We start from the raw sequence: 144,179 nt of genomic DNA, 5'->3' as shown, positions 1-144,179 counted from the left end.
CCTTCTTTTTTTTTTTTTTTTTTTTTTTTTTTTTTCTGTAAAGGCTACTTTACCTTGACAGTGATGCCGCTCATGTGATGTCTGTTTTTAACTAAGGAACACTTGTCACGAGTCATTGGAATTGTCTTGCTCATATGTATGTAGAATCAATTTTGGCAGCTAACTAGCACTAACCTTGAATCCTTTTTTTCCCCTGCATATCCTCATTTGTGTTCCATTACTGTGCTAACCTCTACCACTGTGTTTTCAGCTTTTCCTAATGTGTAATCTCTACACATTTATGTCAATGCTTGCAAAAGACTTTATATTATATGGGGAAATTACTTTATACAAGTATAAAACACATTTATATGAATTGCTGAAATTTTTGAAATAAAAGTATGAGACTAAAATAATTCTGTTGTCTTATGGCCATAATTTTGTCTAACGCTGGAAGATGCAAGAAAAAAAAGTCCTTTTTTATTTATACCTACAGGTAGGCCTATAAATGAGGCTTACCTGTAAGTACAGTAAATATATCTCCTAAACGTACAGGAAATGTTTACTTTTAGTAGCAGCTGTTAATGTCACTGTGCTGTCAGTGGATGGCATGCAGGCCATTGAGAGAGCTGTGCCACTGCCAGGACTCCTGCGTCATCACAGCTTGGTCATTCAAATGGCCAGAGCCTGTGAAGATGGAGGCCCTCTCAGCGGTGAAAGTGTGTTTTTTTTTTTTTTTTTTTTTTTTTTTAGGTAAGTCTTTTGTAATGTGCTAGTATGCGATGCATACTAGTACATTATGCTCATAACTTGCAAAGGGAAGTTTTTTTTTCTTTTTACTAGCCCTTTAATTGTACAGTACTTTGGCTTTTTACAGTGCATCCAGAAAGTATTTACAGAACTTCACTTTTTTTTCACATTATGTTACAGCCTTATTCCAAACTGGATTAAATGTAATATTTTCCTCAAAATTCTGCAAACAATACCCCATGATGACAACGTGAATAAAGTTAGTTTGAATTCTTTGCAAATTTATTAAAAATAAAAAATGAAAAAAATCTTATGTACATAAGTATTAACACCCTTTGCCATGACACTCAAAATTTAACTCTGATGCATCCTGCTTCCACTGATCGTTCTTGAGATGTTTCTACAACTGGATTGAAGTTCACCTGTGATAAATTCAGTTAGACATGATTTGGAAAGGCACACACCTGTCTATTTAAGGTCCCACAGTTATCAGTGAGCATAGGTCAATTAGTTTCAGTATTAGTGCCGGTTCACACTAACGCAGCACGGCTTCGGGGGCAACCTGTGAAGTCGCGTGCACTGCGACTTGCACGGACTTCATATAATGTCAATGCAAGTCGCTCCAATGTCGCCCCGAAGTAGTACAGGAACTACTTTCTAAGTCGGAGCGACTTGAGTCGCTCCTATTAGAGCGGTTCCCGTAGCAGTGCATGGACCACGACTTGTCAGGCTGACAAGTCGCGGTAGTGTGAATGGGCACTAAATCATAGAAATGGGAAACACAAGGGTAAGATAAGGACACTGAATTTCAAAAGAGCCAACTTCCCTAAACTGCGCTCTTTGCTAGACAATATCAAATGGGATAGAACCCTGGGAACAAAGAACACGGAGGAAAAATTGGAGTGCTTCAAGAACATACTAAACAAGGGAGTGCTTCAAGAACATACTAAACAAAGGGATTGGCTAGTGCATTACAAAGGGGAATAAATTTTAAAAGTGCAGAAGTAAACCTAGGTGGCTAAACTCCAACATAAAAAGACATAGGAAAGAAAAGGCCTTCAAAAAATACAAGGCTGAAGGGCATTGGCAGCATTCCAACATTACAAAGGGTGCAATAATAAATGTACATGCGAAATTAAGGTGGCTAAAATAGAACTCATGTGACAAATAGTGGAAGAGAATAAAAAAAACCCGCAAAATTCTTTAAGTATATAAATTGTAAGAAAGCGAGACCAGAACACCTTGGCCCCATAAGACGACAAAGGGAATCTGGCCACAGAGGAAAGAGAGAAGGTGAAAGTGCTAAATTTCTTCTCTTCAGTCTTCACAAAAGAATTGGGGGGCTACACTAACCCACTAGTAATGTTAAATTAAATACACCTCAGGAAGAACCCCCATGGTTAACAGAAGATAGACTTAGAACTAAACTAGAGAAACTTAACATAAATCACTGGGACCGGGTGGCTTGCACCTGAGGGTTCTTAAAGAACTCAGCCAGGTGATAACCAGATCGTTATTCTTGATCTTTACTTGTAGTATACAGACGGGAATGGTGCCAGCTGATTGGAAAAAAAGCCAACGTGGTACCAATATTTAAAAAAGGGGCAGAGATATATCCTGGGTAACTATAGACCGGTCAGCCTAACCTCCGTAGTCTGCAAGATTTTGGAGGGGATGTTAAAGGACTATATACAAGACTTGAGTAATAAAAACGGTATTGGTAGTAGTAATCGGCATGAATTCATGAAAGATCCTTCTTGCCAGACCAATCTAACCTTCTACGATGAAGTGAGTTGCCATCTAGATAAAGGAAGGCCTGTGGATGTGGTGTATCTGGACTTTGCAAAGGTATTTGACAGAGTTCCCCACAAACGCTTACTGTTCAAACTAAGGAAGGTAGGTATGGACCATAAGGTGAGTACCTGGATAGAGAACTGGCTCCAGGGACGAGTCCAGAGGGTGGTGATAAGTGGGGAGCACTCGGATTAGGCGGGTGTGGAAAGTGGGGTCCCCCAGGGATCTTTTCTTGGACCAATCCTGTTTAATTCATGAATGATCTAGAGGAGGGGATATCTAGCACAATCTCTGTATTTGCGGATGATACTTAACTTAGCATGCCAATATCTTCTATGCAGGATGTGGAAACCTTACGAGCAGACCTGAACAAAATAATGGGGTCGGTGACTACATGGCAGATGAGGTTTAATTTTGAAAAATGTAAGGTAATGCACTTGGGTGTCAGAAACACAAACGCAAGTTACTCGCTAGGGGGGGAACCCCTGAGTGAATTTAAGATGGAAAAGGACATGGGGTCCTAGTGGGCAACAGGCTTGGTAGTGGCATGCAATGCCAAGCCGCTGCAAGCAAAGCCAACAGAATACTGGCATGTATAAAAAAGGGGATTCACTCCAGAAATTCTCCCACTGTACAAGACACTGGTCCAGCCACATCTGGAATATGCCGTCCAGTTCTGGGCACCAGTCCTCAGGAAGGATGTGCTAGAACTGGAGAGAGTCCAGAGAAGGGCAACAAAAATAATTAGGGGAATGGAGGACATCAGCTATGAGGAAAGACTTGAAGCATTGAACTTATTCTCTCTGGAGAACAGATGCTTGAGAGGGGATATATCAATGTACAAATACTGTACTGGTGACCCTAGCATAAGGAACAAACTTTTCAGAGAAAGGGAATACAATAAGACACAGGGCCACTCACTAAAACTAGAGGAAAAACTGTTTAACCTTAAAATACATAGGGGGTTCTTTACTGTCAGAGCAGTGGGGATGTGGATTTCTCTTCCACAAGCAGTGGTAGCAGGTAGCGTCGATAATTTCAAAAAACTGTTAGATGGGCACCTTAAAGACCACAACATAAAGGGGTATACAAAGCATGGTTAACACACACACCATGGGTTGAACTGGATGGACTGATGTCTTTTTTTCAACCTCACTATGTAACAGTTAACAGTCCATGTCAGAGAACAAACCAAGCCATTAAGTCCAAGGAATTGTCTGTAGACCTCTGAGACAGGATTGTGTTGAGGCACAGATCTGGGGAAGGGTACAGAAACATTTTTGCAGCTTTGAAGGCCCCAATGTGCACAGTGGCCTCCATCATCCATAAATGGAAGAAGTTTGGAACCACCAGGACTCTTCCTAGAGCGGGCCACCCGGCCAAACTGAGCGATCTGGGGAGAAGGTCCTTATTCAGGGAAGTGACCAAGAACCCGATGGTCACTGACCGAGCTCCAGCTTTCTGTTTGGGGAGGCGGAGAACCTTCCAGAAGGACCATCTCTTCAGCACTCCACCAATCAGGCCTGTATGGTAGAGTAGCCAGATGGAAGCCATTCCTTAGTAAAAGGCACATGGTGGCCCACCTGGAGTTTGCCAAAAGTTCTCTGGTCTGATCAAACAAAAATTGAACTCTTTGGCCTAAATGACAAGATTCATGTCTGGAGGGAACCAGGCACCGTTCATCACCTGGCCAATACCATCCCTGCAGTAAAGCATGGTGGGGGTAGCATAATGCTGTGGGGATGTTTTTCATCAGCAGGAACTGTGAAACTAGCCAGGGTCGAGGGAAAGATGAATGCAGCAATGTACAAAGATATCCTTGGTAAAAACCTGCTCTAGAGTTCTCTGGACCTCAGACTTTGAAGGTTCAACTTCCAACAGGACAACGACCCTAATCACACAGCCACAATAACAAAGGTGTGGCTATGGGACAACTGTGAATGAATGGTCTTGAGTGGCCCAGCCAGAACCCAGACTTGAACCCGATTTGAACATCTCTGGAGAGCTCTGAAAATCGCAGTGCACCAACACTCCCTATCCTACCTGAAGCTTGAGTGGTCACTGCAAAGAGGAATGGGAGAAACTGCCCAAAAATAGTGTGGTGAGGCATACATGGACTTTTGTTTTGTATACAAGCTTCACACATTTATATGCCCGTCAGTCATTCCTTCCAAAGATTGTCTCTCATTTTAATTTTAATGACGACGTGTTGCCTTCCCTGTGTCCCAGGCCAAAACATCCGAAGGATATTGCCTTGCATGCCTTGGATGTGGTCTGGGAAATTAGGGTGTATCTGGCAGCAATGGAGTCTTTTAGGTAATCAGAATCACTATTTGTATTCATGGATGGGCCTTGGAAAGGGTTGTACGCATTCTCTGCGACCATTTTCAGATGGATTAGACAGATGGTGATTCAGGCCTATTCCCTCAATTGTCAGGTACCTCCTTTTTCCTGTCAAGGAGCACTCTACTTGGGCTCTCAGTGCCTCCTGAGCCTTCCATCATCAGGCATCAGTGACGCAAATTTGCAAGGTGGCCACCTGATTGTCGGTGCACACTTTCACAAGGTTCTATAAAGTGTATGTGTTGACATCTGCGGATGCTTCCTTTTTTGGCTGCAAGATTTTGCAGGCTGCCGTTTAGAGGACCTGGTTCTCTTTGAGGATATATTGTTCTTTTCAGGTGGGCTCCAGTTTTGGTTGAGCTCCAGTTTACCTGGTTGGCTATAGTTTAGCCTTGAGAATTTTTTTGCTGCTCCCACCCCTCATGTTTAACACTGCTTTGGGACATCCCAATGGTTAAGAAGATCAGGCGCTGCGTCCGTCAATGAACGAAAGAGAATATGGGATTTTTGATTTACCATAAAATCCATTTCTCTGATGTTCAATAACGGACACAGCACCCACCCCTCTGTGGAGTTGTATTTCTTCTGACACTGCTTGTAACAAAACTGAGTACCTATAGCAGAGAGAGGGAGCATACCCCCTGGCACTGTCCATAGGCGTAGCCAGACTTTTTTTTTTTTTTTTTTCTGTCGGTGTCCTACTCCTGTAGGGGGTGGTATAACCCAATGACTAAGAAGATCAGGAGTTGTGTCCATGAACATCAAAAAATAGATTTTACAGTAAGTCAAAAATCCCATTTTTACATGATTGCTTCCAAAAATTAGGAAGTAAAGGGAACTTTGCCTTTCCGAGATCACTCTAATGATCTAAGACTTGGGTTTAAGGACCAGTTCTTAACCTGTACAATGCAGTCTTGGTCTGCTATGGGACTTGAAATCGGATTCTGTTATCTTCCAAATTAGCACAGAGGGAAAAAAATCTGCCTCTGATTCATTAGAATTTTGAAGCCCCCTCTCACCATTCAAGGTAAAACAAAACTGGCTCCACATCCTGAACACACCATACAATTAAGCTAGTAAATCCAGACTCAGATGTTTGAAATCCACCCTGAGACCTCCACACTTCAGAAAGTCAGCTTAAATCCCACAGATTTTACAGATTCCCAATGTGGAAATCACTAGTTTGATCTCTCACTTGCCTCGTCCATATAGCTCATTCCTATAAATGTAAAGGCAAAAAATGACCAGCGCTATGGAGTGTGCGGTGAAGCGTGAGAGACTGACAGGTGTAAGCGGCCAACAACCAAAACCCCAAGAGGGGTCAGGATATGTGTAAAGTGCAGAGAGAGGTTGTAAACGGCGCTACCTTTGTGCAATTAAAAGAGATAAAGTGCATACATTTGCTATCAAAGAAATATTATAAAAGGGGTGTCCCATAAAACCAAAAAAAAGAATAAAAAATATATATGCTATATATCAAGTGGGTTCAAGTCAGAAAAGATCAAATATCCTAATCTGTGATAAGTAAAACCCAGAAAGTGCTGAAGTGCAATAAATAAATTTAATAACATAGACAGTGTTTTTATTGTGATGTACAAATAATGAAAATCAATCCAGTGTAGAAATAAGCTCAAGTATTAGTGACATTCCTGGCACTGTTTACTGCTGAAAGTGCAACATGCCAGTAGAGAACAAATAAGTGAGGTAGAAGTGATAAGTGAAACCAGGGAAAAATCCCTTAGAATGAAAAAAAGAAAAAAATGAAATAAAATGTCAGCTGCAATCACCCGTGTGACCACTAGGTGTCGCGCTGTAAATACAACCTGCCTTGTACGGAAGTTTAGGCAAGAATGGATCTCCAAGGGTCCCCCTCCACAATCAAAGCACCAGTTGGCGTGTTTCCATATGGAGAGAAAGAAGAGGGGAGCCTCATGAAGTATCAAATCGTGCAAATAAAGAAAGAACGTAGCATCCACTCACTGTGTAAAAATGTGATAGCTGCCTCGGATCAGTAGTACTCGCCAGGAAGCTTCTGCGTTCCACGGCGGTAGAATCTCAAAACCGGAAGTGACGCTGTGACGGGTCCATTGCGTCACAGCGTCACTTCCGGTTTTGAGATTCTACCGCCGTGGAACGCGGAAGCTTCCTGGCGAGTACTACTGATCCGAGGCAGCTATCACAGTTTTACACAGTGAGTGGATGCTACGTTCTTTCTTTATTTGCACGATTTGATACTTCATGAGGCTCCCCTCTTCTTTCTCTCCATATGGAAACACGCCAACTGGTGCTTTGATTGTGGAGGGGGACCCTTGGAGATCCATTCTTGCCTAAACTTCCGTACAAGGCAGGTTGTATTTACAGCGCGACACCTAGTGGTCACACGGGTGATTGCAGCTGACATTTTATTTCATTTTTTTCATTCTAAGGGATTTTTCCCTGGTTTCACTTATCACTTCTACCTCACTTATTTGTTCTCTACTGGCATGTTGCACTTTCAGCAGTAAACAGTGCCAGGAATGTCACTAATACTTGAGCTTATTTCTACACTGGATTGATTTTCATTATTTGTACATCACAATAAAAACACTGTCTATGTTATTAAATTTATTTATTGCACTTCAGCACTTTCTGGGTTTTACTTATCACAGATTAGGATATTTGATCTTTTCTGACTTGAACCCACTTGATATATAGCATATATATTATTTATTCTTTTTTTTGGTTTTATGGGACACCCCTTTTATAATATTTCTTTGATAGCAAATGTATGCACTTTATCTCTTTTAATTGCACAAAGGTAGCGCCGTTTACAACCTCTCTCTGCACTTTACACATTCCTATAAATGCCACTCATGTAAATGGCTGGCTAAAGGCTGGCACCACTGTCAAAAGATTAGTTCAGCAATAGAACTCCAGCAGTCTCAAGATTTCATCATCTGCTCTGTGCAATATGAAACTTATGCCAGGGAGAGTGACTATATCCTAAACAAGAAATGACAGTGCACTGCAAAAACTTGACACTTAATCATTCGAGGATGAGAGAGCCATAAAGGTTGAAGTTAAAGTTCACCGGAACAAGGAAGCAAAGTTGTTCCTTAGACCTCTGATCTGGTCTTGTTTTTGGTCACTATTTGACCCAAATAGTGGTATCCTTTGATACTAGATGGGGAGTGCTCTATCTTAAGCAGGGAAATTCAATCTTCAGCAGGGAAGTTTATTGTTCTCCCTGCAATTGTAAATTTGGTCTCTAGATGGAGCCAGAAATAAATGTACCAGTTACTGACTGGTGTGGCCCGAGATTCTGCCACATTTACCGGGTGCCTAGGCTGAAAAAAGGTTGAAAAACACCGAACAAGATACTGGTTGGTTTTTTTATCGGAGCTCCCATCATCCCTCATTCTGAAAAAGGGAAACCGGTGCATCTCAGGAGCTCAGACTTAATTTTAAGAACTGAGGGAGAGGAAACCAGTCATCATCCCTGCAACACATGTTGCTGGACTAAAACCTACATTCCATACAGACGGCATCGCTGGTGAGCATGGACTTATTGCCATCTGAAGCCTAGTTATTTCATTGTGATTGTGTACGTTTTCATACATTGATTGTACAGTATTTTTCTCATCTGTTTTTCCCCATTACTTTCACACCCCCCTGTTTTTGTCAAAGCTTCGACATTATATTTAGTCTGGTTTATTGCAGATTAGGAGGGTTTAGCTGCGTGCCGAGTTATGCACCGGGGAAATGTGTAGCAAGGACAAAACAACCATAACTTTCTGCAGGAGAGGAGGGCCGGAAAGTGTAACATTGAGTAATGGGTGCAGGTGAGGAGTGTGAAAGGTATGGCCGCTGGAAGTGTGTGCAGGAGAGGAGGGGTTGAGGCTATGACCGCAAAATGCAGGAGGGTTGTATCAGAGTATGGTATGACCTATCAAAAGACATGTAATTTTTCTAAGCCTTTAAAGCTAAATACCTATTTAATAATAACCCAGGGTTTGGGTAAAGAGTCTTTTGAAGTTAAAATAAGACACTGGGGTTAATTTACTAAAGGAGTACTAAAGGCACCTTTTATCAATCACAGAAAGGCATTATTGACATAGACACAGTTTCATCTTATTTACTAAGCTCTCTGAACATTTGTTAAGGGATGAGCAAACTGAGCAAGTTCAGTTTGCAGGAGGTTTAGTGAACCCAGTAAAGGTCTGCTAAACCTGAACATTTCCTTTAAACAGTTCTGCAGGGAGAGGGTCTTTTAATGCTGCCTAAAGGTCAACATTAAAAATACACAAATCCCTAACAGGTTCCTGGCCAGCCTATAGACAAATGACATCTGGGCAGGACATTTGATTTGACGTCCTCCCTGGAACACCCCTCACAGCCATGCTACAGGGCGATCTCTCACCTGCTGACACTGTGGATGACTCATCAGTGTACTGGCCTCTACCGGTACCATGTGATCACTGGCCAATTACAGCAGATCACATGACAATGGATGGCTTTCATTCATGCCATTCATTGTGTACTATTGTGTTGAACTCTGTGAGCGGTCACAGTGATCACATGGTACAGACAGGGCCAATCACAGCGTATCTGATTATCTGTGGCTAATCACAGCTAACCACAATAGTAAACACTGAATTAATCGATTTCATTTAGTACAAATGGTTGCTTATAACAGTGAAATTTACACTAAGCAACCTAGAGAGAGTGCAAAATCAGTCACACTTCTGCAGAGAAACCAATCAGCTTCCAGATTTTGTTGCCAAAGCTTAATTAAACAACCTTAGGAGGCTGAAACAAAATTATATAATTTTTTTTTCACATCCTGTCACTAGTCATATGATGATGCTGTAGTGCACTAGGAACAGTATGTAAAACATATTTTTTGGTTTGGTTTGGTTTGGTTTGGTTTGTTTGTTTGGTTTTTTCATTTTCCACAAAGTTGTGACAAAAAATTACAGCTTCCAAAAACTCACCAGATCTCTTACTAAAATACCTTGGACTATCTTCTTTCCAAAAATGGGTAATTTGTGGGATATTCCTACTGCCCCAGTGTTTTTGGGCCTCAAGAAATGAATTAGGCTGCCAGTACAATATGACTGATTAATGTTCAGATATATACAGTATACCATAAATTGTGGACTCTATACCTTTTCTACAGACTAAATAATATACACTGATTTGGGGTATAGAATAGCAGAATACAGTTTGGCCTAAATTTTAGAAGAAAAATGATTTATTTGCAAATGTTATAAAAGAAAATGCGTTTTTTCACAATTAGTGGTCTTTTTTTTTTTTTTTGTTTAGCAACAAAATAAAAAAAAAACTGTGGTAATTAAATACCACCAAAAGAAAGCTCTATTTCTGTGAAAAAATGATAAAAATGTAATGTGGATACAAATCCTTCTACATAGGTTGTACCTGTTTATCTGCTGCGATCTCTCCCCTACATCCATTCAAAGTGCAAAATATTTCAGCTCTGAAAAGGGGGGGGGGGGGAGTTCTCAGAGCTGATTGTAAGGAAGGGACACAGCCCCTTTACACAGCAAACAGGAACAAGATGAGGAGGTTGTCAATCTGATTTGGGTCCCTCCCCAAGAAAATTAGTCAGAAGTGCCTCATGCTTATAGCTTATAGCTTAGAGGAATGGGATAGTGGACAGAAATTACACGTAGTGCTCTGGATTGAGATACGTACACACTATAGAGATATGCTTTGTTCATATTTCATGTCTGAGGTTTACAACCACCTTAAAGAACAACTGAAGGCAAAACTTTTTTTTTTTAATTTGGAATGGACAGAATTGGGGATTTTATCGCTGACTGCTTCTCTGTTTGAGAGAATCACCCACTCTTTGTCCTAGTGAACATTCTCACCAAAAATGAAAGAAAATCCCAAATTTCTCTATCGTCCATTGAAAGACGCAGCTTCCATACTTCTTATCCATTGGGTTATGCTGCCCTCCTGCAGGAGTAGTTCTAGGCACGAAAAAAAAGTTATTCTCCACGCCCACGGTGCTGTCCCCACAGGCATAACCCCACACCCTCTGCTCCAGCAAACTAGTTTGTTTATGCATTCCCTCCGCTCGTACCCATGCCGAGGTTTCTTTGCAGGGTGGCGGTGGAAGGAATTCCGGTCGTTCTGTTAGCACCAGACTGGCCTCAGCGGTCTTGGTACGCCGACCTGGTAAAAATGATCGTAGATTCTCCAAGGAGACTTCCTCTGCGGGAGGATCTGCTGGCTCAGGGATTGATGTTTCATCCTGCTTTACGGTCGCTGGCTTCAATGGCTTGGCTGTTGAAAGCAAGGGGTTGACGGATTAAGGCCTTTCTGATTCAGTGATTCCTACACTTTTGAAGGCCAGGAAATCGACGTCCAGGAAGATCTATTATCGTACATTTCATGGTGTGAATCGCTGCAGCTGCACCCTCACTTTTTTTCTATAACTAGGGTTCTGGCCTTTTAACAAAAAGGGGTTGAGCAGCATTTGGCTTTGGGCACTATCAAGGGCCAAGTGTTGGCCTTGGCTATTTACTTCAAACGTCCGTTGGCTACTAATAGCTTGATTCGCACCTTTATTCAGGGGGTGTGTCATCTGGTTCCTCCAAGGAGATCTCCGTTGTCTTGGTAGGATCCCAATCTAGTTCTGTCTGTTCTTCAAAACCTCCCTTTGAGAATATTAGGGAGATTTATCTGCTTTCTTTGTCACAGAAGGTTGCCTTGCTGGTGGCTATTACTTCTGCTCGCAGTGTGTCTGATTTGGCAGCGCTGTCCTGTCGTTCGCCTTATTTGGTGGTCCACAGAGATAAAGTGGTTCTCCGTCCAAATCGGTCATTCCTCACAAAGGTGGTGTCGGATTTTCATCTCAATGAAGACATTGTGTTGCCTTCCTTATGCCCTAAGCATCCCAAGGAAATTGCCTTGCATTCTCTGGATGTGGTTCAGGCGATAAGGTTTTATCTGATGGTAACTGAGTCTTTTAGAAAATCGGACTCTCTTTTTGTGCTTACTGAAGGACCTCGAAAAGGTTTGGCTGCATCTGCTGCGACCATATCCAGATGGATCAGGCAGATAGTTGCTCAGGCTTATTTACTTTAATCTTTATCTTTATTGCTTACAACGAAACTGGTTTGCAGGAGCAGAGGGTGTGGGGTTATGTCTGTGGGGACAGCCCAGTGGGCGTGGAGAATTACTTTTCTCCTGCCTAGAACTACCCCTGCATGGGGCAGCATAACCCAATGAATAAGAAGTATGGAAGCTGTGTCTGTCAATGGACTTCAGAGAAACTGATTTTACGGGAAGTTCCAGATTTTAAATGGTCACCAGAACAGGAAAAGAGGGGAATCTGCCAATAGGGACACTATTGCTGATGATTTCTTCACTTCAAAGGTATTTCCTCTCACGTTCTATTGTTTATATGAGATGGAAAGTAAGGGAAAATGTTTCCCAATTGGACACAGATGGCAAAAAACTGACAGGGGTTATAATCTTCCCTTGCTCTATCCAAATTTGAAAAAAATATATGTCTGGCTTGAGTTCTACTTTCAGGAACAAACTTTGAGTACCGACCTGTAATATGCCTTCATTATCAGGCCATTTTTCAGCATAGTGATAATTTGTCAGTTACCTTATCATGCAACGCTGTACTCAAATTAATTTTATATAATTTTTTTTAGAGCGTTCTTTTAGTGGTATTTAATAACCAATGAGTTTTTTTTTTTATTGCTTTTTTTTATTTTTTTTATTCCTTTTTTTTTATTTTTATTCCTTTTTTTTTTTTTTTTTCTATAAAAAGCAAAAAGGACCAAAAACTTGAAGAAAAAAAAAGTTTTCCTTACTTTCTGTTAAAATAAAAATGCCAGCATAGTAAAAAGCACCCATTTTACCTACAAGAGGCCCTTTTTTTTTTTGAAAGAAGGCACCACCTTGTTTTTAGTACAATTTATTGAAAACGAAGAAACAGGCTGGTGCTTTCAAGACGGAACATAGTGATCACCAGGCAGGTCAGCCGCCCAACATTTATTTATCCAGTTCCTTTCATAAATGGAACTGGGTAAATGGCTGCCAATCTGTTGTTGATAGACTTACCCTGGTAGAAAAAGGGGTTAAGAATGCCTAAAACCTGCATGTGAAGTTGCTGAACAGTATGATGCACTAATTTAAAAGTGACTGGGGCAGAAAATATTTGGCCATCACATCACTCAGCATCCCTGGCCCTCTTATTAACATACAGAATCCAGCTGGGGATCTGTCATTTTCAACGAGAGCAGCTGTGGGCAAGGAGCATCAGGTCATCATGTTTGTCCTCCACTAGATAGCCTCACAGCGTTAAGAGCATGTGGCCTGGTATAGTTAAGGAAGGGGCAGTTGTTTTGTTTACAAACAAACCATTGGGCCATCCAAACTACATTTCTGGTGTGCAGCCCGTCTGGTCAGGAAAGGGGACAGCGAGGATGAGCCTCCCTCAAGCAATACCAGACCACATACCCTAAACATTGGGAGGATACCTAGAAAGGGGAAGCAAAGGTCTCCTCTGTTGCAAGGCACAACATCCACTGTTGATGGGAACAAGAACCTCAACTCCAAATTAAATGACCATGAGAATGTGGGGGTCTGTTGGGGGAATAGAGAACTCATCTTCAGGAAGCCCACTTTAGAATACATTTCTGCCCCCCCCCCCCCCTCCCACCAGGTGAATGAGTACAGGTCACATAGTTTCCCTATGTTTCATCTTTACAAAAAATGGAAATTGTAAATAAAGAAAACACAAACACCATGACAAATGTCCTTAATTAGAAGTAAAATGTTCCCGCATGTAAATCTGTCAATCACAAACCGACTGGGAATCCTGGGTGACCTTGTCCATATATATTTCTATGCAGAAGTGAGCCTGATTTTGAACTGTCCAGCTTTAGTAAATAAACTCCAGTGTCTCCCCTTGTTCATCTGCCGCTGCTCCTGTTGCAGATTACTCATTTTGGCTGGCTGCTGTATGGCAACCTAGCAGCCAGGGTTGCTCAGTGATATCATTACTAAAATATGGATCCCTGCTGGTTTGTACACAAACAGAAGCTGGAAAAAAATGGTAATTTTAAGGCATAGTGGTACCTCTACAAAATGATACTTCCGACTGATGTTTGTTCACAAACACAAGCCAGGGGTTCAGGTGGGTGACAAAAAACAATTATGGCCAGTTTGCCAAATTGCAAATAGATTCATATTAATATCCTTCTTACAATCAGCTGACAAAAGTAAGAGGTTCTATAATGAACCCATTAGGTTTAATGCTCTATTTACACCTTTGCAGATGAGTTATGATGTGTGTTATTGTATGTGAACTACAAGCAGTACTGCAATACACTCTTCAACACACATATGCAGTATGAAAAAATGCACCCGCTATCAATGACAGGTATGAATGTACTGTTGTGCTCTGGTTTCCTTTAAAAAAATACAGGTGTTTTTTTTTTTTTTTTTTTAATGCGCTGATGCTTGTTTAAGAGACCCTGTCACCTACCTGAAAAACCGCATAAAATGGCAGACACATAAAAATCAAATATTTTTCCTTTCAATAAATTATTTTTTTATTCACTTGCAATGTGCCCTTGAACATGCTAGAAAATTTGACGGCTATGGGAGGTGTCAGTTCCCCAGCTTTGCCCCCCTCTGCTCCTCCCTTCCCCTCCTTACATAACCTTTTATGTAGCTGCTGAGAAAGAAGGGAAATGATTTGGGGTTTTTACACTTGTGGTTGAGAAGTAATAATAGGCGGTTAAACTGCATTTATACTGCCACCTTAAGCTAAAGCTGAAAAGGGGCAGGAATGCCCCGAAACATGTTGCCATGCCATCTCTGACATCATTATTCACATTCTGGTGCCCTGATTCCACCCAGATTATCTCCATGCGGTCCACAGCGGTCTTTCTGGTTCCTGGCAAGAGGCTATCTTCATGAGGAAGTGCCTGTGAGGGGGAAAGGTTGCCATCTACTGGAATTGCATTACTTGCTACTTTTGTGAGTGAATATTATCTTTGTTTTTATGAGAGCTAATAAACTACTGTACTTTGGCACTTTTTCTCTTTCCTTTGCCTTTTACATATACTGTATGTTACATTACTCATTGCCCACTTTCCACCCCACGACCTTACATCACTCACAGTCCACTTTCCACCAACCAAACTTAAATCACTCGCTGGCTACTTTCTTCCAATACAGTGGGGAAAATATTTATTTGATCCCCTGCAGATTTTGTAAGTTTGTCCATTTACAAAGAAATGAAGGGTCTCCTATTTTTTTTTATCATAGGTGTATTCTAAATGAGAGAGACAGAATATCAACCAAAAACTCCAGAAAAGAAACCACATAAACCAAATGCTATAAATTAAGTTGCAGTTCAGCGAGTAAAATAAGTATTTGATCCCCAAGCAAAACATGACTTAGTACTTGGTGGAGAAACCCGTGTTGGCAAGCACAGAGGTTAGACGTTTCTTGTAGTGACCAGGTTTTCACACATCTCGGGGGATTTTGGTCCACTCTTCTATGCAGATCTTCTCGAAATCCTTAAGATTTCTTGGCAACTCTAGTCCCGTGTGAAACTGCACCATTCCTACAGTCAAGCACAGAGGTAGAAACATTATGCTTTGGGGCTGTTTCTCTGCTAAAGGTACTGGCCGACTTTGTTGCATTGAGGGGCCAATGGATGTGGCCATGTAATGTAAAAACCATGGATGAGAACCTTCTTCCCTCAACCAGGACACTGAAGATGGGTGATGGATGATTTTTTCAGCATGACAATGACCCAAAACATACCGCCAAGGCAACAAAGGAGTGGCTCAAGAAGAAGCGCACTAAGGTCATAGAGTGGTCTTCAGACCTTAATCCTATAGAAAATTTATGGAGGGAGCTCAAACTTTGAGTTGCTAAGCAACAGCCAAGAAACCTTAAGGATTTAGAGAAGATCTGTAAAAAAAGAGTTGATTAAAATCCCTCCTGAGATGTGTGCAAACCTGTTCACCAGTAACATGAAACGTCTTACCTCTGTGCTTGCTAACAAGGATTCCTCCACCATGTACTAAGTCATGTTTTGCTTGGGAATCAAACAGGGCCTGCCCTACCTATAGGCAAGGTAGGCGCTGGCCTAGAGCGCACATCAGTCAGGAGCGCCACGCTTGCGTCCTGCTGGCTGCATGCGGCGGTGAGTAGTGAGCACTTCAGCTGTGCTGCCAGATGAACTGCCTAAAATGACACAGAGAACTCCTTCCCAGCCCCTACCTCCACCCCCAGCAGGGGAGAAGGTGCTTCCACCTCCAGGATGACTGCCCCGGCCCGCCCTGATCAGGTACCTAAGGCTGGAGGGGGTGAGTGTGGGGGGGGGGGGGTATGTGCAGGTGAAAAGTAGTGCTGTGGTATCACTAAATGGCTGACTGCCTATGTGTCCTCTCCCATGTGGCTCCTCCTTCTCCTGCCCCCGATTTCACACAGCAGGTAGAAGACAGAATGTCTGAGCTGAAGACGGGAGCTGTCCAACTTTTCAAGTTAAAAAGTTGGTATGGGGCAGTCCTAGCAACCAATCACCTGCCTGTTAAATGGAAAGTTGGACAGCCCCTGCCCTCTGCCTGGACATGCCACATCCTCTGTGTTCTACCTGCTGTATAAGGTAGGGGGGGGGCAGTCACATAAAGGGGACTGAATGTAAGCAAGGCAGCTGTAAAGGGGACCAGGATTCCAGAAAGGTGGGGACTGTGAAAATGAGTGAACTGTAAGATGGGACAGCTGTAGGAGAGACTGGAATACAAGGAGAGGGGTTGTGGAAGGGACTGGTATACAAGGAGGGGGACTGTGGAAAGAACTTGGGATATAAGGAGAGGGGCTGTGGGGGGAGACTTGGATACAAAGAGGGGGACGGTGGAGGGGACTAGAATTCAAGGAGGGGAGCTTTGAAGGGGACTGGGATACAATGAGGGGTACTGTGGAGGAAACTGAGATACACAGAAGGGGGGGCAAGAATGCAAGGAGGGGGACTATGGAGGGAATTGAGATACACAGAAGGAGCGGCTGGAATGCAAGGGGGGGGGAGGCTGTGGAGGGGACTAGGGGTTCAAGCAAGGGGGGCTGTAAACAAAACTGGGATACAAGAAATGGGGCTTTTCAGGGTTCTCTGGTGCAAGTAATGGGGGCAGCTGTGAAGGTGACTGGGGTGCAAGTAAGAGGGTGCAGTAAAAGGGACAGGGGTACAAGTGAAGGGGACTGGAGTACAAGAGGGGGGTGGTGAAGGGGACTAAGGTGCAAAGAAAGGGGGATGTGAAGGGGACTTGGTGTAATGTTCCGGTACCTTTGGTACCCTAAATTACACTTTCCACAAGTGTATGCGCCCCACCATTTACTTTTGGAAAGGTGCGCATACACCTTTAAGACTGGAGCTGTCATCACCCAGCGCCGGACTAGATGGCTATTTAAAGCGCCGGTTCTCACTCACATGTGTTCGTTCAAACACCCTTACCTAGATGCTAACCTTGCTTGAAGCTTCCATGCTTGCAAGCTTACCTCGCTGACGGAACCTCGCCGCGCTGATCCCTGTATCCCGCTACTGGATCATCCGCCTCTCCTGAACCACCCTTCGTCTGTATCGCTAATAGTGCTAAGTACCCCGCAGGGGAATTCTCTATAAACTTATACTAAGCTTACACTATCTAGCTCTGCATAGTAAAGACTGTTTATCACATCTGCATAACTAGATTGCTAGCTCTTGAGACTACTGCTACTTTTCTGCACTGGGTTGATCTCTTTTGTATGTCCACCTGCTATTCTGTCATCTGCTATCATACAACATTGCTAAACCTTCCTGCATCCATCTGCTACTGTCTCACCTTCAAGTGTCTATCACCTACCACCTCCACTCAACCTATCCCTCAACCTTCATCATTGTGTTACCACATACATAAAGTCATTCTAGGAACCAGCTTGCTAATTGTGTGTATTTACTGGCTGAAATAAGACCTTCCACACATGATGAGTCATTGAGGTTGGGAATGGTATCTCAGCATATCTCTTACATGACTACTGACGTGGAACTATTTCTGCAGCTGAAAATCCACACCATATAAGAAACGCAGGAGCGTTACAGATTGAACGAACCAAAAATGGATTCAGCAGAAATAACCACTCAGGTGACACAATTAAAACAGCAAGTATCTGCGTTAATACACGCACTTGCTGAATTAAAAGAAGACAATCAGGCTCTGTCGCAGCAGGTAATTAGACTGACACAACTTACCTCTGCTCAGTCCCCTGAACCCAAGATAAATCCCCCTTTGGTATTTACAGGCGATCGCAAAAAATTTCGCGAATTTAAAAACGCATGTGAGTTACTTTTTTTGCTAAAACCTCCTACCTACCTTACTGATCACATTAAGGTTTGTACTATTATTTCTTACCTATCAAGCGATCCTCGAGCCTGGGCAGATTCTCTTTTTGAGAAAAACGACCAGCTTCTCAACTCCTATGCCTTGTTCCTGGCAGAGCTCACTAGCCTATATGATGACCCCAATAGGCAGAGTACTGCTGATCTTCAGTTAAGATCCTTGAAACAAGGAAGGAGGCCTGTAGAAGACTTTGTCGCAGAGTTCAAGAGATGGACCCTTGATTCAGAATGGAATGATGCATCTCTGAAAACCCAATTTAGGCTTGGCCTATCAGAAGCCGTTAAGGACGAGCTCGCCCGAGCGGATCTGCCAAAAACCCTGGATGCATTAATACAACTCAGTATTACCATAGATAGAAGACTACGAGAAAGAAAGGCTGAAAAGATGGGAATGCCATTATCCGTTTCCTCTCGGAGTCTGGCCATTCCTATGGAGGTAGGAACCATACGCCCACCGCTATCAACTATGGAAAAAGCCAAAAGACTAAATGAAAATCTCTGCTTGTACTGTGCATCCCCGGATCACAAGATAAACGTCTGTCCCCTAGTCAACAAAAAGAAGGGTGAGTGTTCACATGTCTCTCTAGGAGGATTGACAACTTCATTCACTAACCCCTACATTTCTGTTTTTTTGACATTACAGTGGGACCAGAACAGGATTACTACTAAGGCCATGATTGACACAGGATCTTGTGGAAATTATATGGATATATGTTTTGCTGCTTTAAATAAAATTCCTATTATTTCTAAACTCAAACCTGTCTCAGTAAGTCTTATTACCGGTGTTCCGTTATCCTCTGGTCCGATCACCGATCAGACACAAGCACTTCTAGTCACTATTAACGAGTCTCATAGGGAGACTTCTACCTTCGATTTAATACCTTCACCCCACTTTCCCATTGTGTTGGGACTTCCCTGGTTGCACACACACCAACCAACCATAGATTGGAAGAAACGGTCCTTGACCTTCCCTTCTTGTTATTGCGAGGAAACGTGTAACCTCCCGTTTTCCGGGAAGATTCTGTCTGTGGTGACAGATGAGATTGCACCACTATGTTATCAGGATCTTTCTGAGGTTTTTCTTGAGAAAAATGCTCAAGCATTACCTCCTCATCGAGACTATGATTGTAGCATTGATCTACTCCCAAATAGCAAATTGCCGTTCGGTCATGTTTATCCTCTTTCACAGGATGAACTTGCCCATCTCAAAACCTATTTGGATGAGAACTTGGAAAAAGGTTTTATTAGACCTTCCACTTCTTCCACAGCAGCAGGACTCTTTTTTGTTCGCAATAAAGATTCAAGTCTCAGACCTATCATCGACTACAGGAAATTGAATGCTATCACAATAAAAGATCGTTATCCTCTACCGCTTATCCCTGAGCTCATTGAGCAGGTGCGTGGAGCTACCTATTTTTCAAAATTAGACCTGAAAGGAGCATACAATCTCATTCGAATCCGTGATGGACACGAGTGGAAGACTGCATTCAGAACTAGATACCGATTGTTCGAATATCTTGTGATGCCATTCGGCCTATGCAATGCCCCTGCAGTTTTCCAACGATTTATAAACAATATTTTTAAAGACTTACTAGATGTCTGTGTTGTGGTATATCTGGACGATATACTTATATATTCACGGACCCTGTCTGAACACATAAGACATGTAAGACTTGTATTATCGAGATTGCTTGCACATAATCTTTATGTGAAGCTGAAGAAATGCTTGTTCCATAAAGATGAGGTACTCTTTCTAGGCTACATCATATCCAAAACAGGAATCGAGATGGACATGAGTAAAATATCCTGCATTCAGGATTGGCCTACACCAACTACACGCAAGACGCTACAGCGATTCCTGGGATTTTCAAATTTCTACAGGAAGTTCATAAAAAACTTTTCTGCTATTGTGAGACCCCTCACACAGCTCACTAGCATAAAAATACCATTTAAATGGTCAGAAGAAGCAAATAAGGCTTTCCACTTGTTAAAGACAAGGTTTACTTCCGCTCCCATATTACGCCATCCAGACCCATCCCTCCAATACATTCTGGAGGTAGATGCGTCAAACATGGCAGTAGGAGCAATACTCTCCCAACGACCTACCCACACTTCACCACTTCATCCAGTCGCTTTTTTTTCTAAATCCCTGAGCAGTCCCGAGATAAATTACCCCGTGGGTGAAAAGGAACTGCTTGCTATAAAATTGGCTCTGGAGAATTGGCGACATTTACTCGAAGGCACCCAATTACCAATAATTATATACACGGACCATAAAAACCTCCAATATCTTCAGACTAGCATAACTCTCTCGCATCGACAGGTACGATGGTCACTATTCTTTCTAAGGTTTAACTTCCTAGTGACCTACACACCTGCAGATAAGAACAAAAAGGCGGATGCACTATCACGACTAACTGAAGAAAACTACTTTGAAATCCCTTCCGTTCCTATAATACCTCACAAACGCATTATTGGAGTTGTCCGTTCCTTGAAGGAAGAGGTTCTGCATGGTATAAGTTTGGATTCACCCCCACCACAACTAAATACTGATGCAGAGGGCTTCCTCTACTACAACGACAAACTTTACATACCACCTACCCTACGCACCAAGATCTTGGAATTATCGCATGATGTGCCTATGGCAGGACATATGGGTATGACAAAGACTTTCAATTTGATTTCTCGGCAATTCTGGTGGCCTGACATGAAAACATCTATACAAAAATTCGTCTCTTCATGCAATGTCTGTGCCAGGTCCAAAATTGACACTACGAGACCATCCGGTCTACTATGCAGTCTACCAATACCCCAAACTCCATGGGAGGTTTTGTCATTGGACTTCATCGTAGAATTGCCTCCTTCCAAAGGATTTAATACCATCTTGGTGTCAGTGGACCATCTGACAAAGATGGCACATTTCATTGCTATTCGCAGACTACCTTCGTCCAAACAAACGGCAGAACTCCTGATGAAACATGTCTTCAGATTACATGGTATCCCAAAAACTCTCCTGTCTGACCGTGGATCCCAATTTATTTCTAAATTCTGGCAAGAACTATGTCACATACTACGGATTGAGCGGAAGCTCACTTCTCCTTACCATCCGCAGACCAACGGACAGACTGAGAGAGTCAACCAATGCATCGAGCAGTATTTACGTTGTTACACTTCTTACCAACAGAATGATTGGTTGGATCTTCTCCCCCTGGCAGAATTTGCCTACAACAACGCAACTCACAGTACAACCAAGCAGAGTCCGTTCTACTTGAACTATGGGTTCCATCCCTCTATTCTCCCTCCAAGCATCCTTCCTTCAAATAACCCAGTAGCCTCAGACTATCTTACCCAAATAAAGGATTCTCTGGGTTTACTAAATACTACCATTGCACACGCTCACAGTCAACAAAAGAAGTACTATGATCTTCGTAGAAGACCTTCTCCACAGTATACTATCGGGGACCTCGTTTGGCTCTCAACAAAAAACTTGAGACTGAAGATCCCTAGCAAAAAGCTTGGACCTCTGTTCTTGGGACCTTTCCCAATCAAGAAACTTATTGGAAAAGCTGCAGTGCAGCTTACATTGCCAATGGACCTAAAAATCCATCCCATTTTCCATGTGTCGCTACTAAAACCCCATGTTCCGGACCAAGGAATAAGGCCTAATATTCCACCTCCCCCTCCTGTACAAGTTTAAGGTGGAGAAGAATACGAGATAAATGAGATTCTGGATTCTCGTATCTACAGAAGAAGACTTCAGTACTTGGTTAGATGGAAGAACTATGGGCCCCAAGACGACACCTGGCTAAACACCTCTGACATACATGCCCCTAGATTAATCTGCAATTTTCATGCGAGATACCCAGACAAACCAGCTCCAGAGGCCTTCAGGAGCAGGCCTTAAGGGGGGGGTATTGTAATGTTCCGGTACCTTTGGTACCCTAAATTACACTTTCCACAAGTGTATGCGCCCCACCATTTACTTTTGGAAAGGTGCGCATACACCTTTAAGACTGGAGCTGTCATCACCCAGCGCCGGACTAGATGGCTATTTAAAGCGCCGGTTCTCACTCACATGTGTTCGTTCAAACACCCTTACCTGGATGCTAACCTTGCTTGAAGCTTCCATGCTTGCAAGCTTACCTCGCTGACGGAACCTCGCCGCGCTGATCCCTGTATCCCGCTACTGGATCATCCGCCTCTCCTGAACCACCCTTCGGCTGTATCGCTAATAGTGCTAAGTACCCCGCAGGGGAATTCTCTATAAACTTATACTAAGCTTACACTATCTAGCTCTGCATAGTAAAGACTGTTTATCACATCTGCATAACTAGATTGCTAGCTCTTGAGACTACTGCTACTTTTCTGCACTGGGTTGATCTCTTTTGTATGTCCACCTGCTATTCTGTCATCTGCTATCATACAACATTGCTAAACCTTCCTGCATCCATCTGCTACTGTCTCACCTTCAAGTGTCTATCACCTACCACCTCCACTCAACCTATCCCTCAACCTTCATCATTGTGTTACCACATACATAAAGTCATTCTAGGAACCAGCTTGCTAATTGTGTGTATTTACTGGCTGAAATAAGACCTTCCACACATGATGAGTCATTGAGGTTGGGAATGGTATCTCAGCATATCTCTTACATGACTACTGACGTGGAACTATTTCTGCAGCTGAAAATCCACACCATATAAGAAACGCAGGAGCGTTACACTTGGATGCAAGGAAGGGGGCTGAGGACACTGATGTAAAAGGGGGAAGGTCTGTGGTGTGAAGGGGAAAGAGGGTATTGATGTAAAGGGGACTTGGATGCAAAGAGGTCTGTGATGTAAAGCAGGCACTGTATTGTAAAGGGGTGCTATATTGCCACTATTTGTCTTCAGGCCGAGTCCAGAGGCACGGGTGCGGGCCTGTGGACCACAGCTGAAGAAATAGACAGAGAGGTGCCGCAAAAATCTCCACCCCGCCACCTGCATTGTATACATGGGCAGGGCAAAAAGGGTGGAGTCATGGGCAGAGCCAAGGGAGCAGGTTTCAAAAATTCTTGCACCAGCCCTGAGATCAATTACTTATTTTACTCACTGAACTGCCACCCAATTCATAACATTTGTATAATGTGTTTTTTTCTGGATTTTTGGTTGATATTATCTATTATCATTTAAAATACACCTATTTATGCAATCCAACAAGTATGCTTGATAATGTGTCAAATGGTAACTTCCTAGCCCTTTTCTCAGGGTTTCACCCTAAAAAGTAATCACCAAGTCTGACTTGTTCATAAATCTAGAGTGCTTTTCTCCATATTTATCACAGTTATAAGGCACAACTTTCATAATTTATTAAACAGGTGCATTCCTATTACTTATGTAATGTACATATTACCAAGAATTCACGGTGAAGAGAAGGGACGAGCAATTCCCTGATTTTTATTTCCTACCTGAGTAAAGAGCATTTATGAAACATCTTACTAGGAACTTACTAAGCTGTAAGGAGTGTTACCACTGCTTATCGCTGTTTTTTCACAGTTTAGTACACTTTATAACTAGATCTGTTTCAGTTTAGTTCTAACAGTTTTCGGCAAGGCCACCAAGATTCTGTAGCAAATTACAGTAAAAGGGAAAAAAATCTTATGTTGCATACTTTCAAGACACATTTCTCCACAATGCCTATAGCTGCAGGGATGTACTTGAACTTGTATTAAACTGCTTTTACTGCTTGTTCAAAATATATAAATACTTTTGTGTACAAAAAGCTTGAATATTATTCATTATACGAATATTTATGGAAAAAGAATAATTGAAAGAACCCAAGTTCAATATATTTTATTCTCTGTAAAGAAATGAAAACAACTTTAGAGTCACAATTAGATGACACTGTACAAGAAACATTTTTATTTGTCTATAATAGTTGAAGTGCTGATTTCCTTAGTGCTAGAACCTAATCATACACTGAAAACATTGAACAAAAAAACTGCTATTAATCTGTACTAAATGTAGAGTTTCCCTACTCTTAGGGTATGTCAGTAAGTAATTGGTGCATGTTTGCTCTACAGACCAATGACATTTTGCTTGCATTTGGAAAAATTCAGTTAAAGTGGAACTCCAGGCAAATATAAAAAAGAGGGTGTTACATATTTATTTAATTATTTTAGCATTCTGCTAGCGTAACTGTCTGAAATATATTATCTACATACAATTCAAACTGCACAACAAAAGTCATACTGACAATTTGAGGTTCTTTACTTAGCAAAGTGATCATGGTCATTTATTTTCAAGCGACCAAGCAGATGACAGATAATTACAAAATTGTGTCAGAATAGGGGTGTCACTTTTTTTGCAGTCTAGCAGAAGTGTTAAAATCACAAGAATGGCTGCATAGAATTACAAATATTTTGGCATAAAAACACTCAAATATATGTATTTAAACCATATATTTAGCTGTTTGCCTGGAGTTTGGTTTTTCATAGTCTGCTACTAAAATGTACTGCTCTGTAAAATGGTCTGCTAATTGTGGAATGTATTATATGTTCAGGAATCTGTAACAAATATGTCCATTGATTTAAATATTTAATTCCTCGCATGGAATTCCTCTGGCTTTCCTGCATTCCTTCTAAAATGTTTGAAGACCTATAATGTTGCTTATGTTATCAAATTATGAAAGCTGATCTGATAACCTTAAAGCTCAATTAAAGTCTTACCATGGTTTTCACCTAGAAATATCTTAAAATAATTTAGTCTCCTAAAGGAAATGTGCTTCCAGCCCTTTTACTCTAGTACTTTGTGCTGGCATAGAAAATCCAACACTCTCCACATAATAAATATCCTCATGCACACTTGTAATGCAAAGAAGGAGAATAGGTGTATCTGATCAGGTCTGCAAATGTGCACTGGACATCAATGGTGCTTATGGACTTTGCAATTGTACTTAGACATACTTTACAACTTCTTTACCAGGAAAGTAAAGGTAGAACTATAACAATGGAGGTGGTTAGTACAATGTTTGACTGAATTTCATATTTTGGTGACTTCAGTTGGGGTTATAATAAGTAAAGTATTTACGAATTAGGAGGTTTTACCAGGAACCTAAAGAAAATTATAATCATCCATTGACTGTCCTTAACTTAGTTGATTAGTGAACCAGATCCACATAATCTTTTAGATCTCAAAAAAAGCCTTTTTCCAAAACTTAATTGCACAGTGTCATGTAAACGAACCCAAATACTGCATATTGACTGTATGTGTATATGTATATATATATATACACAGTGCATTGCGAAAGTATTCGGCCCCCTTGAACTTTTCGACCTTTTGCCACATTTCAGGCTTCAAACATAAAGATATAAAACTGTAATTTTTTGTGAAGAATCAACAACAAGTGGGACACAATCATGAAGTGGAATGAAATTTATTGGATATTTCAAACTTTGTTAACAAATAAAAAACTGAAAAATCGGGCGTGCAAAATTATTCAGCCCCTTTACTTTCAGTGCAGCAAACTCTCTCCAGAAGTTCAGTGAGGATCTCTGAATGATCCAATGTTGACCTAAATGACTAATGATGATAAATAGAATCCACCTGTGTGTAATCAAGTCTCCGTATAAATGCACCTGCACTGTGATAGTCTCAGAGGTCCGTTTAAAGCCCAGAGAGCATCTTGAAGAACAAGGAAAACACTAGACAGATCCGAGATACTGTTGTGGAGAAGCTTAAAGCCAGATTTGGATACAAAAAGATTCCCCAAGCTTTAAACATCCCAAGGAGCACTGTGCAAGCGATAATATTGAAATGGAAGGAGTATCAGACCACTGCAAATCTATGAAGACCTGGCAGTCCCTCTAAACTTTCAGCTCATACCAGGAGAAGACTGATCAGAGATGCAGCCAAGAGGCCCATGATCACTCTGGATGAACTGCAGAGATCTACAGCTGAGGTGGGAGACTCTGTCCATAGGACAACAATCAGTCCTATACTACACAAATCTGGCCTTTATGGAAGAGTGGCAAGAAGAAAGCAATTTCTTAAAGATATCCATAAAAAGTGTTGTTTAAAGTTTGCCACAAGCCACCTGGGAGACACACCAAACATGTGGAAGAAGGTGCTCTGGTCAGATGAAACCAAAATCAAACTTTTTGGCAACAATGCAAAACGTTATGTTTGGCGTAAAAGCAACACAGCTCATCACCCTGAACACACCATCCCCACTGTCAAACATGGTGATGGCAGAATCATGGTTTGGGCCTGCTTTTCTTCAGCAGGGACAGGGAAGATGGTTAAAATTGATGGGAAGATGGATGGAGCCAAATACAGGACCATTCTGGAAGAAAACCTGATGGAGTCTGCAAAAGACCTGAGACTGGGACGGAGATTTGTCTTCAAACAAGACAAAGATCCAAAACATAAAGCAAAATCTACAATGGAATGGTTCACAAATAAACATATCCAGGTGTTAGAATGGCCAAGTCAAAGTCCAGACCTGAATCCAATCGACAATCTGTGGAAAGAACTGAAAACTGCTGTTCACAAACGCTCTCCATCCAACCTCACTGAGCTCGAGCTGTTTGTAAGGAGGAATGGGCAAAAATTTCAGTCTCTTGATGTGCAAAACTAATAGAGACATACCCCAAGCGAATTAAAGCTGTAATCGCAGCAAAAGGTGGCGCTACAAAGTATTAACTTAAGGGGGCTGAATAATTTTGCATGTCCAATTTTCCGTTTTTTATTTGTTAAAAAAGTTTGAAATATCCAATAAATTTCGTTCCACTTCATGATTGTGTCCCACTTGTAGTTGATTCTTCACAAAAAAATTACAGTTTTATATCTTTTTGTTTGAAGCCTGAAATGTGGCAAAAGGTCGAAAAGTTCAAGGGGGCCGAATACTTTCGCAAGGCACTGTATATATTTATACACACTATATTGTCAAAAGTATTAAGAGGCCTGCCTTTACACGCACATGAACTTTAATGGCATCCCAGTCTTGGTCTGTAGGGTTCAATATTAAATGGGCCCACAGTTTGTGGCTAAAACAGCTTCAACTCTTCTGAGAATGCTGTCCACAAGGTTTAGGAGTGTGTCTATGGGTATTTGACCATTCTTCCAAAAGCTCATTTGTGAGGTCAGACATTGATGTTGGATGAGAAGGCCTGGCTTGCAGTCTCCGCTCAAATTCATCCCAAAGGTGTTCTATCGGGTTGAGGTCAGGACTCTGTGCAGGCCAGTCAAGTTCCCCCACCCCAAACTTGCTCATCCATGTTTTTATGGACCTTGCTTTGGCCACTGATCCAAATAATTTGGTGGAGGGGGGATTGTTTTTATGTTTTTGGTGTGTGGGGTTGTTTTTCAGGGGTTGGACTTGGCCCCTTAGCTCCAGTGGAACTCTTAAGGCATCAGCATACCAAGACATTTTGGACAATTTCATGCTCCAAACTTTGTGGGAACAGTTTTGGGCTGGCCCCTTCCTATTCCAACATGACTGCGCCCCAATGCACAAAACAAGGTCCATAAAGACATGGATAAGCAAGTTTGGGGTGGAGGAATTTGACTGGCCTGTACCTCAACCCGATGGAACACTTTTTTGGGATGAATTAGTGCAGAGAGTGCGAGCCAGCCCTTCACGTCCAACATCAGTGCCTGACCTCATAAATGCGCTTATGAAAGAATGGTCAAGCATTCTCATAGACACACTCCTAAACCTTGTGGACAGCCTTCCCAGAAGAGTTGAAGCTGTTATGGCTGCAATACTTTTGACATTATAGTGTGTGTGTGTATATATATATATATATATATACTGTGTAGGAGCAATTGTTTTGAAATAAGTAATTTCAGTAGTGACTTGTTTTACCAGCAGACCAGAGTAAAAAATGATTTTATAAGATGATCTGACCACTGAACTACTATAATGGTGAAAGCTAACCTCTTTTTGTTGTAAACAAATCATGGATGTTGTCACATACTTGCAGTACTTAACTGATTCATATCATCTTGTGGCAATCAAGTATTTCATGGTGTCCTACAAAGTAGAAATCGGTGCTTGAGTCAAGTTGTAACATTGATGTGGTTGCACGCAATGACATGGTTTGTCGATAGGTCACACAGGTGGAGCCAAAGATGCATCTTGCCTTTTTATAAAATCTAGTCCAAAGTGTCCATAGTAATAACAATTCTGATCACATACTGTTCTATTTGGGTGATTTTTTTTTCTATCTCTGAAACTACAGCATGGAAAAAAATGTGTAATATTTTATAGTACAAAGAAAGGATAGAAATGCTTGTTGAACATTTAGTTGATTTTGTACATTGCCACTGAGTTATCACAGGAAATCTTGAAGATAGCATTCATCCTTTTCTGTTGGGCTTGTAGAACCAAAATGGTTTTGAGTGTTCCATGTGGCAAATTGTATTTTAAAATTATGCACATCAATATGATGGCTGTTTTAATAAAAGAAGGTCCCCTTAATATTTTGTCTTCTCAAGTCTCATTACTCTTGGAACGCATTAGTGATTGAAACAGTATTCTGCAAAGTCTAAAGCTTGAGAGCATTTTTTCCCCTTCAGATATCACTGGATTTGTACATATCTGAGAGCAGTCTTGTGATTGGTACATTGCCTATTGTTTTCTTGAAAAATACTTCTTCTATTGTTGATGGGCTGATAGACCGTAATGCTGGTAGAAGCAGTAGGAGTTTTCCAAAACGGCAGGGCTGGGTTGGATACCTGTGGAAAAAAAATCAAAGACTAGTTGATAGTTGCTTTTTTTTTTTTTTTTGTTCAGGTTTTAAATGTATTCAGCAAAAAATAAATCAATAGTTGTTATTATAGAAGAGCTTTTTTTTCTGGAGAGGCAAAACTCTGAAAGAAAAAAGGGTTATATAGACCCTGACAATCAAAATGTCAAAAAAGAAAGCTTCAGGTGCAACTCCCCAATTCAATCCAAAAGCAAATATGCAACAACAATAAAAAAATATATATTTTTAAAGAGGCATTAGAAGCAGTATGAAATTATTACCACAGAAATTAAAACAGAACGGTTTATTAAAAAATGTAATTAACATATTGATCATGGGTGGAAGGAGGAACCAGAAAAGGCAAAATATAAGCAGACTAAACGTTAGGATTTGGCAATAATTGGCAAAAGTCAATTTTTTTAATCCTTTCAATGCTTTTTATTGAAATGTTTGTTTTTCACAGAAAAGAAACGAAAAAAAAAAAACAAAGGGTACACTGAAACAATATCCTTGGCATCCCACCCTCAAAACAACCTCAACAGACAAACTAATGTATAAAGTCGTTCACATTTTCTTTTATGTAACACAAAAAGTAATATTACACCCCCATCAATATCTAGAGCTTGGCAAAAGTTACATGTTATTGGAACATATTTAAAGTTGTTTAACACAGGGATCTTATAAGCCCCATTCATTTCAGTCCTATTAATAACCTAGCGGATCAAATGTACATCGGCAATTGAACTCTTCTGTAGCCACTGTAAGGATAACAACTGGTAGGAGGTAGCCAAAAGTAAAAACTAGTTGATGAAAAGTAGTCCATAGTCAAAAATCCATCACAATAATCCTTTGCAAATCCCTTCAGGTGAATTTTTATAACCCCAAAAACCAGTAACCGCATTCTAAATTATGCTCTAAATTGTATTATTTTATAATTAGATACCCCTTAGTAATATTGCCCCCTCTCTCCTTATAACACAGTTTATAACCAACTGCTACTTTTCATTAACTAGTTATTTATTTTGGTGCTCTATTAGGCATTAGTGATGGGCCGAACACCCCCCGTTCGGTTCGCACCAGAACATCTTGAACAGAGAAAAAGTTCTAGCAAACATGCCAACTCTATTAAAGTCTATGGGACACGAACACGAACATGAAAAATCAAAGGTCCTCCTTTTAAAGGCTTATATGCAAGTTATTGCCATAAAAATTGTATGGGGACCCCTGTACTGCCCTGGGGACATGTATCAATGCAAAAACATTTTTTTTTAAATGATTGTTTTTACAGGAGCAGTGATTGTAATAATGCTTAAACGATAAAAATGAAACATTCCTCTAAATATCATGCCTGGGGGGTCCCCTTAATGTGCCTGTAAAGTAGCGCATCTGTACAATGTATGGAGCCTGCTGCAGCAATGCAAACATTTCTAAAGGAAAAAATGTCATTTAAACTTGCTCCTGGCTGTAATTTATTGTTGGGTCCTGGCAATACAGATAAAAAAACATGAAAAAAAAACAGCGTAGGGTACCCCCCAGTCCATACTAGGCCCTTCGGGTCTGGTATGAATTTTAACCACTTTAGCCCCAAGCCTATTTTTGACACTTTTTGTTTACAAGTTAAAATCAGTAATTTTTACTAGAAAACGACTTAAAACCCCCAAATATTATAGGACTCTGGAGAATAAAATGGCGGTCATTGCAATATTTTTTGTCACGTGGTGTTTGCGCAGCGGTCTTTCAAACGCCATTTTTTTGGAAAAATTACGAAAAATCACATTTCACTGCAGTCAAAAAAACTAACCAGTAAAGTTAGCCCATTTTTTTGTATATTGTGAAAGATGATGTCACTCCGAGTAAATAGATACCCAACATGTTACGGTTTAAAATTGCGCACACCCGCATAATGACGACAAACTACAGTCAATAAAAATCTCCATAGGTGACGCATTAAACATTTTTTAACGGTTACCAGTTTAGAGTTAGAGTGTAGGTCTTTTTTTTAAATTATTGCTCATGCTCTGGCGATCGCAGCGATACCTCACATGTGTGGTTTGAACAGCGATTTCATTTGCGGCCCGACTTCAGTATACGTTTTGTTTTGTGCATGAGCTAACGGCGACGGGGAGGCTAAAATTTTTTATTTTTTCCTCTATTTATTTATTTTTTTTTAAATTTGAACACAGGTTTTTTTAAAAAAAAATAAAAAATCTGATCACTTTTATTGCTGTCACAAGCAATGTAAACATCCCTTGTGACAGCAATATGCAGTGACAGGTACTCTTTATGGAGGGATCGAGGGTCTAAAAGACCCTAGACCCCGCCACTACACTTCCATGTATTCAAAACACTGAAAATGGCATTTTTGAATACATTCACTTTTTAAAACTTCCGCCTTTAGCAGCCGAGTAACCCAGATGTGACGTCATGGACGCTGCTTCCGGGTTACGTCATCGAAGACTCAATCAAAGCTGCTTCCGGCTTTGATCAGGACACGCCGGCTGGTTGCTTGGGTTTCCCGGTGGGACGGGAGACCCTTGGCAGAGCTGCGGAAGGCGGCAGGGGGGACGTCCCCTCCCGCTCGCCAGGGTAACAATAGAGAGGCTCCTGAGCCGCATCGGTTGTTACTGCCGAAAAGCCGACCGCCGGCTCTAAAAAACGGTACCGGGATGATGCCTCATCACCCCGCTACAACCAAGCAAAGTCAGCTGACATAGGTCTATGTGGCTGGTCGTAAAGTGGTTAAGGAAAACCCCACCCCAATTAAAAAAGAAAAAAAAACACGTCGGGTCCCCCTCAAAATCCATGCCAGACCATTATCCGAGCATGCAGCTTGACAGGCCCAGATAGGGTCTCTTCCCGACAACCCTGGGCTGTGGTTGTGGGGGTCTGCGGGTGGGGGGCTTATCAGAGTCTGGAAGCCCCTTTTAACAAGGGGGCCCCCAGATCCCAGCCCCCCCTATGTGAATGGATATCAGGTACATTGTACCCCTACCAATTCACCAAATAAGTGTACAAAAAAAAATATATACAAAAGACAGGTGCAGCGAGCGTCGTGATTGACGATCGATTTACATCGAGGGACACTATTTTTTTTTTCTTTTAATAAAGAACTTGTCAAAAACTGTCTTTTGTATTTATTTTTTTATTTTTTTTAAATTTTTGGTGAATTAGTAGGGGTACGATGTACCCAATACCCATTCACATAGGGGGGAAGCCGGGATCTGGGGGCCCCCTTCCGATAAGCCCCCCCCACCCCCAGAACCACAGCCCAATGTTGTCGGGAAGAGGCCCTTGTCCCCATCAACATGGGGACAAGATCCTTTGAGAGCAAGCAGCCTGGTATGGTTCAGGAGGGGGCTCCTTCCCCCCCACCCTGGCCTACGAGGCTGCATGCTCAGATAAGGGTCTAGTATGGATTTTGGGGGGGGCCCCGCGCCGTTTTCTTTTTACATTTTGGCGTGGAGTCCCACTTAAAATCTGTTCCAGACCCAAAGAGCCTGGTATGAATTTTGGGGGGGGGGGGGCCCACGCCGGTTTTTTTTTTTTTGGCGTGGAGTTCCCCTTAAAATCTATACCAGACCAAACGGGCCTGGTATAGATTTGGGGGGGGGTTTAATTCTGTCATAGGGTTCCTCTTAACCACTTAAATACAGGGAACTCTTACCCCCTTCCTGCCTAGACCAATTTTCAGCTTTCAGTGCTCATTGGCATCTATGGGAAATATTGGTCAGCTTAGCATGGCACTGCTCCCTGTCTTTAACATTGGCGTCTATGGGAAATCTTGGTCAGCTTGGCATGGCACTGCTCACAAACTATAAGTGACAGGGATACAAAACTTGGGAAGCACATTGAGGGGACCCAGGACTACAACATATCTATACATTTTAAAAGTGGGGTATGTCTGTACACTACACTTACTGCACTAAACTAATTCAACTCCCTATATACTTACTACCTGCCTAATCTCTATTATCACACACTATACACGGCTGCTGTGTCAGCAGCAGCCTTATATAGTGTGGGGCGTGGACTTAGCCCCTGAGTCATGATTGGTTAAAGGCACCCTGCCTTTGTCCAATCAAGGCTCTGACAGGACATTGTGCTGTGTTGGCCAAAGCATACAGGCCAGGTGCATGCTTTGGCCAATCACAAGCGCTTAATGCACTGCAATCGCGCAAAGCATCATGAGGCGCTCATCGGCAGACAAACTTGCCGCTGATCGCCCAGGTGTTCGAGTCGAACTTATGTTCAAACATCCAGTCCATCCCTATTAGGCAATGGGCATTTAGCCCCAGTGTTTGAGAATCTGGAGTTTAGTTGCGGGTGTTAGTTACAGGCGAACCATCCAGCCCCAATGCAGGCAGACTGTCATATTATGTGAGAGGCTGACAGCTGCTGCAGCTGGATGGTGCACCTGAGCAGTACGTTTGTTTAGTGCAGTATGCACCCAGGGACAAAGGCCAGGATTGCTCTGGGTATATCATCCAGATTCAGCGGCTTTCAGCCTCTCATAGAGTTTGATAACCTGCTGGCAGTGGGCCCTCTCCTAAACACCAGAGCCTCATGCATTGTTGCTAAACGCAGTGTGTCATTGTATGCTGCCTATGTGTACACACACACACACCTTCTTTAATCCCCTTTTTCTCTTCAGTTCTGGAATAAACTGATGCAGCCACCATATCTAATGACTGGTAAGCTGCAATATGTTACCCTTTTGGTTTGGGTAATATCAATTTAAACTCTGCTACATCTTTGACTCAGTCATTAGTACCTTTTATTTTCCCTATAATATTTTTGCTAGCATACACAGCACATTGCTGTGAAATATAAATGAAAGTGTAATATAAATGTTGCAGATATTTTTGTTCCCATTCACAGGAGCCGTTGTTACAGAGACCACAACAGATAATCAAGTAAAGATTAATTTTCATTTAGTAAAGGTAAGTAATGTATTTACCTAGTATGTATGTAGCTGTTAAGAGTGAGCTGGGCCTCATCTTGTAGGGCTGCAATGGCTGCAGCATTTCTCAAACTTCTCAGTTCAGAGCCACTGTGTGTCGGTACTGCAGAAGAGAAATAATTTATCAATGCAAATCACAGTAAAAGCATTGAATGATTACATAATGTATTATAACACAACAAAAAATGATGCACGTTTATTGTATACGGCATGATGGATGAGTCCTCCTTACAGCAATACATTTTGTTGGTTTTTCTCTGGAAATTCAGTGTAGTTTTAAAAAAAAATGTGCAGTAGTGTCCTATTTACAGTGTTCCTTGCCCTAGTAATGTTGAGCTAAAGATGCACAGTCCGGTGCAGAGAATTACTCATATATCACAGTGTGGCAGGGCCACTTTAGTAATTGATGTGGAAACTGTATTTGATAATTGCATTTTTTTTTTACTTTTATATTTAAACTATTTTACATGAAATATGATAATTTATTTGAAACAAAAACAACTTTTTTGGGGGCATAGTGCTTCCATACATTTTCAATCACCACTAGCAGACTTGGTCCTGTCCTCACAAAGCTTCAAGGACTTACTAGAGATGTAGCAACCAGCAGGTGGAACCACAGTTCTGCAGCAGGTAAGACACGGGCATCTGACACACCCGGAAGTGTTGGATGTAGAAAACTCTAATCGTACCTCTAGCTTACAAGATAGTAAAGATTGGACTCTGGTGCAGACTGTAATTCTGGACAGAGAATCAATTTAGTTAAAATCGTGTAAAAATTGCAAGTGCAACATATCTGCAGTGCCCCAAAGCAAAGGCTGTTCAAATCATCGAAGCTCCTACACTCTCTTGTGGTATTGAATGTTTTTCTACATGACAGAGTCATTATTCCTTTCACTCTATTACTGGGGCCTGATGGTTCCAGTTTTTGTGGCTAATCGCAAAAAACAGCCATTCCACTGTCCAATTAGAGTGCACTTACTGATCATTGATGCACACTGGACAGGGAAATATAAGTAATGTAATCAGAGAAAGTCAGGCCCTAGTAACAATGTGAGACTAAATCGAGGAGCGCAGAAAAAGGTTTTCTAGCTAAAAATTGTAAAGGCACTGTACCACCAAAAGAAAGCTCTATTTGTGGGAAAAAATTATATAAATCTTAAATCTGTCAAAGTAATGCAGTGCCTTTTCGCAAAAATCGGCCTGGTCATGAATGGGGGTAAATCTTCCGGAGGTCAAGTGGTTAAAGCCATCTTGTGGGCTCAGCTGTTGGGCAGATTGTACATTGGGCAAAATGATTATTTAGTCCCCTGTAGATTTTGTAAGTTTGTGAACTTACAAAGAAATGAAGGGTCCACATTTTATCATAAGTGTATTTTGAATTATAGAGATAGAATATCAACCAAAAATCTAGAAAAACACAGGATACAAATGCTAAATTGAGTTGCAGTGCAGTGAAAGATATAAGTGTTTAATTCCCAAGCAAAACATGACTTCGTACTTGGTGGAGAAACCATTTTTGGCAAGCACAGAGGTAAGATGATTCTTGTATTTGGTTACCAGGTTTGCACACATCTCAAAAGGGATTTAGGTCCACTCTTCTTTACAGATCTTCTCTAAATCCTTAAGGTTTCTTGGCTGTCACTTGGCAACTCGAAGTATAAGCTCCCTCCGTATATTTTCTATAGGATTATGGTCTAGAGACTGGCTAAGCCACTCCATGACCTTAATGTGCTTCTTCTTGAGCCACTCCTTTGTTGCCTTGGCGGTATGTTTTGGGTCATTGTCATGCTGGAAGACCCATCAATGACCCATCTCCAGTGTTCTGGCTGGGGGAAGAAGGTACTCATCCAATATTTTACAAATCATGGCTCCATCTATTGTCCCCTCAATGCACTACAGTTGGCCAGTACCTTTAGCAGAGAATAGGCCCCAAAGCATAATGTTTCCTCCTCCGTGCTTGACTGTAGAGATAATGTTCTTAGGGTCATAGTCATAATTTTTTCTTTCTTCAAACACTGTGGGTCCCTCTACTCAAGAAGGCACATGTACAGTCATGCCAACAAACAGCTAAATGATTCAGAGAATAATTGGGAAAAGTGCTGTGGTCAGATGAGACCAAAATTGAGCCTTATTGGCATTGAAATCGACTCGCTGTGTTTGCAGGAGGAGAGGAGCAGAGGTTTGGAGGAGAAAAATGCTGACTATGACCCTAAGAATACCATCCCTACATTCAAGCACAGAAGTAAAAACATTATGCTTTGGGGCTGTTTCTCAGCTAAAGGTACAGGCTGACTTTGCTGCATTGAGGGGCCAATGGACAGGGCCATGTATTGTAAAATCTTAGGTGAGAACCTTCTTTCCTCAGCCAGAACACTGAAGATGGGTCATGGATTGGTCTTTCAGCATGACAATGACCCAAAACATACTGCCAAGACAACAAAGGAGTGGCTCAAGGCGAAGCACATTAAGGTCATGGAGTGGCCTAGTCAGTCTCCAGACCTTAATCCTTACATAGTTGCATAGTTTGTGAGGTTTGAAAAAAGACATCAGTCCAATCCATTTCAACCTATGATGTGTGTGTGTGTGTTTGCTGTTAATCCTATAAAATAATATATGGAGGAAGCTGAAACTTTAGGTTACCAAGAGACAGCCAATAAACCTTCAGGATTTAGAGAAGATCTATAAGGAAGAGTGGACCAAAATCCCTCCTGAGATGTGTGCAAACCTGGTAACAAACTACAATAAACGTCTTACCTTTTGTGCTTGCCACAAAGGTTTTCTCCACTAGGAACTAAATCATATCTTGCTTGGGGATCAAATACTTATTTTACTCACTGAACTACAACCTAATTTATAGCATTTATTTTGTGTTTTTTCTGGATTTTTGGTTGATATTCTGTCTCTATTGTTTAAAATACACCTATAATAAAAATGATAGACCCTTCATTTCTTTGTAAGTAGTCAAACTTACAAAATCTGCAGGGAATCAAATACATATTTTCCCCACTGCAAGCTGGTAAAAGTTTAAAATCAAGAACAGGTTCACTTATGTTAAAAAGATTATTTAAGCTAAATTGGGTGCACTATTAAAAATAAATGGCAAATGTCACTGTCAAGACAATACTTTCTGATCAACGCCCCCTCCGTGATTTCCTATTGGCCACTAAATGCAAAAAGGTTCAAGTTCCGGAAGGGGGTAGGTAGGAATCCAGGATTGAAAGCAGTGGTCGAAATTTGTAAAATAGAGCTCCTGAGTTTTGAGAATTCCTTGGAGGTGCCTGCTGTATAGAGCTATGGCCAACTTAAAAGCTAAGGTGAGCCCAGAGAATGTCTTTAAAGCAAATGTTTAATTATGTAGATTAAAATTAAAATTTTACATTTGCTTACAATTACTTACCAGCTTTAAAGGTAACAATGCATTTCAGGCAAGCAAATTCAGTCGCGTCTAACCGTAACTGTCTAAATCTGGCCACGACTTCCTGTAAAGCTTGAATCTCAGCAATAATTTTATTCAGCTTCTGCGAGTCAGTGTTATCGTTGTTCATTCCTAAAATCCAAACATATCATAGATAATATAGTTTTTATACCTATCATTTGTAATTCAAGCAAGTCTACTCCATTTAACATGGATCTGTCATCGTGGTCTAAACTATGTCTGCGTCGATATTATGAAAATGATAATAAAGTACTCCTTTGGATGATAACAAACACAGTGATTAGCATTTCAATGATGATGCAGGCAGTTATGAATACAACAAAACAACACTATTTGCATTTAAATATAGATTTATAAATGACAGGTATGGGCTATTGTTCACATGGGATTTGTTATTCTTCACATGTTGTTCATATTCCCTGCTATGTATTTTAATGTTAATTTCTACAATAAAGTCATTAAATTGAGCAGTACTTACCAGATACAGCCAGTAGTGTGTTTGCATCAACCGGGATGGCCCATTGTGCTATTCCCAGAACAAATAGCTCTCGCCATGCATCTTCCAGGAGCATCAGCTGCCATACAGTAAATGAATGATAGGTTTACAAGCACATAAGCTATGCATCCCTCTCCAAATTCACGGCTGCTTTGACTGCTATATAGAACACTTTACATCTGAGCATTTTCTCATTTGCGCATTGCCAATGACACTTAGGAATGAATTGAGTTTTTTATGCTCTATTCTTTAGACTAGAATGGCTTATATACAGTATGTGAGAGCACTGCTTGAAACTAAAGTATAAAATTGAAAAATCACAGGATCCACTGTGCAATAATACTTGAACCCTTAGGATGCTATTTGCTCAATTTATTTAATATTTACAAAATATGTTTTTCAAGCTTAATTGGGTTTATCACTTTTAACTTTGAATATGTAAAATCTTTTTCTAAAACGTGTAAGTAGCATACTTTTCCTTATAGTTTTTTCTTCATTAACGAGGAGGTCCAGCCCCCCCCCCCCCCCACGAAAAAAAATTAAAGGTCAGCAGCTACAAATACTTAATATTAATATTTAATATTAGATAATTAACCTGTCCTGGAATGCAGCGATTTCGGCACCCCAGCCAACGTATCCATCGGCTCTTGGGTGCTGCTCCCGCCGTTGCCTGTAGGGAAACTGGAAGTGAAGCCTTGCAGCTTCACAGCCGGTTCTATACTGTGAAGCGCGCTGCACTTTGTGAATGGTCCGGCGGCGGCAGAAGGAGGAGGGGACCGAACTTCTGGTTAAAACCAGGTAACCGTTCCCCCCCACCTTTCGGGGGTGCCAAATGTGGCACTGGAAGGGGGGGGAGGCAAATAAGCAGAGCTTCCCATTTTGGGTGGAGCTCCGCTTTAAGAACAGTTTGCATACCTAGTAGTGATAATCTGTATTCATTTGAAATGATCATTTAGTCAAAATCCTTTGTTGTGAATAAGCTAACAGTTTTGCGACACAGATTATGTAGAAGACCTAAACACAAAACCCTGACATTAAATGCCATGTCTAATTTTATGTTTTTTTAGATAAACATGCAAAAGAGATCACATTGGTGTAAAAACTTATCATTATGTGGAAAAGTAAACTTTCGCTGAGGGAAACATGGAGTCTGACTTTGCCAAATTCCTTCTGAAATTGCTCATTGCCTGGCTGTTTTGTAGACCCACTGGCTTCACTCATTTTGAAATGACTTACTCCAAACAAGTATGCAGATCAGTCAGTAAAGCCAAATATTCTTCTATAGCTCCTTCTTCTACAACAGTGTCTCAAAGGGGTTGATTTATTAAAACTGGGAAGTGCAAAATCGGGTGCAGCTCTGCACAGGAACAAATTAGCAATTTTTTTTTTGTTCAAAGCGTAAAGTGACTATAAACCCTCACCTTTAAAAACAACCTATTTAGTTTAAAATAGAAATGAAGGCCAAAACATTTGTGTATAGATATAAAAAAAATATCTAAATACCTTTCTTCCCTGTTATATAAACAATCACATTCCTTCTGCTCCCTCTACTCTCAGCTTCATAAGAGCTGGGGGAGGAGAAGCTGCAGCACACTGCTCTTTCCAGAGAAAGGCTGTGTGGTGGAGGGGGGGGGATGGGGGTTTTGGGGGGCGTGTCAGGACAATTCTGACCATTGGAGTAAAGCGGGCTGAGTTCCCAGCATAGCTAGAGAACTGACCACGGTGTGCTCTACTGCTAATGGCCCGTGCACACGATCAGACAACAGATTTTTTGCATCCTAGTCGCATATCGAAAATGGAGAGGTTACTAAAGTTACGAAAATTCTTGTACAACAGAATCAAAAATGGAAAGTGATGTAATGTTTTGTAGTGCATTTGTACTGCATTTTCGGGCGACAAGTGTACTGATTAAACAAAATTTGTACGATCTGATATTGTATAAGAAAAGTTTTCGCGCTCCTCCGATTGGATAACATCGGATGAACTGTCCTGATCGGCTCTCGAAAGCTGCTTACTAATGATCCGGCAAGGGAAGCAGAGGGACTGGCAGGAACACCAGGGATTTCACACAAAGGAAGCAATACAACAAGAACAGGATACTTTTTCATACAAGTATATGATACAGTAGGCACATATCAGGAATACAAAATGCTGGGGTAACAAACACTTTAATTGAACAAGCTGAAGTTAGAAGCTGATTGGCTACCATGCACAGCTATAAAAGATTGTGCACTCTCCAGTTTTAGCAAATCAACCCAAAAGTGTTTAAGCAGAAGGTATCTGCATGACAGCCAGGCAACTGAGAGTTACAGAATTAAAAGGCAAAGCAGCAGTTTCCATGTTTCTTTCATGAAGAGTTACCTTTGAAGTTAGATTTTTTTTTTTTTTTTTTTAGTTTAATTTGTATTTATATCTTCACATGTGGGCAGCCATGTCTTTTCTTACAATATAGGTCTATGAGTCAGCTATTACTTTGCAAACAAGGTAACTTTGAGGGTCATTTTTTAGCTCAGTTACAGTTGCTAGAGAAGAGGAATTGCATCCTAGCCCCCTCTAGTGACTAATCTACAAACCTCTATATTTAAAAGAGAAGTATGGCCAAAGAATATGTGGCCATACTTCTCTTGTGGGTCACAGGAGTGCACTTAGATTTTCTCTCCTGCTGATGTAGCAGAACTGCTCAGGGCTCTGGAAAGATCCTGACAATTTTGTCAGGAACCACACAGCTGCCTGATTGACAGCTGGCCCCAACTCTCAGCGCATGGCTGAGAGCCAAAGCATGCTGCTACCACCCCCATCTCTGACAGGAGCAGAGTAAAACTCTGTGACTGACAGTCACTGCTCTCCACTCCAAGCAAACTGAGAACTGAGTGATCAGCAGTTATGTGATCTCTCAGTTCTCGGTCTTAGAACCGAAAAGGGACAGCTGCAAGATTGAGGTGAGTATGTATGATTATATTTTTTTGCAAACCCTAAATTTCTCCTTTAACACAATTCCAAAATATGGAACAGAAAGCTTGTAGAAATGTTATTATCAAGGCTTTCTTTTGCGCAAACAGTGAATTTGAAATATGAGCTCAATGAAAATAAAATATAATTTTTTATTTAATACATAAAAATGAGAAAATAATATGACCATGTTTCACCCAGAACTGGACAATAGGATGTTTCAGAAAACTTGTCAATTATACCCTTTACAAACCAGAAACCTTTCTGAAATTTCCGCCTAATAATTTGCCAATAAATTTGCCATTGCATATCACACCAAAGTAATTGTCTTCAAATAAATATTTTTTTTTTCCATATATCAAATCAATTTTGACTAGTTTTGTTAGTTTTAAAGCAATGGGTTCTGCTACTGTTGCTCTCTGGAAATGCTAGATTCCTGGCTGTAGAGAAATGAATGTGACAGACCATTAATAAAGTTATTAATGGGTTTTATGGAGCCTTTTAAAAAATATGAGACAAATCCTTTATTTTATGAATTCAGGATTAAAAATTAAACATTTTTACTGCACCTTCACCCTCCACCTTATATATACTCACAAGTAATGACAATATTGTCATAACATAAATCAAACGTCCACGTCACCCACAGCCATACCATAGAGGTCTAACATTAATACATTTACCACTGAGCTCCACAACCTACAGGATATGTATTGTCACAGTGCCTGGCAAATTGCACAATGGTGATAAATGATGACTAAACTATCATATCAAAGATCAGTGATCTACCATGCATTGTAGGCATACAATCCTGCATCAATACAACTTAGCATTATACAATTAAATATGAAAAAAAATAATTTAGTAAATATGGAGCTTTTAACCAGTTCTGGACCGGACGATTTGCCCCCTTAATGACCAGACCCTATTTTGCGATTCGGCACTGCGTGACTATAATGAACAATTGCGCAGTCGTGCGATACTGTACCCAAACGAAATTTACATTTCTTCTTTTTTTTCCCCACAAATAGAGATTTCTTTTGATGGTATTTGATCACCTCTATGATTTTTATTTTTTTGCGCTCTAAACAAAAAAGAGCGACGATTTTGAAAAAAAAAAAAACAATATTTTTCACATTCTGCTATATGACATTCTCAAAAAAAAATGTAAAAATTAAAATGTTGTAACATTTTAGGCCAGTTTGTTTTCTGCTACATATTTTTTGGTAAAAAAAATCGCAATAAGGGTAATTTGATTGGTTTGCGCAAAAGTTTACTGGTCTACTAACTACGGGAAAGATTTATGTCATTTTTAATGTTTTTATTTTCTTTTTTTACTAGTAATAGCGGCAATCTGCGATTTCTTGTGGGACTGCAACATTTTGCGGACCCCTAACTGACATTTTTGACACTTTTGGGGGTACCAGTGACATTACTACAGTAATCAGTGCTAAAAAAATGCACTGTTACTGTAATAATGACACTGGCAGGAAAGGGGTTAACAGTATAGGTGATCAAGGGGTTAAATGTGACCCTAAGGGAGTGATTCTAACTATGGGGGAGTTGGACTTGTGAAATGATCATAGAGACATGCGATCCTATATAGCAGGATCACAGGAGCTCTGTGATCATTGTAGGGAGCAGAACTGTCGACTGTGTTTACCAGGGAGGAAGTAAGTGATGGGAGTGCGACATGTAACTGGATCAAGAAACAGGGATTCTTTTTTGTTAAGGATACCCATGTCCTTCCCCTTCTTGACCAAAGAATGCAGGTCTTTATGAAAGTCAAAGACAGGGTCTTTCCTCAGAAGTTGGTAAGTTTCTTGGTCCCCCAGTAACCGCCCCATCTCCTCCTTATAATAGAATTTTGACATGATGACTAAACCCCCCCCCTTATCGGCAGGGCCTATAACTAAATCACAGGGGAGGGGGGTAGTCGTCATGTCAAAATTCTATTATAAGGAGGAGATGGATGGGAGCCGCTTTGCTCCCAGGAGTGTGGCCAACTTGTTTATGGCCCACTGGGAGGAAGGTGTGGTTTTCCATCAGCGCCCAGACCAACTTGTATGCTACCGAAGGTACATTGACGATGTGTTCCTGATCTGGAAGGGGGATCTAGACAGTTTGAGGTTATTCATGGACAAGTTAAATTTTAACACCAGAAACATTGTCCTCACTTAGAACACTGATTCTGATAGAATGTTTTTTCTGGATTTGGAGATCTTTAGGGAAGGTGATTCCCTTAAGACCCGGATTTATTTTAAGCCGACTGAGCGGAATGGGTACACCATAAATTGTGGCTCTGTAATATTCCCAGGGGACAGTTTGTCCGTCTAAGGAGAAATTGTTTCTCTGAGGCTAATTTTCTTTCCCAGTCGGCTCAATTATCCAAAAGGTTCATTCAAAAAGGATATCAGAAGGGTGACCTTGAGTTGGAAGTTGAGAGGGTGGCGAGTCTTCATAGGACCACTCTTGTGTCAGGGTCTAAGCGAATTAAAGAGAATTCCCAAGAGTTTAGGATGATCCTGGATTAAAATGTGCAATATAAGTACGTTGAAAGGATCATCTCTAGACATTGGGTTATTCTACTGAGGGACAACGTTTTGGGGCCAGTATTACCCCCCCGACCTTGTTTCATTTATAGGAAGGCTAAAACCCTGAGAGATATGATAGCCCCCGGAGTGGTGGATCACCCTGCTCCGAGGGTTAACAGTCTTTTTTCTTTTATGTCAGCGTTTTATGCCTGTGGACGCTGTCGAGCCTGTAAACACTCCAAATGCAACCTGAAGAAACGTAAGGAACTCGTGGCAGCAGACACGGGTAAGATTTACCCAATTAGGGAATTGATTACGTGTCAAACCCAAGGGGTTGTTTACATGCTGGAGTGCAATTGTGGCCCCCAACATGTGTATGGGCTGCCCCCCCCCCATGGCGGCCCTGATGCTGCAACACTAAATTTCCCCTTTGCAAATTATGCATTGTGTAGATAGAACTGAAAAGAGGATTATACTGTGGTGTATTACAAACAATCTCTTGAAGATATTTTATAAAACCATATATTCCGTGTATGGAATATACCGTGTTAGGAATATATGCCTGCTTGTTTATTTATTGTTTGGGCTCATTCCTTTAAAAGCTCCATAGTTAATGGACAATTTTTTTCATACCTAACAATATAATGCTAAGTTGTATTGATGCAGGATTGTATGCCTACAATGTGGGGCTTGCTCTGTCAAGCTGTGTCTCCATATGTAAATGGTTGCAAAGCGATGCCAGCTGTTCCTAGGTAAAATCAAGACATCAACAGGTTTCACGCTATCATAGGGATTCTTCAGGGCTGTCTCTTGTATATACTTTTTAAAACCATATATTCCATAGATGAATGGGCTCCTATGCTTTGTCTGAGTGTTTATTTATTAAGTTTAAGCTCAATTCTTTAAAAGCTCTATATTTACTAATTTTTTTTTTTCATACTTAATAGTATAATGCTAAGTTGTATTGATGCAAGATTGTATGCCTACAGTGCATAGTAGATCACTGATCTTTGATAGTTTAGTTATCATTTACAATACATATCCTGTAGGTTGTGGAACTCAGTGTTAAATGCAATAATGATAGACCTGCATGGTGTTTCTGTGAGTGACGTCTGATATATATGTTATGACAAAGTTGTCATTAGTTGTGTGTGTGTGTGTGTGTGTGTGTATATATATATATATATATATATATATATATATATATAGTGAAGGTGCAGTATAAAATTTGTAATTGTATTCTGTCTCTAGCTTCATTAGGTAATGAGGTTAAGCTAGTAGTTGGTGTAAAAAAAAGAACTCCTAGTCTAAATATCTTTTCCAGTGACTCGGAAAATATTGAGGGTCTGTATGACACCTAGGCAACTAGCCAACGATCTGCAAGGGCAGCTTATTTGGTTAATTACTGGTTTCCTTTAACACCATATACAAAAGCAATGTAAAACAGAAACATAAGAGATCAGTCATTTTGAAAATACGGTTTTATGACTCTAAACTCACTTGATCTTGTAGAGACAGTGTAGAAAAAGCTGGCACACTCTTTGCCCATTTAATGCTCATGAATAGGAGTCGGGCTGCGGATTCACAGACAGATTCAGTGGCCACTTCATAGAGATACAATGGAGCTCCATTCACTTCATGTGGGTACTAGATTAAAAAGGAAAACAGACATTTCAGTTACGTATTAAAAAGACAGTATATGGCTAACACTACATTAATCATTCATCTTTAATACTAAACCACGCTGATTTACCCCCACCCCCCAGGACAATTTAGTATCTTCTACCCCACAACTAATTTAAAATATTGCCAATAAAAGAAGTAAAAGTAAGAAAGCAATTCCTGAACTGTAAATGTTTCTTAAATCTTTAAAAATGAGTATGCCCAAGTAGACCAATCTGCATTATCAGTGAGCAGGTATTATGCCTAAAGATGGCCATACAGTATTGAGGTTTATTAAAGGTTCAGACTTTAGGCCTGAGATTCTAATCCTGGCTATTGATGGGCAAATTACAGGAACCTCACAGGTTAGATTCACAGGGATTCGCCAGTTTTATACTATAGTTCTCTAGTGATCTCTCTGAGACAGCCCTGCATTTTTGGAAGTTTCTCCAATCTTCTCCAGCTACTGATGGATTCAGAAAGGGATATAGAAATTCTGGAAAGTTCTCTAGTTAGTCACACTACTGGTGGCAAAAGCACTCCCAGAATCAGGGGAAGAAGCCTACGGTTCAGACTGCGCAATTGCCCTATTTATAGAGTAGCCTTTCACTGCATGAATGTGCACCTCCACTTTCCAAGGTAGGAGGATGATTGTTAACCTTTTACAGATGCTTTTTCATCCTAAATCTCTAATGATTGGGTTCAGGAAATGGTGTCTGAAGACTACGATGCAGGTGGAACAGGAAAAACATACAGAGATCTCCCTTAGAGATCTCTAATGTATGAAGCTGGTGGGTAATTTAACTATTATTATTGCATACATTTCAAGCATTCATATGTTAACATTTATATCTTAGAGAGGAGAGTTTTCAATAGCACAACTGATCCATGTTGTAGGATATGTAGGATAAGTAGTTCAGTCATTAAAAACAAGTCACTCAAAATTGATACAGTATATAGTCTTGGATAGACTATATAAAGTAAAGTATACTTTATTTATATAAAAAATATATAAAAACAGAATACATAATTGGAGGACATTCCACCCTGTACTGCAATGCAGTGCATAAATACACTCAGGGGAGGACTGGGAAGGGGGGCAGGGAGGCAATAGCCCCCCCTTACCCCGGGCCGCTCTGGTGCCGGGTAAAAAGGCCACACTAAGGGCTGGATTAATGTATTAATGCCAGACAGCTGCTGGTCGCCACTACACAATGTTGTATTTGCAGAGCTGCAGCGGAGCGGTATGAGTGTGCAGAGTACACTCCTGCACACAGCTGGCACAATACTTCCCTGTCAGGCAGAGTGATCTCCCCCCAACAGGAGCTTCCTAGGCCTCGCCTGGCGTAATGTCATGTATTTTTATTACACCTCCTTTGTTGCTATTAACATTAAATTATGTTACCACATTGCATCATGTTTGTCTTGCTTCATAACATCAATATCCGTTATAAAACCAAGTGGGCATGGATAGTGAGCTGATTCGATGGTTCAATGGGCCACTTGACTGGACTTGCCCCCCAGGCCTAAGGCTGCCAGCCCTGCCCTGAATACACTAAATTGCAATACAGTTCCAATTACGCAATAAACTATACTCACTCATGATGATGCCTAACGTGTTGTGCAGAGCACAGTTTTCTGAACCATCACATCATGCATGAAGCCGCCTTACCTCATATGCATTATGTAACCCCTAAGGTACCACCAAAATACCTAGAGGCGCATTGACAGATGTTAGATACCTGCCCTGCATGTCCTACATGGCACCACAACATAAAGTATAAACTGTTCAAAAGCATTTCAACATATTTCAGCAAGCAACAGGTGTGATAGAGGACAGGAAAGAGGCATAAGGGAGAGGAAAAGAATTTTACGGGCCCAAAGCTTTTATTGAAGGACAAAGCAACATTAGGGAGATTGGAGGAAGGGGAAATCTTCAGACGTCCTTTATCTCCTTCAAGTCCAAAAAAGTTATAGTTTTTGAGCAGACTGTGGACCAGTCTGTGACACTCTTCAAAGGACATCCTCTCCCTCTGAAGGATGGCGTGCTTTCTGGTGCACCACAAAGCATCCTTAAAGCAACACATCATTCAACAGGTGCCATCAATGTCCTCCTGTTCAAATGCATCACAAAATAGTTTGCATAGCATCCCAAAGGGTGTGGTGGCTATTTAAATTACAAAGTTTTGAGTTCTGGTTCCTGGGCCATCAGCAGGTTCTGAGCAAAGGGACATTTCCAGAAAACATGCAAAGCAGTTTCCTACTGGATTATGAAAAAGGGGCAGAGTCTGTATCTGCTCAGGTTTTTGCATCTATAATTGTCCTCAAAGGCAACCCCCCCTGGATTTCCATCCATTCCAGATCTTTGTGCCTGTTGGTGAGTCTCTTTGAAGAAACATTCCTCCAGATCATCTTACAAGTGGCTAGAGGTAGGCCAGGAAAAGACACCGAAATGTTCTTGTCTCTGGTCAACTTGTAGACAACCATTCACTACCACAAGTTGGGCATAACTCCTTGTAGCCCTGCTCCTTGGTAAGCTTAAAAGTGTCCAAGTAATACCAGGGAGTGTGCCAATTATAGGGGATGGAGCTGTCCAATTTGTCCCTTTCAATGGACCTCCAAAGAGGCAGAAGGAAAAAAACTGGACATGGATTTTTCAACAGGGTCCACTTTTTGATCTATCAAAGTCCTGAGTATGGAGTTGCAAACAAAGAACAACCTCATTTGGATGGCAATGTCAGGAACACTCTTACTGTCTTTAACCGGTTGCCGACCGCCGCACGACTATATACTGCGGCGGTCAGCCCCGGCCAGGCAGAGTGACGTAGGGGTACGTCACTCGCCTGTCACTGACTCGCGAGCCAATTGCGGGTGGGCGCGTGCCCGCCCACCGAGGCGCGCGCCCGCCCCGGCTCGTTCACTGACAAGTCAGTGCGTGTGACCGGCGGACCCGATCGTCCGCCGGTCACTCACGATCGCTCTGGTGAAGGGAGAAAGGCGGACGGCTTATGTAAACAAGCCGTCTGTCATTGTTCCCTATGTAAAAATGAAGATCAGACGGTTCTACTATGTAGGACCGTTGATCTTTGTTTTTACACCAATAGCCATGTCCCTTTACAATTAGAAACACGCCCCTAGGACACACTTAACCCCTCCCTCTCCAATAAAGTTAACCCCTTCCCTGCCGGTGTCATTTTTACAGTAACAGTGCATATGTATAGCACTGATTACTGCAGTAATGTCACTGGTAACCCCAAAAGTGTCAAAAATGTCAGTCAAGGGTCCGATCTGTCCGCCGCAATGTCGCAGTACCGCAAAAAAAATCGCAGATCGCCTCCATTACGCGTTAAAAAAAAACCACCAAAAATTACAAAAATCTTTCCCTTTGTTAGTAAACGCGATAACTTTTGCGCAAACCAATCAAAATACGCTTTTTGCGATTTTTTTTACCAAACATATGTAGCATAAAACAAATTGGCCGAAAATGTTAAAAAATTTTGATTTTTACATTTTTTTGGGGGGGAATTTCATATAAAAAAATTTGAAAAATATTGTTATTTTTGCAAAATTGACGCTCTTTTTTTGTTTATAGCGCATGATCAAAAAATCTCACAGGTGATCAAATACCACCAAAAGAAAGCTCTGTTTGTGGGAAAAAAAGGACATCAAATTCGTTTAGGTACAGCGTCGCACGACCGCGCAATTGTCCGTTAAAGTCACGCAGTAAAAAATCGCAAAAAAACCCCTGGTCTTTTAGCAGCCAAATCCTCTGGGGCTTAAGTGGTAAAAGGGCTATTTAAACATAACTGCTCACTTTACTCTGTCAATTTGGAACCCAAGATGAAGTAAAACAAAGCCCAGGTGATGTCCTTACAAGTGTTTTCCAGGGAGGATCAGGCCTGGGTGTTCACTCACTTGATTCACATATGTCCTAGGGACTGGAGTGATATGATCTCTTTAGCTGAGTTCCTAACTCTGTCCTCTCATCTTAGGGGGAGTCATTTGTTGCAGCTGACGGAATCTTGTTTCTGCTTTTTGCTGCATATTGCAGATCCTCATGTAATGATTGTAATAGGCAAGTATGTTTGTAAAGTTCATAGCAGGAATCTTATTGCCGGATTTTCTAAGAGGTAACATAAGTATAACTTGGAAACAGCTGTACGAAACTCAAACATCTGTTTTTAGATAGGACATTACAAAATCCAAACAAACTTTACACTTCAGCGAGGCTGGCCCAAGACATTGTGCTGCCTGGGTCCAAGAATAAAAGAATAAAATGCTGCTCCCCCCCCCCTTAAAAAATAAAATAAAAATTAAACCCAACAAAAGGCCCCCACATCCATTATTTTATATAAATATAAAATGTAGAAAATATTATATATACTGTTATCTTCTTTCATAACTCACCACCGGACCGTTCCACCAAACACCCACTGTCTGTCCTCAGTCCTCCTGTCATTCCTGTGTCTGTTGCGCCCACTGCCCTAGAAGATCCAGACTGCCCTGCATGAGATGGAGTGCACTGATGTCTGTCATTGCGCACACCACGATCACATGAGTGACATTCCCCAGAGGAGACCATTTGCCTCCTCATCCTCATCAGTTTGCACTGCAGGAAGCAGGATGAGATGGGAAAATGCCGCCTGTAACGCGCCACAAACTGATGACACATAAAACTGCTGGAAAAAAAAATCTTTAGAGTGAATTTGCTTCCCCTCTCCAAGTGCTTCCTGGGTCCAATGGACCCAGCGGGACCCATGGTAGGGCCGGCCCTGCTCTTCAGTATAACTACACATCTAAGCCTTAAAATAACTACAGAAAGCACAGCCTGCTTGCTCAGTAATTTTGTTTTTCATACAAGCATTGCTGTATTGCACCTTTAAATTCCTCTCCTTTTGACAATAAACTGGTTATCTGGAAATTTAATTTACATATGTTTTTAATGCTTCCATTAGGCTCAAAAATTCACCACACCACAAGATCATTGCTTAAGGGTCAGCATTATGAGCTTCTCACAGCCACAAATCAATTTCACATCTGCCTTGGAAGTCAGAATCTGACTACCATTACATGAGGAAGAGAGAGAAAGTTATACAGCACAGACCTACCCACACTACGTGTGAAAAACTGCTTAAGACCCCTTTCACACTTATGCGACCTAAAAGTCGCGCAAATTTACCGCAATTTTGCTGCTACGATTTTGCTGCAATTTTTACTGTACTTGAAGCAATGCCTATATCCATGGACCTCAAAACGCATCAAAGTCTGCCCAAATTAGTGCAGGGACTACTTTGAACTCGTTGCGACTTGAAGTCGCACAGATATGAACGGTACTCATTGGAAATCATGGAGTACGACTTGTCATGCGACTTTCCAGTCCCAAGTCGCAGGAAAAGTCGCACAAGTGTTTTGCAGCCTGCCAGTCCTTAGGTGCACTGCCTGCACTGCCTGCATTAGTTTAAAATGTTCAGGCTCCAAACATTTTCAGCAAGTACAGAAAAATCTGAAAATGTAATTTAATGCTTATTGTAATTTTCCTTTCCTGACAAGCGCCATTGCACCATACTAATGGGATAACCTCTGACCTTCTCCCCTCATGGGACAGTAAACCCACAAATTTTTACCCTACTTCAACCATATTTTTGTGTAACTAGTAAACTCTGATTTGGAGGGATACTATGCTGCCATAAAGCTTGTCTGAAAAGCAACATTACTTTAAGTATGCAATTCAATTTTCCTAACAGCTCCATGTCAATATACTAATGGGACATCATTTGATGACACAGGGAGGGAGTGCTGAAAGCATTTAGTTGCAAAACATAATTTATGTAGCAAAACACCTTCTGACCAAAATTTACAGTTGTAAAAGAGGTAGGTTCAACACAGTAATGGGACATAAAAGGTATGCATTAAGGACCAGATAGCCACCTTATCATTCGACGCAAAGTTACAACTGTGAGACGAAAACTGTGGAAGACACTGGCAGGCCAGAAGGAAGGCAAACAAACTGGAAACATTTTTGACTCTCTGAATGTACCAGGATATGGATATGTGTCTTTTACATCTATTGAAAGAAGCCAATCTCTCAGCTAAATAGTCTCCATCTGGATGTGTTTTGGTTGAAACCTACAACTAAAAAACTACCACTGGTCTCCAGTCCCCTGTCTTCTTCTTGACCAGATGAATACATCCCAGGAAGAGCTCTTGCTCTGGTACTGCAATCACTGCTGTTCTAGTAGGGTTTTTACAAAGACGACTTCAAATTCAAGTTTGAATGTAGGTCAATATGAATTTTAGAGTTTTTTTTTCCAGAAACTCACATGAGTAACCCCCTGAGATTGTCTTTATTACTTACTGGTCTCTTATTTTATCTGCCCAAACTTCCTAGAAACTTGTACTTCCATGTGGCAAATTTAGGTAGGCAAAACTTTCCAAACATAACTACTGGGTCTTTTGTCCTCTAGAGGCCTGGCTATTGATTGTGAACCTCTGTTGCTGTATTTGAAGGTACAGTAGATGCATAAATTGGGGCTTTTTCTTCTTCTGCCTATTCTGAAGTATTCGCCTTAGCACATCCAGCTTGTTGCCAAATAATGATTGACCCTGAAAGGGGATCTTGCGCCACCCTTGGTTTGAGACACCTATAGCCGGTGAAGTCCTCTCTTCCCTGTGACTAACCATAATATTACTCTTGCCACTAACTTGCCACTAACTTGCTGATGTCAAGGGATGCTTCCAGTAAGAATCCAGCAGCCAAGCATTATGTCTCTCACTGTAGTGAGAATCTCGGTTTTACTGAGATCGTTGGAGACAGCTGATTCAACATTTTCAACACTGACTCCAAGGGCCCTTGAGACCAAATCTAAGGCCACCTCCAGCTTACATGCCATTGTCAAATATATATATATTTTTAAATCCATGTCACCACACCTATGCAGGACATCCCTGCAAGAGAAATTGCACCATCCAAGTATAGTGGGATGGGCATGATGAGTTTTGCCTTGTTGTCAAGGGTTTTTAAATCTTCTATAATTTCACAAATCGATTATAAAATGATTTTTTTTTTGTCAACTTGATTTAACTAATCTGTAATTATTTATTTAAATTTTTCTATGAGAGGGAAGGCTGTAACTTCCTTCTTCATATGCATAATGTTTTCTTCTTTTGGAACTTCTCTGCCAGATCCTCCTACAGAATGTCCTGTTTGAATGACTTAACGAAGGGCTGCAGTAAGATAAAGTTGAAACCCCCCAGCTCTCCCTCATCTAATGAGGATTAATAAGAACCTTCAGACTTGCCATCTTCCTGAGATGCTGGTGTTGACTTTTCTGGACACAGAGTTGGTACCTGTGGACTGCTAGACTGTTAAACAGTAAGGTACAGGTGTAAGACTTTAAGGTATCCTGGAACATTTGTTTCATTAGGGAAACCACCTGGTGCTTATTGGCCTCTTTGAACCTGGTTGCTTCCATAAAGCAACTTTCACAATTTATATTTCCCAGCATGACTATGTTATGACAGGCCCAATACCCATCAGGAGAGGGTTGACGATGGTAGGCTCTCTTATAAGATTCATGTGGAGAGTGATAATGTGTGAAAGGAAACCTTGATCTTTGGTTTCTGTAATGATGGCTAAAGGAACTTCTTTCTCTGGGTGAAGATCTGTGTCTTTCGAAGTTTTACATCTGTTTCAGGAAGAGGAAGGAAATATTCGATCTTCCCTAAAGTGCTGAGGATGCACTCGAAAAAAGGGAGACAGCTGAACAGGAGAACAGGCTTCACTGCTTGAGGTATAATGGGAGCCCTCACCTACCATTTCTAAACTAGCCAGTCTTTTGGAGGGATCGGTATGGCTGGATTTTTTTGAAAAACAAAAGGTAACAAGGCATACTATTACTATGCTACATTTACAACCTAATAAATAATATAACGAAGAGTGGCAGGAAAATGCCTACCTGGTGGGAGAAGCATGGAAACTGGGGCAGCTGGTCCCCAGCAAGATGGGACTGTAGACACTGGCAGGCAGTGGGCTTGTAATGGTGGAAGGTTCATCACAGGGTGCCACCACAGTGTTTAAAAGCTGTGGCCAATCAGACAATACCCTGTCTCTGGTGCAGGGGGAACACAACGCATGCAACGACTGTCAGCATCTGCTGAAAAACAAACACAGGAGGAAATGTGCCTGCATGGGATTCAGCTGCCCAATTTGGAATACAAACATACATTCCGAGGGGCCAAACTCTAACTGGAAACAGTGTTCCACCTATCATAAGATACAGCAACCAGCACACCTCTACCTATCAAGCCCTCCTAGATTTACTGAGAGATATCTGTGGGAAGGGACAATCTATATTCCCCACTGCAGGTGGGAGAGGAAGTTGAGAGAAGCTATGTTTCGCTATGATTTCCTTGGTCACGCGGGTAGTGATTCGATTGGATGCACAGACCCCATGTGACCTTGGGGGCCATCTTAGGTTAGGCAGAGACTATTTAAGACTCTGACCCCTGTGTTTGGTGCTTTATGCAAGTTGGCAGGTTAGGGACAGGTTCCCTGCTTGACAGAGACAGTATCAGCACTAGGGAAAGGTTACAGTGGAGTAGGGAGAGAGCAGGGTCTACGTCTACCTCTTCAGGAAACTTCCCATTTGAGTTGCAATAGCTAGGACACACTTTGCTTCTTGTGGCAGATGCTGTCAGCATCCCTGAGTCTTCTGACTGCTGTTAATTCCCAGCATACTTGTAAGTGGCTCTGGATGGGTGAGCTTCTCACCAGGCCTGTTGTGCTGCTGACTGTTCAATGCAATGTTCTTTGCAAATCGGGGCTCTGTGTGTTTATTGCCTGCCACATCTCATTGCACCTTCCTAAGGTACCAATTCATAAAGCATGTCACAGGAGACCAGCATTGGAACTCTTGTATCAGCATTTCATTTAGAAGACCATTTGGGAGAACCTTACTCAAAACATGGGTGGACCACCAGGGATTTGCTGGCAAGGCAAGAAAAAACGTTCAAATGCGTCCAATGAGAGTTTAAGAAGAGGAAAAAATGTGAACACTATGGTTTAAAGGGGTACTAATTTGTAGATAAATGTCCTATGAGAGGAAAGGGGGTGGAGACTACCCCATCAGAATGCTGCTATGTAGCTCTCAGGAAATATCTGTTGATCTTGAAAACAAAGCACAAGCATCCTTATTATTCATGTGTAAACTGCTAGTCCCATAAATCCACCATGTAATGGAGATAAAAAGACAGACATATTGAAGTTCAGCCTGTGTGAAAACAGTGGCTCCCTCCATAGGTACACTGGAGAAATGAATGTAAAAATGAAGGAACAGGAAGCATGCTTTTTGTAGGATCACCAAGCCTGAAAAGACAACTAATGCAGTCACCATGTTTAAGGACTAGTAGGCTATAATATTTTAAAGTTGTGTTTTTGTGTTTAGATACGCTTTATGATAAAACAAATGACTTTCCTATTTTAGCCCAGCTGCAGTGTTTTCTTCAGAGTGTTTATATGTCACTGAATGATTTAACATGCTGCATGGAATTGCATTTGAGATAGAGTGTGACTTACCTTTGGGGTTGGCTGTGCTAGGCCAATCAATGTCTGTCTCTCAGGAGTGGTGGATACTGCTGCCAGCTCTAGGTTATGTGGCTCCAGCTGACTAACAGTGGTGAAGAAGGTAGGTGTTGGTAAGGCTGCTGAAGGAAAGTGAGGCGTGGTTCCATTGACATCTTTATGTCCTCTGAAATATAGAGCCACTTGCTTCCTTATGGTGGATGTTCTTGGTCCCCTTTCATGTTGAACAGCTGAAATCAATCCAGTAATCATCTCAGTACTAATCAAACTCATTTGGAAAATTGATGCAAAGAGCAGGCTCTTAGATACTTCATTTCATTAAAAGGTTAAAATCATGAAAATCTTCCCTCATACTGTGTCCTTGAGAGAACATTTCTTCCTTATGATTTTCCCTTTCTAAATAACGACATTAATCTATATTTTACCAGAGCTATGTCAATCATTTTAATGTAGGCTTCTGTTCTTAAGCATAATGCTTTTGATTTTGCTTATGTTAAAAAAATACCAATGACTGTCTCGCTGATTGCTAAGAAAATCTTATAATTGGATTTTTTTTTCTTTTTCTAATATGAGTGACAATAGATGATTGTATATTTAGGACAGAAATGATCACACGGTCCTATTAATAAGAATGAGACATTTAGTGAACTCTTATGTTAATTACCATCTTTATTCATGTTGACTTCTAAACATTTCTTCAGACGGCATGCCCTACATTGATTTCTGTGTGTCTTGTCCACCGGACAGCCACCCTGTAAAGACAAGATACATACTTATTGTATGAAGTTAACAACACAGTAATAATACACAATTATCATGGACTGACCACATACACACATTAGAACATTAAACTTATGGGTGCACAGATACAGAATATTTACAATCAGAACGAATAAATTGTTAAAGGAATAGAGATTGTTAACTTAGGTTTGTTAATAAGGTAAAAGTCTGTTCACCTTGAACACCCAATCATGTAAAAATGGTAAAAACAGGATTTTCACTTGCATGTGATTGAATTGATTTACGTTTTTTTTACTAATTAAACATTCTCTTTGCTAGTTAAACAAGCCCTATTTGTTAAGTAAGTCGACCACACTATACACTTTCCTATGTACATTCACATTTTTAATTATTTATTTTTTATATCTATTTGAAATGACCATATACCAGCAGTTTTAATATAGGCTAAAATATCAATAGTATTTTCTTGATTATGTCTAAAAGTGTTGCTGTATATATTTTACATATCCAGGAATATATTTGTTAAAACATTTTCATTAAGTTCCTTTTATCTGTTTTTCTCTGCGGCTGCCGAATTTGAAGGTGTAGAACATTTGAATATTTTAGGAACTATTCTAGAATTATTGCAGCCAAGCAGGCTGCCTAATGCCTATTTATTAAAGGCACCTTTACCTTCTTAATAAATACATAATTGGACTAAATTTACCTTTTTCTCTTTTCTTGCAGTTCTGCTTTGAGTGAAGGCATCCATTGGCAATAACATATCACTTGTATGTACAATAAATGTGCAGCTTTTGCTTTTCAGGCACACCCTAAATTAGGAAAGCTCTATACATTTTGTTACCTAGCCAAATTATTCTCATATGAAGCAAGATCTCACTGTTGTGGAGCAGTTCATACCAATGGAGAAATCTTTTTAACTTTTTACACGCCATTCTTCCATTGAAAGTAGTTACCAGTGGAAAAGCACTGCAGTTTTTTTCTCGAGTCTCTGGCTCTGCAAAGCTACATAGGGGTACTTCAGGCTGCTCTTTACCCAGTCATGGCTATATTTATTTAGTAAAATGCTATGTATCCCAGAACCGTTTTTGGGATGATTTGTATTAGTTACAAGCATTTTTAACCATTTGCTCAAAAACTATTACACTTTACCTTTAATTGTAAAAGATTGGGAAAGATAGTCTGGCAGTCTAATGACAATAAATGTTTTAAAGCTGAGCTCCTGGCATAAATAAAATAAACACATCAATGCAATTCTCTATTTATTAATACATTATTACGTTTATTTTTTAATGCAAGCAGTGTAAGTACCTAAATTTGATATGGTGTAGGCTTCTTGCAGTCTATTGCACAGCACTGCTCAGAGAAAGGAGAGGCAATAGCAGCAAAAAGAGCCAAATAGGTGTGCTGAAGTACAGGGTAAATGCTGACAGAAGCAGTAACAGGGAATGTAGATGGAGGGATCCCTTCCCTGCCAGGCAGAACTGTGCTGTATAGCAAAACTGTGTAAATCTCAGAACTGGATGGACAAAAACTCCAAGCCTTTGGTAGGTAAAACAGCTCTCATGAAGTCAAGCTTTAAGATGTTTTTTGAACTAATGTACAAAGACCCTGTATGACTAAATTAGTTGTATTGGGTCTCTGGTCTCTTAGTGGTTAGATCATGAACAGAGACCCAGTAGGCTAAGTAGATGGGACTTTCAGACCTCTTTTTTGTGCTGACGCTCCCTAGACCTGGGCACCCTTTCCCATATCTGGTGGAACTGCTCACTAATAAAACAAACTATTTTTTGGGTAAAGATTGTTAATTTAATAGCAATGATCATTATTGTGACTCTTCTACATGACCCTGGGGTTATTTTTATACAACAGTACTCCCATGTCTGTTCCCAAATGTAAAAAATGAAGAATGCCTTACCTCCTAAATGCAATCACAAGTCTAATCCTGAAGTATTGGAGGGCCACTAGACTACCACCTGTGGCTGAATAGATATTGCAAGTGACCTAAAGACACCCCATGGAGGAAATCTCTATCTTAAAGCAAATAAACTATTATAAAACCTGGGCAAGCCGGCTACATTTTAATACTCAAGATTCCAGTAGACGGCCTCAGATCTTTTTTTTACAGTAAAATGTATTATATTATATACCTTCTGAAATAACTTCTTCACAGCCCACTACACAAGGGCCATAGCACAACTGGAGAACCAGCCCTTGCTCTGCTCTCTACTTGTTAACCCCAGGTGTCCAGACCATTTTTGCTATTTTTCCCTTTTTTTAACATGTTTAGTTGTTTTTACTTACAACTTTGAAAGTTTATAAAATACCAACAAATCATATATTTTATGAAACATAGGACTGGTAGAATAAATAAAGGCGCTGTTGAATTTGGTCATTCCGCATTAGTTGCATAAATATTTATCGAAACAATATTTTCTATAAAAATACAATACAACATAACAAAATTCCTTTCAAAGATTAATATCTATTGAGTTTAAAAAATAACACATAGTTGTAAGTTTCAAATATTGCCTTTCTGTGAAATGGTGAAAATTGTAAGTACGCAAAGCTGTAAATAAAAAATAAATACTAATAAAAATCTGGAGGTTGGCTTCACAGTTATGTCATGTGGTACTGTCCAATCAAGCCTTTAAAAAAGGGAAAACACTGTGATGTGTTGTAACAAACCACTACAGAGTACATGCACTAGGTACACTGGCATGTGTATCCCTGCCAGTGTACATGGGCCTTTAGAGTGTTGATGCACCACATTTGTAAAGGAATGGATTATAAATATAAAATAAAGTGTAGCGCTAATATACAAGTGATATTACATAACAATATGTTAAATCAAATAAAAAAGCAGAACTTAAATCAAGGTGAACAATGTTGGAGGAACCATAGGAATGGATTGATGACTTGACAGATGCTGATCACAGCTATTCATAATTTAGCAGGGTCTGGGGGGACTCTACTACTATAAGATAACTGTCACTGAAGCAACTATGAGATGATAGCCTATGGGAATTTAATTGCTGTAAGATTTATGGAGCTGGTCAGCTGGAAGCATTTCTGTTCTGCCATAACTCTTACGTCAGAGGCAGCAAAAGGGTTAGGATGGCCATACATGGGTCAGTTTTTTCATTCAGCCAGCGGGTTGAACAAAAAAAATTGACCAGATTGCCCTATCCACACACTTTCGACGTGGATGCAGATTTCTTCCCTGCTTTGTTGTATTCTGATGGTGAAACTCCCCCGCTTTCAGAATACACTGATCAGCCCTGCAGGCAGTTGCCTGCCAGTGCTGATCGATTGGTAATTTTCCAGCAGGACCATTCATGAGAAGTCAAACAATAGATTGACTTCTATGAACAGGAATAGCAATAGATGGATCAAAATTCAGACGGTACTTGTTAAACTGGCCCGATTTGGCTCCAAGTATGGTCGGCATAACACAGAGATCAAAAATCGCTATTGTATTTTCCTTCCTTTATGTGTACCTTTCCTATTTTAATATATTGCTTGCATTGTATGTAAGACCTGTAATATTATCTTGCTCTTATGTTTTAATTTATGAAACTACATTATCTTTGATATATGTTCTGTTTTGCGTATAGATAAAATGTCAATAAAATGTTATTTAGGAAAGATCATGAACTAATATACAACCATTATGTATATACTGGCTAAAGAGATCATGGAATCTTCCTTTAGCAGTCAATAAAACAGCCTCTGTTAGAGAAAGATAAAAATGTGGAAGCTTCTGTAAAAAAAACATTTTCTTATGTGCAATATAGTTATCTTTTTATAGGTTCTCAAGTATATTTGTATACACCCATAATGAAAAATGAGTCACCACACTTGTCCTTTTGTGCAGTCACTCGTGGAAGTAAAAGGCTGACTATCATATCATGATGCTTTTCTTTCACTATTAACCACATTCACTGTGCCTGAAACATGAGACAAACCTATTGAATGTACAGCAAAGTAAAAAGCATAGTTCTGAGCACATGTATCACACAACCTATTGCTTTCCCTGGTGGATAAATGTTCCAAGATCATTTGGCAATGGCATTTGGGTCATTGAGACACTCTGCTCAGTAAAACAAATTTATTTCATTAAGTGATTGGTAAGTTAGGCTCACACCACTCTATGCATTAAAAATATGTTTCAATTTACCAAGGTCCTGTTCACCCTGTTATAATTACTGCAAAAAAAAAACACACATCCTAACCTGAGAAGGGCCAGTCCTAAAAATCTGGTCTATACTGTTATACCAAATATCATCCCAATGTGTTTGGCGTGTAAGAGAATCCAACGTGAGTTCTGGTACAACTCCAAATTACGAATAAGTGGCTGAGAAAGAATGACAGTAAATGAACCCATTTAGCTCCCACACCTGTATACCCCTGATGGCGGTATTTACATTTTTACTATGGGCCTATTAATTCAGTAAAACGTTGTCATTACTTAAAGAGGTTGCAAACTCACATAACACAATTACTTGTAACATCTCTGTTTTTTGCAAGATATAAAGTGCAGTGTTTGTGTTTCTTATAAATGATAATTCTAAATTCCTTTTTTCACAGCTCCTCTGTGCAGTCACATGATCCCCCTCTGCTCTGCTTCCTCGATCTAAGAACAGCAGTGGGAGGGGCTGAGATTCCCCATTAATGTCAGCCAGCCAGCAGAGGCAGATTATGTGACCACACAGAGGAGTTGTGCAAAAAGGTATTTAGGATTATAATTAAAAAAAAAAAAAAACCTGACATACTGGAGTGAATAAATTGCTAAAACAGAGAAGATACAAGGCATTGTGTTATGTAATGCATTGGAATAGAGGCAGGAGGAAAGGGGAGGGGCTCGGTTTTGCAGACACAGACTGGAGCTGACAGCCAAGGAGGGAGGGGGAGAGGGGAGAGCAAGAGACACTCAGAACACTGCGGATGATGGAGGCATGGAGGCTGACCACGGTAATCAGGCTCAGCAGCCATGATTACCATGGTCAGCAGCACACAGAGGGGGACACAGGAACTGGCAGGATTAACCAGATATTTTAGGTACAACAGGACAAATGGCAATGCAACACCACTATGCTATTGATCATGCTTTAAAGGAACAGGAGAATTTTTTATTTTTTAGGGTAACAACCACTTTAAGATAACAAAGTAATACATATATTGTTTTTTTTTTTTTCATTACAAACAAGGCTTTTTAGGCTACATTCACATGGACATAAATTTTTTTTCTTATCTTATTACGTATATTTTTTTCTAGCACATAATATCTGTGTAATAATCAGTAATTAATTGCTTAGAACTATCCTGTTTTTTTTTTTTTTCCCCAATACTTGCATCTGGCATACGTGTATATGAATGTCCTTAGACTCCGATTTTTTAAATTTTCTGTTACAGAACTGAACACAGTGCATGTTTATGCACCCGTGTGAATGTCTTTATTGAAAACAATGCAGCTGCCTTCAAATCCGTAAATAAAAAAAAGCTTTTAAATGCTTCTTTTTTTTTTTTTTTAACAACTGTGTTAATAAAGCCTTATTGCCTAGAAGAAAAGGTGTTTTATTTTTTATGAAATCTATCGACAAAAGATGTAGCAAAACATTTACATAGTTTGACTAGTGTTACTTTTAAAACAAGTGTTCCTGCCAGTTATGTGCACATTTGTTCTATAAATCCCCCTATGTATAATGATTTTAAAATTTTGTATATATTACAAAACAATGCAAATTTATAAAGTAGATAAACTTTTTTTTTGTGTGCTTTTTTGACATGCATGGCTAAAAAAGAAACTAACAAATGAAAATGTTAAAAGTTCAAATGTTAATGGGAAAAATTGAAAAAATAAATGGACAGCAAAATAAAAAGTAAGGAAAGAAGGGTAACTAGGGGTCATTAGGGTAAACTAAGAGGTACATAGAAGCTTATTTAATTTTTTTTTTTTACTTGTAATGTTGCTTTATCTTACATCATGTACAAATCAAACCTCTCCCCTCTGAACTACCATGAAAGAACCAGAGAGTTACAATGAGAAAATAATAGGTTTGCTTCATTATAAGTGCCTGTTCACACTATAGCAATGTCAGACATCGCATGTGATTTGCACCTCATTGCTCTGCAAGTCACATGCGATGTCTGTGGGATGCAAATTCAGCCATACAGATTGTATGGCTGAATTTGCATCGCATTTGGACCAAAGTCGTGCAGGACCCTTTTTTTATCTGCACCAGATTCAGATTGCATGGGTGTTTACATCTCTGCAATTCAATTCCTGTCCGAATTGACAGTTCGCACTACAATATGCAAACTAATCTGGGGGTGCCATTAACTTTGTATTGACACTCCCAGCAGTTTGCATATGGCAAGGTGAACTGCCTGCGTGTCGGGTGCGATGCGGAAACCCACAGTGGATTTGCAGGATTCCCACATCGCACCAGTGTAAACTGGCACTAACTCTTCTTGACACTGTGGATGCTGTTCTGTGAGTGTCAGTTTATGGCGGAGCAGGAAGATCTGCTCTTTTATAAATAAAACAAGCCTCGGGTATCAAAATGACATCTGGGTATTGCCAGTAAATGCAGCCAATGAACTTCAGGCAGGAAGAGGGGTGGATGTGCTACACATGCTCGGAGCATTTAGATGAAGTTATTTTGGGCAGGTGTAGCACGCCAAATGTCTATAACTAGCTAATAAGACTCTACTGTATACCTTATGCTTATCTTACAAATGTTTTCATTTTTTATGGTGCACTATGTTGATGGTCATTTAAGTTAAAGTTTATCTAAAGCCAAAACTTTTATTTCGTTTTGGATAAGGTAGGGCATGATTACCCTATTAGTTTTCTGTGTTTCCCTTTATGTCAGAGAAGGGAAATTGAAGTGGGAAATAGGAAGTGAAGGAAACCCCCCATAGACTTCTGCCCCCCTAAAGGGCTGCAACTTGCCATGTGACTTTGTGTCCTAACTGTATCCCGTGCCTACTTTAACCACTGAAATGTATTAGTAGGTGTCAGGGTCCGGACTGGTAGCAGGAGCGGTGCAGGGAGTGGATCCGCTGTGTCAGTGAGGGATTGGCATGGATCGGTCCGGAGGATCGGTTCTAAGTAGTTACTGGTATTCACCAGAGCCCGCCGCAAGGCGGGATGGGCTTGCTGCGGCGGTAACTACCAGGTCGTGTCCTCTGGTAGCGGCTCAACCTCACCGACTGCTGATATAGGCGTAGTACAAAAGGGACAGGCAGAGGCGTAGTCAGACGTAGCAAAGGTCAGGGCAGGCAGCACAGGTTCAGAGGCGATAGTCGTTAGCAAAGGGTTCAGCAACAGGCAAAGGATTACACAAATAACGCTTTCACTAAGGCAACAAGGTAACAAAGATCCGGCAATGGCTGGAAGGGGCAGGTCACTTATATAGGAAACAGGAAACAGGTCACAGGAAACAGGTCACAGGAAACAGGTCACAGGAAACAGGAAACAGGTCACAGGTCACAGGAAACAGGAAACAGGAAACAGGTCACAGGAAACAGGAAGGGAGGTTTGGACCAGGCACCAATTACTGGTGCACAGGCCCCTTAAATTTCAAACGACCTGCGCGCGCGCGCCCTATGGTGCAGGGGCGCGCACTCCGGGAACCATGTGAGCGGGGAGCGGAGGAGGGAGCCGGAGCGGGCACAGGTGAGTGGATCTGGAATGAACGCTGCGAGCGCTCCGGTCCAGAAGCAGGGACCGGAGTGCTCAGCGTTACAGTACCCCCCCCTTTGGTCTCCCCCTCTTTTTGGTACCCAGAAACCTGAGGATGAGATTACGGTCCAAGATATTCTCCTCTGGCTCCCAGGATCTCTCTTCAGGACCGCAGCCCTCCCAGTCCACCAAAAAATATCTTCTCCCCCTGACCAATTTAGAGGCCAATATCTCCTGAACGGAGAAGACATCCGAGGTACCGGATACAGGCGTGGGAGGAAGATTCTTGGGGGAAAAGCGATTAAAGACCGCAGGCTTGAGGAGGGAGACATGAAAACAGTTGGGAATTTTAAGGGAGGGAGGGAGATGGAGTTGGTAACACACAGGATTGATCCTCTTCTTGACCTTGTAGGGTCCCAAATAACGAGGACCAAGCTTGTAACTAGGAACCCTGAAGCGGACGTACTTGGAGGAGAGCCAAACTCTGTCCCCAGGAACCAGGACAGGAGGAGACCGACGTTTCTTGTCCGCTTGGATTTTCATGCGGGATGAGGCCTGTAAGAGGGACAGGCGCGTCTCACGCCAGATGGCAGAAAAGTCTTGCACCAGGTCATCCACTGCAGGTACACCGGAGGAGGAGGATAACGGCAGAGGAGGCAGAGGATGACGACCGTAAACCACGAAGAAGGGAGACTTGTTGGTGGCGGAAGAGTCTTTGTGGTTATAGGAGAACTCCGCCCATGGGAGGAGATCGACCCAATCGTCTTGACGGGAGGAAACGAAGTGGCGAAGGTAGTCGCCCAAGATTTGATTGACCCGCTCTACTTGTCCGTTGGTTTGGGGGTGGTATGAAGAAGAGAAATCCAGCTTGATTTTAAGCCGTCCACAGAGAGCCCTCCAGAACTTGGACACAAACTGGACTCCTCTATCGGAGACAATATGTGAAGGCAGGCCGTGTAACCGGAAGATGTGTCGGAGGAAATGCTTGGCCAACTGAGGTGCGGATGGTAAGGCTGGCAACGGGATGAAGTGCGCCATCTTCGAGAAGCGATCTACGACGACCCAAATTATCGTTTTCCCGTGAGATGGTGGTAGGTCCGTAACAAAGTCCATCGCGATATTGGACCAAGGGGTCTCTGGTATGGGAAGTGGCTGGAGAAAGCCGGCGGGTCTTTGGCGAGGGGTTTTGTCTCTGGCACATACAGAGCAGGACTGTACAAATTCAGAGATGTCCTTCTCCAAGGATGGCCACCAATATCTCCTGGAGATAAGTTGTAGAGTCTTTCGGACGCCAGGATGTCCTGCGAGAAGAGAAGAATGTCCCCACTTAAGAACCTTTAGGCGAAGACGGGGAGAAACATAGGTCTTTCCGGGAGGGAGGTTACGCAAGTCTATAGGTGCCACGGTGACCAGACATTCTGGGGGCACAATGTGCTGTGGCTTGACTTCCTCTCCTGTGACATCAGACGAACGAGAGAGGGCATCGGCCCTGAGGTTCTTGCTCGCTGGACGAAAGTGGATCCGGAAGTTAAATCTGGCAAAAAATAGAGACCAGCGAGCTTGGCGGGGATTTAGTCTCTGAGCAGACTGGAGGTAAGATAAATTTTTATGATCCGTGTAGATGTTCACGGGATGTACCGATCCTTCCAGTAAATGCCGCCACTCTTCCAAGGCCAGCTTGATGGCGAGTAATTCTCTATCCCCAATAGAATAATTTCTTTCAGCGGGAGAGAAAGTCTTAGAGAAAAACCCGCAAGTAACCGACTTGCCTCTTGTAGTCTTTTGCATGAGCAAAGCACCAGCACCAACAGAGGAAGCGTCTACTTCCAGGTAGAACGGCTTAGTAGGATCCGGTCTGGACAGAACTGGGGCGGTGGCAAAGGCAGACTTAAGAGCGCTGAAGGCCTTCTCGGCCTGGGGCGGCCAAGATTTCGGGTTAGCCCCCTTCTTGGTTAGGGCTACAATTGGTGCCACAAGGGTGGAGTAATGCGGGATGAACTGTCTATAATAGTTTGCGAATCCGAGGAATCGCTGGATGGCCTTAAGGCCAGAGGGACGAGGCCAGTCCAGGATGGCAGACAGTTTGGCAGGATCCATTTGTAGTCCCTTGGCAGAAATGATGTAGCCCAGGAAGGGAAGGCTGGTACGGTCGAACAAACACTTTTCAAATTTAGCGTAGAGACGGTTCTTTCTGAGACGGGAGAGTACTAAGCGGACATGAGCACGGTGTTGATCCAAGTTAGTAGAGAAGATGAGGATGTCATCCAAATAGACCACGACACAGGTATAGAGCAGGTCTCGGAAAATGTCGTTAACGAACTCCTGGAAGACCGCTGGAGCGTTACAGAGCCCGAAAGGCATGACTAAGTACTCAAAATGCCCGTCTCGGGTGTTAAAAGCCGTCTTCCACTCGTCACCCTCTCGGATGCGAATAAGGTTATAGGCCCCTCTGAGATCCAACTTGGTGAAGTACTTGGCGCCTTGTAACCGGTCAAAGAGTTCCGTAATCAGGGGAAGAGGGTAACGGTTCTTTACAGTAATGCTGTTGAGACCCCGAAAGTCTATGCAAGGCCTAAGGGTACCGTCCTTCTTCGCAACAAAGAAGAATCCTGCTCCGGCAGGAGAAGAGGATTTCCTGATAAACCCTCTCTGCAGGTTCTCCTGGATATACTCTGACATGGCTAGAGTCTCTGGAGGGGAGAGAGGATAGATTCTTCCCCTAGGCGGTGTAGTGCCAGGTTGCAAGTCAATGGGGCAGTCATATGGCCTATGTGGAGGCAACACCTCCGCCTGTTTCTTGCAAAAAACGTCTGGAAAATCCGCATATGGTTCAGGCAGACCGGGAGGAGGAGAAAAAACAGGTGCAGACTTGACTCGTACCGACTTGAGACATCTGCCGAAACAAGCCGAACCCCAGCTTCGAACCTCTCCGGAGGTCCAATCCAGAACTGGACAATGGCGCTGGAGCCAGGGCAGACCCAAGAGGAGTTCTGAGGTGCAATGGGGTAACACAAAAAACTCCAATCGCTCAGAATGCAGGACTCCGATGTCCATCTGGAGGGGTTCTGTACGGAACTGCACCATACCGTCGAGTCTCTCTCCATTAACTGTGGAGATGAAGATGGGCTTCAGTAAACGAACCACAGGGATGTGGAACTTGTTCACCAGCGAGGCGTCGATGAAGTTACCGGCTGAACCGGAATCCAGAAAGGCAGAGGCAGCAAAGGAGATCTTGGCGGACACGGAAATCCGCACGGGTACCGTAATGCGTGGAGAGGAGGTATTCACACCTAGCAACGCCTCTCCCACGTTGACTAGGTGCGAGCGTTTCCCTGACGCGGTGGACGGAGAGGACAGTCCTTTAGAAAGTGCTCAGTACTGGCACAGTACAAACAGAGGTTCTCGTCTCTACGGCGGTTCCTTTCATGCGTGGTCAGGCGAGACCGATCCACCTGCATGGCTTCCTCGGCGGGAGGCCCAGAAGAGGGTTGCGGTGGAGGCTGGAAGATAGGCGCCAGACGAGGAAAGCGTCTGGGATGAGCACTTCCCTTTTCCTGTAGCAGTTCCTCTCGTCGCTCAGCAAAACGCAGGTCAATCCTGGTGGCCAAATGGATGAGGTCACTCAGGTTGGTAGGGACTTCTCGTGCGGCCAGGACGTCCTTTATGGCGCTGGACAAGCCTTTCTTAAAGGTAGCACAGAGCGCCTCGTTATTTCAGGAGAGTTCCGAAGCCAGGGTGCGGAAACGGATAGCATAGTCTCTGACAGAGGAACTCCCCTGGGACAAGTTCAATAACGCAGTCTCTGCTGAGGCAGCCCGGGCTGGCTCCTCAAAAACACTCCGGAATTCCACAAAGAAACTCTGGACACTGGCAGTGGCAGGATCGTTGCGGTCTCAAAGTGGTGTAGCCCAGGCCAGGGCCTTCCCTGAAAGCAGGCTAACGACAAATGCCACCTTGGCTCGCTCCGAGGGGAACTGGTCAGCCGACATCTCCAGGTGAAGGGAGCATTGGGATAAGAATCCGCGGCACAACTTGGGATCACCGTCGTACTTGGCCGGCATGGACAGACGGACTCTAGAAGTGGCGGAGGGCACAGGCTGCGGTGGTGAAGCAGATGCAGGCGGTGGAGGCGGCTGCTGCTGTGCTGGAAGAAGCTGCTGCAGCATGGCGGTCAACTGTGCCAGCTGTTGACCTTGCTGAGCGATCTGCTGCGACTGCTGGGCCACAACTGTAGTAAGGTCCGCGATACTAGGCAGAGGCACATCAGCGGGATCCATGGCCGGATCTTACTGTCAGGGTCCGGACTGGTAGCAGGAGCGGTGCAGGGAGTGGATCCGCTGTGTCAGTGAGGGATTGGCGTGGATCGGTGCGGAGGATCGGTTCTAAGTAGTTACTGGTATTCACCAGAGCCCGCCGCAAGGCGGGATGGGCTTGCTGCGGCGGTAACTACCAGGTCGTGTCCTCTGGTAGCGGCTCAACCTCACCGACTGCTGATATAGGCGTAGTACAAAAGGGACAGGCAGAGGCGTAGTCAGACGTAGCAAAGGTCAGGGCAGGCAGCACAGGTTCAGAGGCGATAGTCGTTAGCAAAGGGTTCAGCAACAGGCAAAGGATTACACAAATAACGCTTTCACTAAGGCAACAAGGCAACAAAGATCCGGCAATGGCTGGAAGGGGCAGGTCACTTATATAGGAAACAGGTCACAGGAAACAGGTCACAGGAAACATGTCACAGGAAACAGGTCACAGGAAACAGGAAACAGGTCACAGGTCACAGGAAACAGGAAACAGGTCACAGGAAACAGGAAGGGAGGTTTGGACCAGGCACCAATTACTGGTGCACAGGCCCCTTAAATTTCAAACGACCTGCGCGCGCGCGCCCTATGGTGCAGGGGCGCGCACTCCGGGAACCATGTGATCGGGGAGCGGAGGAGGGAGCCGGAGCGGGCACAGGTGAGTGGATCTGGAATGAACGCTGCGAGCGCTCCGGTCCAGAAGCAGGGACCGGAGCGCTCAGCGTTACAGTAGGTTCTTAAACCTACTAAATGTTAAAGTGTTACTAAACCCACAACAGTAAAATCAGTCTGTATATGCAGTAAAGCAAGCTTATTATACTTACTGTGGAACCTAAGAGGTTAATCTTGTGCATTGAGTAAAAGGCTGTTTGATACTCTTTCCTAATCCTCCCTTTCTTCCACTGTCCCCAATCTATCTGCTGATAGTACAGAGCCCTGGGGCACTTTGCGCATGCTCAGTTTGGTGTGTATTGCTAGAGAGTTTTTTTTTTCTTGGGAGAGTGCATGTGATCAGCACAGGGCCAATCAGCATTGTCCAGACAGAGAGTGAGGGGTCCTGCAGCCTCATAGGACAGTCAGATAAGAATAAAAATTCCTGCTACAAGCTATAACCAGACACTGATAGAAGTCACAAGACTGCTATATACTGCTGATGGGAAAAGGTATTTAGCAGTTTATATTAACTAAAATAATTGCATTTCCATGTTCTGGGTGCTGTGGGAGATCAGATATTGTGAATGCAGGGTCCTGGGTTTAGTAACACTTTAAGGAACATACTGTATGTTATTCTAGTCATATTTCTAATTACATATTGCACATATATCTACATGCATTGATTGAATCATAACAGGTGCTCACCTGATTTCCAGATTTGCACACGTAAGTCCTGTTCCTTCGAATGCTTCTCTTGAAGAAGCCAGAACACCCATCACAAGCATAAACTCCGTAGTGTTTTCCTGAGCTGCGGTCCCCACACACTTTACAGGGAATGTCCAAGATTCGACCTGTATGCAGATACAATAATATTATCAGAAATTGAGGAAAATTTTGTTTCTCTCATAATGTTCATTGCTAGAATCATTGTGAATTCTTTAAATGATGATACACAAAACCCGGAGTGTTTTATACAAGAGCATTTTTCATGATCAAGTTTCATCATTCTGAGTCTCTGAAACCAGGCTACAGCATTATTTGTTAAATCTGAACTCAAAGCAAACAGCTAAGTACACAGGTTATAATAAATATACGGGGGACAAAACAGGAAGTGAGAGGAAATTCCTCCAAAGTGATGGAATGCCTGGTTGTCACCAGGGTCACTAGAACTGTTACCCAACTGGATGATTTTCACTCTATGCCTGTGTCAACCCAAAACTTGGGATTTTATTTCACTTTCATGCTTGTTGATAATGGGACAAATAGAGAGGGTGAATATACCTAATTGAGACACTGACAGCAATAAAAACCTGACAGGTATTCTAAATTTCTTCAATTAAAATGTTTTGCCTTTAGTAATTAAGTAAACTTAAGATTTAATCCCAATCTTATGTAAGGACATTGATTATGACAATGTTGGCCCATAGAAATTGATTGCATACTAGTTGACTTTTAGAAGAATTAGGTGAAATTTTTTTTTCCCTACTCATCTTTTCTGACTGTTTTTCAATAGTTTTGAATTTGGCTAGGGTCAGTGTCACTAGCATGAGGCGATACCTGGGTGAATGTCTATGACCAAACAAGGGGCAAGGGTGGCATGAGGGCCCGGCGTTCTCTAGTGGGCCCTGTGCTCACTGCCCGGCACTGTGGAGCTCAATTGGCATTTGCCATTGAACACTAGAATTGATCGCCACTTTACCGCCACTGGTGCCCTGTGCTTTTCGGACTGGAGAAGCCGTGGAGAACACTATGCTCCCTGTAAAATTGTTCAGCATGACCGGTTTAGTAGTGGGTCAGTGATGGTCTGGGAAGGCATAACTATGGAGGGACGCACAGACCTTTACAGGTTAGACAATGGCACCCTGACTGCCATTAGGTATCGAAAATAAATCCTTGGACCCATTGTCCTAGTATGTAATCAGACCCTACGCTGTTTCAGTGGGTCCTGGATTCCTCCTGGTGCATGACAATGTCTGGCCTCATGTGGCCAGTTCTTGGAGGATGAAGGAATGATACCATTGAATGGCCCCCTTGCGCCTGACCTAAATCCAATAAAACTCTGGTACATTATGTTTCGATCCATCTCACGCCACCAAATTGCACCTCAGTCTGTTCAGGAGCTCAGTGATGCCCTGGTCCAGATCTGGGAGGAAATATCCCAGGGCACCATCCGTCATCTCATTAGGAGCATGCCCAAACGTTGTCAGGCATGCATACAAGCACGTGAAGGCCATACAAACTACCATTTTGGTTGCTGCAATGAAGTTTCAGCAAAATTAACTAGCCTGCTGCATCATTTTTTCACTTTGGTTTTTGGGGTGTCTTTGAATTCAGCCCTCTGTAGGTTGATAATTTTCATTTCCATCAAACGACGTGGCATCCTTTCATTCCTAACACATTACCCAGTTCATATAAGTATAGATATCCAGCATGATATTTTTCCCCATTGAGATCTGATGTGTTTTCTAAGTGTTCCTTTAATTTTTTTGAGCAGTGTATTTAGACCAGGAGCTCAATACTCAGTTATATTTAGACCAGTACTGCAATGCTCAGTTATATTTTGACCAGTTCTTCAATGCCCAGTTAGCTTACTTGGTAAAAGTTTAGCTTTGAATAAATTATTGATTTGGGTTTAGTATTGCCCAGCAATGTATGGCTGCATATCTCTAACACACCTATCAGGACCAAATGGTCAGCCCATCACTGTCTCCAGCACTTTCACAATGTCAAACATGCTTGTATACCAAAACGTGTATTGGCTTTGCTTAACCACTCTTGGATACTCTAAAAGAAGCTGCACCTGTGAATTAGACTGCAATTTTTAATATAAGCTTCCATTGTTGGCATTTGACAACCCGAGATCAAACACAGACTACCTTTTGTTATGTAGGTGTGGTATATAAAGCATAACAGCCCACATCTGTTTATGTGACCATATGCTAAGCTTATTAAAACAGTAAGGTTATGTTTATGCATGGCTGTTCCTTCACCCCTGCAGCCCCCTCTCTATCAGGTGCTCTCTCTAAATACTTATTGATATTAGACACCTGTAGTGTTAGGACAATAGGTGGTATGTCTACTGTGCCCTGCAGTATGGAAAAGTGGAACTAACTCATTATTTATTCTCATAACATGTAATAATGACTTTTAGGCCTCGTTCACATGAGAGGTGGATTCTTGCAGACACTCGAAAAAGAAATGACAGTTTGAAAGCTGCCTTAGCTGCCCACAAACTTTCAAATGTAATTGCACATGATCTCCTTTTCCTAACTGCTGGTAATCGCTCCATGTGTGATTACATGTAAACTCCTGCGGACGGCTGCACTCACTATCAGCCTGTCTGCATCCACCTATAAATCCAGGCACATGGATACACTGGATTCTTGCCACAGTTGGCACTAAAATCATAAAATGCCATGCTGACGAGGCCATAAAGCCATTGTAAAATTCTAGTCTGAATTTTTTTCTGTAGTTGGGATTTTAATAATTTAGTACAGTTAAATATCTGTCACAGCTGCTTGTGCTCCCAATCAAACTGTCAGGTCATCAAATGGCTTGTGTCATATCTGATCACATTTGCAGCACTATGGCAACTGCAGATCAAACAGAGGCTAAGATAACAGCTTTCTTGGCTGTAAAGGATAGGAGGGTTAAGTTCAGCTTTAACGTGGCATGCCGGACCTGTTACAGTGTGTTTTTATGGACTATGTGTTGTTAGCCCTGTCCAGTTTTCTTTGCCAAACTGCAGGATTTAGACCCACCTATTCTCTCATCTGCACAACATAAAGACTAATCATTTCGTAGTCCCAAGATAAGGACTAGGAGCACTAATTACTTCTCTCCTATCTAACTATATTTGTGATATAAAAACTTTGATGGCCCATCATTTCCTTCAATTAAACAGTGACAAGACTGAAGTCATGCTTATTGGCACCCCCATCAATTATGTAAGGCCAGTCCTAATAGCTTATCTATAGATAGCACTGTACTATCTATACATCAAACATCTAGGGGTGATATTTGATGCTAATTTAGTCTTTGACAACATGTACAAAATGTTGTCAGAACATTTTTTTTCCACTTGAGAAACATTGCTCGGCTGCATCCTATGTTATCCTACACTGTAGCTGAAAAGCTGATCCATACATATGTGTTCTCCCCCGACTTGACTACTGCAATGCTCTACTTACTCGCTGGTGTACCTAAATCCACTATTTATTGACCTGACTATGTTCAAAATTCTGCAGCCAGAATATTGACTAGGTCTGGTACAAGTGATCATTTTACCCTTATTCTGGAGCAGGGGCTGACTGGCAACCTTCGGCCTAGGGGGCAAGTGCAAACCAGAGGTCAATGGTGCAGCGACTTAGCCCCCTCCCACTTAAGCTATTTCCGGCCTCCTTCTGACCCCCATTCCAGGCTGAAGCTCAGCTCCAGGTACTCTCTACTCACAGGCCGAATCCGGGTTCCCGATCTGGCCAGCAGGGGGCGGTTAGGGGCAGCTGGGACAGCTCGGTTGGGGCTGGCCAGGGAAGGAGAGTCTCCAGTGAGGCATAAAACCTTTGCTCAGACACAGTTTACACCATCCATGCTGAGGGAGGGGGGAGGCCTGCGCCCTGTCCTTGTCTTCAACCCGCATTCAGTAGGTCAGCGGCAGGGACTTCTCGCTTCTCTTCACTGGGAATCCTTTAGAAATGTCTGTGGCAATAACGAGTGCAGCCTTTTTAAGGGGTATCAGAGCGGCCCAGGGGGAAATCGCCCCCCCTTCCCCCTGGCCCAGTCCTCCCCTGTCCTGGAGTCTTTGCACTGGCTTACCATCAGGTTTTAAATAAACTTTGAGATCCTAATGCTCACCTATAAGACTCTTCATGGTTTGGCACCCCATTATTTCTCTGAACTTTTATCAACCTACCCCCCTCGTAACCTCCGCTTCTCAAATTCTGGTCCTATGTGTGTCTCCTCTACTTACCTACACTTGATGGGAGACTGACCCTTTTCCTGCTATGCTCCAAATCTCTGGAATTACTTCCAAAGACCATCAGAGAGTCATCTTCTCTAAACTCACTCAAACCAAACCAAAAAATTTTTTTAGACAAGCTTAAAGCGGAGTTCCGGGCAGAGAATCGTTTTTTTTTTGAACATACCCCCGGGACAGTCAGGGCTAGCACATTCCACAATGGCTAGCCTCTGATCTGTCCCGGTTCGCACTTACCTTTTAGAAGAAATACTTACTTAGAAGTTTTCTTCCACAGCGTTTCCATCTCGGTTGTGGGCAGCTGAAGCCGGCGCGGTCCTCTTCTCCGTCTTCTTCCGCGTCTTCGTGTCCCAGAATGCACTGCACCGGCCCCTCTCGTCACTTCCGGCGCGGCGCCGCATTCCTAAACAGCTTCTGGGCATGCCCAGAAGCTGTTTAGCAGGGGAATGCGGCGTCGCCCGGAAATGACGAGCGGGGCCGGTGCGGCGCATTGATTCCTGGGAGCTATGACGTTCAGCTCCCAGGAATCATAGCGAGACAGGAAGTGACGGGGTGAGCCGCGGCTCCGAGGGAGGAAGCTGTCATAGGTGAGTATTTACGATCGTCAATTACAAGGTGAGTTTTTAAAAAAAAAAAATCTAACTATCCAATTCCTTTTCAGGTTAGGCTGAACTAGCGGACGGGCACAAAAAAAAAATATCGTTTTTGTGCCCGGAACTCCGCTTTAATTGTCCAATTTTTACTTTATGTTATCCTGTGTATTCCTTGTGGTTTCCTTATAAAGCGATTTGAGACGCTACCTTTAAAGGCGCTTTATAAAATAAAGTTTATTATTATTATAATTACTCTTCTTGAGATAACACACAAAAGATAGCGCAGAACACAGGACAGCTTTGAATTTCAGATATTAACAACAGGTTGTTTATGCACTTATATAGATACTGTGTAACAAAATGCTTTTAACCAATTAATGAGCAGGCCTATTTCTAACACTTGTTGTTTACAAGATAAATTCAGTATTTTTTGCTAGAAAATTACTTAGAACCCCCAAACATTTATATTTGTTTTTAGCAGAGACCCTAGAGAATAAAATGGAGATCGTTGCAATACTTTATTTCCCTCCGTATTTGCGCAGCGGTCTTAAAACACAATTTTTTTTAAAAAATACACTTTTTTGAATTAGAAAATAAGAAAACAGAAAACAATTGTTTTCTATAATGTGAAAGAGAATGTTATGCCGAGTAAATAGATACCCAACATGTCATGCTTCAAAATTCATGGAATGGCGACAAACATTGGTATTTACAAATCTCCATAGGCGACGCTTTCTACAGGTTACCAGTTTAGAGTTACAGAGGAGGTCTAGGGCTATAATTATTGCTCTTGCTTTAATGATCGCGACAATGTCTCACATGTGTGGTTTGAACACTGTTTACATATGTGGGCGCGACTTGCGTATGCGTTCGTTTCTGCGCGCAAGCTCGGAGGGACGGGGTGCTTAAAAAAAAAAAAAATTCCTATTAACTTTACCTTTTATTTTTAATTTTTCATTTTTTTTAATTTTTACAAAGTTTTTGATCACTTTTATTCCTATTACAAGGAATGTAACATCCCTTATAATAGAAATAAGCAGGACAGGTCCTCTTTATTTTGTATGATCTGGGGTCAAAAAGACCTCAGATCTCACATCTACCCAATTTTTTTTCAGCAAGACATATGACGTTGCTCTGGTCCTCCAAGGCCATAGAGTCGAGTGGGGGCCATTATGTCCCCACTCGACTTCCTGCCTAGGACATGGATGGACCGCATTGTTTTCCCTGCTATCGACGGCTCCGGTAAGCAGGGAAAACGACCGGGAAGCAGCGGGAAGGGGGGGGGGGCACCTTTCCCGCTGCCCATAAAAGTGATCCCCTAATGAATCCACTGCTGGGACCACTTTTATGTGAAAGAGGACTGCCCGCCCATTAAGAAAATACTGGGGTTATGGCAGCTATCTGCTGCCATAACACCGGTATTTAACATCAACGTACCGACGTAAAACTGCAGCGGGCAGTCCGGGAGTGGTTAATAGTGTATTTTACAGACCAAAAGTGATCAGATAATGGAGGTTAAAAAATAGAAAATCAAACTTCTTCATTAATTTAGGCCAATATGTATTCTGCTACATGTTTTTGGTAAAAATAAAAAAATAAATAAATCCAAAAAAGTGTATATTAACCACTTGCCTACTGTGCACTTAAACCCCCTTCCCATCCAGACCAATTTTTAGCCTTCAGCGCTCTTACACTTTTAATGACAATTGCGCGGTCATGCTACACTGTACCCATATGATATTTTTATCATCTTTTTCACACAAATAGAGCTTTCTTTTGGTGGTATTTAATCACCTCTGGGGTTTTTATTTTTTACAAAAAAAAAGAAAAAAGACAGAAAATTTTGAAAAAAAAAAGTTTTTCTTATTTTCTGCGAGTAAATTTTGAAAATAAATAAATTTTTCTCCTTCACTGATGTGCGCTGATGAGGCGGCACTGATGGGCACTGATAGGCTGCACTGATGGGCACTGATGAGGTGGCACTTATGGGCACTGATGAGGTGGCACTTATGGGCGCTGATGAAGAGGTACTAATATGCCGCACTGATGAGCACTGATAGGCAGCACTGATAGGCGGCACTGATGAGCACTGATAGGCGGCACTGATGAGCACTGATAGGCGGCACTGCTGGGCACTGAGAGGTGGCACTGCTGGGCACTGAGAGGTGGCACTGCTGGGCACTGAGAGGCGGCACTGATGGGCGGCACTGATGGGCACTGATGGGCACTGGCAGATGGCACTGATGGACACTGACGGGTGGCACTGATAAGCATTGATGGGTGGCACTGATGAGCACTGATGGGCAGCACCATCAGTGCCCACACTCAGTGCCCATAGTGCTGCCAGTCAGTGCTCATCAGTGCCTAGATGAGCAGGCACTGATGGGCACTGACTGGCGGCACTATGGGCACTGATTGTGGGCACTGATGGGGGGCAATGATGGCAGGCACTGATGGTGGGCACTGTGTATGTTTTTTACCTCTAGTAATCAGGGCACTGGTGATCGGTGCCCTGATTACATTTGTCTGTGTCCCCGGCGGCTGAGCAGCTCTTTACCACGATCTGTGATTGGCTGTGTCCAAGGGACACGGCCAACACAGATTTTCCCCGATGCGCGCTCACGGGAGCGCGCGGGGAGCCTGTGTCTGGGAGGCCGTTTAAAGACGGCCTCCCGAAAATGTGGGTCCGCGCTGCAGCCGTCTTTCGGCTATAGCGCGGACCGGAAGTAGTTAATTGGTTTGCACAAAAGTTATAGCATTTACAAACTATGGGATATATTTATGGAATTTTCTATTTATTTATTTTTTTTTTTAGTAGTATTGGCAGCGACTTATAGTGGGACTGCAATTGTTGCAAATGACAAACTGGACACTAACTGACACTTTTGACACTTTTTGAGGACCAGTGACACTAATACAGTGATCAGTGCTAAAAAAATATGCATTGCCACTGTACTAATGACACTGGTTGGGAAGGGTTAACATCGGGGCGATCAAAGGGTTAACTGTGTGCCTAGCCAGTGTTTGTGTACTGTGTGGGAGGTGCTTTTACTAGGGTAAGGCATTGATCCATCTTCCTGCTTTGCAGGAACACAGGATCCATGCCTTCCCTACTGACAGAAAGGTGATCTGCTTTTGTTTACATAGGCAGATTGCTGTACTGAACAATCAGTGGGTGCTGGCAGACATTGAGTCCACAGATCAGCTCTCACTGTGTATAATCACAGCAGGAGTGGGCCGGCTACAGCGCACATGCGTGTCCCAGAGCCAGAAGTGCAGGATCCCGTACTAGGTATGTGATCTTGTGCAGCAGAGCCACCTTGCTGCCGTATATGTAAATTATACGGTCGGCAAATGGTTATAAAAGTAGAATATAATAAGGAATGTGGACTCACCATGTGCACGCGAACATGCTGATTCTGGCTGCCCCACTTATCACCCCCCTAAAGCTTTAGCAATCCAATAAATTGCACCCAAACCACCAAGTAAATCATGATAAAAAGAGATGACACCCAGATACCCCTGAGGAAACTGGCAAATCTTGGTGTGCAGGGATAGAGACATAAGTCTTTTATCACAGACACCAGAATGCAGGCCAAGTATGGGGGATGTAGAAATGCTGGGGACAGCAGTTGACATTCTAACACCGCTGGGTGAGAATAAACCCTGGTCTCCATACACATACACAGTGAGTTTCTAATGAGTTCTCCCTCACATTCACTGTGCACAGAGCTGGGGCCATGAAATCAGGGGATAAGATATGCTTGGAAATATCTGCTGAAACAATAAACAATGCCTCAGTGACCCCCAATTAAAGCACACCTGGATGCCTTCCTCCACAATGTAGAATCCACATATATGTGGAGTTTAAATAAGGCTGAAACTCTTAGCTAAGGGTGTGTGAATTTGGGGAAATGTGTGGGGGGAACTACCCAAACCCTGCAAGTCCTGCAATATTATCATAAAATTGAGGTTCTCATCACTTAGTTTAGACTGTGAAAATAGAAGTTAGAGGAAAACCATAAGAATCGGGGGTTACTGAAGGCTACTGGGACCAAAGATCTTTTGCCGATCTTCCTGGGCATCTTTACCAAATTCTTGAAAGATTGCATGATCAGCCCCTACAAGTGGAACAGGGTCAAAGGGCTCTAATGCCGAGAAATGAGAATAACCCTAGGAACAGGTAATTACTCCATTACAAAGATAAAGAAGCCATTATGCAACACAATTCTGCATGAACGACTCTTTCTTGACTTTGACGATGCCAAACTGTATTTCTTCCCAGACTTATCCTATTGCATACTCACTATGTGGAGGGCCCTCCTACTGGATCTACTTAAGAAATAAGGGATTGTGATCCTTTTGTATCATAGCAACCAAGGACGACACAACTGCTACTCGGCGGGGCAGAGGGGAACTCTAGGGCTTTTTGGAAGCCCTGAAACTTCCAGATGTAGATATTTCAAACTGGAGATCTATGGATGACATCCTGATCCCACAGACTTCTGAGGGATGTAAAGTGGTCCAAAACAAGCAAAGTTATCTCCAACAGTCTGCAGGCCCACTGCCTAGGAGGTTGCTGGGCTTGCCAGGTCTTTATACTTCCTGAATTCACACCAATTTGTGGATGCCTACTAAAATGCTTTCTAATTGATTGTCATATTATTACTTACTACAATGCTTTTTCACTGTTTGCCAACTTATAACTGTCACTTTATGGGAACTGTGTTCTATACATTATTAGCTCTATCTCCTGAAACTCACAAGAGGCCTTTGACCCAAGCTAATCAGAGGAGTATCTTTTAGTCACTGTTTCTTAACATGGGAAAGGCTATGTGGGTATTTTAGCACCCAAAACATGTACGACTTTTCCTAACGGTTGATATATAATATGCGCCTTATATTGTAAGTGACAGTTCAGGACTTCAATAGTTAACCTGGTTAAGGGATGATTATACTAGTTTTGCTTCTATAGGTTTGTTCACATTGCCAGATGATATACTAGACCAGGTAGTTTATGTAACATTGTTTTCAGTTAGTTGTTGAGTTTTTTCATCACTTGCCACCAGTCTATCTAAGCTTGTGTTCAAGCTCATTTTTCTCACCACAATGGCAAAGTTGAAAGTTCTCACCTTGCATTTCAGTCCTAGCTCTGTGCCTGGACTGCCTACCTATGAATGTAACAATTGGCTCTTTAGCACTTTTTACAATAGAAAACCTAAAGGGATAGGTATTGCTATCCATAAACAATTTTAATTTTTCCCAACAGAACACTTGGCTGATCCAGGGATCAGGTATGTCTTTGTGAAAAGATCCCCGTATGGACAATCAGTCAATAAATTCACATCATATGCTCCAAACCCTCAACAGATCCAATTCATGGATGGGATCCAAGGAACAGTTTAGAAATTTTTGTTCAGGAATTTGACTCCTTCAATGTCTAGATTTCATTGTCAGCCCCACACTGACCCTCTTCTGCAATCTCTGGTGAAACCCTTAAGCATTATCAGAAATTACTGCAACAGGTTCAACTAGTGGATTGCTGGAGACTCACTTATACTGCTGAGAAAGACTGCATATATTACTTAACAGTAACCCAGTCCAACTCAAGGTTAGACTTGATGATGGTAGACCAGAGTTAGTAGAGTTAGGAGCATGGTATTGAGTATGGTGGCTTGCTAGCAGGAGCCTTCAAGAAGAAAGATGACAAGGGCTATATTCATTTACCATGGGGAGAAGACCTGCTGCCAGTTAGCTAATCTGTTCCAAAACTACTGCATGTCCTTAAATATCAATAACATTACCAAGAGAAGAAACAGAAAAGACTAGGACTAAATGGTAAAAGAAAATTCAACAATACCTGCCTGACTACCTTAGCCTAGATCCCCAGGTGTTAGAACAGTATAACTTCTGAGATAGCAATGACAACGTATGTGGGACCAGGTGATCACACTAGAGAGTAGGGACTACTTCTTAAAACATGCAAAACTCTCTTCCACATTTGACCACTTAATTTTTTCCCTGACCTCTGCCAAAGTTATTCCAACAGATGTTAAGAAGGCTCATATAACTTTGCTGCTCAAAGGAGGGTAAGGATCAATTTCCCTCTCTCTCTCTCTGTCAAATTTTCAATCCCATTTAATTGTTAAATGTGACCATTAAGGTTCTGGCAAAAAAAAACCTAGCTGATCAGTTAAAGCTATACTTAGGAGACATTATCCACCAAGATCAGATAGGATTTATCCCACAAAGAGAAGGCAGGGACATCTCTCAAAGAGCAATATCACTTCTTCATTGCATAAAACACCAGAACATACAATGCCCGGTCTTATCAAAAGACACTGAAAATATATTTGATAGGATAGACTGGGCTATTAAAGCTAAAGTCTTCCACCATCTTCCACCTTGTATGGCAAATCTTTTATTTATCTTTGAAATATTGCTTTGGAGGATTAGACAGAACCCAGGTATATCTAATATAATGGTAGGCTCCTCTCTGATTGACTTACTTTTGCAGACAATGTCCTGTTCTTTGTGACTTAGCCCCACATATCCCCATCTAACAGTATGAAGGAACTTAACAGGTTCCCAAACTTTTCTAGTTTTAAATTAATTTGGAAAAATCTGAGATCTTGCCAATTACCATCTCAGTGGAGCACAAAGGGAATTTGGAAAGTTATTTTTCATTCAAAAGGCAAACCCATACCACATGCTTAGGAATAAAATTAGCCACCGGGGTAAGTGATTTATTCCCAGAAAACGTAGCAATCCTTATTCTGAGCCTAAAGATCTCTTAGAGTGAGGTAAACTACAATGTATTTGGAAAAATCCATATTCTAAAAATGAATATACCGTCCAGAATTCTATTTTGTTGTCCAAATGCTCCCCATAGCAATACCAAAAACCTACTTTTTAAATTGCTAACATTTTGTCCTATTTGTATAGAAGAGTACCAAAAAAAAAAACAAGTTTGTTCTACTCAAAGCGGAAAATCATGAAAGACAGGGGGGTTTGTGCCTTCCAGATTTACATTTTTACTATAAGGTTAATACCTTATCATGGAGAAATTATGGGTACATTATGGGTACCTTTGGAAAACCATAGGCAGGTCATAATTTATCCAATGCCACATGGCTCACAAAACAGCACAGGGGCCTGATGGACACCATCATCCCCTGTCACTTAACACCCTAGAAGCCTGGGACTCAATGAATAGTGAAGGAACATGGGCTGCTTTTGACTCTCAACTATTGGCTCTGAAAAGCTTTCAAGTGGGAGAGAAATTAGACTTTTTCAAAAAATGGGGGCATAAGAAAATCTGATGTTTCCACCACATGGAGGGTACATACTTGAAATCAATAACAACAATAGAGACCCTCCCCCCTAGATGCCTGGAAACATACACAGCTTCTTAACTTATTCTGAAGTTTTGGAAGTCCAGTTAGGTCTTGTGGCACCCTTACTCCATTTAAATCCTTGTGCAAGCAAAGTTACCCATCTCTCAAACTGATTTCTCTACGTTTTCCAGACACCCTAATGTACAAAATTACTCAACTGGCTTATACCTGCCCATTGCACTCTAAAATGCCGGAAACTCATTATAAATTACATTCAAAATGGTACAGCATGCCTGAAAGATTTACCCCCACAGTCCTCCAGACTTCTACTGGTCAAATAGTAACTTTTCTACACCTTTGGTGTTATTGACCAGTCATAAAACCTTTTTTGATGGGAAATATTTCAAAAAGTGACAGCAGCAAGTTCCCGATGACCCAATGGTGGTTCTGTTCTATGCACTTCCTGCCACTATTGGTACTCACAAGGAATCAATCCTGACACAACTGTTAAATGCAAGGAAAATCTGAATTCCTATACCAGGGAAATAACATAGAGCACCAGCCACAATGGAATGTTTGACCAAAGTACATCAAATATTGTAAACTGAAGAATGGGCACATGAACTGAAATATAAATATGACAACATTTACAAACCCTATGAAGTATGGATACATTTTATTAACTCGGACACCTAACCACAGGCATAAGGTTAAGACATCTTCACTGAAAAACAGCTTACTTCGTTAACTGACATTATGATGGAATTATAGTAGACACTAGGCAAATTAAGTTAGTTCATTAATTTTTTTCCCTCCACCCTTTCAAGTTTCACGATATGGTTTTTGTACAAGTGCAGACATTGGATATACACTATATACTATATATACTATATACTATATATATATATACTATATATACACTATATATACACTATGTAACATTCCTATTGTTTTGAAATTATGCTTACAGCTGTTATACTGTCTGTGGAAAGTGTAACTTTTATGTTTTTCTTTTTTTCTTTTTGTATATTGGATTTGTATAAAAATGCAAAAATGCTGTTTAAAATAAAAGATTTTTTTTAAAGTAGAAAATGAAATTTGATTTTTGACAGAACAGGCTGGATCTGCTATCGCCACAATGCCATTCTGTCAGGCAAAGTTCTTACCCTTTTGGATAGTGGTGGGGAGTTACTGCTGATTCTTGTCTCCACGTATTACTATTGCCTAAGTTCTGAAGCTTTTCCTGTCAGAATGGCATTGGAATTAACTGTTACAGTGAAGGGTGACTGCTGCAGACATGAATCCACATCTAAATGCCTGAACTATATATATATGCTATATATGCTGAAATATATGCTGAACTATATAAAACTATATATGCTGAAATCCCCTTCCTCTTTCCCCAAGTTGCAGAGATTCAGATACTTACACATGTTCATTCCTCATATATGTCATAATAATGTTAAATCACTTCTTTACTGAACCAGGCTTCTAATCAGATATAATATGGTGTTGTTTTATAATAAATAAATTAGTGCCATTTTAACTGAGGTTAATTATAGGAATTAGGGTAATACCACTCTATAACAGCCAGAACCATACCAAAGTCATCTTATCCAAATATTTTCATCATATAAGAGCCAGAATGATGACAGCTCATCTAAAGCAGTAAAAAAGAAATTTCACAGCTCTGATTAGCCAAAAAATAAAGAAAAATGCACATAGCTGCCATAAAATGCTCATGTATGCATCGCATGTTTTTTTTTTTTTTAGGTTTCTGCTAGTGCAGAAGTATAGCCCCATACTGTAAAATATAAGAATATGTACACAAAATTTAGCATTTTAAATCTTTGGTATAAGTTCTTTGCTTACGTGCATATATACAGTATATAATAATGTATATATATCTATATATATTAGAGATTGACCGATTATCGGCAAAGCCGATATGCACTTTCCCCGATACATCGGAATCGGCCACCAAGGTGACCGATATTGCCAATATTTCGGGAAAGTGCTTGTACCGGAGTGATGCCTGCAGCTAGAGGCATCACCCCGGTACTGGTGTCCATAGCCGACGGTCTGCTGTCTTTTAATGACAACCGATGTGGCTGAGAAGCTGCTCGGCTGTCATTACAAGGAGCGGGAGAGGACGTCCCCCCCCCCTCCCGCCACCTTCCGCTGCTCACCCGGGTCTCCAGCCCCACCGGGAGACCCGGGCAACAAGCCTGCACGGCCGCCGAAGACACGATCAAAGCTGCATTCAGCTCTGATCGGGTCTCCATGCGAAAACCCGGAAGTGATGTCATGAGTGACATCACTTCCAGGTACTGTCTGGAGCCAGATTAAAAAAAAATGACATCATTCAAAACAGCCAAACTTGGCATTTTGAATGCTTTTAAGTGCAGAGGGGGGTTTGGGGTATTTTAGACCCCTAGATCCCTCCACAAGAGTACCTGTCAAGTAAAAAAAAAAATATACAATTTTTTTTTAAATGTACAAAAATATTGGCCCATATCGGCCGATACCGATATGCATTGACCAAAATATCGGTATCAGCAACGGAAAACAGATATCGGTTGATCACGAATATATATATATATATATATACACACACACACACACAAAAGATTTTCCTTATATTGTCAGAATAATGCACTGTTGTATTCTCTTCCACCTCTGTTTATGTGATCTTTTTTATTTCATGATTGTCTTATGTGCAGCTGGGTCATATCAGATAAAGAGAGTGTTACTCATTGGGAAGATGTAACTTTAAAACCCGATATTGTAACCTTACTAGGAAGGCAAGGGCTCATTAGGCAAGATTTACAATGTGGATCTGGAGCATTTCACTCAGCAAACTGATTAAAGGTATGCATGGTGAATTAGATGGCACAAGAATGTACCAATGATACAGTATGGACATCAAAACTGTTTTTCATTGTGAAAATAGGAAGTATATATTTTCTCATGCTTTAGTTAGTCATAGACTTGTATGTAATATATGTAATATATATATATATATATTATTAACATGAACTAAAATAGTTATTAACATGAACTGAAATACCTGCTAGTGAGACCGTCCTAAATAGTGCAGCTTTGCAAGTGGACCTAATGTAGTTGTGATGCATTGTTTGTACTTTGACAGTATTTACATTACCTAAAAGGGGAATTTAGTCAAACAGATAGCATACAGTATATCTTAATTATATATATATTTGAACTATATTGCAAGATATTTACAGCATCTGTGCATTTTAATTGTGTGTATATGTATTAATTAGGATTGATTTGCAAAGGTGTACAGCCTGTGTACTTAAGAAAGAGTAAGCTGTGTTCCTGTTAGTCCACCAATCAATTTGCTTCCAAAATTATTATTTTTTTATTTCCCTGACATGATTGAGTATTAAATGTGAAAACAAATTCACTTTATATACTATAATTTATGTGGCTAGTAAACAGTCTCTACTGCAACCCCAATATGAGTGTTTGCTGGTGTGGAGTATGTGTATGTAGTTTTCTTTTAAATTATTTCTGTTTTATTATAGTGTATTTGTCTACAGTAAAATAACTGAGGACTGCAGTGTGTTTTTGGCATGGTGTCTATTTGATTCATTTTAGACACATTTTATGTGTGTTACTTTTAAAGCCTTTAGCTATACATTTTATGTGTGTTACTTTTAAAGGCTTTAGCTATACATTTTATGTGTGTTACTTTTAAAGCCTTTAGCTATACATTTTATGTGTGCTACTATTAAGGACTTTAGTTTTCCGTGCCATAATAGGGTGGCTAAGGGGTAAATTTCACCCCCATGTTTAGCAAGTTGACTAGCGATTGGTTCACTTTATAAAGTTATCAAAAACCACAATTATTGGCTATAGAGTGTATTTGAGATAAGTGAGCCTTTTTGGAGCCTGCAGCTTTGCACCTTTGTTTGCATTGTCTGTTCTCAATGAGCTATGAAGAGTATCACTATCCAGGTTTTTGTGCTCCCCTGTTATGCCATGAAGCTTACCTGCACACCTCCCCTGCAGCTCTCATAGTCTAAAACAAGTTAGGATGTCATTAATAAAAGAACTTGATTGGCCCACATTTCTGGTCCCACAGGGACTTTAATTAAGCTTCAGCAATAAAACCTGGAAGCTGGTTGGTTTCTCTGCAGATTTGTGACTCATTTTGCCCTCTCTAGCTTCAGTAAATAAACCCCACACTGTCTGTTTTCTGGTATACAGAGAAATATAGGCTGTTAATATGCACAGCAATTTCAGATAACTATACTAGGAGTAATTAAAAACACATTTAAAGAGGTGTTCCAGCTCGGGAAAAAAAACAAAGTCAGTTGCTACAAATACTGTAGCTGCTGACTTGTAATTTATAGACACTTACCGGTCCTGGGAGCCCGCGATGTCGGCACCCCAGCTGATTTTCGGATCGGCTGCCGGATGCTGCCGCCACCATTCGTTGTAAGGGAAACGGGCAGTGGAGCCTTTCGGATTCAGAGCCGGTTCCCTACAGAGTATGCTTTTTGCTTTTTAATTGGAACAGGGGCGGGGGAAGGAGGAGGCGGGCCAAACTTCTGAGGGACAGCGCGGTGTCGCCGTCTCTCGGAAGTGGGGAAGAGTACCTGTCAAAAACTCCCTGAAAGGTGCCAAATGTGGCACCGGAGGACGGGAAGAAGCAGGTCAGGGGAAGTTCCACTTTTGGGTGGAACTATGCTTTAATGGTTTACAAATGCACATATAATCAGTCACACTTTAGCTTAGTGAACTTATTTTCCAGTTAGATAAAACACACTGACAGAAATCTCTCAAAGTGTGATTGTTTAGCAAAGTTAGTACACAATGGGATTTATTTTAGTAAAGCAGTGAAGATATTTCACTTAACTTGGCTAATAAGGTAAAGATGTCTTGATTTTAATCACCCAGTCATGCCCAAGGCAAAATCCTGTCTTTTTATTCACCCATGCTATATTGAGAATTTAAAATGAACAACGCTTTGGCCAATAAACGAGCATTCACTACTTCTTTAATAAATCAATGTCACTGTTTTTATTACATTCTTCCTTTTATTAACGGGACTTAAAGCAAATGGTCAGAAGACTTCATAGAGACCAGTGTAACTGAATCCTCAAGTAACCCTTGATTAAAGTGCATTACTGATTATTAATACCATTAATGGGGTAAAAAGAGAACTTAAGTGATCCTAAATAGGTGGTGCTTTGATATGGTATCCTAATGGTTGCAACCTTATAAATATTAGCCGTGTAACTTGAATTCAAAAGGCACAAGCCTTTTGGTATATTGTGATCACACCTGTCCATTCTTTCCTACTGTATTGAAACCTAAAATTGTTGTCCGATAAAAAAATGTGCACATAACATTGAGGGAGAATTTAGTACATTTAGTTCTAGTGTATTTAGTGAAATTTTGACTTTGCAAATTCCTCTCACTGGGCTCCATTCACAAAGCAGTATCTCACCGCATCCAATATGCAGTAAGATACCGCACAGCTTTTTTCAAAACTTTTTTGGACATTCACTAAAAAAAAAACACGCTACTAAACTACCGCATGCGCTATTTTATGAAGTCATGTGGTATTTAAGTAGTGAAAGCCTGCAGTAATTTATTGTCTGCAGTAGCTGGCGTCCTTAACAAACACTATAAATAGCTAGTTGTTAGGAGCGGGCGGCCACCCGCGTCCTTAAAAAGGAACTGCAGTTTGCTCACATAAATTGTAATAAAAACATCTTTGCCATTCTGAAGCTACCCTCTAACCACTTTGCATGTTGTTTTATACAGTATATACTGTGATTCTGTACTTGCTAAATTTGCTGCAGAAAATTCCCAATACTATGTCTGGCTGCAGCCATTTTAAATATGGGCAGCTGAAGCTGCTGCCTGTTCACTTCCAAAGAGGCACACACACACACACACACACATATATATATATATATATATATATATATATATATATATATATATATATATATATATATATATATATATACATACAGACAGACACACTCACACCACTGCTTGCCTGCACATTTCTCCTCATGGATCTCTACAGTTTCCTGTTATCTCCACCCTCATCCAGCCCCCTCCAGCTTTGCAGCTCTCATTGGCTGTCCTATGACTCATCCCTCCTTCCTTCCTTGCTGGCAAACTCTCAGGAGAGTTAGAGAGAGAGCTGTGCATGATGTCATTAGCCTAGACTAATTACCAGACAAGAAAGAGGAAGTTGGCTGTATAAGGTATTTACTGGCAGAAAAAAAATGATTCACTATCCAAAGTTAAACCAACAAGGACAGAGGATTTAGTAGATAGAAAGATGAAAAAATGACTGAAGAGCTGCTTTAACAACCAGTAAACCACATGGTTGTAAAAGATCGGGTGGCCGCTGCGTCCTTAACAACTGATGAGTCATCACCTGTCAGTGGGGTTCCCTGCTGACAGCTGAATGTAAAAAAAAGAATTGCCGGCATTCAAAAATAAAAATGGCATATATTCCCTCCATAATCCACACCAGTCTCTTCGGTTATGGTAAGGATTTTGAAGGGAACCCCCACTCAAAAAATGTTTTAAAAATGGTGTGGGATCCCCCCAAAATCTATGCCAGACCCATATCTCAGCATGCAGCCCAGCAGGTCAGGAAAGAGGAGAATGAATAAGCATCCACCCACCCTTCATTCCTGAACCATACCATGCCACATGCCATTAACATGGGGAGGTGCTTTTGGGCAGGGGGGGGCTCTGGTCCCCCAATACACCTTGTCCCTGTGTTGATGGGGACAAGAGCCTCTTCCCTGCAACCCTGGCCAGTGGCTGTAGGGGTCTGCGGGCAAAGGGTTTATTGAAATCTGGAAACCCCCTTTAAAAAGGGGGCCCCCAGATCCCAGCCCCCCTATGTGAATGGGTGTGGGGTACAGAGTACCACTACTCATTCACCCAAAAAAAAGTGTGGTGTAAAAAAACACAGGAGGCAGTTTTTGACAACAAATATAAAAAGAAATGTCCCCTGAAAAAAAGGCTCCACTCCCGATGTAGACTTTTGCCATCTGCCAGCTACACCACTTCCCCGACCCAGCATGCCCCTGGTCAGTGATGTCACAAAGGGGCAGGACCATCCAGGGATGTCATTGAGCGCCACGCCCCTTAATTTATTTAGCATTTTTTTATAAAGCAATAGCTAATTTACATTTTCAGCATCACAAACGGTATTAGGGAAAACACCTAAATACCGCACGCGATCTGCTTTTGGAAATGGAGCTTACTATGTTTTCAATGTTTAAATCAAATGCAAAAAAAATTTTAAGTTTAATATTCCAAAGATTCCAACAACTTATTAGTTCGAGTCTGCATTGAAGTCATTTTAAATTGAAGAAAATAACTTCTAAACCACACTAAAACGACACTACTGAATTTTATTTTAACTATATTCTATATGTATATCCATATGACTAAAACAGGTTTGTAGCACTTATTATCATAGGCGATATCATAAACCATTAATAATTTAGGAGGTATATTCAGTTACATGCGAGTTTTACAGAACTGTGTCTATTAGCCAGAAACCAAATTTCTAAAAAAACTGTATTTACATCTTATTGCCTATATATATATATATATATATATATATATATATATATATATATAAAATGCCAGGGACGGGTCCTGGAAGGCAGATATGTATCCCCATTTTTGGATTGTAGCCCTTTTGTGGAGGAACGCAAATATGCACAGTTAAATTATTCAGTGGGTCTCATCCAAGCAGGGTGAGGGGTTCTGGGGTGATCCGATAGAGAGGGAAAGCTGATTTGCAGTTTTCCCAGGATTATTAAGTACCCATTGGAGACCCGGAATTTGGAACCTCAGGGAGATTTTGGGTGGGAAAGAGCCTGTAACCCTGACGATGGGTGGTCATGACAGAGTTGACTCACCAGCAGAAGAGGACTGAATTGGTAGGAAGCAACCAGCAGGTGTGAGTGACGTGTGATGTGGAACAGGACATGCCTATGAGGAAGAGGGCTGTTTGTAACTAAGAAATGACTGAGTTGTGGTGTCCTTTCATTTGGACCCTTTGGAAGCTGGTGGGGAATTTAAAACGCTGGTAAGGGACAAGCTTTACTGGCAGTGAGTCAAAGTTTTTATATTGTTCTAGGGTTTATGGGCTGCTTCTGTTTTGTACGCTAAAGGAAGCTTTTTTTATTTTCCTGCTTTGAAAAATAAAAAGACTCTTTGCTTTTACAAAATCAGTCGGCTGGTGACCCGGAACCAAAAATATCTATCTATCTATCTATCTATCTATCTATCTATCTATCTATCTATCTATCTATCTATCTATCTATCTATCTATCTATCTATCTATCTATCTATCTATCTATCTATCTATCTATCTATCTATCTATCTATCTATCTATCTTCTATTTTTTTTATCTATCTATCTATCTATCTATCTATCTATCTATCTATCTATCTATCTATCTATCTATCTATCTATCTATCTATCTATCTATCTATCCACAAACACAATACATTTATATATATATATATATATATATATATATATATATATATATATATATATTTATACACATATGTTCTTGGCCACCTTTATTTCTACTGATCAACCTGACATGCCATTTTTCACTGAAGAAAATTTAACGGAACTTTTCATAATTGACATTAAGTCATCTGTGGCAAACGGGAAAGTGTCTATTTATTCAAACAGATGCATACTCTCTGAGAATGGTTAAAATGGTCTATCCTTGTTTTCTGCACTGATTCGCAGTCATTTTGGAACAGGAAGGGGCCAAACCTAAAATGTTCCCACAAAGTTAGGAGCATGAAATTGTCCAAAATATCTTAGTACGCTGACGCTTTAAAAAGGTCCCTACTCTGCAACTAATGGGCCAAGCCCAACCCCTGAAAGACAACCCCACACCATAATCCTCCCTTATTTGAACCAGTGTACAATGCAAGATCTATAAAGACATGGATGAGCGAGTTTGGGGTGGAGGAACTTGACTGGTCTGCACAGTCCTGACCTCAACCCATTTGAACACCTTTGGGATGAATTTGAGCAGAGACTGCGAGCCAGGGTTTCTTATCCAACATCAGTGCCTGACCTCACAAATGCGCTTCTGGAAGAATGGTCAAACATTCCCATAGGCACACTCCTAAACCTTGTGGACAGCCTTCCCAGAAGAGTTGAAGCTGTTATAGCTGAAAAGGGTGGGTCAACTCAATATTGAATCCTAATGACTAAGACTGGGATGCCATTAAAGTTCATGTGCATGTAAAGACAGGCGTTCCAATACTTTTGGTAATATAGTGTATATGGCCGGAGTCTATACAGGTAAACTGACAAAATTTGATCGTTCTGTGCTTTTCTTATTCTGAAGATTTCTGGATTACTGTGCACATTGAATAAACTAGATTATATTTCCAAGGCTCTTCATGAGCTGTGACACATTGGAGTAATTGAATGTTTTTCTTTTTTTTTCATTATGGAAGTTTGATGTAAGCACGTTTGCTGAATTTATGTGTTTTTATTAAACAGCCCCTGAATGCTTGCTTATCTCTTCAATAATATGTGACCTAAATTATAATATAGCTTCAGAAAACACATTGGCGATTCAGAAGTTAGGGACAAGTAAGGTGTCTATTTTCTAAATTGTTAAATTTAGTTAGTGAAATTTTGTTAAAAAAGGTAATTTGTTCAATTAAAACAATGGTGCTTCATACAGACAGTAATGACGTCAGTTAAGAGGAAGGATTTAGGAAGTGAGTACCATTTTAAATACAGCAGTATAACAGACTAATGCCTATGGTTAAAACCCCTTAGGCCCCTTTCACACAGGCAGACCGTTCAGATCCGCCTGTTCGTTTTTGAACGGTCCCCCCATGCATTCCTATGGAGCATCGGATGGCAGCGGATCGGATCGGATGGGATTGGATGAGAATGGACCGATGGTCCATTCCCATCCGATTTCCCCCATAGAGATGTATGGGGAACTGACAGCTGTGTCTCCGCACACAGAGCGGAGACACAGCTGTCATCGTTATGCTCAGCGGTGGATCGGCGGCTCGATCCCCCGCTGAGAAAAGCGGAGTCCGTTTGATGGACATAGTGTGTGAAAGGAGCCTTAAAGTGATTGTAAACCCTCACCTTGTAAAACAACCCATTCAAATTAAAAAAGAAATGAAAGGCAAAACATGTGTATATAAATATAAAAATACATTCTTAATACACATTTTCCCCTTTTTTGTAAGTGATTACATTCCCTCTGTTTTCAGCTGAATAAGAGCTGGGGGGAGAAGAAACAGCAGTACACTTTTCTCCCCAGTGAATGGCTGTGCAGGAGGGGGCTTGCCAGGACAAGTCTGATCATTGGAGGAGAGCAGGCTAAGCTTCCAGCACAGCTAGAGAACTGACACAGTGTGTTATGCCCCATACACACGTGCAGATTATCTGAAGACTTTTGTCTTCAGATTTACCTTTTCTATGTAGTGCAAGGGCCTGCCGGATTGCATACAAATTGAAAGTGTTTAGGTTTGACCTCATATTATATGGTTTTGGTAAGTCTGCAGACAAAAGTCTTCAGATAATCTGCACGTGTGTACGGGGCATTAATGTGGTCATGGATTTCACATAAAGGAAGCAATACAAAGAGAACAGGATACTTTCTCATACAAGTACATGGTATAGCATTCACATATCAGGAATATGAAATCTGGGTTTACATACTCTTTTAGAAGTTTGGTGCAGTGTCCTACAATGTGACATTTGTTTTTTTGTGAATCAATAATGACAAGTAAATAGTTTGTTTTTAGCAATTTTTTACTTCACAGTATATTAGTATAGATGAGCATTATACCTTTAAGTCACCTGACCATAACCAGACTGATTTATTAATTGCTTTACTCACAAGCTTCAGTCCACAGACCTTTCCATATCTAGCATTAATGAGGACTAATCAGCCTGAAACAGCCGTGTGTAAGTTGAAATAAATAAATCTATCATTTTGTGGCTGTGTTTCTGCAGTAAGACCCCTTTCACACTTGTGCGACCTAAAAGTCGTGCAATTTTGCCGCAATTTTTTTTGCCGTAATTTTGACTTGACTTGAAGCAATGCCTGTATCTATGGATCTCCAATAGCATCAAAGTAGGACCAAAGTAGTGCAGGGACTACTTTGAAGTCGTTGCAACTTGAAGTCACACAGATATGAACGGTACTCATTGGAAATCATGGACTTTGCAGCCCCAAATCGCAGGACAAGTCACACAAGTGTGAAAAGGGGCCTAAAACAAACTTAGATACACTGATAGCCATACCTTACAGAATCTTAGGGTAGGGATCTAATTTACTTTTTATTTGTGGGCACCTCGCTGTAACAAGACATATTAATTTTTATTTCTAGCTCTATAAGCCTGTTCTCACTTCCAGCACTCATCATTTTAATTATTTTTAATATGAATCTGTATACCAAAAGTGTCTAGGCAGTTGCACCTTGCCTGGAACATGGGGTTGATTTATTAAAAGTGGAGAGTGCAGAATCTGGTGCAGCTCTGCAAAGAAACCAATCAGCTTCCAGTTTGTTTGTTTTTTGTCAAAGCTTAAAGGGTAACTCCACTTTCGTGGGAAAAGTAATTAGCAAATAAAGAAAAAACAATAAAGAGTATACAATTGCGACACAAATCATATTGTAATTGAATGTTATTGAAACCACCTTTCCTTTTCAATCTGCAGCTGTTGTAATTTTCTGAAAATGCAATGCAATATGGCTACCTGGAGCTGTTCTGTATACAGAATGTGTACTGACCACACCCCAGAAGCATCGTTTCCTGCTTGTGTGATTGGCTCATCAATTTTCCCAGAAGTCTGTCTAAGATACAAGTCAGATGTCTGGCATCCCCTGCAACAAAAATGTCATATTTGGTGAGATACTCCCAATAGGAACACATCTAAAGGGATGCAGGCCCAGCAGCTTTCCTCATTATAGCTCTGCAGCTGCCACAGCTGATAGATAATTATGAAACCACTCCCATTTGACCCACTCAGCACATGGGCACAGAGGAACAAACAATGATTTCTTCAGAATAACAAAAGGTAGGAATCTGCAACAAAGTTTGTTAAGATCCTTGTAATGTACAGGGATCACCAAAGGGGAATGTTTTTTTCTCAACAAAAGTGGAGTTACGCTTTAATTGAACAGGCTTAAGTTAGATGATTGGCTACCATGCACAGCTGCAACAGATTTTGCACGCTCCAGTTTTAGTAAGTTCCCCCCTATGAAAACAGGCCTGTTTTAAGCCCACTTTGGACTTTCAAGATGGGGCGTAAAAAATCTTGCAGGTTCTATGCGAATCAGTAATTCAATAAAAATAATAACTATTGCCTGCGTCTATGGTAATTCTGAGACCCATAAAGTGTAGTTCTGACATTTAATAAGGAGGTGTCACTGCAATTGAAATAAAGTGATGGAAACCTCTTTACTTTGAGCATCCAGTCACCTGCATCGGAAGTTCCATTTTCAAATTCCTTGCACATGATTAGATATTTGAAGTGAGCAAAGGTTATCATCTATCTTCTCATTTGAGTAGATTACTTGAGTTTAGCCCAATCCATTATTGGCCCAAGCTGTGTAAAATGATGTTTCCAATCTGAGTTCTGCTTATGATAATCAACAATAACTGGACCACGCAGAACATACCTATACACAGATTTACTAAAACTGGAGCACGCAGAATCTGGTGCAGCTGTGCATGGTAGCCAATCAGCTTGCATCTTCAGCTTGTTCAGTTAACCTCCCTGGCGGTATGATTCTTTTGGATTTTAGGTGCTGAAAGCGGTACCATTATTTTGCATGTAATTCTTAAGAATGAGCAGCCCAAACCAACTATTTACATATGATTTTTTTTTACTGTGCGTTCTTCTTTATAACATCTCAGGTACGATAAAGTTTAAAAAACAAAATCATAAATTATAATATAGTAAAAAACTATAAATAAGTTAAAGTATGTGTGTATGTATGTATATATATATATATATATATATATATATATATATATATATATATATATATATATATATATATACTGTATACATATATTATATATATGTATATTATATTATGTATATATATATATATATATATATATATATATATATATATATACAGGGCTCGACAATTCCCGGGCGCCAGGTCGCATTGGCGACTAGAAACTTAGTCCGGGCGCCTAGGATTTCAGCCATCTCCTGTCAGGCATCGGGACGCCGCTCTGTGATGCAGAGATTTGAAATCCCCGCGGCTCCTATCTCTGTGTCCTGACAAGGCATTTTAATTGGTCAGCATCGTCACATGGACGGCGCTGACCAATCAGAACCGGCTGCCTCTTCTCCAGTCTCCACTGTCAGCCCTCCTCGTTGCGGTCACCCGGCACATCAGGTAAGAGTGCTGGGTCCGCAGCTGAGCGGTGTGTGAGCAGGGCCGCCCGGTACAAGGGGTGGGCGGATCAATTTATTTTAGAAAGGGGGGCGCAGAGCAGGTGAAGTGCTGACAGTGTGTTACTTTCTGGGCAACAAGTGACGCCGGGCGCCGGTCGCGCTACAACACTGCAGAGCTGTAAGGAGGATGTGCCGAGTGCACTCCTGCATTCGGCACAAGCCTAGGACCCGGATTTCACTTCCCTGTCAGGCAGAGCCGCAGGGTAATCTCCGCCTGACAGATGCTTACGAGTCCCGGCAAGGCGCGACGTCACCGGGAGGCGGGATCGGAGAGCACCATAGAGAGCCGCCGGGAAGGAATCAGCCAGCCAGCGCATCCGAAAAGTAAGCAGATTTGCATCTACAGTTGAATTGGCATACTCTGGGGGGGGGGGGGCAGAGGTTATATAATTACCAATGGTAATATGCAGCATGAGGGGGTTAATGTATTGCCACTGGTCACTAATGCATTAGTGACCAGTGTCAGAAAATAAACCCCTTTGTGCTGCATTAGTGGCATTAGTATCGGTGTTCATTTATGCTGCAGCATGTAGGGGTTTATAAACACTGCCACTAATGCAGCACAAAGGGGTTAATTTTCTGACACTGGTCACTAATGCATTAGTGACCAGTAGCAATACATTAACCCCCTTCATGCTGCATTTTACAAATACCATTGGTAATTAACCACTTGCCCACCTGCCGCAGTACATATACTGCAACAGGGCTGTAACTACAGGACCTGCAGTGTACCCATACATCGCTGCCTGTTTAAGGCGCATGCCCTCACCCGTCAACTCCCCTGGGAGGGCTCTGTACAAAGGGAATGGTTGCTTTGTTTCTTCTCCCTACTAAGCAGGGAAAATAAACAAATCAATCCGCATTAAAAATCAGCACACAATACATACATTGCACATTGTTATATACACTCTATAAATCTGCTTTAAAATGCATAGACGTGTGTGGGGGAGCAGAGCAGGCCATTTTCTGAGTGTATAGGAGGAAGGTGGAGGTGATGTAGTGCCACACTTCTGGAGAATTCTTCTGTACACACCATAGAGCTGTACATATACACATCTGCCTGAGACTTTCACTCTCTCCCTCCCTCTCTCTCCTTCTCTCTCTCTCACCCCTCCCCTTCTTTCCCTTTATTTCCCTTTATTTCTTTCTTTCTTTTTTTTTCTGGGCGCGGGGCAGATTTTTTTTTAAAAAACTGGCTCCTAACTTTTTTAGCTGGCTCCTAGATTCAAAGAAAATTTGTCAACCCCTGTATATATATATATATATATATACATAAAAAGTACAGTAAAACTGCAGGAAAGGGCACTGGGGGGCAAACTAATGTGAATTAATTTTATTTTGAATTGTATTAGTGTGTTTGGTGTGTTTTACATTTGAATTTGCCGCCGGTTCCACCCCCCTGCGAATGTCACGTTGCAGGAGACGGAAGCCGGGGCACACAGAGCATCGGGAGGAAGATCCAGCCGCCACACACCGCCGGGATACATCGCTGGATCCCGGTGATAAGGTAAGTAACCCCTCTACCAGGATCCAGCGATCTTCCTAGCGGTACCCCGAGTGTGGCTCGGGGTTACCGCTTTTGGCACTGAAATTTAACCCCAAGCCACACTCGGGAATACCGCTAGGAAGGTTAAAGTGATACTAAAGTCTTGCTTTATTTTTCTTTAAATTAACAAACATGTTATACTTATCCACTCTGCGCAGTTGGTTTTGCACAGAGAAGCCCGGATCCTCCTCTGCTCTGATCCCTCGCCAGAGCTCCTGGCCCCTCCCTCCTGTCCAGTGCCCCCAAAGCAAGCAGCTTGCTACAGAGTGAAGATAGTGAAGACGAGCCAGCATGACACCATTTATTATTTTTGGAGAGATATCTGTGCATCTATGAACACCTGTAACATATTGTTCCTACTCCAGGAAAATTAGACAATCCACCCTTGCAGTGCCCCTACCCCCACCCAAAGGCATGCGCAGGGGGTGTGCCTGGGCACACCCTAATCACTCTGTGTGGTGCCGATTCCCCCTACTGCCCCATCATCCCCCATGTTGCCCCCCCCCACTGCAGTGCTGCTGGCTTCCCTCCTCTCCTCTCCCCTCAGCTTCTGCGGGGGATGTTTCAGGATGGAGAGTGGGGGAAAGGGATAGTCAATATGTCATTTACCGGCCCCTTCCTTTTGTAAATGAACATAGTGAACACACTCACTCACTGTGTTGATTTAAAAGGGAAGCATAGTAAATATTTTTTTACTATCCTTCATTTTGTGAATGAACAGGAAGCCACTCAGCACAGAGCACTTCCCATTCCTGCACTGTCCAGTGCAGCTGAGGCTGCAGAGAAAGTCATGTGTGTCTGAGCTTTGTGGTGCACACCCAAATGCTATAGGCTGCGCACACCTATGCCCCCACCCCTCCGCCACACTGCAAGAGCTTGGATTGGGGCACAAAATTAAGGAGAAAATATTTACCCTATTCCTTGCTCCAGCAGGCTCCCTTCAATGCTGTGAATGTCCCTATCAGTTCCTCTGTAATCTGCGACCAACTCCAATTGCACTTCAGCCTCCCAAGCATCCAAAACAGGGTTAATGTCCCTGTATTGTATGTGAGGACACTGAGGCTCTGCCCATAGACTAGAGCTTATGAGAAGTAGGAGAGCGCTGGAACCTGCTTGAGCAAGGAATTGGGTAATTGCTAGAGCCTGTTTTGCAATCTGCTAGACATATGGAGCATTAATCTATTTGTGTGTGTGTGTGTGGACAGCAGTAAAAATAGGAGGTTGAGCCATCGTTTTACTGCTCTGCCCCATCCCCGACAGCCCCCTTATAAGATGCACCAGTGGTAAAATGGGGTTGTACACACACCGGGGCCCCAGATGATGTCATTATGTGGCAAAATGCGTAATGGGGGGGGGGAGGGGAACGTGCTCAAAGCATACCTTGGTTCCAAGAAGTGTGGGTTGCTTGTTTTATGCTGCCCGAGAGTGTTTTTAGGCAGTTTTTATGACTACATTGATGCAAGTGCAATCTTATGTTTTAATAAACGTACCATAAAGGTTTTAACTCTATGTGGAGCATCTTTATATTTCTGGAGATGAAGTCATGGAGATAATATCTGGAAGATCTTCACCTCAGTCTTAAGGGGACTCTATAGGAACGCTACAGAAAGGCCTGAGCTGGGTGTTAAGCCACAAGCGTTTTTGACCTTCCTTCACAGAAGGTCTCATCTAGCTGGTAAGCTGCCATTTTATACCATATTATCCACTTGTCGACCGCTCGCCACAGTTTTACTGCGGTTTTTTCCTGGCTCGACTGCGCGAACCGGCGTAGCGCTCCTGCCCCCCACTAGGTAGCAGGGACGCTGATGCACGAGGCCCGCGGCCGCGATTGCCGCCGGCCACTCGCGAACACTCCCTGCTCAGAGAGAAGGACGGTCAGCTGTTGTAAACACAGCTAACCATTCCTTTTTCTGGAATGATCACAGAGTGCCTGTGATCCTTCTATATAGGATCACAGGTCTCTATGATCATTCCACAAGCCCCTCCCCCCACAGTTAGTAAACACTCGCCTAGGCTCACATTTAACCCCTTGATAACCCACTAGGTTAACCCCTTCCCTGCCAGTGTCATTATTACAGTAACAGTGCATATTTTTATCACTGATTACTGTAGTAATGTCACTGGTCCCCCCCAAAAGTGTCAAAAATGTCAGTTAGGGGTCCGATCTGTCCGCCGCAATGTCGCAGTCCCGCTAAAAATTGCAGATCCCCGCCATTACTAGTAAATAAATAAATAAATAAAAATGAGATAAATGTTTCCCCTAGTTTGTAGATGTAATAACTTTTATGCAAACCAATCAAAATACATTTATTGGGATTTTTTTTTTTTTACCAAAAATATGTAGCAGAATACAAATTGGCCTAAAATAATAAAAAATGTATTTTACATTTTTTTTTTTTTTTTTATTGGGAATGTTATAAAGCAGAAATTAAAAAATATATATATATATATATATATTTTTTTTCAGAATTGTCACTCATTTTTGTGTTTATAGCGCATAGAATAAAAATCGCAGAGGTGATCAAATACCACCAAAAGAAAGCTCTATTTGTGGGAAAAAAAGGACATCAATTTTTTTTGGGTACAGCGTCACATGACTGCGCAATTTTAGTTAAAATAATGCAGGGCCGTATCGCAAAAAATGGCCTGGTCATTAAGGGGGAATACCTTCCGGTCCAGAAGTGGTTAATAAGGGGTTGTTCACATACCATGGTCACAATGCTTTGCTTCGTTGCCATGGCATAAAATTAAACCACATGTTATGTTCGCCAGGCAGTACTGCCACAAATCAAAACCCATTCAAGGGAATGGGGCTGCACTGAAACTGCGAGTCTAGAACTTAGCATGGTATTCCTAATCAAAATTCCTGTTCAGCTGCCAAACCACCCCCTTTTAAAAAACAAACAACATGCATTTGGAAGGCAGCAGTATGGCCTGGCAGCCACTGCTGTACTGCTCTCTTAAAAGCAATCCACCACTTATCCTTTTTCAGAGGGGCAACAAGGGTTGTCCCCTATGTGAACAAGCCTTTTGCTTGCCATCTGTGTCTCATTAGGGAGATTTCCCTTCACTTCCTATTCTGTGGACTCACCAGGAAGTGAGAGAATATCTTACCAATGTGATGGAAATCTCTCCTTTTAGACAGCTGTCACTGAAACAACTGTGCCCATTGGAAGATTTCCCCTCTATTCCTGCTCTGGTGGCAACCCAAAATCCTGGATTAACCCTTACCTTCATTACTTGTGATGTTGGCTATCAGGACAAATAAAGAGAGGAAATCTCGATAACGAGAACACAGACCGCAATAAGAACCCGACAATGATTCTAACCCGATGTATTGCCTTATTCCAGGTATGATTAGTGTTTATTTGAAGTATTGTATATGCTGTATACCGAATTGTATTATTTTGAAGTGTTGTATATGCTATATACTGAATTGTATTATTTCATTATAGATATCATGATATCTGGATTGTTTATTTGCTCATATTGTTTGGATCCTGAGGAAGCTAATGTAGCGAAACGTGTTGATCCACAAACGTTATATGTGATGCATTCCAGAACACATTGTTTTAGTAATATTATTGTTGAAAATTGACATATATATATATATATATATATATATATATATATATATATATATATATATATATATATATATATATATATATATATATATTGTATTGTAATACATTTTTAATAAACAGACTATATAATTTCCTTTTTATTTTATTTTTCTTTGTATTTTTGGCACACTCAAATCCCCGTTTCCAGGGTTTGGTAGGATTTATCCCATTCCGTCCTTTTTTTCCCCTTTCCTCGATCAGTCACCTACCAACCTGGACACACATACTAATTAATGATTCTAACCCCTCACTGCTCTATTCAAATCTAAAAAAAAAAGTGTGCACAATTGTCTATAGGCTTTCATTGGGGGGTGGGGGTTAAAGTGGGTTTGAGGGTGGAAAAATTAGAACCCCTGTCAGCTTTTTGTTGCTGTGTCCTTGAAAGGTTCACCCTGTTGGTCCTAGTGACCATTGTCATTGCGAGTGAAAGTGAGGAGGAATCAAACGTTTTGCATGATCACCAGAACAAGAAGAGCAGGGAAATCTTCCAGTGGGGACACTTGATCCAGTAACAAATGTCTAAGAGAGGATTTTTTTTCATTTTGTAGAGATTTTCTGTCACTTCCTGTTGTGTCAGGAAGTGAAGGAAAATCTCCCCAATGGTACAAAAATGAAAAAAAAAATCCCTATTTTCAAAATAAGAGAAAAAGATTTGGCTTTAGATATACTGTATAGTAAGAAAACGTATACTGATTGGACATGAAGGCTGCTGTTGCTGACTGACTTTCTAATCCCTTTGCTTGTTCTGGGTCAGCGACCCCGAAAATAATGACGCCTGAGATAGTCAGGTAACTAGTATTCTTAGAAGGAGGTCAAGTCTTGTACTTCTCTCACTACAGGTTCCCTTAGGAAAACATCCAAGTTTTGCAATGTCACACAGTGATTCCTAATAGGCACAAAAATTGACAGATTCTCCTGGAAACCTTGAAAATAAGTGATTTCTGATGTGACTTGAGTCTCACAGCATTGCACGACAAGGGAAATCACTTTATTTTCAGTGGAGCCCATTCACATCAATGCGACTCTGTGACAAGGGAACTCACTTCATTTTCAGTGGAGCCCATTCACATCAATGCGACTCTGTGACAAGGGAACTCACTCTATTTTTAGTGGAGCCCATTCACATCAATGCGACTCTGTGACAAGGGAACTCACTCTATTTTTAGTGGAGCCCATTCACCTCAATGCAACTCTGTGACAAGGGAACTCACTCTATTTTCAGTGGAGCCCATTCACATCAATGCGACTCTGTGACAAGGGAACTCACTCTATTTTCAGTGGAGCCCATTCACATCAATGCGACTCTGTGACAAGGGAACTCACTTTATTTTCAGTGGAGCCCATTCACATCAATGCGACTCTGTGACAAGGGAACTCACTTCATTTTCAGTGGAGCCCATTCACATCAATGCGACTCTGTGACAAGGGAACTCACTCTATTTTTAGTGGAGCCCATTCACATCAATGCGACTCTGTGACAAGGGAACTCACTTTATTTCCAGTGGAGCCCATTCACATCAATGCAACTCTGTGACAAGGGAACTCACTCTATTTTCAGTGGAGCCCATTCACATCAATGCGACTCTGTGACAAGGGAACTCACTCTATTTTTAGTGGAGCCCATTCACCTCAATGCAACTCTGTGACAAGGGAAATCACTTTATTTTCAGTGGAGCCCATTCACCTCAATGCAACTCTGTGACAAGGGAACTCACTCTATTTTCAGTGGAGCCCATTCACATCAATGCGACTCTGTGACAAGGGAACTCACTCTATTTTCAGTGGAGCCCATTCACATCAATGCGACTCTGTGACAAGGGAACTCACTTTATTTTCAGTGGAGCCCATTCACATCAATGCGACTCTGTGACAAGGGAACTCACTTCATTTTCAGTGGAGCCCATTCACATCAATGCGACTCTGTGACAAGGGAACTCACTCTATTTTTAGTGGAGCCCATTCACATCAATGCGACTCTGTGACAAGGGAACTCACTTTATTTCCAGTGGAGCCCATTCACATCAATGCAACTCTGTGACAAGGGAACTCACTCTATTTTCAGTGGAGCCCATTCACATCAATGCGACTCTGTGACAAGGGAACTCACTTTATTTTCAGTGGAGCCCATTCACATCAATGCGACTCTGTGACAAGGGAACTCACTCTATTTTCAGTGGAGCCCATTCACATCAATGCAACTCTGTGACAAGGGAACTCACTTTATTTTCAGTGGAGCCCATTCACATCAATGCGACTCTGTGACAAGGGAACTCACTTTATTTTCAGTAGAGCCCATTCACATCAATGCAACTCTGTGACAAGGGAACTCACTTTATTTTCAGTGGAGCCCATTCACATCAATGCGACTCTGTGACAAGGGAAATCACTTTATTTTCAGTGGAGCCCATTCACATCAATGCGACTCTGTGACAAGGGAACTCACTTTATTTTCAGTGAAGCCCATTCACATCAATGCGACTCTGTGACAAGGGAAATCACTTTATATTCAGTGGAGCCCATTCACATCAATGCAACTCTGTGACAAGGGAACTCACTCTATTTTCAGTGGAGCCCATTCACATCAATGCGACTCTGTGACAAGGGAACTCACTCTATTTTCAGTGGAGCCCATTCACATCAATGCGACTCTGTGACAAGGGAACTCACTTAATTTTCAGTGGAGCCCATTCACATCAATGCGACTCTGTGACAAGGGAACTCACTTAATTTTCAGTGGAGCCCATTCACATCAATGCGACTCTGTGATGTGCAGTTTCGGGAAAAGTTCCTGTGCTATTTTGGTGCGATTTTGCTCCATAGAAAATGCTAACCACGTCCAAAGTCGCACTACATAATTGCACTGAAAACCACATCCAAAGCACATGACAGTAGTGTGAAATTAAGCCTAAAGCCTCGTACACACGCACCGATTGTTGGCCGACCGATCGGCCGTCTTTTGTCCAGTGTTGTTGTGTTGGTTGAAATGTGCTCTAGACTGCACACAAATTTTCTCGGCCAACAACAACCAACTGCAGAAGTGATGTCATGTTCTGGTTAACTTTCCATGTGTTTTTTCTTCTCTGAGCATGCCCAGTCTTGCTCATCTGATTTTTGTCTGCCGAAATCTGTATTGAACAATTGGCCGTTCTGGTGACGGCCAACAAAAATTTTATAGCATGCACACCAGATTTTGTTCGGCCGAAAAGTCGCAGTCGGTTGTCGGAAGCATCATACTAACAAGCCGACAATCGGCCGATCGGACGTTGGCCGAAAATTCACGGCCAACAATCGGTGCGTGTGTACGAGGCTTAAGGCTGGCCATACATTATACTAGGGATTCCCAAACTACAGCCCTGCAGTTGTTCAGGAACTACAATTCCCATCATGCCTAGTCATGTCTGTGAATGTCAGAGTTTCCAATTTTCTTACAATTTTCTTTAAATTTACCTTCAACTATGTAGTACACGGGCCTGCCTAATTGGATACAATAGAAAATGTTGTTTAGTTCTGACCTCATATTATATGGTTTTTGGTAAATCTAACAGAAAATTGTACAAGAAAATGAAACGTGTATTGCCAGCCTAAGGCTCTATGCACACTTAAAAAAAGGATACCTTGGCAGAAAAAACAAAAAACGCTCATATAGATTTTTAGAGAGTTTAGAGGAGTTTAGCGTTTTTTCTGCCAGAAAGCTCCAATCAGAAACACAAACCAGAAGCATTTTTTTATCCTGCCTCTAAATGTTGAGCTCAAAATATACCAGTAATCGTCCTAATGTGCATGGACACAAAGCATAACACTGATCTGCTTCTACAGGCAAAATACAAAACTCCTGTAGTAGCAGCGATTTTTAACCCAGTGTGCATGGAGCGTAAGTTGAGTACTGCAGGTAATAATTTATTTGCACCTGCACTTTATTTTATTTGAACAGGTCTTTTTTCAGAACAAGCTCTTAAAGTTTTTTTTTTTTTTTTCCTCTTCTTCCTGTCCAAGTTGTACTGGTACACAGTATCATATTTTGCTTATACTCTGTGTTATCAGTACTGCTTGGGACAGAAGAAGGGGGGGGGGGGGGGTAAACTGACCTCTGAAAGCCTGCCCAAAAAAAAAAGAACCCAAAGGCTCATTCACACATGAGGCTGGTAAAAATAGGAGTTTGAGCTGCAGTTTTACCATCCCCTTAACCTACCACAGAGGGCGGGGGTTTTGTACACATGCCACAGCTGTAGCAAAAATGGTACCACGGGTCACGTTTTGTGGGCTAAACCACTGCTGATTGTAAATGTGGCTGTGCAGCAACTGCCCTGCATCACATATGGTTGTGGTGCCTTGGTGTGGGCTTTTCAGGGTTAAAACTGGTTGTAGGGAGGAGGCAAATTGCCTCCCAGCCACCCATCAACCCAGAGGCGTAACTAGAGCCTTCAGGGCCCCGATGCAAGAAACCATGAAGGGCCCCCCAGACCCCTGGCCGGGGCCCTTCCCTTCAAGCCCGGGGCTCTTCCCACTAATCCTGGGGCTCTTTACTCTCATTGCATGGCCTTTTATTATGGTCCCGCATCAGGATCCTTTCACAAGTTCTGAAGTGGGCCCCCTTCCTGCAATCTTGGGGCCTCCCCACAGTGGTGAAATGCCAGGGCCCGGTCGCAAGTGTGACCTTTGAGATCCTAGAGGTTCACCCACTGTTTTGCTACCGGGCCCCCTGGAGCATGGGGCCCGGTAGCGATTGCAACCCCTGCAACCCCTGTAGTTACGCCCCTGCATCAACCGCCCTCAGATAAGTGATCCACTGTGGGTCGAAATTCAGAGGGGCAGGGATTTGTACACATGTCACAAAATGTAGCAAAAATGATAACACATGTCACAAATGTAGCAAAAATGATAACACATGTCACAAATGTAGCAAAAATTATAACACATGTCACAAATGTAGCAAAAATTATAACACATGTCACAAATGTATCAAAAATTATAACACATGTCACAAATGTAGCAAAAATTATAACCTGGGATAAGGACTGCCACAAGTGTAAATAAACTGTACAAATAAAAAAAAAAAAAACAAACAAAAAAAAAAAAAAACATCTACAATACTCAACCATATAAATTCATGAACATGGCTACAATCACCTAAATAAAAAATAAATAAAGTATAAAAAAAAGAAGCTTCCACTGAAACTGTGACCTTAACTTATTATTTGTCATTACTTGTGATGTTGGTGATCAGGATAAAGAAAATAAAGAGAGGAAATCTCCCTTACAAGAACACAGACAGCAATAAAAACCTGACAAAGGTTCTAACCCCTCACAATTCTATTCAAATTTTAAAAAAAATGCACATGATTTTCTATAGGCTTTCAATGGGGGAGGGGGGGGGGTTAGATGGGGGCCTAAACAAATCTTGCAGATTCCATGCCAATGGCTACAATCACCTAAATAATAAATAAATAAAATATAAAAAAAGAAGCTTCCACTGAAGCTGTGACCTTAACTTATTATTTGTCATTACCTGTGATGTTGGTGATCAGGACAAATAAAAAGAGGAAATCTCCCTTACAAGAACACAGACAGCAATAAAAACCTGACAATGGTTCTAACCCCTCACAGTTCTATTCAAATCTAAAAAAAAAATGCACATGATTTTCTATAGGCTTTCAATGGGGGAGGGGGGGGGGTTAGATGGGGGCCTAAAAAAAAAATCTTGCAGGTTCAATGCCAATCAGTAATTCAATATAAATAATAACTATTGCCAGTGTTTTTGGTTATTTCTGAGACCCATACAGCATGTCTATGGTAAAAAAAGAAGCTTCCACTGAAGCTGTGACCTTAATAACAAATACAGTTTTTTATTGGGTACCCTTTCAGGTATTTTCATAAACCCTTTAACTAGAAACAATTAGACAAGAGCATTTATTTTAAAATAAATTTTAAGTAAAATTTAAAGTAAATAAAGTAAAAAAGGGCAAATCTGAATAAAGGCTGATACATGACAGAGATTGGTGAAATGTTATAAAATGTCTTCACATTGTATAGAAGAAGTTTGATGTATAAAATTAAAATAAAATAAAAATCCAACTGTTAATTTTTTGTTACTAAGAGCAATAAATGAACCATTATATACTGCAGTGATTATGTAAAAGTTAATGCTTGTACAAAAAGATGTAATCCTAGCTTATTTGTAGCAGGGCTGTCACCTCTGCCCCTATGGTGTATGGCAAAGTTTTCCTAACTTTTCTCCATAACCTACCATTGATGGGGTGCACCCAGTTTGCCCTGCTTTTATGGGCTGGTATGTAGCATACCCACTAACTGGGCTAATGCCAGGGGGAATCCTGACTATGTATACCCCAGTTCACTGTCACAAATCTTAATCTCTTCTAATTTTTCCTACACTTCGTTTCACTGCATACATTTTATTCTGAATTCCTACAAAGTGTGGGTAACAGGTGTCATTTAATATAAAAAAAAAATAAAAATAAAAATAAAAAATAAAACCCCTTTAGTTTTATAGCTGATTTCTGATTGATACCCGTGTGGTTCCATACAAAAAGAATTTGTAAAAGTAAATCAAAACTTTACTTTTTTGTGTAACACTGATCAAGGTTAAATTTTTGTTACTATGTAGAGCGTTATGTTTTTATAGCTGTAATTATGATTTGACATGATCTGTCATGAGACTAGAAATATATTTGTATAGTGATGTGACATGCATACAGGTAGATGATCCGGGCTGTGGTGCAGAAATACAGAGTATGCTCTTATATCCTAATTTGTAATAAATTATCTACACATTATAATTCAATGTGAATTGAGTTTTTATAGTTTAATAAAAACGCACCTATAATCTAAATCGTATTAAATCTGTCACCATAAATGTGTATAAGGCATTTCCTTACATACTAGACATACTTCCATTAAAAGTCAAAAAATCCCTTCCCTTAACCATATATTGCAACGGGGGCTGATTTACTAAAGGAGTTGAGGATCTACACTCAATAAACTCACTCCAATTAACAAGAAAATTCCTGATTATTTATGTCATCTGGGTATTAAAAGTGAACACAGCTATAATTTAATAAATGAAGCTTATCAGTTTCTTTAGTAAATCAGCTTAACAATATCAGCAGCACTTAACTGCAAGTGACTATGTGATTTTATTGCTATGACTTTAATAATGTATTCAGCAGTTTATGCCAACAAATGTTATATATTTAGCTCTCATCTGAGCTTCTATAATAAAAACGTGCAAAAAGTAGTTAATCAACACATTAGAGTTTATCGTTTACTGTAACCTGAAATCTTATTAGTGGCTATTCTTTGTACATAGCAGTGTCTGAAGGGCGATATGCTGTTCTAAGGAGTCAAGATATAAATTTATACAAAATTCTTAAAAAAAAAAAAGGTCATGCCATCCAGCCACACATACAGGATAGCCATATATAAATAAATTTCTGATAGAGCAGAAATTGGAGGCTGATTCAGAATCTTAACATAATAAATGGTGTGAATATTGTGGAATTCTGTGCAGATAATAAGTAAACAGAATATGTTTACATCAATTAGTTAAAAATTATGCACAGACTATATATGTGGATTAACATGTATAGGTATTAACACCAGAAATTGTTGATCCTTGGTGTTATTACTTAAATGATGCAATCCTGTGCAGATGAAATAAGTAAACATTTATTTATTTTTTTTAATTATTGGATAATTGAATATTTTGCACAGATTATTGGATATTAAGATTTATAGGTAATAAAACCAGCAACTGTTGATCCCTGGTGTTATTACTTAAATTATGGAACCCTGTGCAGATGAAATAAGTAAACAGGAATTTTATTTTTACATTAATTAGGTAATTAAAGATTATGCACAGCATATTTCTGGGTATTAACATTTATAGGTTTTAACACCAGAGATTGTTGATCCAGGGAATATACCATTGCCTTGAGGGATCAGGAAATATTTTTCCCCTGTTGAAGCAAATTGGGTCATGCCTTATTGGGATTCGTTTGCCTTCTTCTGGATCAACTGTGAGTATAGAGTTCTATATATAAATGTTTTCTATTAGGTAATACATTTTATTCTATTGGTTGAATTAAGTGAACTTTTTTCTTCATATAAAGCTATGTAAGTGAATTTTCTCATCTCATGTAGCAAATCAGCCTCAGTGTGGGGCTGTCTGGTATGCAGCGGGTATGTAGGTTGGCATGCTGGTATGTGGCACAGCATAAAACTGGATGTTAACATGTATAAGTAAAAACATCAGAGATTGTTAGTCCAGGGAATAAATAATTGGCTTCTTGGGGGATCATGAAGGACATTATTCTTCTGCTGTAAATAGGACCATACTTTATAGTTTGTTTTCCTTCCTTTGGAACAACTGTGGGTATAGGGTTTTGAGTATAGAGGGTTTCTATTAATTGTAATATTTTTTTTTTATATTGGTTTTCTATTGGTTTAACTAGGTGGACTTGTATTTTTTTTTTTCATAGGGGGTTGATTTACTAAAACTGGAGAGTGCAAAATCTGGTGCAGCTGTGCATGGTAGCCAATGAGCTTCTAACTTCAGCTTGTTCAATTAAACTTTGACAAGAAACAAAATTGGAGCTGGTTGTATCTCTATGAAGAGCTGCACCAGATTTCAGCACTCTCCAGTTTAGTAAATCAACCCCTATGTAACTATGTAAGCAAAGATTCTCAACTACTTTAGCAAATCAGGCCCATTGTTTAGTTGGCTGGCATACAGCTGGTATGTGGTCACTTTGTGCATTATACAGACTGGATGGACCTGTAGTGGCATTACTACAAATAAAGTGGCATGCCATGAGAAGCCCCCTTTTTCCCTTTAGCAGTTACTAATTAAGACAATGCTCTAAGCAAGACAGGAGACATTAGATGAAGTGTTAACTTAATGATTCCTCCGTTTGACTGCCTCCAACCAGCACAAGCTGCCACATTTCCAGCTAAATGAAAGTGGACAGCTGCTGCATACAACAGGGCTAGGGAAAAGGGGGATTAAGCTTGGGTGGGAGTGAAGGGGGCTGTGAAGTCAATAAATGGAAAGTCTCATACAAGTCATAAGAATATCATGCAGCTAGGAATCATACTGCCAATGACAGAGTTTAATGCCCACTTTGACAGGTAGACTGTGTACATGGAGACTGGAAAGAGAAATGCTTGTGTTGTGTTTATATTCCTGTGTAATTACAAGGTCTTTTTGCCACCTACCTATTGATTCACCAGTGACCCGTCAAAAAGAGTAGCATGGGAATTCTGGTATGAAACAATGGTAACAGGGAGAGCACTCACCCCCTCCTGCAGGCTTAGCTTCCACCGATACAAACTCCACCTTCTGAACCCCACACTCACCCTACGACATCATTACAGCTTGTCCTGCATGGCTCCCACTCATCAATGTCATATCATAGCCTGCAGGGACCAACAAGATGCTGCCAGCCTGCCTGCCTGCCACTGCCATACTACCACTGCTGCCTGTGATATGGAATTCTAATCCAAATATGACAGCAATGCTGCCAGACACAAGCAAGTGAGGACAACTGATTAATTAGGGTCGGAGGAGCCCCTGGCTTTCCTGCTCCTGACAGTACAGACACAGAAAACACTTTTTTATTGAACTGGGAAACCGTTTTTAACATCCCACAGCGGGGGGGGCTTTGGGACTTTTTGTGTGTTATAATTGCTTAAAGATATATGGCAGCTTAGATTACTGTAATTACCATCAGAGGCTGTTGAAAGAAGTTAGTCGGAGTCTAAGGGACTGCTGCTTGGGTTCCTATTACCACCCAGGCAGAGATCGGTTCACATAGCTCTACACTCATCCAACCACCGCTATTGGGGCACACCAATTACTTACTGCACCTGTGTGCTAGGTAATGGACTTACCGCACAAACCCCATCCATACTCATACTATTCTTCCACCAATCACCCAACCAGCAACATCTATCTATCTATCTATCTATCTATCTATCTATCTATCTATCTATCTATCTATCTATCTATCTATCTATCTATCTATCTATCTATCTATCTATCTATCTATCTATCTATCTATCTATCTATCTATCTCAGTGCCAACCTGGATACCAACAAAAAATGAAAATGCTTACTACACCACAAACTACTCAAAGTTGTAAAATGTTCCTTTTTTAAAAGGGCTAATTTGAACCAAGAAAAGGTAATAGAAAGATATGTGCATTTTTACATCAACAGACCTTGACCTATATGCTATGATTGATCTATCTATCTATCTATCTATCTATCTATCTATCTATCTATCTATCTATCTATCTATCTATCTATCTATCTATCTATCTATCTATCTATCTATCTATCTATCTATCTATCTATCTGTCTGTCTGTCTGTCTATCTGTCTGTCTGTCTGTCTGTCTGTCTATCTATCTATCTATCTATCTATCTATCTATCTATCTATCTATCTATCTATCTATCTATCTATCTATCAATCTATCTATACATTATCTATTAATCTCTATCCAACATCTATACATTATTCATTTATCTCCATGCCTGAGATAGAAACAGGAAAGGATCTATCTTCTATACATGATCTAGTTGTATCTTTATAACATGTATACATTATTCATATATATCCATACCTGTCTAGATAGCAACATAAATGATCTATCTATCTATCTATCTATCTATCTATCTATCTATCTATCTATCTATCTATCTATCTATCTATCTATCTATCTATCTATCTATCTATCTATCTATCTATCTATCTATCTGTCTGTCTGATCATCTATAAATGATCTATTTATCTATATCTAACATCAATATATTATTCATTTATCTCCATGCTTGTCTAGATGGAAACAGAAATCATCTATCTATCTATCTATCTATCTATCTATCTATCTATCTATCTATCTATCTATCTATCTATCTATCTATCTATCTATCTATCTATCTATCTATCTATCATCAATTTGTCTCCATACCTATATACAGAATTATTCATCTAGTTCTTTCTTTCTGACATTTCATTTTTTTGAAATATCCAGTGTAAAGTGTACTACAATAAAGATACCGAGCACAGGACAGTCACCAGCTCAAAGTCAGGACCATATACCAGGTTTATGGCATACACAGAGAGGGCAAAGATAATCCATTCACAAGTGTAACAACTGTAATCAGACTGACAGCTGGATTTTAGCTACATCATTAAAAGTTGTGATTATTTCTTTCAATCTATCTATCTATCTATCTATCTATCTATCTATCTATCTATCTATCTATCTATCTATCTATCTATCTATCTATCTATCTATCTATCTAGCTATCTCATATCTTTTTCTTTCTTTCTTTCTTTCTTTCTTTCTTTCTTTCTTTCTTTCTTTCTTTCTTTCTTTCTTTCTTTCTTTTTTTCTTTCTTTCTTTATTTCTGTATTTCTTTCTTTCTTTCTTCTTTTCCTTCTTCCTTTCTTTCTTCTTATTGATATCTATCTATCTATCTATCTATCTATCTATCTATCTATCTATCTATCTATCTATCTATCTATCTATCTATCTATCTATCTATCTATCTATCTATCATCTCATATATTTTTCTACCATTTAGCTATAAATTAATGATAATATAATTTGAGATTTTAGCCATATCGCTACGTCTGTAATAAAAAAAAAAAATCACAGGCCAGTCTCTACCCCAGGAGGGAGACGAATGATTACTCAAATATATTTATATATCACCCAGAATATTCTATTATTTCATCATTTTAGAATTTGCTGTACGTTTTATATGCTGCTTTATAAATACAATTGAACTGTGTGCTGTGTATAATGGGTTGTATCATTAATTCTTTTTAGGTATGTGCGCTTTCTTAAAATTAAAAAAGAAGAATTTTGGTGTACATAAAAACTCATTTACCGCATAGCGCTCATTGTAATGAGAAGTAATACATTTGTTCTATATTACCAGGCACTCCTGACTTGATATGGGTCATTGTGGCAACTTTCTCCAGAGTGAAAACTTTAGTAGGGCTTGATGAGTGAGTCAGAGGCTATGGAATAATGTAATCCTTATTTCCCTCTTTAGTGTCCGCAGAAACCTTGCTAGGATTAGCAGCGACTTTTGCAGCAAACAATAACCCGCACACAGACCTTCCCACAGCTAAAGTGCCTAGATTCAGGATTATCAGGAATGTGACTTTAAAGTTGGTTTTATTTTCCTCATCCCTCCTTTCTCGGATTATTTGCCATAATTAGGGATGCCTTGTGCTGTAGATTGCACTGAAATCCGATTTCAACTTGATTATGTGAGCAGGTTTAAACTTTTTCCTACTTTTATAGAAGCCCTGCCACAAACAAGTCACACAAATAACACTCAAATATAGTTGTAGAAGGGGCAAAGAAAGTATTTTACAGTAGTTTATAAACTTGTTATGTTTTGTCAGTGAAACATTTCGCATTTACTTTATCTATCTCTATTTACCTATGCATACTATCGATTTATCAATTATCTCTACTCAGTCAATCTATCTATCTAGCAATCATCTGTCTATTTACATATGTATGATATAGATATATGTCTATTATCTTGATCTATCTATCTATCTATCTATCTATCTATCTATCTATCTATCTATCTATCTATCTATCTATCTATCTATCTATCTATCTATCTATTTATCATCATCATCAATTTACATATATATAGATAATATGGCTATATCTATCTATCTATCTATCTATCTATCTATCTATCTATCTATCTATCTATCTATCTATCTATCTATCTATCTATCTATATAATATAGAACTATCTATCTATCTATCTATCTATCTATCTATCTATCTATCTATCTATCTATCTATCTATCTATCTATCTATTTATCATCATCATCAATTTACATATATCTAGATAATATGGCTATATCTATCTATCTATCTATCTATCTATCTATCTGTCTATCTGTCTATCTATCTATCTGCATAATATAGATATATCAATCTGTTATATATAAAGGATCTATCTATCTATCTATCTATCTATCTATCTATCTATCTATCTATCTATCTATCTATCTATCTATCTATCTATCTATCTATCTATCTATCTATCCATGATTTACATATATCAATATATTATATAAAGTATCTATCTATCTATCTATCTATCTATCTATCTATCTATCTATCTATCTATCTATCTATCTATCTATCTATCTATCTATCTATCTATCTATCTATCTCTTTCTCTTTTTTTCTCTCAATCCATCTATGTATAGTATATGTATGTTGCCTATCTCGGTGTGTAGTGACATCCTTACAGCTGTTGATGTACACCCCAGAATAAAGTGACCCCGATACGCACTTGTTGATCCGGCAGGTTTGCTCATAGTGCTGATTGTCCCCAGAAGTTGGTCCAGGTCCTTGTGTTGCAGTCCAGTGATGACAGGTCCAGTCCAGCACTCACAGCTCTCCCAGCCCTCCAAGCATCGTGGTCTTCTCACACTTTGGGAATCAGCAGGGCAAACTTTTATCTGAGTGTCAGAAGTGTTCTGCCAGTTGAACCGGCTCTTCCCCGACTCCGACACCCCAGCGAGTGTTCCCAGATGAGGGATAGGAAAAAAAAGTTTTGTTAGACTCCTTGGAAGAAGCAGGGACTGAGCTGTCAGTGTCAGGTGGAAGACAGAAGTCTTGATTGCCTTGGGCAGGCTTCCAGCTAGGTGGGTGAAGGAGCAGGGAGAGGTGCACACTAGGCAGTTCTATGGAGACAAGGCAGGCTTTGCAGAAGTTGAGCGCACTGAATGACTTTGTGCTTTGAGCCGCAGGCTATAGCCCTTAGAATAAAACGGGGACAGCAGAAAGTGACAGGACACTGGGGAGGAGAGAAGTGCTCCCTGTGCCCACTGAGAGCTGCCCTGCTCTTCCCCACTGCTGGAGGAGCGTGACGTCACTAGCCTGGATATTAATGAGCCTCCCTATACTCAGGCAGTGCTCAGCTCTCTATACTGACAGTACGCTACCTGCATGAGACCTGTATGTGTCCAATCCAGGCCAATACTCTAGGCTGACTCAGCACATGCCTTCCTGCCTGGCAAGGACATCCCTGGAGCACTTAGATTGCTCAGGTACTGTGTATGTCTGTTCCATTGTCACATGTCCCTTCTCCTCTGCACTAATCCGATTTGTGTCATAGGTCACTCTCTTTATTATTCCAATGGGCAGCCCTATTAGGCGTCTGTCAAACTTTCTAGGAGTCATCGTCTATTTCTCTGTGCCAAGTGGTGTTATTGATGGGATTGAGAGGTAGAAGAGTGTACAGGACAAAAAAGAAAAAGTCCAACAGGACTCTGTAGGACTGCTGGATGGTCCAAAGTTATGTGGCAGCCACTGACTGTCACTCCTCCCAGATGGTGCCACTGCCACCCAGTTCATGCACCCAACTGGTACGAGATTCTTCACCCCTTCATTTTTATTGGAGATAACAGGCCATGATGACTTTTATTGTGGCCATATATTTTTTTTTAAATGATGTATTTATGTATTTTTTTAAAGAATTATTTATATTAGCTACATTTTTTCTTCTTTGGCTACCTTTTTACTTCTATACTCCACCCAATAAATACCTGTTTCACACATACATATATTATACATAATTATATACATTTTAAAACAAACAAATATATATATATATATATATATATATATATATATATATATATATATATATATATATATATATATATATATATATATATATATATATATACACACATACACATACACACACATACATATATATATATATATATATATATATATATATATATACACACACACACATACACAGACACATACACACACATACATATATATATATATATATATATATATATATATATATATATATATATATATGTAATTTCTATGATTATGTATAAAATATACTATGTATTCATGTATATTAGTATGCCTGAACTTTCCAATACCACCTGAATGATGATCACTGACAGTTCTAAGGCAGGCACGTCTCCTGTTATATAGATACCAGCTAAATAATCTAGGATAGGTAGGCAATAGTGACAGACTTTGATGCCTTATACAAGTAGACAACCCCTGAAAACTGCAATTAGTTTGACATATTTATTCTATGTTGTTTGATCTGTTCCTCACTCTATAAAAAAGCCAAATATGTTGTACAACATGTTATTTCAATAATACATACATATTTACGAATAATGACTGCGATTTGTAATTAAACACTTATGTTTGTAGCAATTCAATGAAATGATTTCTGATTGTTCCATTACCTCCTCACATTTCTCCGCAAGGGGCGCCCTCCTATAGACTTCATTGTAGAGCACTCTTGAAGGGTAGTTGGGTATTTCAATTTCAGCCCCTTGATATATAGAATCTAGGAGCTGACCCATGTGACCTTGTTTAGTTATGGAAATGTGTATGTTGAACTTGCAATCCACTTCCTTGCCAATAGTAGTTCTTGCATTAACCATGCAGGGCTACTTTTCAAAGCATACTGGTATATTTACATATATCTATATGCAATTTAATATATTTATATGTATACAGAGATAAAATATATTTATTCATTGTATCAGTCATTCTTTCAGAACATGGCTATATCCAGTATTTTATAACACCAGACACCTACAGAAAATTCAAATCCTGGAACTCTGTAAGTTTCAGTCTTCATCTAGTTGTAAAAGTTTTAACGCATTTTTTATACAATATTCACCTATTTTCAAATGAGATTTAATTGGGAAATTGTGTGAATTCTGGGTGAAAATTTTGTGTGAAAACATTAATAAATGTTCCTAAACATTTGCAAGATGAATCACATCTACTAATTTTACTAATCTTCTTTAGTGATCTTAATGAGAAATTGAATTTGTTTTGTCCTTATCTCCCCTTGTAATATTAAATTCAAAACATGTCATCCCACCCCATATTTGTAGCACTTAAACAATGTATATAAACAAGTAGTGCTTCTAGTAGGAATTTAGAAATGGTTAAACTTTTTACCTATATAAAACCGCCAGTTTATTTTATTATGCTCATGAAATAAATACGATTTAACAAACATTTAATTAGGATTCTGTTGATCTTAATAAAATTAATAAAGCATTCCTTGAAATAGCACTAGGCATATGCAAATGACTGATCTAAATTTTCGCATGCCAATTAGAACATGCCATTGATATGCAGAGAAGACTATTAGCTCTTTGAATATTTTAGCCTCATTACGTTGGAAATTCACCCAGAAAGTCAGAGCCTTGTGTAGAAACGGTTTAAGGACAAGTGTTCCCGATTTTCCACTTCCTTGAACATTAGCACCAAAAGTCTTTTCTTTTTTTCCCCTCCTCTTCTAATCTAGACTAATACAAACTAACACAAACTAACACAACTTTTACACTCACACAATGGAAAACTAGAATGACTTGCTAATCAAGATGATAGATCACAAAACTAAATTCCAATGTATTATATATATATATATATATATATATATATATATATATATATATATATATATATATATATATATATATATATTTATTTATATATATATATATACACATACATATATATATATATATATATATATACAGAGAGAGAGAGAGAGAGAGAGAGAGTATCTGTTCAAAAAGTTGGGAGGAAAACTTAATATAAGATGTATAAATGTAATTATGCTGGTATTAATTTGAATATCTTTAGTTTTATATATATATATATATATATATATATATATATATATATATATATATTGTATTAATAATTAGTCTAACACTTTGACAGTTCTAACATTTTAAAGGAACAGTCAGCGTGTCACCTTTAACTTTATACCGTAATTACTAGTTGAGCTCGCGCAGCCGCCTCTTCCTGCACATGGCACAGGGCACTGCAACACTTCTAATCCTAGAAAAGCAGCCATTTTCCAGTTTAATGTCATTAGAAGCTGCTAGTGGGGATTTCATTAGTGGCGATAATCTCTTGCATTCTCCACATGGAGGACCGCAGTGTTCAGCTCCAGTCCTCACGGCTCACAGGCATGGACTGATTGGGACAAGTTAATTGGTTACATGTAGGATGCTAATAGGATTAATTCAGTGTTTCATTCATTACCCCATGCAGCAATCTATTTTATTTCCTGCATTTTCTGGAACCATATACCACTGTTTCTTTCCCAATGCTTCTATCTATCTATCTATCTATCTATCTATCTATCTATCTATCTATCTATCTATCTATCTATCTATCTATCTATCTATCTATCTATCTATCTATCTATCTATCTATCTATCTATCTATCTATCTATCTATCTATCTATTTCATACATACATCCATTAAGCATTAAACATAATATTATACATAATATATTAATATTAATACATAATATATGTTGTACATAATCATAGTACATAAATACACACACACACACATATATATATATATATATATATATATATATATATATATATATATATATATATATATATATATATATATATATATATTTAACAGAATATATATATATATATATATATATATATATATAAAATACACAATTGTAAAGTCATATACTGTAAAAATATCAACCCAGTCGTCCTCTTCACTCCTTCCAAGACCTCCTGCTCTTTAGCTCCCTCGTCACCCCCTCCCATACTCACCTCCAGGACTTCTCCCGAGCCTCTCCCATCCTTCAGAATTCCCTACCCCAATCTGTTTGACCTCCTACTCTATCCACTTTTTGGCGATCTCTAAAAAAAACTTTTCTCTTCAGAGCAACCTATCCTGCCTCTACCTAACAACTGTACTTTAATTTTCTCCATCAGCTCATCCCTTCCAGTTATTACCTTTTGTATCACTTGACCCTCCTTTCTAGATTGTAAGCTGTAAGGAGCGGGGCCCTCTGATTCCTCCTGTAATAAATTGTATTGTAACTGTACTGTTTGCCCTCATGTTGTAAAGCGCTGCGCAAACTGTTGGCACTATATACAGTAAATCCTGTAAAATAATAATTATATATATAAATATATATATATATATATATATATATATATATATATATATATATATATATATATATATATATATATATATATATATATATATATATATATATATATATCAATTATACATAATTATATACATAGTATGTATATTCTTTTACATTTTGTACAACTTTGAGTCTCTCCTTTACATATGATGGATTAAGTGTTCCACAATTTCCTAAATACAGTTTTCCCTGTGACACTTATCACTGCCATTTTTAATTATTTGCAGTGCTTAGACACACAGAAGTATTTAGAGGTCTGACTCCATGCAGGTGCTTTATGTGGGTTGCCTGTTCTCTGCAAAAGTTTGGGAGATTTTTAATGGGGTTGGTTTACTAAAAGCAAAAAGTCTGTGCACTTTGCAAGTGCAATTGCTCCAGCGCTTAGTACATGAACAGAAGCTCTGCTGACTTCCATTCATGTGCAAGCAAAAAACTGAATTTTTGTAAAATCTTACCTGTAAAATTCCTTTCTCTGAGTCCTCCGACAGTCGCCGCCACTTCATATTCATCACTAATGGGGTTATTGACCTTTGCTCCGCAGGAGTAGCTAGGCAACAAAATTTATTAATATCAAAGCTTTTAGCATATCCCACCCCTAGGGGGTGGTCCCCTCAGTCAATACCTCCCTGCTTCCTGCATTCCCAACTCAGTTTCAGTAGCATAACAGTAGAGTACATAAACAAACCCCAAAAGAGGGGCGGGGGCGGCGACTGTCGGAGGACTCAGAGAAAGGAATTTTACAGGTAAGATTTTACAAAAATTCCGTTTTCTCTTACGTCCTCCGACAGTCGCCGCCACTTCATATTCATCACTAATGGGGACGTCCCATAGCAGTGTAGACATGAGGGGTGGGAAAAAACGCAGCCGCGCCTAAAGCAACGCAGTACCCACATCAGAGAAAGGAACCTTACCAAAGTAAGAAAACCAACTGGGCAACAGGAAAAAAAAAAAACGTGCTCAACAGGAGCAACAACCCAGGAAAACAAGTAACCTAGGGATAAAGACATCCCAACAGCCAAGGACCCAAAACAAGGGACCCTAAGGCACTGCCGCACTAAGAACTTTGCGTCCAAAGGAAGCATCTGCCGATGCCTGAACATCCACCTTGTAAAATTTTCTAGAATGTGTGAACGGACGACCAAGTCGCCGCCTTACACACCTGGGCCACAGAAGCCTGATGACGATAGGCCCAAGACGTACTCAAAGACCTGGTAGAGTGCGCCTTCACAGGGAAAGGAGGAACCTTCCCCTTCAAAGCATAGGCTTGCACAATGGTCTGTCTGATCCATTTGGCGATGGTCGCAGCCGACGCCGCCATGCCCTTCCGAGGACCCTCTGGAAGGACAAATAGAGAATCCGACTTGCGAAAGGATTTCGTCGATGACAGGTAAACCTTGATCGCCCGAACAACATCCAAGGAATGCAAAGCCACCTCCTTTGGATGCTTAGGCTTCGCGCAAAGGGAAGGCAAAACAATGTCCTCATTGAGGTGAAAGTCCGAGATCCTCTTCGGAAGAAAAGAAGGGTTAGGTCGTAAGACCACCTTATCCAAGTGAATCACCAAGTAGGGAGAGCTGCAGGACAAGGCCGCCAGCTCCGACACCCTGCGAGCCGAAGTGATCGCTACCAAAAAGGCAACCTTCTTGGACAACAGAGACAACGAGATCTCCCTGATCTTTTCAAAGGGAGCATGCTGTAACACGGACAGAACAAGGTTCAAATCCCATGGAGGTAAAGGATCCCTCCGAGGAGGGGCCAAGTGTCGCACCCCTTGAACAAAGGTGCTAACCAAAGAATTAGACGCCACAGGGCGTTGAAAGAGAACGGCCAGCGCAGAAATCTGACCCTTAATCGTGGCCAACGCCAAACGCTGGTCTACGCCCGCTTGAAGGAAAGCCAACACTCTCGATACCGAGTATGAGCGAGGGGAATACCCCCTGGACTCACACCAGGCAAAATACGCATTCCAAGTACGGTAGTAAATCTTCCCCGAAGAGGCCTTCCTGGCCTTGATCAAAGTGGGAATGACCTCAGGGGAAAGACCCCTATCCTTCAGGACCTGGCTTTCAACAGCCAGGCCGTTAAAGCCAGCGACTGTAAAGCAGGATGGAATATCGGTCCTTGAGACAGGAGGTCTTCTCGAAGAGGTAGACGCCACGGAGCGTCGACCGCCAGATTCACGAGGTCTGCGTACCAAGACCGGCGAGGCCAGTCCGGCGCCACCAGAATCACCGTGTGCGGTTCCGAGGCCAACCTGCGAAGGAGCCTGGACAGCAGCTGAATCGGTGGAAAGGCATACATCAGACGATACTGACGCCAGGGCGCCACTAACGCGTCTGAGGCGTCTGCCCGAGGATCGCGCGTCCTTGCTACGAACCTTTTCACCTTGTTGTTTAGACGAGACGCGAACAGGTCCACATCTGGGGACCCCCACTTTGCGCACAGCATCTGAAAGACATCCGGGTGAAGGGACCATTCTCCCTGGTCCTGGGTCTGGCGACTCAGATAATCCGCCTGCCAGTTCTCCACCCCCGGAATGTGAACTGCCGTTATCGCCGGGACGTGCGTCTCGGCCCAAGACAGAATGTCAGCTACTTCCCGAGCCGCTCGGGCACTCCTGGTGCCCCCTTGGTGGTTGATGTAGGCCACCGCTGTGGCATTGTCCGTCTGCACCCGAACCGGACGGCCTTGAAGCCTGTCCGTCCAACGCAGAAGGCAGAGATTTATTGCTCGCAATTCCAGAATGTTGATCGTTCCTCCTCCGACCAAGTTCCCTGGGCGGACAGAACGCCCAGAACACCACCCCAGCCCGACAGGCTGGCATCCGTGGTGATCACCGTCCACGAGAAAGGGCGAAAAGACTCCCCCCCCGACACCGCTGGGGACCGGAGCCACCACAGAAGATCCCTTCTGGTAAGATGACTCAATGAGATCTGTAGATCCAAAGATTGCCGTCGCCCGTCCCACTCGGCCAGAATCTCCGCCTGGAGACCCCGCGTGTGAAACTGGGCAAAAGGGATCGCCTCGAAGGCCGAGACCATCAAACCCAGACACCTCATACACGTCCGGAGGGACGAGCACTGATTGTCCCTGAGGGACTGGACTGCGTCCTGAAGCGTCCGGAGCTTGTCTTCCGGCAGGAAGACCTTCGCTTGAGCAGAGTCCAGGATCATTCCCAGGTAGGGAAGACGAACCGACGGACACAGAGTTGACTTTGGAAAATTTATCGTCCACCCGAACTCCTGCAGAGCCTGCATCGTGATGGACAGGTCGGTCACCAGGCCCTGACTGGTCGCAGACCGAATCAAGATATCGTCCAGGGATTCCATGCGGAACTTGCGAACCCGCACAAAGCGGTTCAGAGCTTTCAAGTCCAGAATCGGACGTACCTTGCCCTCCTTTCTGGGCACAGTGAACAGATTGGAATAGAACCCCCGAAATCTGTCCCGATGAGGCACCGGAACCACCACTCCCTGGGCCCGCAGGTCCCGCACCGCCAGGTGCAGATCCTGCAAGCGCTCCGGAGTCAGCTGAAGGTTTGAGGGAAAAAATCTGCCCGCCGGCCGAGAGAGAAACTCGATCTTGTATCCAGATCGAACGATTTCCTGAACCCACCTGCAGTGTTGCCAACCGTCCGTATTTTTACGGACAGCCCGTAAAATCAGGGCACTTTAAGGCTGCCCGTAAATGCCCGTAGGAGCCAGTAAGTGCCAGTAAAAATGGCTGCTTCGGGCTCAGATTAGAACTGCGCATGCGCAGTTCCGGAAATCATCGAGTCTGACTCGACGAGTCATCCGATCTTGAGTCTGCCGCCACCCACTGGTAATGTCATGCCGCATGGGACGGGAGGCGGGACTCGGGAGCCATCGTAAAAATTTAAAATGATGCCGGGCGGGAGGAGGATACCGGACGCGGTTCACTGCACACAGCCACACACACGCGGCGTCGGGGGCACAGAAGGACAGTACTATGGGGTCTGAAGGGGTCACAGAAGGACAGTACTATGGGGGCTGGAGGGGGCACAGAAGGACAGTACTATGGGGGCACAGGAGGACAGTACTATGGGGGCTGAAGGGGTCACAGAAGGACAGTACTATGGGGGCTGGAGGGGTCACAGAAGGACAGTACTATGGGGTCTGAAGGGGGCACAGAAGGACAGTGCTGTAGAGGGTATATGAAGGTGGGCAGAGGAGGACTCTGCTGTGGGAGGGTGATTTAAAAGGTGGCAGAGGTGGACACTGATGTGGAGGGTGAAGTGGGGCAGATTAGGACACTACTGTTGGGGGGAATGGGGGGTGTCTGCAGCCTCTCAATACCTCCTGTACCATGTCCGCGCAGCCTCTGACCATCTCCTGTAGAACGTCCGCAGTCTCTGACCTCCTCCGGTATGATGTCCACAGCATCTGACCACCTCCCGTATCATTTCCGCAGCCTCTGACCACCCTCAGGTAAGTGACAGCGCTGCCAGGCCAGTCTAAGGGGGGGTCACTGATGTAAGGGCTGGGTGAATACAATAATGTAAGGGGGAACTGATGTAAAGGTTTCCCCCTTATAGCAGGGAATCCCCCCCCCTTACCTTAGTGTAATTAATCCACGGAAGGTGGTCTCTGGTCACCAGAGTCCCCCCCACCCCCCTATCAGAGTTCCTGATATTCCTCTCTACATCAGAGTCTGCAGTATTCTCCCCTTACAGTGCGAAGGGGGAACTCTGCGGACCCTGATGTAAAAGGGAACTCTGATGTAAAGGGGAATGCAGTGGACTCAGAGTTCCTGCTTAAATCAAGATCTGCAGCATTCCTCTTTATGTCAGAGTTACACTGTAAGGGAAATCCTGAACACTCTGATATATGGGGGAACGCTGTGCTGGCTGGGTTATATTAATCTGACCTTCATGTAAATGGAGAAATATGTTTTTTGACTTTTGTTTAACTTAAACACATTGCTAATAGCGCTATCTACATGTTTATAGTTTAAGTATTGATATTTGCACGGTTTAGCACTGAAAACAGCCTGTTTATGTACATTTTTGCCATGTCAGTAAAAAATTGGTGCCGTCCGTAAATTTTGGACGTTCTGCCAGTAAATTTCCCTCCGGGGGGTTGGCAACACTGCCCACCTGTCCCGAATGCGGTCCAGCCAGGGCTGAAGAAAACCAAGCAAACGTCCCCCCACCCCAGAACCGGGTGAGGGCGTCCCATCAGGCCGCATTGTTATGGGCAGCAGACCCGGACTGGCCGGACTTCTGCTTACCTGTCCACGGCTTCTTCTGGGAGCCTTGAAGGGCTTGCCCTTATAGTGTGACCGAAAGGCCCGAAAGGACCCCTGAGAGGGCCTAAACGAGGTATTCTTCTTACCACGAACAAACTTGTAATTGTGAGTTTGGGGCAAGAGAGTGCTCTTACCCCCAGAAATTCCCTTTATCAGAGTATTCAAAGGGTCGCCAAAAAGGCGGGATCCCGCGTAGGGCAAATTAGCTAAAGTCTTGCGAGAAGATTGGTCAACAGACCAACATTTCAGCCATATCAGGCGACGGTTCAATACCGCCACACTTGAAAGACGCGCAGCCAAAGGGACCAAGTCTAAGTCCGCATCACACAAATACATGACACCCTGATGAATTTGATCCACCATAGCCAAAGTTGTCGGCGGAGCAGAGTCAGCCACCAGGGTGCGCCTGAGCACCTGCGTCCAATCCGCAATAGCCTGGGCTGCCATAATCGAAGCAAAAATAGGCTTCAGCATAGAACCAGCAACCGTATAAGCATGACGGGCCAGGGACTCCAATCTCCTGTCCGTCGGGTCCCGGAACACCGGGGTATCCTCAGCGGGGATCGCAGTGGATTTATTCAAAACCGCTACCGCGTGATCCACCTGAGGCGGCACACACCAACGCTCATCAGTGGTGGGTGTAAATGGATAACGTAGTTTGAACCTACTCGGCACAGCAAAAGGCTTCTTTAAATTGTGCCATTGCTCATCAACCGTGCGCTGAAATTCCGTAGAGCAAGGAAAAACCTGCGACGTTTTGCGTTTCCTTTGCGTCCCATAAGAGGACATCAAAACAGGAGGACATGGTTCATCCTGCAAATGCAGCTTTTGCTTGATAGAAGCAACCAACTCATCCATGAGTGCAAGCTCTTCAGACGAGCCAGGGGGAGAATTATCAACCCCTTCCACCTCAGCCTCCCCCTCAGACCCCACAAGGTCTAGAGATGAGTGAGACCCTGAGAAGGGCACTCCAGTCATAGCAGCCCCATCACCCCCTCTGAATCAGAGGAAATAGACACTCTGGGCCGTTTTGTGGATCGATCAGCCACCAGCATCTGCACCTGAGCAGCCAAGTTTGCCACAATAGTAGCCAGATCAGCCCCCTCGGGGGAAGCAGCAGCCCCTTGGCCCCCCACCAAGGTGGGAGGAAACTTGCAATCCTGAGAATCCATGCCCCAGTAATATTAGGAAAAAAAGGAGTACTGCCCCTTTAAGATCGCGGCGAGCGTAGCCCACCACACCCACTGAATACACCGACCCCCAAAGGGATAAGAACACTGGGCAAGGAATACAGGAAAATGGAAAGGTAAAAACCTGGAGAGATCACACAGGCTGCTGCCACCGATCGCTGTCCCAGAGCAAGGAAGTGATGCAATGACTGACCGCCCCTGTAAAGCCTATGTAAGGCTACACAAACATGGCCGCTCGGCTGAGGATTCCTTAGGCAAATAGAAAATGGCGCCGACATGTGGCCTGATCGATCGCCGCCAAAATGGCGGTGTTTGGCGCCAAAAGCCGCGCCTTACCACACAGGACCGGCCACCATAATTCTGCCGCAAAAAAATGGCGGGTCGCCGCAGCGATCGCCGCACAGCATGCCTAAACCCAGACTGCTTCATGCATTCACCTAGCAGAGCGGGAGAGCCCCCCCCCCCTCGCAGCCCACACACAGGCAGCAATTCCACACAGGAATCTGACAGGGAGCTCAGCAGCCACACAGACATGCAGGGTCACACAGTCCCAGACTGAAACCCAATAGACAGGTCCCCACATAAAGTTACACTTACCAGTCCGGATGGTGTGGGGAGCCTGCTCCAGTGACCAAACTGCTGCACTGAGGACAGGGAGTGTCGCAGCCATGACGCAGTGGAACTGCGGTGCGAAACCGCAATGGCGTCCAGTGAGGTAGCCACCTCACAGATAGCATCCCTGCAGCGAACAGGGATGGGTCGTTCAATGTGCCAGGGAAACCTGAGCTGAACGCTCGATGGCAGGCTGGGAAGCCCCTGGCCCTGAGCCCTGGGATCCAGGGTGGCCAGTCCGAGACCCAGCTCCGCACGATCATCTTCATCCGAAGAAGCTAACTAATGCTGAAAATTAACAGCTAAGTAAAAGAAAGAGAAAAAGACTCAAAATAAAATCAAAAAGAGAATAGAGGCTGAGACTGAGAGTCCCAGCACAGGAACAGCCAGCCTACTCCTAAGCTAGGCATTAGAAACTGAGTTGGGAATGCAGGAAGCAGGGAGGTATTGACTGAGGGGACCACCCCCTAGGGGTGGGATATGCTAAAAGCTTTGATATTAATAAATTTTGTTGCCTAGCTACTCCTGCGGAGCAAAGGTCAATAACCCCATTAGTGATGAATATGAAGTGGCGGCGACTGTCGGAGGACGTAAGAGAAATGCTGTTTTTTTCTTTTTAATTTTCCTTGCACGTTATTGGGTACTGTTTGCATAGTGAAGCCTTACCTCATTTACTAAGCTCTTAAGCAACTGCACTTGCGCAACTGCACTTTGCAAAGTGCACATTTTATTTGGCTTTGGTAAATCAACCCCAAAGAGTGCTATTCACAACTAGGTTTATGCAATAATCTGAATTTCCAGTATTCAATCATTATAACTAAGTAATTGTACTCATTTATTTTTGCTTCCTTAAATAGTTTTAGCCAGTTTGTTGTTTGTTTTGTAAGGGCTCTTTCACACGGTCCGCCTCCGTAGGCGGATCCGTGTTGCTCAGCGGGGATCGATCCGCGATCCCCGCTGAGCCGGCGGATGACAGCTCCGTCTCCGCTTGCAGAGCGGAGAGGGAGGTGTCTCAGCCCCCGCTGCCCTCTATGGGGGATCGGATGAGATCAGATCCGATCCGCTCCGATTACTGAACGGATAGAAAAATAGGGTTTCCATCCGTCCAGATTTCACTGACAGGATCGGATGCGGATGGCAGCGGGTGTCAGCGGAGGTGTCTCCGCTGACACCCGCTGCCCCATAGAGCTGCATGGAGGATCCGATCAGATCCGCCTAAAAAACTGACAGGCGGATCTGATCGGATCGCCTGTGTGAAAGAGCCCTAAGAGTTAGAGTCAGCACACCAAAAGTTTGTCTCCAGGTAAATAACTTTTTTTTTTTTTTTTTTTTATTGCATGGTCACATAGAAAAGCAATGGACTGTTCATTGGGCATGTGAAAATATACAAACAGATCTTTAAAAAGATCATATACAGTGGGGAAAATGCTTAAATGATCCCCTGCAGATTTTGTTTTAAAGTTTACACACTTACAAAAACAAGAAGGGTCTATAATTTTTATCATTGGTGTATTTTAAATAATAGAGACAGAATATCAACCAGAAATCCAGAAAAAACACAGGATACAAATGTTATAAATTGAGTTGCAGTTCAGTGAATAAGTACTTAAAATAAGTATTTGATCCCCTACCAACCAACAATAATTCTGGCTCCACAGACTGGCTACCGTATGTGCTCATGTGGTACACAAATTAGTTCTGTCAGTGTAAGAAGATGCTACTAAATACAACTCGTTATGTGAATAAAGACACCTGTTCACAGAATCTCTTTCTTCCACTCAAACCTCATCACTGAGAGAACTGTTAGGCCCGTTTCACATGGGCGATCCGATCCGCCTTTCAGTTTTTCAGGTGGACCTGATCGGATGCTCCATGCATCCCTATGGGGCAGCGGGTGTCAGCAGAGACATGTCCGCTGACACCCGCTGCTATCCGATCCTGTCTGTGTAATCCGAATGGATGGAAACCCTATTTTCCATTCGTCTGGAGGATCGGATTGGATGGGATCGGATGGCATCGGATGAGAACGAACAGGCGGTCCGTTCTCATTCGATCTCCCCATAGAGGACAGTGGGGTTCTGAAAGTTCCGTCTCTGCACACAGCGCAGTGACGGAGCTGTCATCAGCCTGCTCAGCAGGGATCTGTGGATCGATCCCCCGCTGAGCAGAACGGTCTCTGTTGGGCGCACCGCCTGTGTGAAAGGGGCCTTAGAGCGATTAATATTATAATGGAAGAAATACAAAATAACCACCAGTCGCCCTCGGTCTGGAGAACCATGCAAGATTTTGCCTCATGGGGTAAGGATGATCATGAGAAAAGTCAGGGATCAGCCCAGGACTACATGGGAGGACCTTGTAAATGATCTCAAAGCAGTTAAGATCACAGTCACCAAACAAACCATTGGTAACACAATACGCCACCATGGATTGAAATCCTGCAGCACCCGCAAGGTCCCCCTTCTCAAGAAGGCACATATACAGGCCCATCTGAAGTTTGCCAATGAACATCTAAATGATTCAAAGAAGGATTGGGGAAAGTGTTGTGGTCAAATGAGACCAAAATTGAGTTCTTTGGCATTAACTTGACTCGTCGTGTTTGGAGAAAGAAAAATGTTGACTATGACCCTAAGAACACCATTCCTACAGTCAAGCACGGAGGTGTAAACATTATGCTTTGGGACTGTTTGCTAAAGGTACAGGCGGATTGAATGGATGGGGCCATGCATTGTTAAATCTTGGATGAGAACTTTCTTCCCTCAGCCAGAACTCTGAAGATGGGTCGTGGATTGGTCTTCCAGCATGACCCAAAATATACTTCCAAGGCAACAAAGGAGTGGCTCAAGAAGAAACACATTAAGGTCATAGAGTGGCTTAGCCAGTCTCCAGAACCTCATTTTATAGAAAATTTATGGAGGGAGCTGAAACTTCGGGTTGACAATCGACAGCTAAAGGCCCGTACACACGTACCGATCGTCGGCATACAAACGTCGGTGGACGAAGGATCTGCCGATTGTACGCGTGTTAGTATGGTGCCTCCGACAGATGTCTGCGCACAATCCGCGGACAAAAGTCTTTCTTGCAAACATGAAAATATTTGTATGCCGACACCAGAACGGACGATTGTTCGCCTGTCAGTACACAATTCTGCCGACACACAGCTACAAATCCCAACACGCATGATCAAACCAAATGAGTTCCCGGAAGAATTTTCTCTAGTAAACTCAACATTTTATTCAGAAAGAACTTTCGGCTCGCGGAAGTCCAAGAAATAGGTGAAATGCGGAGCACATGCTCATCTTGATAAATGTGAGAAGAAGGAAGATGCTGCTCATAATGCCATACTTTTCTAATAAAAAGGCATGTGTTCTGTTATGATGAAGATAATGTTTGTCTATTCTATCTGTTCTATCAAATTTTAGAATTAAATAATTTGAACTCTTCACCATTATTTTTGTATTTTCACACCAAAGATCTAACTATTGATATGACCCTTTATTCTTGTATGAATTAATGTCTAAAACATATTTTTCAGGTTATGCACAATATTAAACATGTTAACAAATTCAGATAGGCCATTTTTTATTTTCAATTTTCTTTATTTTTTGGATCTCAGCAAAAAAAAAACAAAGCAAACATCAATACTTTCCGTATAACTAAACATAAAAAAGGTCCATTTGGACAAAATTAAACTAGAAACTGGCAAACAGGGGTAAAATAAATAATAGGGGGTTACAAAAATTAAAGTTGCTGGTAACTGTAATCAGGTTGCCATGAGGGCAGGTTTGGATCCTGCTGGCCATATTGCCACTGGCCATGTGGCATTTGGCGAGGTGGTGGGTGTTGTGGAGGTGGAGGTGGAGGTGGAGGGCACGGGTGCTCCTGGCATGCATGGCTGTGCTCAGTAAGTATGCCGTTTTCAGCCTTTTGCAGCACATCAAGAATAATTTTTCTGGCATACTGACACTGCCTGAGGTCCACCTTATCTAAAATTTTTGCCGTCATGTTGCCGAAGGACTCATTGGCCTCCGGTTTCCGACGTAGGGCTATGGTGGCCTCCTGGATAAACTCGTCGGTGATGTCATCCACGTGCTTCCTCTTTTGCCTCCATTTGGCAGGAGGAGGTGGTGGTGGAAATAGTTCCACAGGCTCCTCAGGCTCCGCAGGCTCCCCAGGCTCCTGGCTGCAACCTGGCTCCTCCTCAGTGACACTTCCCTGTTGATGAAATGAACAATTGATTAGAATGTTATAGTGTATATAAAAAGTCATGTTTGTTATATTATTGTGAACAAATAGCAGACTTTACATACAGTGGCATATCTAGGGTCTCCAGTGCCCTTGTTGAGGAGCTGTATTTGGCAACAACCCCCCCCCCCCCCCAAGATCAATGTAAAACTGTAACCCACCCCCCCAAAAAAAAATTAAAGGGCATTAAAAGTTTCTAATTTGCCCCTTGTTTGCCCAGTGTAGAGCTCTCTAGTGGGCAATCATTGTCTCAGGTGTGAAAAAGAAAGAGAGGGTTGAGAGATAGAGAGAGGGAGAGAAAGAGGGGGTGTGAGAGAGAGAGGAGGGGGTTGCAGAGAGAGAGGGGCCTGAACTTGCAGAGGACTTGATGTAGGGCATTGAGGGTGAAGCAGTGCAGGGAAACATGAATAAGGAAGCCACCTGCCTTGCTGACCCAGAGTGAGAGACCAGAGACATGGAAGCAAGGATGGATGGATCATTTGCAGGAGCTGTTAGTTTTGTATTAAAAAAGGTTGAGCCAGAGGAATGCTGAGGCTACAGCAGTGTTTGTTAGGACCAGAGGTGTGCTGGGGATGCAGCAGTGTTTGTAAGACCAGAGGTGTGCTGGGGATGCAGTGAGAGGCAGTCTCAGTCTCCTGGTCTTTTGGCTCAGCTGCTCTCAATGTTTTACACCTGCATGAAGCTGCTCTCAATGTTTTACACCTGCATGAAGCAGCTCTCAATGTTTTACACCTGCATGAAGCTGCTCTCAATGTTTTACACCTGCATGAAGCAGCTCTCAATGTTTTACACCTGCATGAAGCTGCTCTCAATGTTTTACACCTGCATGAATCCGCCTGCAAACTGGGGGTTCTGGGGTGTGCAGGCTGAGTGGATTGTTAAAATAAACAATAAAACAATGCCAATGTTTTTGTGACCCACCCCCCTTGGCCTGCGCCCCTGGCGGTTGCCTGTCATGCCAACCCCTTGCTATGCCCGTTTACCTAAAGGGTCAATTATGGTTTAGCTTATAATTTTGTTACATGATTACATTTTAGCAGACAATATATTGTGAAATGCCATACCTGAGTAAAACTCTCCTCCAGGAAATCCTCATCCTGGCTTGGATCTACAGACACTGAGCCCTCTGCCGAAGTCGAAGGCAGCGTAGAAATTGACGGCCTGGATTCCATGGTGTCTGCCAGGAACCGCATGTTATCAAAGTACCACAGCCGTGGTACATATACATTCCGTGCCCCTGCTCCAGACTGGGTGGAATCTTCTATTTTTTTTAACTCCCGCCTGTAGGCAGTGCGAATACTGTTTATTTTTTTGCGGATATAATCAAAATTTGCCCCAGGACAGACGGGCTTGTAGAAGGCCACCAAATGTTCCATGGCCTGTTTTCTGAGTTTTCTATTTTTATAATCTGCGGACTTGACTTGCCACAAACAGGGCAGTTGCCTGAATTCATCAATGAAACTGATGAGAAAGTTGTGGGTGGTGAAATTGTCCACCATATTGCAGGACAGTATATGCCTGCAAGACACAAAACAACACAAAACATATTAAAAGAGCATGTATTTTGGCACATAATAAAGATATTCCTAATAAAAGCTGTATAGGGCCCAAAACACACACTTTCTATTAAAAGAGTCGTACCTTTGTTTGTGGGGAAAAGTCGTGATTCGCCGCTCGATCGTGCTCCAACTCTCGATATGTCCGCTAGCGAATCGTCGGCCGAACGATCTGGCGTCCTTTAAATACAGCGCAGGCGTCAACTCCTCCTCCAGTGGCGGGCTTCTGCAGGGGTGTGTACGTGCCGAAGATCAGGCCTACATGCGACACTCACACCTGAAGCAGAGGAACAATCTTTTAATCAAGAATAATGTCTCAACAATCTGGGAGCTCAATTAGTGGGGGCCGAAGTGATTGGGCGACCAGAAAATCAAGGGCTACACCCATGTCAAAGCCAGAAATGGTGGAGATGGTCTCCATTTTAGAAAAAATGGATTATGATGGCAAGTTGGCAAATTACGAGCGGCCCAATGCCAGGAAAGATGGCATCATGGACAAGGTGGTGGCCTGTTTGGTCAAAAAATTCGGTGTCGAGCGATCGAAAGATCAGATTCGGAAACGGTGGTCTGACCTGAAACACCGTGAGCAGGATCAGCTTTCCCAAATCCATCGGATTTTGAAAAAAAGTAAGTTTTATTTTTTCTTTATTTTTTTAATCATGCAATATGTTTTTTATAATTTTGTGTATGTTGTATTAACATGTCTAGATTATAATGTCTATGTAAAAAGTTAGATTACTCATTTTAGTTGTCATGTCGTGATTTGATCGATCTATTGTTGATGTTTTAGTATATGACATTAAAAGTCAGGAAGCCATAGTTAAAAATATATGTATTGTGTTGCAACGAACGTTCTTTCCTGCACGAATCTTCTCAGCAAACATTCCTATTAATCACAGATTATTATTCAAACCTTTAAATAGGAGAAAAACGTAAACTCCGTGCCAAACTATGGGAAAGGAGGAGGAGAGGTCTGGCAGCTCCATCGGCAGTTGCCGAACAAGATGAGGACATGGGCACAGAAGGTGGCACAGATTCCACTAAAGGTAATTGGTTCCTATGCACTGTCAAACATTAATGTACCATATTTTTCGTAGATAACCATGTACATGTCTTCATATTTGTTACTAAAAGAGCTATCAAGCAGGGCACCATGTCCTAACAAATGTACCTCTTGTGACTTTTATGATACGGCCAATGTTTTGTATTATGTAGATGAAGACATTATTCCTGAACTTATTCTGGTGGAGCCAACAAGTGATGAGACACCAGAGCAACATGAAGGTTTGTAGGCACAGATTTTTGTGTAGTGGGATCATAGAAATATGTGTATTTGCAATGATTGTTTAACCTTATATTCTTGTATTCCCTTACAAATTTACATTGCAGATGTTGCATCATGCCAGGATGTGGCATCCCCAGCCATGTCAGAACCCCGATCTCCTGGCAACTTGGCAAGCAGCATGGAAGCCACTTCCGAAAATGTGGAGGATCCAGGACCAAGTGTCCAAGAGCCAATTGTGTGCCCACGTAGGTTTTTTCATAATGATTTTTATCAGTGTTTTTTTAGCCTCCAATTGTCAACACTAGTTCCCTATGGGAGCCTCTTTATTTGAATGGAAGTGGCACCGTAAGTCGGATCAGGATGCTCTGACTTGCGGGGCCACTTGCGCTGTGAAGATTTTTGAGGGGGAAGTACACAGACAAATTGAAGAACCCACCGTGGGTGTCCACCCCAAGTTTACAACCAGGCCTTTTGTGTGTGGTATTGAGTTTGAGGGTATGCCCACAACAAAAAGACAGCGTGGGTTACCCCCAAAACCCCTACCAGACCCTTATCCAAGCATGCAGCTTGTCAGGCCAGGAAAGAGAACGAGCAAGCGGACCAAACACCCCCTGGACCACAGCAGGACACATGCCCTCAACATGGGGGGGTTTTGTTGCTTTGGGCCAGGGGGCCTCTGCACCGCACACACAAAAGCACCTTGCTCCCATGTAGAGGAGGACAAGGGCCTCATCCCCACAACCCTGTCTGGTGGTTTTGGGGGGTCATGCGGCCAGGGGGTTCCTAGGACTTTGGAAGCAACCTTTAACAAAGGGTGGCCCCCAGATCCCAGACCCCAATCCCTATGTGAATGGGTATGGGGTACATAGTACCCCTACACATTAACCACATAAATGGAAGTGTATGTGAATAACGACAGGAGACGTTTATGAAATGTTCTTAAATATCTTCATCCGGTCTTCTCCACTCTGCTCTTTGGATCTTCTCCTCTCCACTCTTCTGCTGTCCAATCTTCTGCTCTTATGTTGTCTGCTCTTTTGCCCTAGGCTCTTCTTCTTCCTCCTGTCCTCCTCCGATGCTGTTGCCGTGCATTCTGCCCGTCTCTGGTCTCTGCATCTTAATATATATACATTACGACCATGCCCTCACAATGACGTCATCATGCGTTCACACCCCTAATAAATCTATAGTAAGCTCAGGAGACCGGCAGAATCATCAGCAACAGCATCGGAGGAGGACAGGAGGAAGAAGAAGAGCCTAGGGCAAAAGAGCATAAGAACAGGGTAGGTATTAACTCGAGAGGAATTTAAGATTACCTGGACACCAAATGTTTCTCTATTATTATGACCTCATGTAGGTGATTCACATTGACTCATTTTTTTTTATTTTTTACAGACCATGTTTTACATAGTTGCACATTAGCCAAATTGACCCGTGAGGCTCTCCAATGCTGCGCAGACCTGGAACACATAAAGGAGACTGCAACGGCATTACAAATCAAAATGCGCAATTTTGTGGACATGATTGGCAAATTTTAAGCCACAATTTTACTACGTTTTTAATGTTTGTATTGGGATGTTCCTGATGTTACAAATTTTTTATAATGTTTTATGGCATTTTAATTACACTCAGATGTTAAAGAGTGTACCCAAGTTTGGGAAAAGCACTTTACAACACCCTAACCCTAACCCTAACCCTAACCCTAACCCTAACCCTAACCCTAACCCTGTGAATGTTTGATACTAAAACGTTTTTACATTCAACAATGTGTGTTCAATTCTTTATTAGACTTTCGTTGGGGGGTCGAGGTCTAAAGCTGTGTAAAGAAGCACTAAATGTATGATGGCTGTCCTATTCCCATATTTACATGTTAATGAAAGCATTTTGGACACTGCCATATGCGAGTTGCTGGAGGTGTCAATGAAATGTTAAAGATACCCCCAGTTTTAACGCATATCACAGTGCGATCTGACATTTCACACAGGATCGGATCACACAAGTTTGAACGATTGTACGATCCTATCCTGATGCGGCTGAATAAATGCATCATGTGCGACTTTTGTGCGAGTGCAGTGCGAATTGAGCCATACAAACTGTATAGCTGATTTTCGCATGAACATCTGATCGCATGTAATAAAGGAGCAGTGCGCTACGATATTACATGCCATCAGATGTGCAGTGTGAATTGAGACATACACTTTGTATGGCTACATTCGCACTGAACACGCATACAAGTCGCACATGACCCTTTATTTCTGATGTATCTGGATTGGATCGCACAGTGCTTAACACTTGTGGAATACAATCCTGTGCAAAAAGTAAGTGGCGGGTCACCCTTATGCAATGCTGGAAGGCTGCAAAGTCGCAGACTTCCCGCATCGCATAAGTGTGACTCAACACTCAAGGTACTAGCAGTCCTAGGATTCAATATGGCATTGATATTGCCAGTAGCAATCAGTGTAGGGAGATCAGTGTAATCTATAGTGTATTGCTTGTTCGTTGCTCTAGTTCACTTTCCATTACCTATATATATAACACTTTGAGATGAACAATGATCAAGTTTCACATAACACTGACATATCCTAACATTGGTGGGCAGTGAGAAGGATGTCATAAATGAACACAACATAACAGGTGTAGGTACTTTGTTAATACCCTAATGTATTATATGAAATATATAGTATGGGCAACTTCTGGACAATGAACACCAATGTAAGGTGACATTAGATGAACCTTGGGTGTGACCTAGTTCTCAATGTGACAGGGTTTGTGTACATTTTGTGGGGTGCAGAAGGCCCTTGTATTTACACCACTGGCTAAAAAATAACACATGGCCATCATCACTTTGGATCAGCTGGTGAGAGACTACAGTCAAGAAACACACTGATGAATGTATTAACCCTTCCAAAGTCACACATATATAACACATGATTAACCCAAATAATTGTGTTTGGCATATGTGCCCAAATGATTATAATCCACAATACAGAATCATTGCAATTTTTGTTTAATGTGTTGAAAAATAATATATCTCTGACATTTATCTTGTGTGTCCAATCTTTAACAAGATTAATGGGTGTGTGACAGTGATTGCTGCCAGGACACAGCTCCTCTCCCCACGAAATAGTCCAGATATTCCTGGCGGATCTGACGGGCCCTGTGTGATGCCAATGCTGACCGTCCAACTTCCATTGACGGCATGGACTCCACTTGGTTAGAAGGTTGGGCCTCTCCACTTGTACCTGGCATAGCAGGGTCAGTATCCAGTTGCTGCAATACATAATTTTGTGCATTCCTGCGTAGGAAGTTGTGCAAAATGCAGCAACACAAGACCACATTATCCACTTTGTACAGTGCCAGGTTTATGGACGTCAGGAATATCCGGAACCGGTTGGCCATTATCCCGAAGGCATTCTCCACAACTCTGCGAGCTCTGGACAACCGGTAGTTGTAAATCCTTTGGTCTGGGGTGAGGTTCCTCTGAGGGTAGGTCTTCATGAGATGCTCCCCAAGCGCAAAAGCCTCATCTGCGATAAACACAAAGCTCATACCCTCAACAGTTTGCTCCCTGGATGGCAGGTTCAGAGTGCCGTTCTTTAGACGACGAGCGAACTCCGTCTGATCAATAACTCCCCCATCCGAATTGCGGCCATTTTTGCCAATATCCAAAAAAATAAACTCATAGTTTGCATTAACTATGGCTAGCATGACTATACTAAAAAAACCTTTATAATTATAAAAAAATGTGCCGGAATTCGGAGGGGGGACAATGCGGACGTGCTTCCCATCAATAGCACCCCCACAATTGGGAAAATTCCACTTCTCCAGAAATTGATCAGAAATCTCCAGCCATTGCTCTGCGTTTGAAGGAAACTGTGGGGAAAAAATAAAAAAAATAAAATTAGTGCTTGAGCACATCACATTATTAATTACACACACAGTTGTCTGTTAAATGCTTATGCAACTTGCTAAAAAAATATACAACAGGAAGGCAAAGGTTTGGATATGGGGATGTAACATCTACATACATTTATTTTCAACCTCCTATTGTTCTTATATTGTAAAGGGCCATACACACTAGAAGATTCTCTGAAGACTTTTTCGTGCAGATTTACCTTTTCTATGTAGTGCAAGGGCCTACCAGATTGCATAGGATTTGAAAGTGTTTGTTGGACCTTATATTATTTGGTTTTGGTAAATCGGAAGGATAAATTGTTCTGACAATCTTCTAGTGTGTATGGCCCATTATACTCACCAGCTAGAGCTGAGATTTACAAACTACGGCCATCCAGCTGTTGCAGAACTACACATCCCATGAGGCCTTGTAATTCTCTGACATTCACAGACATGACTAGGCATGATGGAAATTGAAGTTCGTGAACAACTGGTGGGCCATAGTTTGAAGACCTCTGAACTTGAGCTTTGGTATATGCTGACTTTGAGATTTAGCATGTGGGTGGGGGATGGGTAAGTAAAACTGGGCATTTATACATCAATAAGGGCTTGTGGTCAGTGAAGGTTTTAACATCATTACATAAACATACAGAATCATAGGTGGGAATGGATGGACTGATGTATTTTAGATAAATCATTAACTAGGTACTAAAACATTGGCCAAGGAATAATTGTTTGAGGGAAAGCAATAAAATTAGATAAATTCGACATACTGTTAACAGGCAATGCGTTTAGGGACACATAGGAGAGAATGGTGGGGTGGTTAGTGGGTAATTTTACAAATGGTTAAAGATAATCTACATCTTTACTACTATGTGCATGCGGACAGAGGGTAGTTTACAAATAATGGCCTGTGTCAATTGCTGTACATCCAAAAACATCATAATTCGGGTGAAACTAGTAATACATGTAATGTAATGTAAAAAATCAAACATACCTTGATATAGTCCTTCTGCAAGACCTTGATGATGGCAGAGCAGGTCTCAGGGATGATGACTCCAAGTGCTTGGGGGGAGATGCCTGTGGTGAACTTCAGATCCTGCAGGCTTCTCCCTGTTGCAAGATACCTCAACGTCGCAATTAACCTTTGCTCAGGAGTAATTGCAAGCCGCATACAAGTATCCTGCTTCAGAATATAGGGGGACACCAGGGCAAGAAGACGGTAAAAGATGGGATCCGTCATCCTCAAATAATTCCTGAAGTCATCAGGATTATTTTCCTGGAGCTCCCTCAGCAAGGACATATGAGAAAATTGATCACGGTTAAGCAACCAATTTTTCGTCCAGGAGGTCCGCTTCTTCTTCCTATTGCTCGTACGTCGTCTCAGAGCCAAAACTCCAACACTAACGACAGCAACGGACGAATTCACGGTCGCCATAATAAATTCTCGAACGATGTCTCGGAAAATAGCGAAATGTCGTCAACCAAACAAATGCTACCGAAATCAGCGCGAGATGCCCAGAAGGGTCACGGCCAAACACTCACTTCCTCTTTTGTAGCGGCGAACGTGCGTGGAACGTAGTGACGTCATTTTCTGTCGGAAGACAAATGTCCTGGGCAAGTTTAGAGCACTTTTCAACAGACAAACAACAAACACACCAGCCGCGAACATTTGTAGGACGTTCCGTCGGCCGACGATCGGTACGTGTGTACGGGGCTTTAGAAACCTAAAGTATTTAGAGAAGATCTGTAAAGAAGAGTGGACCAAAATGCCTCCTGAGATGTGTGCAAACTTGGTAACCAACTGGAAGAAACATCTTACCTCTGTGCTTCCCAACAAGGGTTTCTCCACCAACTACTAAATCATGTTTTGCTTGGGGATCAAATACTTATTTTACTCACTAAACTGCATCTCATTTTATAACATTTGTCATTGGTTTTTCTGGATTTCTGGTTAATTTTCTGTCTCTATAATTTGAAATACCTTTAATTTCTTTGTAAGTGGGCAAACTTACAAAATCTGCAGGGGATCTAATTATTTTCCTCACTGTAACAATAGAAACAGAGACCTCTCTGTGCCCCTGACACCACTGTGATGTCTTATTTGCCCAAAAACAATTTAAACAATAACCAAGTGTACAGCTACTACAAACACACAATTTGCAATCTATTTACAATATCTAGAGGACATATACAGGGAAAAGTTGATACCAATTGGTTAATAATATCGGCACATTAGGCCCGAGCATTGCTACACAACTAGAAATGTACACTGTCAAAAAAGATGTATAGACAAGTATTGCAATTCAAACCATTGTACTAAAAAAAGGGTCCTGTGACAAAAACAAGGCAATAAGAGAAAGAACATAATTAGAGATAACATACAACTGAGAGAGTTAGGAAAAGGAGACAAATTAGAGTAGTTAGGGAAAGAAAGAGAAAAAATAAAAATAAAACAGGTGTCACAGTATCATGACAAAAACAACACACATAGAACATAAGTGTCCACAAAATGAATACAATATAGAACGAGGAGTTTGATAAAACTGGAGCAGACAGAATCTAAAGCAGCTGTGTGCACTAACCAGTGAGCTTCTAACTTCCACTTGTTCAGTTAAAGGGATAATAAACCTTCAGGTTCTGAAGCACTTTCAGCAACTAATGTAATCACTTAATGAGTATGTTTTAAGTATATTTTAATCTATGAATCTCATGTTCAGTTTAAACTGGTACCATGATCATTGCCGCAGAATTTCCTCTTTCAAGGTTTTCTCTTGCAGCATCCTATGGAGCCATTCTTGCATGCAGGGAGTGGAGTCGTGTTCGCCTACATTGTGTCCATCAATAGAAACACACAGCCCCATAATCTAAGATGACAAGACACTCCCATGCTTCTTCCCCCTCCTCCTCCCTTCTCCAATCTCAGACTGACTGGAGACTGCACTGTCCACTGTTACATATTTCCTGTAAAGACTGGAAGTTCAGGAAAGCAGCAATGAGAGAGCAGGATGTCAGCAGCACGGAATGTTGTAAAAGGGAGGATTTTATTAGTTTACTGGGGAATCCGTTTTTTTTTTTTGGAGAAATGCATTAAACTAAAAAAAATCGGAGAGTTTTAAACTTTGAAAATAAAAACTAGAAACTGATTGGTTACCTTGTACAGCTGCTCTTGATTTGGGCTGCTTCAGTCTTAATTAAGGTCAATTATGTACTTATAAAAGAGAAACAGTGCAGCGCCTAATGGTGAGCAAATGATTAATACGTAATTGAAGGTATATAAAAAAAAACCCAAATAAAGAAAAAGCAGATGGCAACAATCCCCCAAATGTGATAATCCTTATGAATTATGAACACATGGGTGTTGAGAAAAAAAGACTACATAAAAACATGAATGAAATAAATAAAGTCTCTGAAGGTAAATGATGAGAAGAGGTGATGACAGGAAACCGCTCCCACAGTAGAAAGATGATCCACCACCGTGAGAAACAACAAGGGTACTCTTACCAGACGAGGTGGACCCTCAAATTAATGAAAGGTCAATCAAGCAGGGAGTGTGTGTCCTGTGTCTGGTCAGCAATGTCCGGTCACTCAACCTCCTCATCACATTAGGTAGAAATGAAATATACCTTCCGATATAAAAGGTGTCCCCAATTTCTCCACAACACCTCACAAAGAAATAAAGGGGGATCCGATAGTGTAATACGTTCCAAAAGAAGGTTTATTGATGAGCAATAAAATGGGTACTCACATGAGGTTTGTATGAGAAACAGCATTGAAAAAAAAATATGGCCGCGACGGGAGCGTGCTTATGTGCGTCATACGTGGCTGAAGCGTTTCGTCATCACAGACGTTGTCAAAGGCTTTATTTATTTTATTCATGTTTTTATGTAGTCTTGTTTCTCAACACCCTTGTGTTCATCATTCATAAGGATTACCACATTTGGGGGATTGTTGCCATCTGCTTTTTCTTTATTTGTTGTTTTTTTTATATATATATACAGTGGGTACGGAAAGTATTCAGACCCCCTTAAATTTTTCACTCTTTGTTATATTGCAGCCATTTGCTAAAATCATTTAAGTTCATTCTTCTTCCTCATGAATGTACACATAGCACCCCATACTGACAGAAAAACACAGAATTGTTGACATTGTTGCAGATTTATTAAAAAAGAAAAACTGAAATATCACATGGTCCTAAGTATTCAGACCCTTTGCTCAGTATTTAGTAGAAGCCCCCTTTTGATCTAATACAGCCAGGAGTCTTTTTGGGAAAGATGCAACAAGTCTTTCACACCTGGATTTGGGGATCCTCTGCCATTCCTCCTTGCAGATCCTCTCCAGTTCTGTCAGGTTGGAGGGTAAACGTTGGTGGACAGCCATTTTTAGGTCTCTCCAGAGATGCTCAATTGGGTTTAAGTCAGGGCTCTGGCTGGGCCATTCAAGAACAGTCACGGAGTTGTTGTGAAGCCACTCCTTCGTTATTTTAGCTGTGTGCTTAGGGTCATTGTCTTGTTGGAAGGTAAACCTTCGGCCCAGTGTGAGGTCCAGAGCACTCTGGAGAAGGTTTTTGTCCAGGATATCCCTGTACTTGGCCGCATTCATCTTTCCCTCGATTGCAACCAGTCGTCCTGTCCCTGCAGCTGAAAAACACCCCCACAGCATGATGCTGCCACCACCATGCTTCACTGTTGGGACTGTATTGGACAGGTGATAAGCAGTGCCTGGTTTTCTCCACACATACCGCTTAGAATTAAGGCCAAAAAGTTCTATTTTGGTCTCATCAGACCAGAGAATCTTATTTCTCACCATCTTGGAGTCCTTCAGGTGTTTTTTAGCAAACTCCATGCGGGCTTTCATGTGTCTTACACTGAGGAGAGGCTTCCGTCGGGCCACTCTGCCATAAAGCCCCGACTGGTGGAGGGCTGCAGTGATGGTTGACTTTCTACAACTTTCTCCCATCTCCTGACTGCATCTCTGGAGCTCAGCCACAGTGATCTTTGGGTTCTTCTTTACCTCTCTCACCAAGGCTCTTCTCCCCCGATAGCTCAGTTTGGCCGGACGGCCAGGTCTAGGAAGGGTTCTGGTCGTCCCAAACGTCTTCCATTTGAGGATTATGGAGGCCACTGTGCTCTTAGGAACCTTAAGTGCAGCAGAAATCTTTTTGTAACCTTGGCCAGATCTGTGCCTTGCCACAATTCTGTCTCTGAGCTCTTCAGGCAGTTCCTTTGACCTCATGATTCTCATTTGCTCTGACATGCATTGTGATCTGGAAGGTCTTATATAGACAGGTGTGTGGCTTTCCTAATCAAGTCCAATCAGTATAATCAAACACAGCTGGACTCAAATGAAGGTGTAGAACCATCTCAAGGATGATCAGAAGAAATGGAAAGCACCTGAGTTAAATATATGAGTGTCACAGCAAAGGGTCTGAATACTTAGGACCATGTGATATTTCAGTTTTTCTTTTTTAATAAATCTGCAACAATGTCAACAATTCTGTGTTTTTCTGTCAGTATGGGGTGCTATGTGTACATTCATGAGGAAGAAGAATGAACCTAAATGATTTTAGCAAATGGCTGCAATATAACAAAGAGTGAAAAATTTAAGGAGGTCTGAATACTTTCCGTACCCACTGTATATATATATATATATATATATATATATATATATATATATATATATATACATTTAATTATGTATTAATCATTTGCTCACCATTAGGCGCTGCACTGTTTTTCTTTTATATTTATTGTGGATCTGGTTTTTCCTTTTGTGCTGGCTGCCATCGTTATTTCATTATTTCATGAGTTATTGAATTTTTTTTTGATTTTTTCATATCATTCATTACTCTTATATTTTTAATTTATCTCACACATGTGACTAGCACGGCTTTTTCTCTTTGTTTTGAACAATTATGTACTTAGATAACATGCATGAGTGAAAAGCGTTAAACAGTGGCTGTTTTTCATTTTAGAGCCACAGGTAGAGTGCGTCATGTACCAGAAGCAGAAGGGGAAATAAAGTAAAATAGAAGTATAGTAAAAGCAGAAGTAGTAGAAAAGAAATTCAGTGTCAATCAGATTTGAACGCATCATCAGGATTTAGTGTTCACCCAAAAAGCATGTAAAAAAAAAAAGCAGTGTTTAATCCCCCAGGATGTACACTGTTGAGGGTATGTATCCAAAATGCCTCAAGGCACAGGAGGAAGCAGCTTCTATTCCCACCACTTGGTGTTCTATAACCATCCTTTGTAGCGCATGCACATGGTGGTTATTTCATGCAAATTGCACTACTACATTTTGCTTAAAAGCTTAGTTCACCTTTGGACCATGTTTTATGTCACACCATACTTAGGGTGTGACATGAAGCATGGTCACATTCCCCAATCCCTCACCCACTTTCCTGAATTTTGAGTTCAGGGCACTAGTAGGTACTATTATACTGTATATATATATAGTGCATCTGGATAGCGCTTCTTTTTTCCCACATTTTGTTATGTTACAGCCTTATTTCAAAATGGATTAAGATCATTATTTTCCTAAAAATACTACAAACAATACCTGATAATGATAACATGAAATAAGTTTGTATTAAAAATAAAAAATGAAAAAAAAATCACAGCCTTTGCCATGATACTCAATATCGAGCTTAGGTGCATCCTGTTCCCACTGATCATTCTTGAGATGTTTCTACAACTTGTTTGGAGTCCACTTGTGGTCAATTCAGTTGATTGGACATGATTTGGAAAGGCACACACTTGTCTAAATAACAGTGCATGTCAGAGCACAAACCAAGCCATGAAGTCCAAGAAATTGTCTGTAGACCTCAGAGACAGGATTGTATCGAGGCACAGATTTGGAGAAGTGTACAGAAAAATTTCTGCAGCATTGAAGGTCCCAATGAGCACAGTGGCCTCCATCATCCCTAAATGAAAGAAGTTTGGAACCACCAGGACTCTTCCTAGAGCGGGCCGCCTAGCCAAACTGAGCGATTGGGGAGAAGGGCTTTAGTTAGGGAAGTGACCTGAGAACCCAATGTTCACTCTAATGGCACTTTTCCACTACAAGTACCGACTCAGCTCTACTCGGCTCTGCTTGGCCCTGCTTGGCCCAGTTTGCTTTTCCACTGCTGGTACCGCATGGTACGGTGTTGGAACGGTTCGGTACGGTTTGGTATGGTTTGCTTTTCCACTAAAGTAGTACTAAAGTTAAGTGGGTGGGATAACAACAATTCTCTGACTAATCAGTGGCTAGTAGTGACTGCATGCAAAGGATTGTGGGATATGGTACCGGTATGGTACCTCTTGGAACCACAATCGAGGTGGTACTGTTTTAGAGAGCCGTACAGTTCGGTTCCATGCAGTGGAAAAGCGCCACCGTACCGTACCGAACCGTTCCTACACCGTACCATGTGGAACCAGCAGTGGAAAAGCACAAAAGCGAGCCGAACCGTTCGGTTCCATGCAGTGGAAAAGCGCCATAACAGAGCTCAAGCATTTCTCTGTGAAGAGAAAAGAACCTTCCAGAAGAACAACCCTCTCTGCAGCACTCCACTGAATAGGCCTGTATGGTAGAGTGGCCAGACAGAAGTCATTCCTCAGTAAAAGGCATCGTCTGGAGTTTGCCCAAAAAGCATCTGAAGGACTCTCAGACCATAAGAAATGAAATTCTTTGGTATGATGAAGCAAAGATTGAACTTTTTTGCCTGAATAGCAAGCATCATGTTTAGAGGAAACCAGGCCTTGCTCGTCACCTGGTCAATACCATACCTACAGTGTCCAGTGAGAGGGAGGCAGGGGACCTTGCTTTAAGTATTGATATGGATCCCTGGAAGAGGGAATCAATGACTGGGGATCAGAAGTGGAGGCTGAATGGGACTGGGGAACTGAAGGAAGAAGAAGTCCTACAAGTTCCAGTTCACTTAGTGTGCAAGAAATGTTGGGTCCCGTGAGGCCTATGTTACAAGGGTCCCAGACCTATCCCCACCCTGCACTTACAGTAGCTCACAAAAGTAAGTATACCCCTCTCATTTTTGTAAATATTTTATTGTATCTTTTCATGTGACAACACTGAAGAAATTACACTTTGCTATAATGTAAAGTAGTGAGTGTACAGCTTGTATAACAGTGTAAATTTGCTGTCTCCTCAAAATAACTCAACACACAGCTAATAATGTCTAAACCGCTGACAACAAAAGTGAGTACAAAGTAAAAATGTCCAAATTGGGCCCAAAGTGTCAAGTTTTGTGTGGCCACCAATAGTTTCCAGCACTGCCTTAACCCTCTTGGGCATGGAGTTCACCAGAGCTTCACAGGTTGCCACTGGAGTCCTCTTCCACTCCTCCATGAGGACATCACAGGGCTGGTGGATGCTAGAGACCTTGCACTCCTCCACCCTCAGTTTGAGGATGCCCCACAGATGCTCAATAGGGTTTAAGTCTGGAGACATGCCAGTCCATCAC

General features: G+C 41.6%; 1 protein-coding gene across 1 annotated transcript; it reads right to left on the bottom strand.

The window, feature by feature from the left end:
• Positions 1-28,210: 28,210 nt before the first annotated feature.
• NR2E1 (nuclear receptor subfamily 2 group E member 1) lies at positions 28,211-113,459 on the bottom strand. Its single transcript, XM_082252597.1, has 9 exons — positions 112,965-113,459; positions 68,715-68,860; positions 55,294-55,381; positions 54,624-54,859; positions 44,888-45,034; positions 37,887-37,983; positions 37,370-37,519; positions 33,970-34,075; positions 28,211-29,001 (listed from the first exon to the last, which is right to left on the bottom strand). Exons 1-9 carry the CDS (start codon positions 112,987-112,989, stop codon positions 28,839-28,841), a joined length of 1,158 nt encoding a protein of 385 aa, XP_082108723.1. The 5' UTR covers positions 112,990-113,459; the 3' UTR covers positions 28,211-28,838.
• Positions 113,460-144,179: the final 30,720 nt, after the last annotated feature.

This window comes from Pelophylax lessonae, assembly GCF_965119305.1.
Source record: "Pelophylax lessonae genome assembly, chromosome: 3".
Classification (NCBI taxonomy): Eukaryota; Metazoa; Chordata; class Amphibia; order Anura; family Ranidae; genus Pelophylax; species Pelophylax lessonae.
This window is presented reverse-complemented; position numbering and strand designations above follow the sequence as displayed.

Bases quoted from the DNA above. Each gene is read 5' to 3' on its own strand.
- NR2E1 (XM_082252597.1), bottom strand. From the start codon at position 112,989: ATGAGCAAACCTGCCGGATCAACAA. The intron at 54,860-55,293 runs GTAATTAACATA...GATTGATTTCAG, and splicing joins AGTCAACATGAATAAAGATG to CTGTTCAACATGAAAGGGGA. The intron at 34,076-37,369 runs GTAAGTAATTGT...TCTCTTCTGCAG, and splicing joins CATTGTTACCTTTAAAGCTG to TACCGACACACAGTGGCTCT.